The 121,785-nt window shown below is 39.5% G+C and overlaps 2 protein-coding genes and 2 long non-coding RNA genes across 10 annotated transcripts; 2 read left to right on the plus strand and 2 right to left on the minus strand.

Moving 5' to 3' along the window:
• Positions 1-9,685: 9,685 nt before the first annotated feature.
• Positions 9,686-98,891, minus strand: LOC144033251 (muscleblind-like protein 1). Of its 7 annotated transcripts, none has more exons than XM_077541236.1 (10): positions 98,753-98,891; positions 61,813-62,576; positions 34,573-34,743; positions 27,590-27,796; positions 19,995-20,234; positions 17,674-17,824; positions 16,234-16,269; positions 14,315-14,406; positions 13,970-14,043; positions 9,686-13,301 (listed from the first exon to the last, which is right to left on the minus strand). In XM_077541236.1, exons 2-9 carry the CDS (start codon positions 61,984-61,986, stop codon positions 13,987-13,989), a joined length of 1,128 nt encoding a protein of 375 aa, XP_077397362.1. In that variant the 5' UTR covers positions 61,987-62,576; positions 98,753-98,891; the 3' UTR covers positions 9,686-13,301; positions 13,970-13,986. The 7 variants fall into 7 exon arrangements, with proteins under 7 accessions (XP_077397362.1, XP_077397363.1, XP_077397364.1 ...); XM_077541237.1 differs by lacking the exon at positions 98,753-98,891 and adding an exon at positions 89,858-89,974; XM_077541238.1 differs by lacking the exon at positions 16,234-16,269.
• Positions 63,696-65,052, plus strand: LOC144033442 (uncharacterized). The gene is made up of 3 exons (XR_013287981.1): positions 63,696-63,958; positions 64,401-64,631; positions 64,909-65,052. It is a non-coding gene; the product is annotated as an uncharacterized LOC144033442 (long non-coding RNA).
• LOC144033443 (uncharacterized) lies at positions 64,306-66,636 on the minus strand. Its single transcript, XR_013287982.1, has 3 exons — positions 66,285-66,636; positions 65,829-65,915; positions 64,306-65,747 (listed from the first exon to the last, which is right to left on the minus strand). It is a non-coding gene; the product is annotated as an uncharacterized LOC144033443 (long non-coding RNA).
• A 17,642-nt stretch (positions 98,892-116,533) lies between the features above and the next one.
• On the plus strand, positions 116,534-119,318 carry LOC144033791 (succinate receptor 1-like). Its single transcript, XM_077542128.1, has 2 exons — positions 116,534-116,550; positions 117,738-119,318. Exons 1-2 carry the CDS (start codon positions 116,534-116,536, stop codon positions 118,714-118,716), a joined length of 996 nt encoding a protein of 331 aa, XP_077398254.1. The 3' UTR covers positions 118,717-119,318.
• The last annotated feature ends 2,467 nt before the right edge of the window (positions 119,319-121,785 follow it).

Raw genomic sequence — 121,785 nt, forward strand, 5'->3', positions numbered from 1 at the left:
TTGACTCTGTTCACAAGCATATTATGTTCCCCTTCATTTGACCATTAACGTAGCTTTGAAAAATTGAAGGACCAAAACATACCTTGTGAAAATTAAACTGCACTAAAAAAACAAACAAACAAAAAAATAGCCAACAGAGGGTGCTAGAACTGCACAAATGGAAATCAAGCTGACTTTTTTTTTTCTTTTTAAACAGATGTGCTGCTTTTAATATCGTTACATAACGACGATATATCGTGGCAGTTTTAATATCGCGATATCACGATATTGCTGTTATGGTTCCATCCCTAAAATAATAATAGTATGAATGCTTCCATTTAAAGCAAGTCATTCATCTGACGTATGACGGCGGCGACCTCTCCGAAGTGGATGTTTTCAAGCGTCAAATGTGCGGAAAGCGTGCGGTCAGGTTGATGTAGAGGATTGCACGGGCCGACCTTAATGGAACATTCTGCTCCGGCATTTGCTGGCCCCCAGGATGCGTTTAAGGAGACGCTGAGTGCAAATCGGCAGCCAGAGTCGGCGGCGCTAATGGCACGCATTAGCGCTTTTGTTGGTGCCGTTCGGTTGCCTTCGTGCTGACTCATGAGTGCAAACAGCAAACAGGATGTACAGGAATCCGTTCCCAGAAGGAGCTTCACGTAGACTACATTTGATTTTAACACAATATTTGCTGCATAACTTCCGTGATAATTGAACAGTATGTTCAATATTTTGGTGTAGGATTGTGTGCCATCAAAACTGAGAGCTGTTTCTCATATTTTATTTTTTCTACGCTAGAAAATGTGTTTGAATGCTGAATTGTTGTCCTCAAGCAGAGTTGTAGCACTCCTGGAGTATGATGATTGATTGATTGATTGATTGATTGATTGATTGATTGATTGATTGGTTGATTGATTGATTGATTGATCGCTAACAATCAAGGTTTTTATAGTGAGTTAGTTAGTAATTAACTAATAAATAATAATGAAAAAAATCTTAAATTAAATACAATTGAAAGAAATTGCTTTAAAAAAATGAAAATGAATTGAAACTACACATTAATTTAATAAATAATACTAACTAAAAGTAACTAATAATATAGTGAAAATGTCCTTGATTTCTCTTTGTCAATTAATAGCTTAAAAGTTTTCTGAGTATTTATTTTGGTATTGCTGTACATCCACACAGAAGAATTGTACTTTTATTACATTTAGTGATTTTTTTTTTTTACATTTTAAAATCTAAAAAAAAATAATAACTAAAACTAATACTAAAGCCAATAAATTCAAAACTAAAAATATTGCGAATTAATAAAAACTTATGAAAACTTACAAACCTGCTCTAAAAACAAATTAAAAAAATAACTGAATTAAAAAAAAACAAAAAAAACAAAAACGAAGTCAAAACAAAACAAAAGGTATCTACCATGACAAATCCCAAACTATTATAACCCTGCTAAGAATTGTTCCATACAGACTGCCACAAAATTATTATTGTTATAGCCATCCATCCATTTTCTTGACCGCTTACTCCTCACAAGGCTAGTGGGGGTGCTGGAGCCTATCCCAGCTGGCTTCGGGCAGTAGGCGGGGCACACCCTGAACTGGGTGCCAGCCAATTGCAGTAGTATTTTTATATTAAATCTGTAAAACTTTTGTTTTACATTATTATTATTATTATTATTATTATTATTATTATTATTATTATTATTATTATTATTAAGCTCAAAACATTCACAAAGAGATATTCTCCCATACCATTAAAAATAATATACAAAAAGTAACAATCAGTCTACTATTTGATCACAATTTTCTAACTCAAATTTAAAAGTCTATATAATGGTTGAATTTGTCACTACAACCTGTTACGATTGAAAATTCATGTGACGACATATAGAACCTCACAACATGATGCAATTTGTTGAGGGTTCTTGGAAACGTCGACCAGTTTTCTGTCTCATCAGCGATAATGCTAACGCTAAGTGACTCCAAACTATAAGCAATTCACAAGACGTGTTTGAAGAGAGGGGCCCCAGTGAGGCCCCAGTGAGCTCTTCCCCACTTCCTGGCCAGTCTGGAATGTAGCATTAGCATAAGTGTTTTAAGGCCACGCCATGACATCATTTCCGCCTCGATGATTTTCAGTCCAGCATGTGAGCTGAGAATAGAACCGTAATAGCTCATTCGTACTAAATTAGTCGCGCGTTTTATCGCTGACGTTTCTCCCCCCTATTCATCTATTGTCCTCCACTTTAGAATCATTTTTGTGAATCGTTGTCTCCAGCAGCCACAAATGTAGTGCCTTTTTGACAATGTCAATCAAAATGGATCATTAGAATTTTTTTTTTATTTTTCCGTTTTTATGTCGTTCATTAGTTTGTACCAAATGTGGCTTGCGTGTGCATTTCCATGCTTTGAGTCTGCTTTGCATTCAATCAGTAACATGTTCATGGCTGATGCGGCACTGAAATCAGCGTTTGAGTTCGCAATTTCCAGTACGATCCAAACTGAGCGGTGTGTATTTGCAGTTCAATTAACAGGCTGCCGTGAAAAACGTTTTTTTTTTTCTGAGCTGATGTTTTAAAGCTGATCTCCATCTAATCTCCAGCGTGTGAGTATTCGCATTCATCCAGGTGATTGTATTCCGTGGGCATTCAATCGATTGCAATTGGACTGCTTTAGGTGCCAGACAATATTTCGCATCTCATCTGAGCTCGGGTTAATCGCTGGCATTTATCTTTCTGTCAATTAAATTGATGATTCGTAATGCAGTTTTGAGAAATTTTAATGTCTAAAATGCTGCATCGTCTCACCCATTTACAGAAAATACACAATTTCACAACATTTAAAGCCTAAATTTGTTCAATAAAAAGTGTTATACACTTTTCCTCTTCCCTTAAAAGTGCTTGCACTGCGGGAGGCCATTTTCTTTTATGATACAATCAAAGGTAACAAAGCCCACCCCTACACATTTGGTATCATTGGAAAGCTCTGAATGTGGGTTGGAGATATTCGGGTTTAAAAAGGTCCACTACAGAGGACAAATTTGAATTGCTGGTGGTCAGGAGGATACAACATATTATTGTCAAGAAATGTTGAAGGTTAACTTACACTTTAACAGTTTTGGGGTCTGCGATCTACTTGGTTCAATTTCAATCTGCCATTTTGGTTCTTAAATAACATTTTATGGTGTACTTTGCGCGCTGATCTCCTGGGATCGATTCAACATGTCATCATCATTGTTCTCTGTCTTTTTTTTCTGTGTTTGTGAGTGTGCTTGTCTTCATTAATTCAACTAAAACCTAATAAAAATCCCATACCCTCCACCTGAACCGGATACTTCCAAGTCTCGCCAGAGTTGTGACGTTCAGACGGTCAGGAGACCAGAGCAAGGATAAAAAGAAAGAAAGATGAAGCAAAGTGAAATCCAGGGGATTTGTGTTCACTTCCACAAAGAGGCAAACACGGACTGCACTAGTTTGCCGCTGGGCATGAAAATAGCGGCCCGAACTCTTGAGCCCTGCGTCTGATGCGCAGCTTTGTTTTTTCCCTGAGAGCAAGCGACAGCTGAAGACCGCACTTGTCACTTGGAGTCGTTTTTTTTTGGTCAGCGTTTAATGAGTTTCAACAGATTGAAAGTTGTTCATTTGGTCAACCAATCAATGCTACCGTGTAATCAAAGGCAGTCCCGGGCGAATGCCCTCGAAAATGAAACATCCGACGTTGCGGCGTCAAGAGGAGCTCGCAGATCGCCGCCCCGGCCCGCCGCATGCCCGCTTATCAATACGGTGCAGCGTGACGGCTCGGAGTGAGATGGATATAAAAGCTCAGGAGGGAGGAGGACTTGAAAGGGGGGACGCACACAGAGAGAAAAGAGAGAAAGCTTTTGAGGGGGAGGCAAAGGTTGAATGACTAAAAGAGGAGCAGGAACAAGGACGAGAAGAAAGGCAAAGCTTGACAGAAGAGATGAAAAAAAGCACACACAAAAAACAAAAAAAACCGGAGAGGACGCAGTTCAATCTGCCGGGGAGAAATGGGGGCGCCGAGAAGCAAACAATCTCCTCTTTCTTGTTGTTGGAGCGGAGCAGAGGAGGCGGCAGATGAAGACTTTCGAGTGAATAGCAGCAGAAACAATGAATGCATGTTGAGCAGGAATGCTTGGACATTTTTCAGGAGCTTTTTTTTTTTTTGACGTCCACAAGAAACGCCTTTTAGAAAAGTGCTTCCGCACTTGGGTGTCAAACAAATGACAATAGAGCTTTAGATGAGAAAACTGTACAGAGGGTTTTTCCTCTCCTGTGGTGCACAGATAAAAAAAATAAAAATAAAAAATAATAATCCCAGAGGACTTTTCAAGTTACAACAATTAGGTACACCGCACTAATTGAGTCTAATCAAATACAATCACTGTTGCACAAAATTTCATTTGTATTCAAATAATCGTTCTATAATTCGTTTAAATGTGGCAGGGTTGTTCACAACGCTTTTCTCCGTCATGTGTCAAATTTAGAAAGACGTATGAGATGATTAGTTGTGATGTCTTTTATGAAAATGGTTCTACTTAAATGTTTACATTTGGATATGTACAACTTTATTGATAACATAAAAATTACTGTTTTAAAGGGATACTTTACTTATTTAGCCATTTTTGGCAGTCAAACATTAATATTTTGCCGATAATAAATTTGATATTGTCATTATGTTTCATGCACAGTTAGTACCTTTTAAAAACATATTTTGCAATTTGCTGTCGATTGAAAATGACATCACAAGGGCTCAGGTAACCAATCACAGCTCAGCTTGTGAATGTCACATGACCAAACCTAGAAAACAGGTGAGCTGTGATTGGTTACCTGAGCCCTTGTGATGTCATTTTCAGTTGACAGCAAGTTGCAAAATGTGTTTTTAAAGGTACTAATTGTACGTGAAAAATCATGAACGTATCAAATTAATTATAGACAAAATATTAACTTTGTATTGCTATAATGGGCTAAATAAGTGAAGTATCCCTTTAATATTCGAAATCAATGAAGGACAAGTAGCAAAGGGACGAATGGTTGGTGACTCTCTGACTTAAGTTCTGAAAGCTAATAATTAGTCATCAGAAAGTGAGCGATTCACCAGCTAATGTTAAGCTAATGAGTCGCTCTGCACAATCACCAACAATTGAACAGAAGGAAAATGAATCCGCACACTGCGCTAAGTACTTCCTCGTGATTATTTCATAGTCATCTCACGAAGCATGTTAACTTTTTTTTTTTTTTTGCTGGGTTCCCATCCACACGCAATGATGCATACTGAGTATTCATTAAGTTGCTGATTTTAATCCTCACAAATTAGCGCACGCCGACCGCGGCGTTAATTTGAAAGCAAAGAAGCAAGACGCTAACTTCCTAATGCTAAATCTGCCGCCGATTCCACGCAGAGAAAATGGGCAAATTTGGAAAAATTGGCACGTTGAGTTGTGATAGAAGATCCGGCATTTACCCACCTGTGCCAATTAATACAACTTAAGTTGTTTCCCTTTGTGTTTCAAAAGCAGATTGTGTCCATTTACGCCTAAATTCGAAAAATGTTTACAACTAGGGATGCACCAATACAACACATTTCACTTGTTTTATAGGCATTTCGTTTATTTTATGTTTCAGTCTAAGGTGATACAGTCGATAAGAATGAAGCGACAGAGGCTGGAAGCTTTCAACTCGCAGCCCCTGTCACATCTATTTTGCAGAGCATAATTTAGCAATCAGCTAACAAAGTGATCAGCTGAAAGTAGTGGTGTGCGAGACTGCAATTTTTGGTATCAATCCGATACCAAGTAAATACCGGGCCAGTATCGCAGACAACTATCGATACTTTTTGAAAATAATAGCACCCATCCATCCATTTTTTTTTTTACCGCTTTTCCGCACGAGTGTCACGGGGATGCTGGAGCCTATCCCAGCTGTCTTCGGGCAGTAGGCAGCTGTATCATTGAATTGCTTATTCTCAATCAAATTTAAGTTTTTTTTTTTTTGTGTGTTAAAAATCAGGACAAAGTTAATTGATAAATATAAAATACTTTATCAATGTTTTCCCCCTCAGAAACATTCCAACCATGACAAAATAATTTTTTAACGTTCTTAAACAAAGTGGTGGAAACGCACTACTGTGACATGCCCGTCATCTGTTTGACCAAACAGCATCAGTGCATAAAAGAGCCGAACTGAAACTAAACTTCTAGATCCATATTTTAGTGCCAGTATCGATCCGATATCGATACTGACTTGGTATCAATAATATCTACATTTGGATCGATCCTCCCACCTCTAGCTGAAAATATCTCCAAATGGTTGGTAAGTCTTGTTAGTATCGGAGAATTTTTTTTTTTTTTTTTTACAGTCTCAGTATGAGTACAGATGTACAGAATGTGTGCTTTGGTTATTGATAATTCTGCTCGTTGATTAACTGCTAATCAAAACTTTTATATGCAGTGGAAAATCGCCGAGCAGTGGGAGTAATGTCTCTCCTGGGCATGATGAACTATCAATATATAATAGAATGGGTAAAAAGATTTTAGCATAAGTATGGTGTGAGAAATGACCTGGCCGAGCTTAATAACTTCAACTCCATGCCGCTGTCGCTACAGCCAATTCTCAGAGCGAACCCAGTCAATTTATATCCTGCCTTCAATATCGTTTTGCTCGGCTTCCATTTATCCTCAGCGGCATTAAACCAGAGCCAAACAAGAAAAGATCATTGAACTTCGTCACATCTGGTTGAGTGAGAATTGAAGCCCTAAACTTGACATTTAGCCCATCGCTAAGTGACATGCTAATATTGGGGTTCAGCATGTTCAATTCGACGTTGATTAGTTTGTGTTTGTACATTTTGGCGGGAACGTGACCGCGGGCACGATTAAACGAAATCGCTGACCTCGCGCGCATTTTGATTTTCTTATCAAGAGTGGAAACATTTCAATTTGAAGAACAATACCGTAATCTCCCTTCAGTGCGATAGCTATCTCGTAAAAGGAAAATCACAAATAATTCTTCGTGTTTGGCGACAAAAATGAAAAGTACATATTGATGTTTATCTTAGATTAGCTATTAAATATAAAGTGGTCCAACTCTCTTCTGATGAAGTTGTTGATTGCTGTGGAGTTAATAAGTCTCTTGTGATGATGACGTTGTCAGTTATGTTCCTTGTGATTAAGTGATCAGTTGCTATGCAGTTACTGTCTTTTCTGATGAAGTTTCCAGTTGCCCTGCAGTCACTATGCAGTTGCTATGTCTCTTCTGATGAAGTTGTTGATTGCTGTGGAGTTAACAAGTCCCCTGTGATGATGACGTTGTCAGTTGTTATGCTCCTTGTGATTAAGTCATCAGCTACTATGCAGGTGCTATGTCTCTTCTGATGAAGTTGTTGATTGCTGTGGAGTTAAGTCCCTTTTGATGATGACGTAGTCAGTTGTTATGCTCCTTGTGATTAAGTTATCAGTTGCTATGAAGTTGCTAAGTCTCTTCTGATGAAGTTCCAGTTGCTATGCAGTCACTATACAGTTGCTATGTCTCTTCTGATGAAGTTGTTGATTGCTGGGGAGTTAAGTCCCTTTTGATGATGACGTTGTCAGTTGTTATGCTCCTTGTGATTAAGTCATCAGCTACTATGCAGGTGCTATGTCTCTTCTGATGAAGTTGTTGATTGCTGTGGAGTTAAGTCCCTTTTGATGATGACATAGTCAGTTGTTATGCTCCTTGTGATTAAGTTATCAGTTGCTATGAAGTTGCTAAGTCTCTTCTGATGAAGTTCCAGTTGCTATGCAGTCACTATACAGTTGCTATGTCTCTTCTGATGAAGTTGTTGATTGCTGGGGAGTTATGTGATGATGACGTTGTCAGTTGTTATGCTCCTTGTGATTAAGTCATCAGCTACTATGCAGGTGCTATGTCTCTTCTGATGAAGTTGTTGATTGCTGTGGAGTTAAGTCCCTTTTGATGATGACATAGTCAGTTGTTATGCTCCTTGTGATTAAGTTATCAGTTGCTATGAAGTTGCTAAGTCTCTTCTGATGAAGTTCCAGTTGCTATGCAGTCACTATACAGTTGCTATGTCTCTTCTGATGAAGTTGTTGATTGCTGGGGAGTTATGTGATGATGACGTTGTCAGTTGTTATGCTCCTTGTGATTAAGTTATCAGTTGCTATGCATTTTCTATGTCTCTTCTGATGAAGTTGTCGATTGATTTGGAGTAAATGTTCCTTGTGATGATGTCATTTGCTATGCATTTGCTGTCCCTTGCGATGACGACGCTGTCAGTTGCTATGCGGTTGCTATGCTCCTGTAATTGTCACTCTTAGGTCCTGGATTTTGGGTTTTTGTACTTTTGACTCTTATTTTGTCATGTTAGCCTCTATCCTGTTACATATATTTGTGCATTGCCCGAGCGAGAGTTCCCTTTGTAGCAGTTTGGAAGAAGGTAAACATATTAGATGGCTCTCAATTTGAGTCATAACACTTAAACGCTACAAACACGAGCATCGTCTTTGTAAAGTCAGACCTTTTGATTGTGTCCATCACACAGCAGCATGCATGACAAGCCGCTTGTGGTGTTGTTGTTGGTTACATTCTGGATCAATATTTGCTCCTTCCTCCTTTCTCGGGAGATGCCAATTGAAATGCTGCTCTTGCTCCGCTCGCCCATTTTGCTTTTGCTGCTGCAAACACATTCGCCGTAATCAGATGCGCACTCAAATTGGCCAAGTGGTGACTCAGCAAGGACTCCAGGGTCTGAAATGAATCGTTTCGTAATTTGACTAGTGTGAAGGGGCATCAAGAACCCATTGGACGTCACGCCTGCCAGGAGTCAAGGGGTCATTTTCGACATAATTCTGCAATGAATTAATCTCCCTCCCTGTAGCTTTAGTAATGAACCAATGCAGTTTACAAACAAAAACATTACCCGCACAGTGTATAAGATATCTCTTGTGTATAGAAATAATTAGAAACATTTCTTAGTATACTATGAGGCAGTATGGCTCTACACTACTACAAGCCACAATAATAAAAATGAATACACATACGTTAATACAACAGTGGTTCTTAACCTTTTTTCAGTGATGTACCCCTGTGAATTTTTTTTGCAGCCAAGTACCCCTAACCAGTGCTGGCAAAGCATTTCATTTCATTTGCCATCATTGTCCAATTTATTATTAAACTTTGGAACTCTGTTTGTATTTGTGTGGTCTCTTGAACGACTTGGAAATAAAAAGCAGTGTTAATTATGACAACAACAAAAAATAGTTACAGTCTTTTGAGTCATATACATATATATATATATAATTTTTTTTTATTTTATAGAAATATTTACATATACTTTTTAAATATATTTTAAAATCTCACGTACCCTCAGGAGCATTTGAGAATCACTGCAATACAATAAATGTCATGACCTTCCACTGCTATATATTTGCAGAATCTGGCTCCTGTGCCACAAAACCAAACCTGACAAAGTGACAGCTCCATCTTGTGGCCGGATGGTGTGTCGCAGTCATTCGGCTCCGGGTGGATTCTTAAAGGGGCAAGAACCGCTGTTGACACGGGAGGACCAATCAGCTTCAGGTTCGAATGAAGAACAACAAATGCAACCTCACATCACCCATCATCCTTGTACCATACTTCATTTAAAGTCACGCACGTATGCAGTTGCTTTGTGTGTTTGTTTTTTTATTACATTTTTTTTTTTTAATCCATAACAGCAAGAATCAAATATAGCAATGCAGCCCCCCTGGGAAAACAAACCTCCATTCATATTCAACATTTTATGGCTTTAGACTAGCATTTCATCTCTTGACTGGCACACAGGGGACGGGGGGAGTGGGGGGGGGGGGCAGTTAAACAAGCGGAAACAAACTGCAGCAGAAGGCGGAATACATCATATTAGCGCTACAAGTAGAGAAAACAAAACAAGCTAACAAACAAACAAAAAAAACAAAAAACAAATCGAACAAATGTTTTTCTTCTATCAAAGCATGCGCGCAAGGTCGCAGGTGAGAGATGATCCGGTCTGGTTGACCAAACACCCCAAAAATGTTGCTGTGGTCGGTCGGTTTTTATCTTGTAAAGAAGCTTACATGAACAGAAGAACATACTGAGATATGTGCTGTATGTCTCTCCAAATGGTGACTATATTGTAGTCTCAGGATTTTTTTTTTCATTTTTCTTTTCAAATAAACCACTATTCTATATTTTTTTTTCTATAAATATCTTATTCCTTTACATATTGATAGTGTATGAATATTGTAAATACGTTTTTCTCTGTAACATGTTTTCTTTAGTCTTAGTAGTTTTTTTTGTTTTGTTTTTTTGTGTGTTTTTTTTTTAAACGTGTTTATATGTTTAACATGCATTTGTCTCCCTGTTAAAGAGACAGTACGTGTTATGTTGTTTGTCAGTGCAGGTGGGGGTCGTGGACCCGCCCCCTCCTTCTCCGGACGGTTACTGGGCAAACTACAAGCTGCTGACTAATTTAAAAAAAAAGAAAAGAAAAAAAAGAAGAGCGACATTGGCCATTCCTGAAAAGGGGGCGGGGTTAGAGAATAACAACTCGGCGCCCTTTGGATGCAAGCAATTTTTTGTTCAGCCTTTTTTTTTTTTTGTGGTTATCCTAACAAAACACTCCGTCATTGCAGACTTTTTTTTTTTTTTTTAATCAAAATAAGATCTCAATATACACGTTTTCTCTCTCTTTCTCTCTCTTTTTTATTTTTTGACTATGTACAGAAGTGCAAAAAGTCGATCTTTTATCGCCTCGGGAGCTTTACCCCCGCCCTCCTCCATTTTGTTTGCAATTGGCTGAGTTTGTGTGGACTTCCTGTCATGGGACCCCACTGAGGAAAAAAAAAAAATATATGCAGCTTGTTTTCCCGACATGGCCCAATTTCCAAGGAGAGTAAAAATATCCAAACAATAGATATTATTTGAAATGGATACAGTAGAAAATAACATATCTAAAACATCCAAGAACAATATTTTATATATTTATAATATATATAGTTTTTTCTTTAAATTAAATGACTAGTTACAAACCTTACAATCGTTAAAATACTAAACGGTTGTCGCCGGCGACAGTAGCCATAGCGATGACTCCACCTCTACCTTCTATTGAGGACTGTTAAGCACTCATAGAAAACATCTTTGCTTCGGGAACACAAAAGAGACGAGAGGAGTGAACACTTAATATGCATCCGGCCGGTATGTATAACGTACAAAATACGAACATTATACCATCAAGTTGTACTCAAATCAAAACGTACAAGACACAGAATTTCAGGTCAAGATGAGGGCACACGCAAAGAGACGCACTCGAACACGCGTGAAAATCAGAGATCAATACAACTCAAGAGAATTCAAACGAGTGTTTGGCATGGCACGGATCAGGATTCTCGTTGCATCGCGTTGGTACATTCTAAGGCTTTAGATGAGGGATACAATCGTAACCTTTAGTGTTGTTTTTTTTGTCACTTTCAATGCACTATCATCCATTAAATACTTAACAAGGAACTAAGTGACAAAGTGAGCGACACTCAATCCTTAAAGCGGGGTACACACATCGATTTTTAACTGACTTTTAACTCTTTTACTGCCACACGGTATCAAAACGTTACCATTCACATCATCCTTGAAAACGTTCTATTTCATCAGATTTTGTCACGTTTCATTGTAATTTGATACACGAGAAGCCCATTGAAAAGAGATACAATGCTGCCATCTGGTGGCCATAGTTAGTGAGTGTTTTTGATTCCACAACCCATTGACCAGACAGCGCTGCACTTAGATGTTGCACTGCCCATTGATTAAAAAAAAATAAATAAAAAAAATAAAACATAGTTGACGTCATTTAACGTTTATGGTGGCATACATCGTGAGTTTACTAATTGTTATTAAACGTTTTTGGCGGTCAAAGAGTTAAAAATGTGAGAGAACCTACAAACAACCAGAAAAACAAACAAACAAACAAACTGTGTTCTTAGTGCCCTTATAGTTTGTGGTGTACTGGAGAAAAAATTGCAGTCACATGAAGGCGTCATGATTCACAGCACTAAACCAAACACGTTATGTTTTATTTTGATTAAAGAACATTATCTTCTTTCATGAAGGACTACAGAAATCAGTGACCAATCCCTGTTGCTATGCGGAAATCGGAGGATTTGGACTATATTAAATAAAAAAAAAAAGGGCTCCAAACGATTACTCAATTATTAAAATAGTTGTTGAATACTTTGATAGTCGATTAATTGATTAATTTTGACGGTTCTACCTGTGTTGACCACACATTTAACTATCAGCCATTCTAAAATATTGCAGAGCTTCAACATTTACAACGATCGGCCCCGACGGTTCCCGAGATTGAGGAGTAAGAATCTATTTTATCACACTCCACACCGTTCAGGGTAATCGTTCAGACATTAAAAATCGGCCCTTTTCTAACTTTTATTGCAAGTGAAGGAAAAAGCTCAAATTCATGTGTGTACCCCGCTTAAATCGAAACACACACACACAAAAAACAACGCCCAAAAAAAAAAAAAGACTAAAAATCGGAAAATTCGGGCAACCTATTATTCTAAAGCATCTCCGACCACACCATCACATTGACACCAACAAACCGTTGGAAACCCACGGAAAAACAAAACAAAACAAACAAAAACCAAACAAACCACACGTGCGCCAGCAGTTGTCATGGCGACTGAACACTAATTCTCCATCGTTGTTGACCTGGTCGTGGAAGATTTGAGGATTTCGTATCAGCAGTGATGGGTCGTGACGGGACCAAAGACGAGTAGTGACGCCTTAAAGGGAAAGCCGATTGCTTTGCATGAGTACCATTGGCGTATTAGCACAAGTTATGGCCTTTTTGTTTTGTTTTTTGTTGTAGTTGATTTCTAAGAACATCAAACCCTTCATGACACAGTCTGATTCTTCTTCCTTCGTCTCTTTCAACGTAAATATAAGGTGCACCTTTTGTGTAAACACATGAGAGACAACCAATGAACCAACGTACAAAAGACTCCTCCTCTACCTCAGCGGACGCGGCGCATCGTCTTATTCGCTTCACATTCAAAGTGTGCCCGGTGAATAAAGGTAAACGCGCCCTCCCTTCAACGGAGAGAAGAAGAAGAAGAAGAAGAAGAAGAAGAAGGCGCTCGTTCAATGTTATGCGGTGTGCATGAAGTGATGAGAGCGAACTCCGCCCACAAACTCTCAGTTGTTGACACGTGGATTCAGCAAGTTCCAATTGGGTTGCCTGTTGAATGGCTGCTCGTGCGTGGCTCTCCACATACATCTGGTAAAAGAAGAAGTGCACAAACAACATTTACATTAGGGATCTATCTATCTATCTATCTATCTATCTATCTAGATAGAGCTATATAGGTAGCTAGATAGAGCTAGCTAGCTAGCTCTAGCTAGCTAGCTCAATCTATATAGTGAGATAGCTAGATATGGCTAGCTAGCTCTATCTATCTAGATAGTGCTAGCTAGCTCTATCTATCTATCTATCTATCTAGATAGAGCTATATAGATAGCTAGATAGAGCTAGCTAGCTAGCTCTAGCTAGCTAGCTCTATCTATATAGCTAGCTAGCTCTATCTATCGAGATAGCTAGATATGGCTAGCTAGCTATATCTATCTCGATAGCGCTAGCTAGCTCTATCTATCTATCTATCTATCTATCTATCTATCGCTCTTGCTCTATCTCCTTTGCTCTTACTCTCTCTTTCGCTCTTACTCTCTCTTTCTCTCTTTTTATCTTTCTATCTCTTCTCTTTCTGTCTATCTCTCTTTCTATATATTTGTATCTCTATCTCTTTCGATTTTTCTCTATCTCTTTCTATCGCTCTCTAACAGCCTTATATATATATATATATATATATATATATATATATATATATATAACCCATTTTAATAGGAAAGGAGATCATTTTGATTGGAGGATGAGTAGTACGCACGTACTGTTGTGATTGCGGCTCCTACATCTGGGTGACGTATTTGTGACTAGTCAGATGCTCCGCAGATATGATTGGAATCTAAAAAAAAAAGAAAAGAAAGAAAAGAGAGAAAACAACACAACATGCACAAATCAAAGCGGAGAAGCATTTTATATTTAACACTGACAAATTCACCGTCGAGCATACCAATGATGGAAGCAATCATACTAGCTGACGGGTTGACAGAGATTTTAGCCTCATGCTTTCATTCATAATTCATCCGGAGGGACGCACGCACGCACGCACGCACGCGTGTGAGAGAGAGACAGACAACCAGTGGAGGGCGCAGGAAAAGAGAAGAGGAGCAAACCTGATTGGCTGAGGCGCTTGCAAAGGGAACACTTGTGGCAGATGTGGTGGCTGCAGACACAGTGGCCGGAGTAGCACCGTGCATCATGGGTACTTGGGGAGGGAAAGATCACACACACACAAACACACAGACACACAGCTCATGAGCAGCATCTTTTGTATGCCGGCATATGAGATGGGCCGTAAACATGAGCGATCGGGACTGTTTTCAACACGTACAATCTTCACAGTTTTGGAATTTTTCATTTGAGTTAGTTTTGATTTCGGTTTGAGTTTTGGTTTTTAAATGTAGTTAGTTTTAATTAGCTCTCAGGGTGGTTTTGTTAGTTTTTTTTTTATTTTTTATTAGTTTTAGTTATTTAATAAATGCTTAGTTTTAGTTTCAGTATTATTTTTTTAAATGTGTATTACTTGTGCACAATATTAAAAAAAAAATAAAATAAAAAAATTACACCATGGGAGCGACGTCATCTGAAGGTGCTTTTCTATTGGCTACTGCTAGATGACGTCACTTCTGTGTGACACACTTTCAAACGTCCTTATTCCGGTTAATATCAAAATAAATCTACTTCAAATCATCTTTAAAATCATCCCCAAAGGCTTATGCATTCAATTCATTATCAAAGACTAAAACGAAGGCCATTTTTGCTATCATTATATGCAGTTTCAGTTTTTGTTTTTTAAAAAGCATTTTCGTTTTTATTTTATTTCGTTAACGAAATTGGTTTTTGAATTTTTTTATGTTTTTGTTGTTGTTGTTGTTAGTTTTAGTTAACTAAAATAATCTTGCGATGGACTATATTTATCCTCCCAATGAAAAGTGTGCAACTCCAAAAAAAAAAAAATACAAATTGGCAAATTTGTCCCTATAGGATTGAAAATATTGTGGAGGAAGAAAAATAAACAAAGCTCATTATAGTTTTGTTTTTTCAATTAGCCTAATAAATATATTGTCCGTGCCCCAAAACAGCAAATTAAAAAGACCATGCCGTTTGTTTACCATATATGTAATCTTTCATTATAATTTATGTCAGGTATTTTAGTTTTCCCCCTTAAAATCTATGCTTATGTGCTCAATAGTTAAGATTTATTAATTTTATGGAAAAAGAAAAATCTGAATTACAACATGGATGCATAAAAACTACTTCATTTATGCCATTTATTTGTGTAATTTATTAATGTTACTGAGCGTAGACGTAATTTTTTTTTAAATGATTTTAAGTCTGGCAATTTTCCCTGATTTTTTTTTTTTTTAATGGTCTAGCCTTATTGTAAAATATTATTTATTTCTACTTATTTATATATAATGTTATTTCCTTAAAAACACACACACAATTAAATGTGCCATATAATTAATGTGGATCCCTAAGCCTCAACTTTCATTAAAAGAAAAAGAAAAAAAGATGAAATATAACAAACTAAAAATGGCATTCAAAAGATAACACAAATTCAAATTCATGTTACAGTATAAAGTATGCATATGATATTTTACTGGAGTGTCAATAGATGCTTATGGACAAAAATAGTAACACTGACCAGCCTTTGCTGGGACAGTTAAAATACTACTCTATATATTTATGATTTGAGTTTACTCCAACAGAATAAATTGTAGACAGACTCAAAGTAATTTCATAGCGTAGTGTATATTGCTTTTACAAATGATATTACACGACAATTAATAAAGTCAAATCCCTCATGTTCATAGCCAGGCAGCATAATGTGGTGTTAAGCGCGATGAGAGGGGCACATAAAAACTGCAACAAGCATTAGGTGACAGGCAGACCTGCAGCACAGCATAACACGGAATTCATACGACCAAGTGTGATTTTAAAGTTAAAAAACATAACGTTTCATCTCATATGGTGTCATCTTTACATAAAACACATATCAGTAAAATTGGTAAGGAAAGCTGGCACCTACCAACACTTGTTGCAGGCGTCATGCACAATATCGAGCCTGCCCATCATGCATTGCAACAGGAAGTGGAGTGGAAAGGGAGGGAAACAAAAACAAAAAAAATGAAGACAGGTCATTTATAAAAATCAGAAATGATTGGTTTTCACCTGGATGACAACACATCACCACACAAAATGATTGTAAGAGGAAATTAGTACACAGTCATACAAAATGTGCTCATTTGCATATTTTACGGCAAAATATCTCAATTAAAGCTGGATCTATTGCTCTTTTCTTTTATGCACAATTGTTTTTGTCAGTTGATTGAGTGGTCGCGTCGACATGAAAGCGCAATGGCGATTGAAAAACAAACGCGTGCATAATGCAGACACAGTATCAATACTTTTGGTGTTTGCATATATGGATCCAGACGGGGACGGTGATGTATTGTTGCAGCTCAATTCCCAGAGTGTCCTTTGATCATTCACATACGCAACTTAAAAGTTAACGCTTCGACTTCAACGTACACTTTAGTTTTGTTCAGTGGGCACTTTTGGTGCCTTGCGTATGTTAAAAGTTGGGGAAATTACAAAAATAACTAATAACTGTCAATGAAAATTTAATGTAGAAATGAAAAAAAACAACAACATATATATATATATATATATATATATATATATATACTATATTATACTTTTTTATTTACTTATTTATTATTATTATTATAATTATTCTAATTATTATTATTATTATTATTATAATAATAATAATTATTATTATGATTGATATTATTATTATTATTATTATTATTATTATTATAATTATTATTATTATTATATTACATTTTTACTAATTTACTTATTACTATATTATACTTAATATGTTTACAATTATATATATATATATATATATATATATATATATATATATATATATATGAATTGCTTTATCAACATTTTTTGCCCCCCGAATTTGAAGAGCAGCTGTTGTGTGTTAATTCTTTCAACATTTAATGTATTGATGATCAACTGCCCACTCTCATCATCCTGTTTTTCCTAAACCATTAATTACTTGCATAATTTAAAATTTAAATGATTTAAACAAAACAAAAAAAAAGACCCCAATAGTTTAACAAAAACAAATATTCAGCATGTCATACGCAAATATTTATTAAATGCTTTACTTTAATGCATGCGGTTATGTTTGTTGCTCAAACACAACCTGTGCTAACTTTAATGCAACCGTCTGCTGTCAATCCAAAATATCATCTGAGGTCAAAATTAATTGTGTGATTAATCTGCGTTAATACATGATGTGATCATTTTTTGTGATTAACTACAGAACCGTAGTGTATCGATTAGCGTAAAAGTGGCGTGCATTCCATATGCCTCAGCAGCCAGTCAGCATGCGGAGTGCAAGCGCTCGCTCGCTCGCTCGCTCGCTCGCTGGCGTGTCAGGACTCACCCGACGGGATGAAGGCAGCCTGCTGCTGGAACTGCATGTTGGCCAGAGCCTGTTGGTACTGGAATACACCGGCGTTGAACATGGTGGTGGCACCGTTGGCTTTTTCAAGTGCGGGTCTCTTTGGTAAAGGGGGCAGGACGGGAGGGAGCCCCTGATGAGGGGAACGAGAGGCCACCATGATGGATGAAACAAAGAGTGGGGGGAAGAACACTGTTAGAGGACAGAAATGCTGACAATAAAATGATGGACCTCCATGTGATGAATATTAAAAACAACAATTGTGCAGTCTTGATGCATGGCTGGACCACTAAATGGCGAAAGCTGCGTTGAATCTGCATGTTCGACTTTGTAGATTACAGCACGATAAGCTCTAAAATGTTGACTATATCATGCAAGACTACCATAAAACAATACAATTTGCATGCATTATGGACTCACAAGGTGACAAACTGACTTAAAAAAAAAATGTATGTATTTAATTGCAGGCTGTATATTCTTTTAATTTGAAAAGCCCAAAGAATAATTTGTCATTGTCTTCTAATAGAGAATTGTGATTGTTACAAACAATCACTGTTCCCTCGTTTAATGAGGGTGTTATCTGCCCGCGATAATGGAAACCCGCGTTATTTAAAAAAAAAAAAAAAAACATCAGTTAATATATATATAAATATATATATTCATTTATTATGTTTTTTCGTTTTGGTATAATTTTTACTTTTATTATAAATACTTTTTCATTCATAATATGTTCTTTTTCCATTTACATTCATTTTTTTTCCATTAAAAGCCAAAGATAATCCCACAAGCGCAAAAGCGCTAGCACTAGCTAAGGGCTAAATAGCGGACGAGGGGAAAACATTGCAGGCGAAATGGCGGACGAGGAGCCAAAATGGCGAACCGGGCGTAACCGCTGTAAAGTCGAAACGGCTTAAGTCGAGTGCGCCTTAACTGGAGGACTCCCGGTTATAGTCAATGCGAGCGGAAGCCACTTTTTGAGCAAATCCGTTAATTCCATTTGAGTCAGTTCATCAGCTCAAGTCAGCTCATATCTCGGAGACAACAGCCACATGCCAGGCCAAGAGACGGAAGAAAGTCATAGGTACCAGATCGAAAGGCGCGTCGAAGGGCCGCTTCGGTGATTGGACAGCCGATTGAGTCTTAATTAGCAGGCAGCGAGCACATGATGGCAATGGGCCAATGGGGTTCAAGCGCATTAACATAAACCAGCAAGCGGTTGCGTCATGGGGAGGCGGGCAGCAGTGCATTGTGGGTCGGTGTTGAAAACAAACAAACAAACAAAACAAAAAACAATCATTGCAATGCCGTTCACAACCACAACAAAACGAGAACATGCACATTGTTATGAGTAAAAATAGATAATAGGCATTCCTAATATTTTATTAACTAGGTTTTACACAATTAGGATTTTTCAACTAATTAATAATAAAAAATAAACAAAAAAATTCACAGATTCGATCATTAGATGAAGCAATATATCTGTTGCTGATAAACATGAAATATAACGTGTAATGTCGCATTTCGCAGAGACGGATTAATGACATCATTAATCGATCAGGACAATTACGACATTACAGCCAATTTTCCATAAAATGCAAAATATCGTCTAGCATTTTAGTCCAAGAAAACATAATTTTTACTGGTCTAGTTTTAGTCAACAAAAACGTTTTAGCGTTTAGCGACTAAAACGAAGGACGTTTGCTATAATTATAGTTAGTTTTAGTTCCTTTTGTAAACATAAAATTTAGTTTTTCGTTTTTTTATATATTTTTATATTATTTCGGTAACAATATTGTTTTTTGAATTTTAGTTTTTGTTTTTTTCATTAGTTTTAGTTAACTAAAATAAGCTTTTAATGGCACCTGTTTTTCTATACCCTCCCTTCTTACTTTGACCATCTCCAAACATTTTAGTTTTTATTTTATTTGAACTGAATCAAATGCCATTTTTAGCACATGTCGGGGCCACTGAAAAATGGACGGCGGGCCGCAAATGGCCCCCAGGCCGCAGTTTGGACACCACTGACTTATAACTATAATTTACTTTTTTAAACCATTCACCATGAACCCATCTCGTGTCTGTCCCATGTGTTTATGAATGTTGCATTTGCTAGCATAGATTTACTGAGTTCCGGTTATTATTTATTAATGAGGATCTTAGTCTAGTCTAGTCGAGTCTAGTTTTAGTCCGGCGAAAAATGCGCGTTGACAAAATTATATTTGTTTAGTTTTCGTTGAGAAAATTAACACTGGTGTCCAGTCGAACACGCTCTCCTTGTCAAGACAACGGCGAGGACGGCCTACCATGGCTGCAGCGGCCGCCGCCTGGTTGACTTGATGCTGGGCCGCTTTGATTTTGGCCTGGAGGTGAGCGGGCGGGTGGAAGTACTTGCACTTCTCCCGGGAGCAGCGGCCCTTGATGTAGTCCATGCACACCGTCACAGTGTTGTCGTTGGTGTCGATCATGGTGCTGTCGGACGGATGCGCGAAGCGGCAGTCGTTCTCGCCACGGGTGCAGTTGCCCCGCTGGTACTCCCGACATACCTGTGTGGGGGGGGCACAAACATACGCCGGTATCATCCACTTTTTATCATGTTCCATGTTGCAGGTGAGCGGGAGCCAGCAGGTGAATTTAGACCCCGGAATGGTCAACAGATTAATCGGCCGGTTGATTAAATTGGCCAATGATGGCTCGTCAAACATCGACTTGGCGATTATTTTTACCTTTATGTACGCTAATCATTTCCACTAGTTGTACACAAGTGACACACATAAATCTATACCATAACCTTGTATCCCGAAATACTGACATTTTTTGGATCTGTCTTTCAAAACAGAGAAATTCCAAATTTTTGCCAGCAATGCTTGTTAGATTAGCAACGAAAGCTGTGCAAAGAATTGACCGGAATGTTACTATTTATGCCAAAGGGTGAAGTTTTGTAATGCAAATGTACAGTGTTCCCTCGTTTTCCGCTGGGGTTAGGTTCCAAAAAATACCCGCAATAAATGAAATCCGCGAAGTAGTTAGCTTTATGTTTTACAACTCTTATAAATGCTTTAAGGCTCTAAAATCCCCGACCGCACAATTTATACACTTTTCTCATTGAGGCATTTACATGTTCTCACATTTCTCTCTTGTTCAAACTTTGACAATGTTCAAACCTTCATAAATTTTATAAAATGGGTATATTACTGTAAAAAATATGCAAAATTGCACTTAAAAAAAAAATCTGCGATACAGCGAGACCGTGAAAAGTGAACCGCGTTATAGCGAGGGAAGACTGTATCACTCTTTTGAACACAAATTGTTTTCAGAAGAAAAACGCCTTATTTACTTGATCCCAGCCAACTAGCCGGACTATTTTCCTCTCGACCAAAACCGGACCAGAACTCGTGTCACAGAACGCTTTCAGGGGGTAAAGTCAGTGCTGATCGCACACCACTGGAGGTGAGGTTGAAATAGAGATTCATGTAAAAAAAAAATCCGAACTATCACTTTAAGAAAAATATATCAGTCAGGCTCTAGTACAGAAAGTACAGTGGAACCTCAATTTGATGGATCTGAACCGGAACCAACACATCCAAGATTCAACGGACAGAAAGTAGTTTTCATACGGCTCGACATGTCTTTTCTAAATCAGCTGTTTACGTCTGTTAGTTACAGAACTGGCTGCATTTTTTCACTCGGCTAATACACGACGCTGTGGCGCAATTAACAGCGAGTGGTCACATGGTTTGCAAGGTTGCGCTTTTTCTTTATAGATAAACAGAAGGTAGACTAGTGCGGGCTAAAACACGGGTCAATGTGGCGGCCATGTTGAGGGTGGCAAAGTTAATGGAAAGCATGGACGTTAGCTTAGCATCGCCATTATATCTATGATTTTTTTCTTTCTCAGTCACTAGTCATGTATAGGTCTCTCAAACGTCATATTTTTGGTAAGTATATATAAATACAAGACTAAATAAATAATATAATTTAGTAAATAATAATAATAATAATAATAATAATAATAATAATAATAATAATAATAATAAATTAAAAAATAAACTAGTTGTTGACAGGAAATTATTAGCAAACATTTATTCCATTTATTCATTGTTTTTTATGAACTGCAGTACACAAGTTTCCCCACCAAACTGACACCACTGGATCCGGTCTGACCAGGCGTCTCAAGCTTCGCCTGACTCCGCCTTAGCAACAAAATGCGCCCCAAAGCTGCCCCATATCCACGTTTCACCCGTAGGAACGCTTTGAGACCAAATGTGACAAACGTTATTTCAAGAAAAATCACTTGAAAACACACTCTAAAAATGCAAAGAGACAAGCCGTCAAGTAATCCGCAGCTTCATTTACTTCAGCATTTGACAAATGAATTAATCGGCTTCTCCTGTTCACAAGCTGATGATCACTTCAGGCACACAGAGACGATCAATCTAATTGACGGGTTGGTGGCACTCGCGATTGATAGGCAGAGCGGAGCGTGACTGCTGCTCTTTTTCTTTTTTTTTTTTTTTTCTTTTTTTAACGGGCTTATCAATCAAGCCGCATCAAGGCGTGATTGAAATGGATCCAGGCTGCTGTTCCTCGGTGGGACGACAGGGGGCAGCAAACGGTTGTGGAACACGCGGGCCTGGCTGCTCAGTGAGGCCCATGGGAAATATGAGAGGGCCTGACATTGACACATTTACCAACACACACAAGGATAGCGTGTGTATATAACGAGATTTCTTTTTTTTTCTTCCTTTAGAATTACATTTTGACACTTTTAAGAGGTGCGCGGTAAACTTATCATCTCTGTTTGAGCTCAGTCTGCTTCTGCCGAGTCTCCATCGCACTGAAACAGATTTAATATCTCCGTCCCTTTCTGTCTGCGCTCATAAAGCAATTTGTGCACAAACTGTCGCCATGACGGCTAATCATCGACAAACACCGATCCGAGCTGGAAGTTGGGCGCTCTCTAAATATACGCACGTGATACACAACTGGCCTTATTGAGAAAAAAAAAAAAGAGGCCGCCTTGTTGTCAGGCAGATGTTGGCGAGGGAGGGAGGAGGGAGAGGAAACGTGGGAGTATATGATGAATTCGGAGTAAAGGACAGAGAGATGGGGATCAAGGAGACAAGCGGTTGGGTGGTTGGTTGGGAAAAAAAAAAAAAAAAAAGTCGCCAGAAAAGAGAGGGAGGCCAAATTGGAGCAATTTGATGTTCCGTGCAGCCGGCGTGGACCGGCGTGTCCGCCTCAACGGTGCTTAATCGTGCATTCGAGTGAGCTGTAACCCGCCCAGAGTGCTGAGGTGCGGAAGCAAATGAAGGGCCCGTTAATCATATTTGCATCCCCATGGCAACCGACCGTCGTTCTCACCATTTGCATCAGGCGCGCTCGCAGGTCAAAAGCAACATGTGACTGACTATAGGTGCGTTTCCATTACCCTCACTCAGTTTTGCGCAAACGGCATGTTTCGCAAAAGCAAGCTGGTCATGGAAACACTGAATGTTTGAAAAAAAACAACAAAAAAAACTCAAATATTGCAAACAAGTTTTTGCACTCTCATGAGGTGGTTTTTGAGACTTGCGAAATAGAAGTATTTCGCAAAAGTGTCATGGAAACACTTTTTGCACATGAGTAGTCATGTGACACCCGATCACCGAGGAAAAGGAATGTACACGTTTGCCAATGTGTATTTGTATATACTTGCAATTGACTATTTGTTTTGAGAATTGTTCATTTTGGTATTGTATTTTAGTCTTATATGCTTAAAGGTATCAAAGAAGATTTTACACAAAAATAAAATTGTCCACCTACATAAAAATCCCTTTTTTCAACCTGTAGCAGACTTGGACTGATGATGCCCCCCCGCACCCTCAAAAAATAAATATTATTAATAAACTGTGGACGCATGCGCACTATTGAGAAAACCACAAACGGTCGGTGGGCAACTTGTTCGCTACAGGATCCTCTCGAGTACCTTTTAAGTGTTTTGCATATACTGCACACTGTTTGCGGTTTGTAGCCTTCGGGTCTTTTTGTGTTGTGTTAATTTCCCTCCTTGCAATTTGCAAGCACCTTTTGTTAACCTTTTTCCTGGCTGTGTCCAGCGCTTTATGTTCATATTCACGTGTTTTGGTGAATAAAACCTCTCGCTTACTCCTCTGTGTTCTGTGATTCTGGGATCCACTCTCCGGTCGCACCGGAACCTTAACAATTGAAACATATAAACATACAAACAAACAGCAGTGAAACAAAAGTTAAAAAAGAAAATAAGAAAAAGCAAAAAACAAACTCAGAAACAACAACATTTTTGGGTTACAGGAAGTAGGAAGTACGGGGCCACTCGCTTTCGTGTCGGAAATGCCTCCTGAGGGGATAACAAATTTTTGAAGCACAAAGCCATTTAGCTGTAGAGCCAACGTTCAATACACGTTGCATGAGAAATGGCCGTTACCACCGGCAACAAGCACGCAAACACACAACACCAACACTAAATGCCCGAACCCACCCAATGAGGGGAGAGTGTTTTTAAAGTAATGTAAACAACACCGGGCGTCCATCTCCCGCTAACATCACGAGCACCTCCTACGTCCGACGTTCCGAGAATTGCGCCTCAGAAGTGAAACGCTCTTCAATCGATACACCGACCAATCCAAATTTTACTTTATCGAAATAGTACAATATCACTTTTATTTTTGCGAAAAAAAAAAAAGATCATGGAAGCGCAGCTACTTTTTGTGAGACATGAAGCGGCGCACTTGGGAAGCACTTCAGCAAAGACAGACAGAAAGAGACTTAAGACGGAGAGTTGTGGAAAACATTTTGACAGAACTTCTAAAATAGGAGATTTGTCCGCGATGGAGTGAAATTGTGTGTCACGCATCCGCCGAGTGCAGCGCACGATACTCCACAGAATTCCAGCTCTGTTTATTTTGAATGGCACAGCAGCAAGTCAAATCTGTCTGGCTGGACTATTTTGAGCAAAGTGAGTTCCTGATTGAGTTTGTGTTGCGAATGATGACCAAAGGCGGCTAAATCACAAGCAAATTTGGGTTTTGTCCACATGTGCACGGACGGCTATTCATGAAAGAAAAATGTGTTCTCTCACACCAATGATGTCACCAGATGGCCCGTTTTAGCCAATCAGAAGCCGGAAGAAAGCCACAAAAAGGCACAGTAACAACAGTCAGCTTAAATGAAAAGACCACAATTTATGAGAAAAATGAAATTCATGAAACAAATATGAATATAAAAACGACGACCAAAGAACAACAATAATAATGGTTGACTTGTTTTCTTTCTTGTTTATCTTAAAATGGCTTTTCTGTCATGAGCTCCTTACATTTTATAGCACTAGTTTATTATTGTAATAATGCAATAAACAAATGAATAATTATTGAAATTACAATATTGATATTTGAATATATTTGAACTTATTTTGTCATGAGCCAAATCGAAGTTACAGTTTACCCTCAATGGGCCGTTATGATTTAACCCCCCAAAAAAATCTATGATCGCCTTATATTATCACATATACACAGCATATTGATGTGTCGTTTTGAAACTGGTTGTTCAACTATATTTCAATTTGACAGAGGGATTAGTAACAAAAAGCTTACAATATCGCATATTGGTGACAATTTACAAGAAGTATGAAGTCGACACATGATTTGCCTTCACGGGCCACATAAAATGATGTCGTGGGCCGGATCTGGCCCACGGGTCTTGAGTTTGACACCAGTGTCTTCATTATAAAATGTACAAGACAGTGAAATGAATGAAAATGAAACGCCAAAAACAGAATTATTAGCCTAATAAAAGTAAACAAACAAATAAATAAAAATAATAAATTAATATATAAAAATCATGTTTGCTAAAAAAAAAAAAATAGTAATATGTAAAGGTCAAATTATGGCAATGTCATGTTTGTTGAATGTGTTGCTTTTCTCTTGTGTCCTTAAAAAAAAAAAAAAAAAAAAAAAAAAAAAAAAGTGGAAAATGACTTAGGCCCGGGGTCTCTAAGTCCCGAGCCAGCCTTTTCTCCATGTCTCCCTCCTCCAACACACCTGAATCAAATGATTAGCTCATCATCAAGCTCTGCAGAAGCTTAATAATGATCCTGATTATTTGGTTCACGTGTGTTGGAGAAGGGAGACATGGCGGACAGGCTAGATAGGGGGCTCTCTACGACCGGATTTCGAGACTTCTGACTCAGGCAATAATAATAATAATAATAATAATAATAATAATAAGAAGAAGAAGAAGAAGAAGAAGAAGAAGAAGGACAACAATAATAACAAAAACGATAACAATAACAACTATAAAAACAATAATAAAAACAATAATTATTATTAATTAAAAGTTGACTGGGAAATAAACAGGATTAATGCCCACATGTGACAGCATGCAAAGAAAAATAATGAAAAATGCTAATCCTATGTAATGTGATGTGTTGTTGTGGATATGATGTTCGCTTCGAATGTTTTGTAATCTGTTTGTGCGGGCTTGAATGCAAACGCTCTCAACCGCCGACCGAGACGGCTTTTCATGCTAATTGCTCTGCGGGCAGGCCAGCTTGCTCTCGTCTCCAGCGTGACACTTGACTCAACTGCAATGAAATCTAAAGCCTGCTCTGTCGCCCGCGTCTGATATCGTCGCCGGGGGCCTCTCCCTTGATGACCGCAACAGGTCTCCAAATTGATTTTCCTCGTAGCTCCGCCCCGTCTGCTCCCACCATCTATTTCGTCCTGTCACCGATCCGCCCCGCATGCCGTCTGCAAGGCGACTTCCTCGTCACCCCCCCCCCCCCCCCCGCCGCCGCCATCAATTACCTGACCGCCCACTGTTAGATGTTAAATGTTTCCAGGGCGGGGCTCCATAATGGATGCGATGGCGCTGCAGTCCAATTAATGATTAGCTGCGCACAGCGAGACGAGCGGCGCGCTCATCATGTGACTGATTGCTTTCATGGAAAGAAGGGAACGATTCTTGACAAGTTTCGCGGTGATTCTGAGAAACTTGGGACTGGGATAATGTGTGCAGCGCTCACCCTTATTCATGTCACTTCCTCTTTGCTTAAGTCTGGCTAATGACCATATTATGGTAATGGTTGTAGTGTCGAGTACACAAACTGGATACATAATTAAAGTCTACACACAGACGCTGTTTGAGGCGAAGTGTCTTTAATATTTAGACACATCCCACATTTCAAAGGCTAATCGCTTTGCTGGCTTGTGAAATAAATGTTTGGTGGCTGCTGTTTTTGCTTGCCAAAAAAAAAAAATAATCTCATAAGAATCACGATTCTTATTTAGTACAATTCAGAATCGATTTTAAATGTCCTAAAATCAATTTTATTTCAATTAGCTTGCCCTTGTTTGTGTACCGGGAACGCTGTTGATGTTGTACCCAATTTGGCCACTTATGCTGCTTTTCCATTAGGGAAGGAGGCGGGAACATTTGAACTGTCCAAGCAATGAGGTGTTTGGTTGGTGCTCAATTTCACTTTGATGGACTGGATGTGCTGGTGTCTGTGGATCTCAATCTGCTTGATCTATCCTTCCCTCCTTCCTCTCTTTAGTTTTTCCTCTGGTCTCTTGGGATCTCCTTAATTTGTTGGAATTTAGATTGGCGTAAGACTCTGATTTTGTAACCATGTGGATGGCAGGAAGTGTTTAGTTGGTGCTGGATTTTACTTTGATTTATCTTTCTTTTCTTTGACCTTTCCTCTGATCTCCTGACCTTCTGAACTTCACGACTCTGGCGAGACTCTGACTCAAATTGAATCGCAGGCCCAAAAATCTGAATCGAATCGTGAGACAGTCAACGATTCCCACCCCTACTTGAAACGAATCAACGTGACGAAATAATGATTCCAAATCTCCACCATGCATGTCTCCGTGCATCTCACCTCCAGTCGATCCGTCCTCATCAGTTTCTGCGCCGCCGTGGCGACCGGGACGGGCACGCTGGCGTTGCTGGTGAGCAGTACCGGGGCGCTGGGCAGGATCTCGGCGGGCATCAGGCCCGGCGACATGGGGCCAAGGTAAGGGTTGAAGGCAGCGGCCGCGCCGCCGTTGGCGTTGGTTGCCAGGCCGGGCGTGACGGAAAACATGGGCTGAAATCACAGAGGGATTTGATTCATTCTATCAGTATTATATTCTGGTTAAAGCAATCATTTTAGCTCAAATATAAACACTGTGATAATAGACTGGCTTTAAAGGGAATACAGCTTTAGTGTAAATTTAATCATCTGTAATATTTTTGGAACTTGCTGGGCTGTTTCTGGAACGGGCTCACCAGTCTTTATTGATTCAGTAATTTTGTGCATCCAAACTAATCGTGAGAAGTTTCATCATGCGACAAAACAATGACCCAACACACAAGTGCCAACATAACAAAGACCTTAATTCGAGGGGAAAGCGGAAGATCTTCCAAGTAAATCACTGGACCTTAACCCAATAGAGGATACATTTTACTTCCTGAAGGGAAAAATCCCCAGAAACAAACAAGAACTTAAAGAGGCTGCAATAAAGGCCTGGGAAATCATTTCAAATGAAGAATTGAAAAGTCTGTTGAGGTCAATGGGTCGTAGGCTTGAATGTGTAAATATGTTTTTTAATATTGTCCTTCACTCCCAAAAACGTATTTATATGTTTTTTTTGTTTTGTTTTTTGTTTTTTTTGTGGAAGAGTATAAAGAAGGTGTTGATGCAGCTTATGACATGAAGAGGTGGTTTACAGCAAAAAACAAAAAAAAAAAAAAAACATTCAGCAGGTGGCATCAGAGTATAAGAGATCAGCCAGGGCCATGTTGCAACAAGCTTTTTTCCCCCAGTGTTTTGAACAGGTTTGTGAATAATAATAAAACTTAGCTATATTCTAATGGTAATTGCTGCAAAACGGAAACAGATACAAACACTTTTTTTTTTTGTTAACCTGATGAAAGAAGAGACTCTAAACTTTCTTTTGGTAGGTTCCATGTTCCAACAGCTGTCAGCGAAGGGGGTTGCTACACTGAAATGGCTGCGAGTTCAGGACAAGCAACAAAATGTTGCTCATGCTAATTTATAATTAACTCATTCTCTCCCATAAACGTATGAAAACCTATTTTAAATATTGCCATGGTCCCAAAAACGTATTTACATGTTTTTTGTGTTCTGTTTTTATTTATTTTTTATTTTTTTATTTTTTTTTTATGCTAAAGTATACAGAAGGCTTTGATGTAGTCTCTGAACTGCAAAGAACGAGTGAAGCAATGGTACTTATAACAAAAAACTACCAACAGCAGAGTAGTAGAGTGGTAGCAGAGTATAAGAGATCAACCTGAAACCTGAAAACAGGCTGTTTCCTCACAATTTGAAGCAGATTTGTGAATAATGATGAAACTTGGCTATATTTTAATGCTAATTGCTGCAAAACGGAAACAGAAATATACTTTTTGTCCTGATGAAAGAAGAGACTAATCTTTCTTGTGGTCGGTATTTCATCGAGTAATCGGATGACTTGGTTATTTTCAACATAATTTTTCTTCCCCACCATTTTGTTACTTATACCATATAAACCTCCTTTATATCATATTTCATTCAGAAGCTTGTACCATACAAAACCATATCATGACCATACTTTATTACTATGTACCGTCAAAACAACAAGCCTTTTCCCTTTTTTCAAATTTCAAATTCCACTAACATTGTGTTTTATACAGAAAGAGTAACACTGTGAAGGTGGGCGAAAAACCAATGGAAAATGTGCTGGAATATGAAAGAGGAAAAAAACATATTCTTTTTGACCATTGTTATTTTCTCTCAGAGGCCGCCATAACAAGTTTTCCCTGCACGTTCTTGACCCCAGTCTAAGAGTTGTCCCTTGAGATCCTGCCAACAGGACACAATGAGTAATAGAGCATCAGCGGCAGCCAGGGTCTGGCCAGCTACAAAAAAAAAAAAAAAAAATTAATTAAAAAAAACTCCTTGCTGCTCTCATGAAACCAAGAAAAATGGCTTAAAATCTGTCATATTTCCAGCACTGCCTTGAAATGAAATCTTATCGCAAGGTGCACTTGAAAAAATGGGATTTGCGCCCCTCAAGGTGCACCCATATCAAGGCATAGCTCAAGGTTTGGCCGGGGCAGACATGATGTCATTGAAATGAATCTCAGTCATGTGGCTTCATCAGCGCGGTGATGTCATCCACTAAATATTTTTCAAACGCTACTCACGGCCATGTCTGGAATATCATTTTACTGTGTTTTTTTTGTAAAATGTTGGAAAACGCTTTCATGTCGTTAGATGAGATTCATTTCACGTCCGCGCGTGCCTTTTGCGCAGCCCTTGACATCACCGCGTTGATGTATTGATCAAAGATATTTATGTAAACATTACATTTTACATGCAAACGCTTAGAGGGGATCATTAAAATGAGACTGTCGTGCTTTTTTTTTTCTTTTACCGATGAAATATCAAAAGGATTTGAAGTCAAACTGTACACCCAATTAAGCAAATCTTAACGATCGATTTCACTTTGAATACAAGTAGGACTGATATCATGAAGGCTGTTGTGAGTGAGTGAATGAATTTGTAAACGAGTGACAGGGGGTGTCTGAGTAAATGAGCGAGTGAGTGATTGCGTGAGTGAATGAGAAAGTGAATAATTTGGGTGAAGAGCAAAGTGAATACATGATTGAGTGAATGTGAGAAATGAATGAACATTTTCATGGATTTGTAAAACCTTCCCAAACAAGATGTAAACATTTCATCCTGACTGATCTGAATATATGAATGGATAAACCAATCGGCCATATTGTTCCTCCCAAGAAACGTTTCTCGGCATACGATCTTACACATTTACAGTATCGAAATTGGAGAACATTTGAGACAGTACTTAGTAGAAATCATCTTTTTAATGTATTAAACAAACAAGAGGACCAAAGACATTTTACAACTTGCCTTAAATACATACTTGACTCATTGAACAATTATCAGCAGAGAAAAGTTAATATTTTGTCCAGAATGAATTTGATAACTTCATTATTTTTCATGTACAATTAATACCTTTTAAAAAGTACATTTTTCTACTTCCTGTCGACTGATGATGACATCACCTGTGCTGAGGAAGTAGGTAATGAGTCAACGACCAATCAGTTTACTGACCAAACCCAGAAAACAGGTGAGCCAGGATTGGCAGTTACCTACTTCCTTAGCACAGGTGATGTCATCATCAGTCGACAGCAAGTAGAAAAATGACTTTTTAAAGGTATTAATTGTACATGAAAAATAATTGTTACCACATTAATTATAGACAAAACATTAACTTTTCACTGCTGAAAATTGTTCAATGAGTCAAGTGTCCCTTTAATGATGTTTAGTACAGGAGGAATCGTCAATATATATGTGACCCGCTCCAGCAAAAGGTTCCGCATGTCAGGAGGCTCAATCAAGAGTTATGGACGATATTAGACAGTTCGACATTTTTTGTCCATTTTGAGATTTTTCCACAAATAACTTCTTTGTAGTCTCTAGTTTCATTTCCAAGCAGCACAAAAGTCAAAATTGTAATATAAGCGTATGAAAATAAGCAATTATTAGACAGTATGCCTCATAACTAGGGTCCGTGTTTTTAGCCTGCTAGCTAGCTAGCGTTGCGTCTTGCGCACCTTTTTAAAAACAACCCGACTTTCCTAGCCTCAGACGTAATTCACTACTGATTTATATGAATATTGTGAGGATAAGCGAATCTGCTAATGGTTGGATGGATGGACATAGCAACCAAAAAAAGTCAAAACACAATTCAGCATGAACGTGAACAGAAGTCATCCTAACCTAAAAGGAGCAGAAGCTATGTTGTCATCGGTCCGGTTACCGGCGAATTGTCATCCAAACAGACACGGATATACTCCGGGATCGTTTTCTTAATGAATCGTTGTCTACTTTTAATTCAAATGACTCAATTCACGCACTTGACTAAACCATGTCGAACTCCAGAACTTTGAGAACAGGTGCATTTTTCAAGGTGTAAGTCATAATCAAACATGTATAATGTATTTCAAAACAAATCTCTGAACCATATTTGAACCTCTGAATTTCAAAAATAACATTCTCATATTTTGCCTTTCATTTTGTAAAAAAGTGACTTAATTGCTTACTAGAAGAAATACACCATTTTGTTCTTCAAAAAAATATAAAATAAAAATAATAAAATAAATATATATATGTATACCTGTAATAATAACATGCCTTTTGCAATGCAATATGTCATAATTGTACAATGCATGAGTTGGGCAGTTGCCATTTTGTTTTACAGCCCAGTTGTTATTTTGTAGTGTTATGCCTCTGTAGGTTCATTATTTTGCTTTGCATTATTATCTTTTTTTCAAATCATTTTTATAGCTTTTTTTTTAATCTCTTATTATGTTTACAACCATGTAGAAAGTAAAATAGGACTTTATTACACAGGGGGAACATGTTTGCCTGCTGTTCATGATAATAAAAAAAATGGAATCTTGAATTATCTCAGAGATTTTTAATTGGCAAACGCTTATGGAAGGGAGGAATAATTGTTGTTTTACAATGTGCTTATTTTATTGGTTGCCCGTCTCCATATGCTGGTATGCTGGATGAGACGACATCATTTATTGCAAATGATTTTTGCTGTGGCTCCCAGTTTCAGAAATCCGCAGCATCGATCGATGACAAGCAGACGATTCCTTGCAAGAACAACGTCGTCGCACCTTTTGTACACAACAAAGGTGTGTTTGCTTGACTTTGTCGCGCTGTCTGTCCTCACTGTTGTCGTCCTGTCTGCTTTCACTCGGCCCGCCCGTCTTCTTTCCCGCTGCCGCCGTTTTTATCTGGCGTGGCCTCGCTCTGGCGTGTTGTGCCCTTCTCTTCTGTCTCCGCCACGCCATGCTCCCTTTTCTCTCGCCGTGACACAAACAGAAAGGGAAGTCTCGGCGTCCCCGCAGAGATCTGTCGCCTCTTTAAAGCCCTTTCATGGCTTGCTCGGTTCCTCTCCAAAGGGGCTTTCCAACTCGATGCCGGTGATAAGCTATCGGTTAAGTGTTTGCGTGTTTGTGTGTGTAAGCACGTCTTGAATCACGTGAGTCTTATCCTGTTGATTTTGTCAGCCATTTTTGAATCTAGTCTCAGTTTTAGTCCATTTTCAAACAGGGATTTAACGATAAGGGCAATATCGTGATATCGTGATATTAAAACTGCCACAATATCGTCGTCATCATGTTCACGATATTTAAAAGCAACACATCTGTTAAAAAAAGTCAGATTTATTTCCATTTGTGCAGTCGTAGCACCCTCTGGTGGCTAGTTTTTTTTTTAGTACAATTTAATTTTCATTAGGGATATTTTGGCCCTTCTATGTTCAAAATCTACGCTAATTATCAGATGAAAACGAACGTAATATGCTTGTGAAGCAAGTCGATATGTGGAGGAACTCGATGTGCTGTTATGCACAAAAGCACAATATTGTTCTTTTTTGTATGAGCTTTTTTTTACAATATTGTGACCTTTTTTTTTAAAATATCGCCAACCTCCAGACAATATCGTGATAATTATCGTAACGTGAGCTTCATATCGTGATAATATCGTATCGTGATGTTTCAATCACGCTTGTTAGTTTTTATTACAGTTAGTCAATCTCATCCCGTTTTTCTTTAGTCTATTTTTAGTTGACTATAAATTTACCATTTTAGTCTTTATAATTACTGCAAGAAAACATAATTTTATTCATCTAGTTTTAGTCAATAAAAACTGTCAACATTTTAGTCTCGTTTTAGTCGGGACAATCATTTCAGATCAAAAACTATTTCACATCAAACTTTCTCTTTTAGATGAAAAAACAACTTGACACACAATTAGTTTGTCAACAAGCTAGGAAGTTAGCAAGCATTGGATTAGCATGTTGGATTGTTACTTTATAACAAGAATTTTCTTGTCTTTCCCATTTTTGTTCATGTTGCATTAGCTACACATTTGAAAAGGGGGCGTGTCACTCTGTCACATGTCAGTGTCACAGTGACAGATTAGCAGAGACAAGATTTTACAAAATTACATCATTTTCGCCTCGTTTTTGTTGATGAACTAAATAGATTTTAGTCCAGTTTTTATTCAATGAAATGAAAAATGAAAATGCATACTGATTTAGTCACAGTTATGGTTTATTAATAAGCGTTTTAGCCTAATCTAGTCCAGTATTAGTCCGGTGAAAAATGTGCGTTGACGAAATTATTTTTATTTAGCTTTCGTTGACAAAATTAACACTAGAGACTTACACTTAAAGGATATATTAAAGGAAATATTATGCATTTTAAAACACCCTATTTGGTGTCTTAATAAAATTTTGCCCTTTTTTTATGTTTTGGGGGGAGGGGGGGGGTGTATGTCGGGGGTTGGGTTCGTGGGGTTTGACCTTAGGGCTGTATTCCCGCCCTGTGTACAGTTTTAAACTGGTATCTTATCAGTCATGAGAAAAAAAAAGAAAAAAGTCTGATGCCAAATTGCAATATTTGTCAAAATGCCAAATATCGGCGCTGATAATCGGTCTATCCCATGTGGGAAGAGCCGAGTTTTTTGTGTACAAGTAGCACATGCCTCCTTTAAATTGAAGTGTGCGGTTCTCTTTGACCGTTCGTCACCTTGAAGTGATGAAGCGAATTCGGGATGCACATGTGATGCGATCGATTTGTGGGCGTGTCCATGGCAAGACTAAAGGACAAGCACTCCTCACTAAAAGAGGCCATTCGGTCTCAGAAGAGTGAGGAAAAGAAATGACGGCGCTCATGTCTGAACAGCTTAACATGTCTGTGGCTCACAATCAAAAGTTTTTTTTTTTTTAAACTTGTTTAGTAGTATCGTCACGGGTGCCCCCCGCCCCCCCTTACCACGGGCTGCAGCTGGGTGCCAGGCATCATGGCGTTCGCGATCTGCATCTGCTGGGCCAGCATGGCCATGTTCTTCTGCTGGATGAGATTGTTCCTCCCGTTGATCTCCAGTTGGGTCTTCAGGTGGGGTGGGGGGTGAAGGTACTTGCAGTTCTCCCGGGAACAGCGGCCCTGTTGGTGAGAAGCCATGAGAGACACGTTCAGAAAAGGAGAGAGAAAAAAAAAAAGAAAAAAGATTGATCTGATAGCTTGGTTTGTTTTCAAGATACCATTTTTTTTTAAACCCTCTTTGCGACCTAAGCTCTGTGCTTGCTGTTTTTCTCTAATCTCTTGCTTGAAACCCTCAAAGTGACAAAGTAGCTCCAAAGGCAAGGCAAGGCAAGTTTATTTGTATAGCACATTTCATACACAAGGCAACTCAATGTGCTTTACACGAGGAAAGACAACACATAAGCATCAAAAAGCAGATAACACAGAGTTACCTCGCTGTCTAACAGACTGGAACGCACGACAGTGAAATCTGTGCAGGCTAGGTTGTCCAATTCTGAATTGGTCAGAAATGAGACATTGATGTATTTTGTTAATTAAGAGAGAGCGAGAGAGTCTTTTCAGAACAAAATTACTGTTGAAAAAAAATGACATATTCATCAAATTCTTACTTTTTTACTTAAAAAAAATGGAAACGTGAAAGATCATGTAATTTAGTTTTGTGACTTGATTTGTGTAAAATTATGTCGATTTTCTCGAAGCAATATCACTTTCTTGTTGAAAAAAAAAATCAGTTTTTTGGTTTTTTTTTCCCTCATAAAATATTGAGGCGGCACAGTGGAAGAGCTGGGATAGGCTCCAGCACCCCCGTGACCCTTGTGAGGCGTAAGAAAATGGATGGATAAAATGTTGATTTATTCTTGGTCCCTGTTAATGTTGCCACTTGTTAAGTCAAGGCCAGACTAGTTTATTTTTTGTGGTTTGTACATTGCTTAATTTCTTTTTTACTATTGTACAACAAATGTCAAAGTGAGATGTACGTCTTCCTCATTTGTCATTCAAGTGAAAAATAATTGCCTTCTAAATTTAGAACCACCAGAGATGAGTCTGTTATATATGCGTTCCAATTTGAATTAATTCACTGTAAATGAGGCTTCAAAATCAGACGTTGACATCTGCTCTGAAATGTTGTGGGCATGTCCACTGAATGTGGGAGACAACGCCAGTAAAACAAAAAGTATGCTACTTTGTTTTAATACTGACACTTCCCTACATATTTGAGCCATGAAAATATATCCGCTTAAAGCTTCCATAAATCCCCGCTGTTGCTTTCCACACCGCAACGACAAATGCTAACCACTGGCTAGCTTGCGTGCTAACAGGCTTGGGTTTAGTTAACTCATTCACTGCCAATGACGACTATAGACGTCAAAAATAAAATTAAATAAAGAAATTTCAATTTAGTTTTAGTTATAGTCTTCTGACTAAATATAATTAAAGCCTTAGTCATAACTTAGTCACCTGATTGTATTTGAGTTTTAATCCAACTTTAGTCGAAAAAAATAAAGAGCAATTTTAGTCGACTAAATTGACTTCTGGAGGTCGAGACCCAGTTTGTGGTCTCAGTAAGACCAAGACCAATCACTATGCACGATGGTAGCACTTAGTAATGAAATTGTCATTGTTGTTATTAATAACAATTGGGATTAATAACTCTGAATGAAAACAATGTATAACTAAAACTAAATTCAAATTTCTTGTCAAAATTTGCACTGGCTGTTTGCTTGGATTTTTGACGTCTATAGTCGTCATTGGCAGTGAATGAGTTAAAAATAAGACATGATAAGTAAGGAAGGTGCTGAAATTCATACACAGTAGGAGTGTGAATTGCCGAGTATCTGGCGAGTCAAATCGTATCACGATTCATAGGTCACGATTTGATTTGATACTGATTAATCCCGATACGAATCTGTCAGTCAATTATTGCAATTTACTTTCTTTTAAATTCAAATTTAGCAAGTACAATTCAGTAAACTTGTACACTGTAAGATTTGTATAATAAAACTTCAACACTGTATTGAACAAACAGGTTGCAATCTGTTACATGCGTTACGAGATGCCGTTTTAGGCCTAAAATTTAGGGAAAACTGGTGAAAAACAGTTTCACGCAATATCCTCTCAACTCAGCTCGGCATAGTTGTCGGACTTAGCGCATGAATTCAGCAATTGCATTCAAACAATGTATTTAGAAACACATTCAGTGCCAAGGACATTTTTTCGCGTCTTTTAATTTATGAATCCTGACATTCAATCTCAGCTACTTTATTGATATATTTTTTTATATTTTTGGGGTAATTTTGCAGCATTTTGAAACTACTTTCTCTGGGGGCAAAAATAAACAAACTAAAATCGAAGTGCACTCGCTGTTCCAAGAAATGGATTTGTTAATAAACAAAAACATAAACGCCAACTGTCCTCACTATCTCTCAGCTGTTGTTCCAACGGCAAACACCTGAGAGGCAGCACGAGTCGATGACGGATGCTTAACAAGGCCCGCTGAATCGTTATCGACTCCTCTTCCAATTGAGATGAGCGTCAATATTTGCTCATCATCTCTCCGCATAAGAGGCCCATGCAGGCAGGATGTGTTGCCGATCGGCGGGAATAACCGCACACCTCACCCCGCCGTCGTTCTCCTCTAAGCGTTATAGAGACGGGGAGGGAGCAATTTGTGACTGGCGAGGGTCATTACGTCCAACCCGGCCTGCCCTGAGGGCAGAGGCAGGGAGGTGGCGAATGCAATTTGCGCTCTCATAATGCCGGCCAACCCCCCCCCCCCCATATAGAGATGTCATATCTTACTGCTGCCCTTCATTCCCGTTGCCTTTCACATCCACGCTGATATGCATGGCAAACGTCCTTTGTATTTCCTCGCTCCCAGCCTGACTAGTCTGCCTAGCGACAGTGCGAGGAGACACTTTGCTGCGGAGAATGTCAAGAGTTCTGCCGTCATCGTCATTGGCTTAGAGCCGACGCGGCCCGCAGGCGCACGTTACCGTCGCCTCCGGTCCTGCTCGCTTCATATGTTGCTGCAGTTATTGATCGCAGCTAATTAGTTAATGTCTTTTGATTTTCAGGGTTCATTACCCCCATGGGTGGCTAGATGATAGCATGTGAAAGGAATGAATGGGTGGCACCATGCAGTCTGCTCTATTTACTTTGGCATATATATATATATATATATATATATATATATATATATATATATATATATATATATATATATATATATATATATTCTAATCAGTTAATTCTTGCATAATTTAAATAATTAAAAGATAAACCCCAATAGTTTGACATCAACAAATATTCTAAATGTCATACGCAAACATTTATTAAATGCTTTACCAACCTGTGCTACCTTTAATCGTAATTAATCGCATGACTTCAGTAGTTAACTCGCGATTAATCGCACATTTTATAGCTGTTCTAAATGTACAACAAAATATTTTTTTCTACGTTTTCATACTCTTGTTAACATAAAAGTGGAAAAAATGTTAAATAGAATGGCTTCATCTTTTAGTCATTGATACAGTAATTTCATAATTCCTAAAATTGAGTTAAAATTAAAAAGATGTACTGTACTGTAAAAAACAAGTGTGACCTTGATTTGTGTTGAGGTCATTTTTTCTGCTACTAGATGGCATAATTGTATTTGTAAGACGTTGGTGACAGCTCGGTGCATTTTTCTTTTCATATTAAGAGCTATCTAATTTTTAACATGAAGTAAGCACTTTTTTTTTTAAATTGTAAAATACAGCTTGACCCCAGTCTCCACAAATGCATTATTATTCAATTTATTACTGCTAAATTTTGACATGGACGTGTCTTCTGCATTGAGACTAGAATTCCCCTAGTAGAGGCTTTCCATTTCCATTTTCATTAATTGCGCATTAAAGAAATAAAAAATAGTATCGTCAACTTTAAATTAACTCAAAATTAACGCACCAATTTTGACACCCTTATATACCGTAATTCAAGTAAAAGCTGAACTTGTTTTCCTGGATCGAAAAGTAGGCTATTAGAAAAAGTAAAAAAATAACAACAATATCGTAGATTCAACAGAAAGAGAGAGAAAAAAAAATAGTCTGACTGAAAGAAGTTGTGCAGTTGGCCAAATCTCTGAAGATAGATAGCACTGTCAAGACATTATCTGGGTGATGTATTTCCATTAGTGTAGAGGTGGAATCGATATTAGCATGCTTGTTAGCTCCGTGCATTTTATCGGCTCCATTCTCAAAAGGTCACTCACCCAGACGTGTCACAGGCACTTTCCCCTTTTTTTTTTTTTTTTTATCTGCTCCTGTTTTTGATTGTTGTATTAAATGCTGCTTCTTCGGAGAGTCGGTGTCGGTCACTGGTTTTTGTGTTTTTTTCTGCCCTCGGAGAGTCGACTGAGCTTCCACGCTAATGACTGGAGCGCACGTTGCCTCCGACTCCTACTCATCACTGTCACCGCTTTCCTCCCTATCACATTTGCTTCGGTAGCAGCCTCAACCCTAAAACGTGTCAACATTTCAAGGCCAAGGCTTTGTCCAAACGTCACTCCAAGAGTTTCTTTTAGCCCCAAAAAGGTCTGCAAAAAAAAAAAAATGTGTGCACATTCAAAGGCTGTGAAGTCCGAGCTAAAGCAACAGGTCGCGCTATAATGCTAAATCAAATTGTCCTTGAATGGTTCCAATGACAAGTCAATTCAGGATTTTTTTTATTTTTTTTTTTATAGCTCTTAGTCACAAAAGAGTCTGAAAGGGCTTCACAGTGCAATTGAATTATGATTAACTCATTTGCTCCCCAAAACGTATAAATATGTTCTACTTTAAATGTTTTAAGTGTCCCAAAGACATATTTATACATTTTTAATGTTTTTTTAATTATTTTTTTTTTTTTTATGCTAGAGCATACAGAAGGCTTTGATGTAGCCTCCCAACTGCAGAGTGAAAACAATGGTAGTAATTACAAAAAACGGCCAGCAAGTGGCAGCAGAGTATAAGAGATCAGCCAGAGCCATGATGAAAAAAAGCTCAATTACTCACAATTCTAAATAGATTTGTGAGTAATGATGAAACTTATATATCTTCTATATTCTAATGATAATTGCTGCAAAACGGAATCAGATAGAAATATGTTTTTTTCCTGATGAAAGAAGAGACTTTAATCTTTCTTTTGGTAGGTTCCACGTTTTCATCGCAATAGAACACAATATTCTGTGGGCCTTGCAAAATCGGTCAAAATCCAGTAAAACAGTAAAAATGACTGCGAGTGAATGAGTTAAGAAAAAAAATGATTGAAAAAACGTTTATTAAAGGGGTACTTGACTCATTGAACAATTTCAGCACTGAAAAGTTAATATTTTGTCCAGAATGAATTTGTGAACTTCATTATTTTTCTTGTACAATTAATACTTTTAAAAAGCAATTTTTCTCCTTGCTGTCAACTGATGATGACATCACCTGGGCTGAGGAAGTAGGTTACAGCCGATCATGGCTCACCTGTTTTCTGGGTTTGGTCAGCAAACTGAGCCATGATTGGTCGTTACCTACTTCCTGAACACACGTGATGTCATCATCAGTTGACAGCAAGTAGAAAAATTACTTTTTAAAGGTATTAATTATACATGAAAAATAATGAAGTTACCACATTAATTATAGACAAAATATTAACTTTTTACTTCTGAAAATGGCTCAATGAGTCAAGTATCACTTTAATTATTGATGAATCAAAGTTGACTGAATTTACTATTTACTAATGGTCCTATCATGCTGTGGTGATATCATCTTTATAGCTCACAGCCATTACGTGGCCATATTTACATGGCCCTCTATGGTAATGTCGCAATGCAATCTGCAACTTCTAAAGTAAACAAAATGTGAAGCCGTCCCCCGCGCGAGTACAAGTAGCGCGAGCACACACACACGACACCAACATAACAGTCATGCTGGAGCCCCTAATTTTGATTTACACTCCATTACTTGCATTCCCACTGCTGCAATATCACCAGATCATGTTGTGCTGGTTATGACCTCGGGCTTAATATGAATCCCATAATCCTCTTTTTGAATGGGACTTCGGTATCATCAAGAAGAGCGTTTAGAGAAGCACTGCACAATAGGCAACTCCACTTTTCTTACTGCTTTGTCACTGCTGATTATTAAATTTTTTATTTTTTGGGCGTCTGTGGAATCCCCTCCTGAAAGAATTCCACTCAGACTCGCAGGAGAGTGGAGAAGAAAGAAGTCAGACAGACACTGAGAAACGGACGGAGACCGAGACTGAGAGCGAGACAGATGCAGAGTCTCTTATTAATATTAATCAAAGGCGTCTGCATGTTCAATACATCCTCCGAGGGCTGACTGCACATCTCGTTCCCGTGCTCAAACATCGATTCCGATTCATCTTCTCATCAACAATGACTCTCAAAGATCACATAATCCTGTATGTTTTTTTTTTGTGTGCATGGTGACATAAAATCAACTGGACCAACAGCTGGAAAAAAAAACAAAAACAGTTATTAATTCCCTCCTTCCTCCCAGCTCCCAACGTCAAGCATCAATCCGGGAGGTGCCGCCTCCCTGGGCAAGACGGAGCCGTGATGAGAACAGACCAGAGAATTTTTTTTTTGCCCTTCGCGTCGGAGACACTCCTCAAAAACATCCGCACAACTTGCCCACCCCTAAACGAATCTTCACGTCGCAATCAGTCAAGTCAACCGGCCCCCGAAGAGCTGGCGAGCGAACCCTCTGGCCTAAAAATATCCATCCGTCCTTTCTCTTTAGCACTTGACCTCCTTAGGGTCACAGTGGGGTCAATCCTGGACTAGTTAGTCAGCAGATTTAGTGAATTAACAAATGTCAAGATAAGCAAATTGTTCGCTGATAGATCTCCATTAGATCGAGATCCCTTGCTAGCATTGTATGAAATGTGTCTTGCGTGTTAAACTACAGTTACAAATAGGTGTGTTTCTGTATAAAAGTTGAAATGTATGCTAAAGGAAAATATCAATAAAACTGTCCATTTAGTCGACTAAAAATTTTTTTTCTCGTGACTAAAATTGCTCTTTATTTTCGTCACCCAAACAAATTTTATGCGCACTGGGGACAATGTAAGAAATATTTACAATACAATTTACAATTTAGTATTGCTAGATTTATTGTCAACAGTAAGGGTGGTAAAGATGGCAGCTCCACCTCTAAAAGCGCCTATGTTCTGCTCTTTCATTGCCTTGGAAAGTTTCCAACAGTGAAATTTCCCTACCCAGGCTCCAAATGTCAGAAAACGACAACGTCACGCCAAAGATTTTCGACCTTTAACTATTCCAACATCTCAATTATAGTCCAAGGGCTTGACTTAGCTGCATGACGTGTTAACATGCTGGGACTGTGTCAATGAATGGTGGTGATGGGTAGTGGGGGAGGCTAATGATGATGCAAAATTATTAGCTGTGATGCTGCTCGCAGATCTATTTAATTAAATGTTACATGGAGGCAGTGCGGCCTCTTTTTGAGATAATTTAATATCATTTTATGTAAAAACGATTGTAGTTTGTTTTTGAATACTGCATAACATCCACTTGATCTTAACCAAACTTTAAGCCAAACCTGCCAATTTGTCTTTATACTCCAGCTATTCATCCATTTTTCAGCCTTCAACTCACACTTCTAATGTGTTCCCCATTCAACATCTATAAAGCTTAGCTTTAGTGAATTGCATCTCTCACTCAGTGAGCCAAGGAGGGATCACAAAGAGCATTAGAAGTCGGCTGAATGCACGAGTGGTGGCCCGTGCTGGTACTTGAAACGGGCCCGGTGCTGGCAAGCCGAGCGCCGCCACAATCAACCGTTGCAGAATGGAAGAATTAAGGGATGTACTTGGGTTTCTGTTCAAGAGATAGAAGGCCGGCCTTGAGAGATTCCAGAAAAGTCAACAACAAACTGACTTTGGATGGGAAAAAATAAGAGAATGTTTACATGACAACAGTCTGGGGAAGAGTGAGGGGGTGTGTGTGTTTGTTCTTGGATTTAAAAAAAAAAAAAAAAAAAAAAAAGAAAAAAAAAAGCTTTAAAGTTTCACATACATAAAGTAGATCTACAAAAATGAATGAAAATGCTGTAATCTCCATTGCGGGCCAGTTGTTGAGTCTCTCACGTTTAACTTAAGTAATGTGAATTGCTGGAGAAGCCTTACAGTAGTGTTAATTTTATCCACCATTTCTAAATTTAGTCTCAGTTTTAGTCCAGTTTCAATCACACTTGTTAGTTTTTAACATAGTTAGTCAACCTCATCCTGTTTTTATTTAGTCCATTTTTTTTCCGACTATAAATCTTGCATTTTAGTCTTTATTTTAGTCTAAGAAAACGCAATTTTATTTGTCTAGTTTTAGTCAACAAAAACAGTCAACATTTTAGTCAGGATAATTATTTTACCCCGTATATGTTTTTGTCAGCAGATAATGTTGAACATTTTGGATCAAAAACTATTTCACATGAGTTGTTGGATTAATGTTACGTTATACTGTAACTATAATTTACATTTTTTGTTTTTTTTCTTTTTTAACTGTTCACCATGAATCCACCTCTGGTCTGTCCCATGCGTTTGTGGATGTTGCACTCGCTAGCTGCAGATTTGAAAGGGGGCGTGTCACTGTATGTCACATGACAGGTTAGCAGAGACAAGATTTTACAAAATCATATCATTTTCGTCTCGTTTTTGTTCATGAACTAAAATGGCCTCGTCTTCATTAGTCGACGAAAATGCATACTGATTTAGTCCTAGTAATTGTTTATTAATGAGGGTTTTAGTCTAGTCTAGTTTTAGTCCGGTGAAAAATGTGTGTTGACGAAATTATTTTTGTTGAGTTTTCGTTGACGAAATTAACACTACCTTACAGTATAATCACAAACGTGCAATTTCTTTTTGATTGTGACATCCAAAGTTTTGACAGATAGACATTATCATTCAAAGTACTATCATTTATTTCATTTATTTTATTGCTCAAGTGTAAACACTATTATCTAAACAATGGAGACCGTTTGAAGACGCGGTCTTGTTCCACTTGTGAACTTTAGCGCTGTTCGGCTCACATGAGAAAACGACGGGATTTTGAGTTAATATAAATGGTTTTTACTGAGTAGCATTTACGTAGTATGAAAAAAAAAAAAAAAAAGTTAAATGAAACGTTAAGTGAACCAGGCCAAATGTGCGTACCACTTATCTTTTTTTATTTGACTTTGACCCAAGACCATAGAGTGAACGCCGCATTATTGTCGAGTGTTGTGTAAACGGCCCCCACACAGAGAGAGTTCACCAGATCACGGTCGGTCGGTAATTTAATTGAAGGAATAAAAAGTCAAATTGCAGAAGGTTAAAGTGGAATAAAGGAGCGGGGGGAAAAAATATTTTCAAGACGGAGCATATTTTGGTTTCATGGTAACAACCAAATACACTAAAACAGGCAGAAAGACCGTAGAAATGTCGTCAAATAACTTGCGGATGAAATGCACTTGAAATGGCCGTTGAGATGGCGTCGTATATAAATGAAAGGGCCGCAACGTTCCGTTGTGTTTGGCTTGTGATGATGAGTCATGGGGAAACGAGAGGGGTCAGACCACGCCTTGACGTTCTAAAAACACTATTAAAAAAAAAAGGTATCATCCAGTTGTCAACTGTGCGAATGGACAAGCATGCTAATAGTGACCACACACACACTCTAGCCTCCGAACGCAGCGTGTCACTCCAGCAGCTTGTATCATTGCCTGGAGGTTAAAGCAGATAAGAGAGGATTAGCATTCATTACTGCCGAACGCGTCGATACCCGACACGGACGCGTACATTAACTGTACTACAATGCTCAGCGCACAAGTACAAGCGCCATGGCAGCAATCGAGCTCGTAATCCTTTTTGTCAAAACCGCCGTCGAGCTGCTAAATCCTCGCGCTGAAGCACTTGAATAGACATGATGAGAAACGGCTCGTAATAAGCAGCAGGACATCATCTCATCTTCAGAAACATCAAAGAAATTTGAGGCAGCGAAAGCTCGGAACTCAATTCACGGTCATTTTTTTTGTTTCCTAACTTGTTTAACATAAACAAATAAAAGAGAATTAGATAAAAGCTTGTTTTCCGTTTTTCAATTTCCATTCACTCATTTGCTCCCAATAACGTGTAAATCCGTTTTTTTAATGTTCTGTCCCAAAGACGCATGTATACGTTTTTTTGTTTTGTTTTTATGCTAGAGCATACAGAAGGCTTTGATGCAGCCTCTCAACTGGAAAGACCGGCTGCAGAAATGGTAGTTATTACACAAACGGCCAGCAGGTGGCAGCAGAGCAAAGGAGATCAACCAGGGCCATCTAGAAAAAAAGCTCAATTACTTACAATTTTGAATAGATTTTTGAAAACTGATGAAACTTAGCTCTCTTCTAATGCTAATTGCTGCAAAACGGAAACAGATAGAAACATACTTTTTTTCCTGATGAAAGAAAAGACTTTAATCGTTCTTTTGATAGGTTCCATGCTTTTATAGCAATAGAACACAATATTCTGTGGGCCTTGCAAAATCAGTCAAAATCCAGTAAAACAGCCGGGAGCGAACGGGACTGCTTTTGTGAAAATGTTTGGGAGTGAATGAATTAAATGACAAACGGGAGACGTCTCGTTCCTGTTCAATGGAGACAGCAACACTGCCTCCTTGTGGACGGAGGCGGAACGGGCCTTCGACATGTGACTGTTTGTGTAAATAATTTTGAGACAAATTTCTCCCCATTGGCACGGTGGGTGACTGGTGAGCAAGTCCGCCTCCCAGTACTGAGGACGCAAGCTCGAGTCCGGGCTCTGGCCTTCCTGGGTGGAGTTTGCATGTTCTCCCCGTGACCAAGTGGGTCTTCTCCGGGTACTCCGATCTCCTCCCACATTCCAAAGACATGCATGGGCACTCCGAATTGTCCCTAGGTGTGCTTGTGAGTTGTGAGTGGTTGTTCCTTCTGTGTGTGCTGCGATTGGCTGGCAACCAGTTCAGGGTGAACCCCGCCTACTGCCCAGAGCCAGCTGGGATAGGCTCCAGCAACCCTTATGAGGAGCAAGCAGTTAAGAAAATGGATGGATGGATCTCTCCCTATAGAACTATAGTGGATCATATCTTTATGTACACACATACTGGATTTCACTTTACTCCATCTTTCTTTCCTTTGATCCTTCCTCTGGTCTCCTGACAACTTCACGACTCTGAAGTATCCGGTTAAGGTGAAGGGTATGGGATTTTTATTACGTTTCAGGTGAGCAGAGGTGATCACCTTCCTATAATGGAATTGTCTGTGATGTTGAAAAAAAAAAAAAAAAGAGCAGAGAGTGGAAAAAATGCTTTTGTGTGTTAACACAGCGAGGCAGCAGCGATGAGGGTCGTCACGGCAACACAGCCCAGCTGCTGTATCTGCCACGATAGGTGCTCCTAATCCCCTTCAAAGTCTGTTGACAAATGGCAGCGTCCGACCGAGACACGCGCTCCAACAATAAAGGGGATATTACACACATTCCTCAATTCCACACGCGCGCGCAACAGGCGGCGGCGCGCACCCCGTTATTACTCGCCCGCCATCAATCTCGCTATCCCCCCCCCCCACTATCCCGTCTGTCCATCAGCGTTGGTGTTACACCATTAAACGTGCGTGTAGCCGTCCATCAACTGCTTTCCTTTCGCTTCTTTCCGCTCTGTCTATAATCTGCGCATTGACACCAGCCGCCCTCTGTCAGACTTGATGTCGTCATGATTCAATCACGCGGCCAATCAGCAAATTGGCTTCTGGAGGGCAAAGACTGGAACTTGCTCAACTGGGAAGCCTCCGCTCACGAGATGACACGTCTCAATTAGCCGCTGGGTGCTTTGTCTACTTGAGCAAATAAATGCCCCTCCTCAAATACATCAGGATTATTATTATTTTTTTTGTCCTCAGGGAAAATACTTGCTCTTTTATTTCATTGATTAAAATCTGATTAAAACTAAAATACAATCAGATGACAAAATTATGACTAATTAATTCATTTTAACAAGACTATAACTAAAACTAAATTAAAATTTATTGTCAAAATTAACACTGGAAAGATGAAAACAAAGGAAGTTTTTGTTTTTTTGTAATCTTCCTTTTTATTTTATTTTCGTAGGCAAAAATATTTCTTTCCAACTGAGTTATTTTGTTAGTTTTCGTGACCTAACGTAACCTTGCTTGAGCCTCATCTAACTGTTTGCAAAAGCACTTCAACCACATCATCCTTTCAGGCAGGCACATCCATCATATGTGACGGATCAAAAAAAAAACTTACGTAGGAAACAATTAGTTTGCCTTCTACTTTACTGCATTATTGATAAGGGCCAACTGGCTAATGCGGGGCACTTACACATTGCATTCCCGTTCTAACACCAACTAAATAGTTTTACGTCCACCAAGCAATGGAACAAGGAGGTCTAGCTGGCCCTACACATGTTCTAAAGAACGACAACTCCTCCTCCGCCTAATACATTGAGTTAAGTACGTAAACAAGCCAATTTGAGGGGAAAAGAATGAAGATTTGCAGTTTGCTGCTGATTCAAAATGTGTCTTGTACCACACCATTCCGTCATTAATTCTGTCTTTAATGAATCAGAATCGGAATCATTTGTATTGTCATCGTGCACTTATCATGACGAAATAGCTATCACTTTATTCAATAAATAAATAAATAAAATAACAATAGAAAAATAAAAACTATTAGTAAAAAAGAAAAATATAAAAAGATCATAAAAATTATTCAAAGAGCATAAGTATACCAAGCATTGCACAAAGGTATTGAAGTATTGCACATTTTATATGTAGAAAACTCTACATAAATATAAGTATATATATATATATATATATATATATATATATATATATATATATATATATATATATACATATATATGTTTAGTACATAAATATATTGGACAATTGTAGTGGAAGTAGAATTTTGTCAGTGTATAAAATTTGTGAGGTTTAACAAATATATTGCACTTAGAAAGAAAATAGCAGCAATAGTCTGAGGGAGGAGTTTCGTGTCCTGGCCGCCCACGGACAAAAACTATTTTTCAGTCTATTGGTTATGAAAAATAGTGGGCTTTTGTTTTAATTTGTCATGAACAACCAGAATAGCTCAACCTGAATATGCAGTTCTAGTTTTGATATTTGAATGGCTTAATACACAATGAGGCTGTGGATCCAATAACTTTAAGTCACTTTTAAATATATTTATTTATTTATTTATTTGTTTGTTTATTTTTTATATTTATATTTATTTATTTATTCTGTGTACTCCGGTCTCCTCCCACATTCCAAAGACATGCATGGCAGGTTAATTGGGCGCTCCGAATTGTCCCTAGGTGTGCTTGTGAGTGTGGATGGTTGTTCGTCTCTGTGTGCCCTGCGATTGGCTGGCAACCAGTCCAGGGTGTCCCCTGCCTACTGCCCAGAGCCAGCACCCGCGACCCTTGTGAGGAATAAGCGGTCAAGAAAATGGATGGATGGATATTTATTCTGTGGGAGGATTTCATTAAAAAAAAAAACTCTATAAAAGGCAAAAAATGGTGCCCAAATCCAAAATAAATTATAAATAAAGTTAAACTAAAGTTATATATACCTTACAATTTTAAGAGATTTAGATGAAACGTACAACCGGGAAAGCAAAAATAAAAATAAAAAAAAATGGCGGGGGCACTATTGAGTCTTTTTTTTTTTTTTTTTTTAATCTCTTGAGAATTTTTCGAAAATATATATGATTTTTATGTCTGGTGTGATGTGTGTGCAAAGTTTCATGAGTTTCCATCCAATTTTTCTTGGTAAACCTTGCATCGACGTGGCAATAGCGTTCGACAAAATAAAAAGATTTCAATAGTTTTTCATGTCAACTATCTTTAGAACAAAGATGCCAAATGTGACTTTTTTTTTTTTTGTAGGCCATGGGCCTTACATATACCTAAAAATTTTTGTCGATTTGGGTTAAACGTACAAATGAGAATGCTTTGCTCAGAAGGAATTTTGAAAGGCAAAATTTGATGCCCCAAAAATGTGATTCTCTGCAGAGAATAATAATTTCTACAAAAACAATAACAATGCTCTGGCTCTACTAATAATTTTCAAGTGTGTCCTCTGCTGAGTGAGTGGCGACACTATGTCATCTCATAGGCTTAATGCACTGTCTAGAGAACGAGGCGAGATAATAAAAGGTGCACTGAATGTGTGTGTGAGAAAGAGAGAGAGAAAAAAAAAACTTCACCTTGCTCTCAAAGGATCAATACTGCACCGAGAAACACTGCTGATAAACACTTAGGTTTCTGTTAATTAGCACTAATAATGTCTTTTTTTTCCACCTCATCTTGCTGCTCACTTCCTCCCATGTCCTTTCCTTCTTTGGCTTTTCTTCTTCATGTATTCATCCCAACCTGATGTTGGGAGAGACAACAAAGCAAAAAAAGTTCTTTTCATAAGGCTGATAAATCTCCCACTCCTGTGTTGTTTGTGGCTGATGGCTCCACAGATGAGATTTAATGAACCTCTCATCCAACTCTGATTATTTTCTAATTAAAAGAGCATGAGTGATGGCGACGCGAACGCATTGACGACTGCTGGTTAATAACGGCCCGCTCAAAACAACAAGTGACGAGCACGCACAACGCAAGGCGAATTTGTTTGAGCAATCGACTAAGGTTGTTTGTCGAGAAGGAAAGATCGAGCAAATTTAAATAAACAAATGTGCATTTGATTAACGGCAGCAACAGTGTCACAGTCATGTGACTCAGTGGTGCTGCCAATAGAGAGACTTACACTTGAGTCTTGTTTTTGTCATTTTTAAGATGTTTGGATTTCCTCATCAAGATAGTTATAGGTAGGAGTGCGATGATATATCGATATCACGATAAATCGTGATACTTTGTCTCCTGATAGATTATCGATACACATCTCCACAAGCGTCGCGATATTTGTAGTTGATATACAGCCACAATAACGGCTCTATTGTTGATTACTTATTGAGCAATTCTTTGGCGGGCCGCTAGGGGGAGCTCCTCATAAGAGTGGCGGGGAAATGGACGAAGTCTTCAGGCAAAGAAGACTCCTGAGCTTACTTTTACTTGTGGAAGACAATTTATCTGTCCAGCAACGGATTCAGTTTTGTGTACGTTTTTATGAAAAATTTGGATTTTCAATTTTAAAGTTTTAAAACATATTTTATAATTCAACTTTTTAAAGCACGCAGTTTCTGAGGGATTTAATAGTTAAGTCATTTATTTATTTACATTTGCAATGTTACACAAATAAATTGTGTCACAGTGTATAAAATGAAACAACTGACTATGTAACTGACTGACATGTTGCATGACAATATGTTGAAGAAAGACACAAATTTGTTCACAGTGGTCTCTGTTTAGAAGACATTTGTATTGGTTTAAAAAAATACACTAAAGTACTCACTGTGAAGAAGACACCCGTTTTAATATTGTGTACAAAAAGAAACTATTTTTTTCATTGAAAAAAACATCGGTTGGTGTCTTTAGTTTTATCGTAGATTATCGTGGATTTATTACCTGACCAATATATCGATTATCGTTAGAATCGTCATCGTGAACCTTGTATCGTATCATCAGATTACCCAGAGGTTCCCACCTCTAGTCATAGGCTGGCTAAAAAAAAACTCAATGATTACGCATTTCGTGCTCTTTTTATGTTAGCGTATGATGTAATATTATTCTTTAGGGTGTAAACCTCCACCAAGGCCAAAATTGTTTTTGTCCAACCATTGAGGTTGAAAAATATACAGTGTCGTTATTTTTGATTGTTGGACGGTCCCAGTGACTCAAAAAGCACCGTTATCAAAATACCTTTAAGCGTCTCCAGAAAATGAGGTTTGTACTTTTTTTGATGCATTTTTTTGATGGCCTACTACTAGTCATGTCAAAATAAGTGCGATGAAAAAATTCATTAAAACAACTTTTGCGTTTTAATGTGGTGGCCGAAGACTTCTACACAGCGCACTACTGCATTTATTTTTCCTGCTTCAGATACTGTAAATCATCATACAGACTGTCATCGGGTAGACTTTCTGTTGCCATGACAACCAATACACAATCTATATATTTTTTGGGTTGAAAACCCCCCCCCCCACACACACACACAAAAAAACTGTTTGTGTGTGAGAATTCAGACCAAATAATTACTTGGCAGGAGCGGAATATAGCGTGCCAGGAATGACTTGTCATTTCCCTCCTGAGGTCATGCTCGTTCTTTGGCAGGAGTACACTAACACACTGAGATCAGTGTACACGTCTATCGACAAAAGTCTGAGGACACAGCTCTTTTTTCAATCAATGAATCCATTAGCACTTGGACTAGACTTCTTAATCTTAATTCCAAGACATTTTGGACAATTATATGGTTCCAAAATTGCGGCAGCACTTTGGAGAAGGGGTCTGTGATTGAGTGGCCAGCGGTCCGGGGTTTTCGTCTGCCTTTCGTTCCAACTCGCCCACAATCCTCAACAGCATTAGCAATAGAGTCATTGGCACATCTGGAAATTTCGCGACAAAGATATTAGACTCGCTAAAACCAGGTCTAACTTGTGGATTTTTGGTGGATTTGATCGACGTGTGTGATGGACGTCATAGTATTTTAACGCACGCACGGACGCACAATCACGGACGGGTTCAAGGTGGTTTCCAATCGTCTATGTCACAATGCGCCCGACTACATCATCCGCAAGGGGAGATAATGCAATTTACTTGTATAAATGCAATTTGCATCTTTCTGACCCTAACGAGTCACTTTCTGCTTCTGCAATGTCAAGCATGTTCAAAAGCACTTAAGATGTTAAAAATAAGTATGTGCATACTAGTGTTAATTTCGTCAACAAAAACTAAGCAAAAATAATTTCGCCTACACACATTTTTCACCGGACTAAACCTAGACTAGACTAGAATAAAAACCCTTATTAATAAACAATAACTGGGACTAAATCAGTATGCATGTTCGTCGACTAATGAAGATGAGACAAAAATGTCTTTCACTTAATAAAAAGTGGACTAAAATCTATGGACATTTTAGTTCATGAACAAAAACGACATGAAAATGATACGATTTGAACAAACACATGAGCACAAACAAATGGGACAGACAGGAGGTGGATACATGGTAAAAGGTTAAAAAAAGAAGTCAATTATAGTTATAACAACATTAATCCAACAGCTATAACGTTACAACAATAATGTTAATGCGACTGCTAACTAATGCTGGCTAACTAGCTCATAGCATGGAGCCATAGTAGCCACTTGTTGATCTACTGTAATTGTGTGTCAAGGGGTAAAATGGTTGTCCTGACTAAAACTAGACAAACAGAATTATGTTTTAAATGCTAGATTTATAGTCGACTAAAGCTAAATACAAATGGGATGAGGTTGACTAACTGTGATAAACTAGCACGCGTGACTTAAATTGGACCAAGACTGAGACTAAATTAAAAAATTGCAGACAAAATTAACACGAGTTTGCTGTGGAAGAAGTCCAACAAACGACTTTAGAATGAGCAACAACAGCCACGAAAAAGTCAGCTGTAACCATCGACCATATTTTGTTGCATTTTCACTTCCTGTGCGTCGAGTACACGCCAATACGTGTGTAAACATGCAGTAGTTTGTGTGTTGATGTGCTGCGGGACTGAAAGCAAACGCTAAGTGCACGGCGGCCAGATTCCGCAGGATCAAATAAAGAGCAGCAGGTCAGTGACATTTAAAGTGAGACGAGACGACGCGAACGCGAGCAGACAGACGCACAAAGCTGCTCCGGGACCAAAAAAAAAGAAAAGAAAAAAGCGAAACAACGAGTTAGCAGACGGATAGGCGTCCTCAGGCGTGTTCATGTTCCGTTGCTCCCTCTCCATCTGCTTCCCCGCCTCTGCCCCATTACGCCTTATTTGTCTGCAGTCTCATTTAGAAGTTTGCTTACATCCGCGACACTCCCGCAGAATTACAAAGAATGGGACGGTGAGGTAAAGGGTGTCAAGGAGGATTTGGACAGGAACGAGACAGACTAACAAGAACTGATTGGATATTCTGCTCACAACTACGGCAGTGGCGGCGGCGGGACATCACGACTCAGCGCTCAGACATGCTGATGTCACCGCTCCAACGCCTCCATACAACACTTGAGTGATACATTTGAGGAGTAGTCACAATGAACGTGTTGTCCGGACTAAAAAAAAAAAAAGAAAAAAAAAGGTGACCCAGGACAATCGCAAAGTTCTTCCTGAACGCCCTTGTGCGTATTTTGGCTCTGGTGTTGTTATGCCATGTCGCCATGCTGATCTGGCGTCTCTTAAGATGGATGTGTGCGCGTGCTGAGCCAGCGCATCCGCAGATGGGCGTAAAAACGGTGGCCAAGCCTCTCCGAGGACATGGAGACGTTTAGAGGAGAACTTTCAAGGGGTGGTTGGGAGGGGCGCTCGGCATTGAACCGAGCGAGACAACGTTGATAGCGGCTGTCTGCTCTCTGCTTGTTTCATGGCCGCGGGGCTAATAAAAGCCTCCGTTCGTAATGTCTTGTGTGGGTTAGGAACTGAGAGATCAAATGGGATGGATCCTGTTCAGCTCGGTCCGCAAATATAGTCTGTAAATGGATTTGGATGGCGCTAGACGTCGTTTTGACAACCGCTCACACATAGATCATGCATTGAAACACATACTTTCAAGCCAAGCTTAACAATAAGCATCTTGACTTCGATAATAGCTAGATTCCATTTCAAGGGCCGCGTCCTTCAACGTTTGCATTTGAAGCATGACGATATCATCGCATTCCTAAGGATGTCCCAATGTCTAAGGCTTTTATGAATATAAATATGGCGGGGACAAAGGCAAGAATTTTCATTGCAACATCTAATTGTTAAACATTGTGGTGCTTTAAAAATATAAGCAATGCTAACATCTGGCCACATACTTTTTCATCATGACACTGGTATTGTTTCACTCGACTGACTTACGATGGAGCGTGCCTTTTGCCTGATGAGAAAATGGATGAATGGTACTTTTGATAATCTTAACGTTTAGCCACCTCGCATGGTGAGTTGTGACATAAGAGGACGGTGAGAGCTAGGGATGTAACGATATCCAAACATCACGATACGATATTATCACGATATGAAGGTCACAATACGATAATTATCACGATATTGTCTTGGTGTTGGCGATATTTAAAATAGATCACAATATTGTAAAAAAGAGAGCTCAGACTAAAACAACAACAACAACAACAATATTGTGATTTTGTACATAACAGCAATGCATATAAACCATCTTACAATCTGTAATAACAATATTGAGGCACTTACTTGCTAATGCAAGCACACATTTATCGCTTCACAAGCTAATTAGGTTCCCCTTTATCTGACAATTTGCATAGATTTTAAACAAAGAAGGCCAAAACATCCCTAATGAAAATTAAATAGCACGTATAAACTAGCCACTAGGGGGTGCTAGAACTGCACAAATGGAAATCAACCTGACTTTTTGAACAAATGTGTTCCTTTTAAATATTGTGAACATGACGACGACGATATTGTGGCAGTTTTAATATCGCGATATCACGATATTGCCCTTATCGTGACATCCCTAGTGAGAGCACAACTAGGAAATAAAAAAGGCTTTTGGTAAGGATCGCTTTTGAAGAGGTTTCTGAGGGTTTTAGCCCCTGAATTGGGACACAGTTGGTCAACGTGAAGACTGTAAAAATGGAGGAAGTGTGCATGTCATCAAAAAGCATGCTATATAAAACACACAGGTGTATCACTGCATTTGTGAGCATTATATTGCAAAACCGCCATTTTAAAGATGCCAAAAATGGTGCTGTAAAATTGATTGGAATTAACTGTGACACTCGTGAAGGATCGACAGAATGCCTAAAAGTGCCCACTTGACAAGTTTTCGACAAGCTTTTGTCTTCAATAAGATGAACGTTACGCAAACCGCCACTCCCCAGACACGCAAATTGCCTTCCAATCAACCTGATCACATGACATGGATGACGAGAATTTGAACCAGACACATAAAGGCAACCTCCGCAACGGCAAGATGACGGCTATTCGTTTATGTAAAGCACCCAACTGGTGAACTTCATCCATACGTTACTGGAACCCCTTTACCAGCAAGAGCTACTCCAGTTAGAGGTCAGAAGTGCAGAGATTTATGTGAAAATGAATCTCCAAACAAAAATATCTGAACATGTCGTTATTAGACACAAAACTAAGCTAAGCCAATAGCTTAGAGTGCCTTGTGATTGGCTGGCAACCAGTCCAGGGTGTAACTCCGCCTACTGCCCAAAGCCAGCTGTGATAGGCTCCAGCACCCCCCGTGACCCTTGTGAGGAATAAGCGGTCAAGAAAATGGATGGATGGATGGAAGTTAGCTTAGAAGAAGAAACCTGCTAAATAACAGCAGATATGTGGCATTAGTTTAGCTAAAATTGCACCAAACTCTTACTGCTAAAGCTACTTGACAAGATCTGCAGGAACATCCACAATACTGACTTTGCAAACTCAATGGACCTCCACATGAACCGCAGCCATCTGCAAAAGTGCCCGACGAAACGTAAAGAGTAACTGAATAAAGGGACAACAACGCAACACGAAATAGATTTACCAAAGCAACTGTGTAATAGCGTGCATATCCAAAGCCAATGACTGTGGGAGAACGACTTCAGCTCCAGAGTCCATCTCGATCTCATTAAAACTTAATGGGCTCCTTCTCTCTTTGACATAGACAAATAAGCCTTGAAAGGTTGTTAGCTGGTTAAAGAAGAAAAAGTTTGCACCCATTTGACCTAAGCCATCACAACCATCCTTTAAAAACCAACAGGGTTTTTCCTCTGACATGGAAGTACCCCTTGAGGCCGAATTGTCCGTTCCCTGATGTTTGGATCAAGTACAAAAATATATCAAAATAAAAAAATTATATGGAGTAAAGTAACGTTGAGGACGCGGCTGACAGATTAACAGAAGCAGATGAGAGGAGAATGAAGAAGGAGAGCAGATTAAAGGAGCTAGAATACGTCTCCATTTCAAAGAGGTCTTATCCCATGTGCAGCATCTACTCAAGCGCTCAAACGCGGCTGAGAGTTTTGAACGTGTCGATGAAGGATCCTGTCCTCACAGCATTTTCAAGCATCTGCAGGAAGTGTTACACAACACGCTACTAGTGGGTGAAGTCCCCGCATTAAACGTCTGACCTCTACATTGTGCAGTGTTACCTTTAAGTTTGTTCTTCTCACTAAACTTCATTTGAGCAAGTAACAAAAGACCCTGAAAATGGTAAGAGAAGACAAACCCAGTGTTTGCGAAGGTAGTGAATGCTGCGTTCTTGTCATGGTTCGTTCAAGGTTTACCAAAAGTTTGCCAGATGTTCACCTATACTTTTATGTACAAAACAAAACGCTAGTAAAACTGTTGGTGAATGTCCAGCGAACGTTAAGCGAACATTGCAAACTTCAACGAACTGTGACAAACTGACGAGAAATCAGCATTTGCTAGCGTTGCTAACGTTCGCCCCCTCAGTTCAATCGATCAACTTTATTTATATAGCACCTTTCATACATTTAAAAAATGCAACTCAAAGTGCTGGACATCCATAATACAATAAAATAAAAGAAAGAACCCCCCCCATGATCGTACCCACAGACACACCCAAAACCCAACAAACACATGAAAACCACAACATGGCGGGGCACAGAAGTACCCTGTAAGGAAAGGCACCAAGGAGGAGTTCATCCACAGTGAGATGGATGAAGACCAAGCATCCCTCTCACTGTGGAGGCTCCCCCATGAGAAAACACTGGAGCTAAAAATTTAATAACTACCAAATAAAAACATTTAAACACTAAAAGAAAACAGTTAAACACGATAGAATTTTTTTTTTAAAAAAAATAAAAATAAAAATAAATAAAAATAAATAAATAAATAAATAAATACAAATAAAAAAAATACAAAAAAAATAAATAAATAAAATAAAAAATAAAAATACAAATCACACTCATTCAGCGCTACTAATGGAGCATGTTTTTGTGAACAAAGAACTTTGATTCCTGTCATTTCCATCTATCCATCCATTTTCTTCGCTACTTTTCCTCACAAGAGTCACGGGGGTGCTGGGCCCTATCCCAGATGGCCACGGGCAGTAGGTGGGGTACGTCCCGAACTGGTTGCCAGCCAACCAGGGCCATTCCCATCATTTCCCATTCCATAAACATGCAGAAAGAGTCTAAATTCATCCATTAATGTGAATATGAGTGCCGATGGCATATGTGTACACACTGCCTTCCACCCAAAGTCCACTGGGATAGGGTCTAGCTCACCGGCGTGTATTTACGCATTTGTTATCAGTGGACAAAGCTTCTTTCTAAATTAAAGTACATTGGGTCTAAAACTGTACATCATCCTTGAAGCCCACCTCCACGCCTGGATGTGTGCTACGGGTCCATGAGCAGATAAAGCAGATATATCAAACTGTCAGGGAGGCATGCTGTGGAATGCCCTGGCACGGAGAGCTGGGTCTGTTTTCATGGTCTAAGCAGGCCCCGGCAGCCTCCATTTGTCCATTCCTGTCTTACCTGTACCTACCGAACCCTGCACAGGCATCCCAGCAACCAGGCAGGCCCCATTTATAAAAATAATGATAGTAATACAGAGGCCAGCTGAAGCAGAAACAGGCTCAGTTTTAAAGCCAAGGTAAGCTAACGGTCGGCTTGACGGACTTCCAGCTCGGCTCTCCGGTTACGCGGCTTGCCAATCAGATAGGAGCCAAATTACACGGTGCTCACTGCTAAATAGAACGCTGGAATTCCGATGCATTGTGCCCACATGAGCCGCACGGTACTAAAGCACTTGTGTGCACGCCGGGATAAAGCGATGATGTCACAGGGCGGGATGCGTCACCTCCTCGCTTAACCCTTTGCCCTGTCTCCAATGGTTACAGTTCTAACGTCCATTTGATAATTTTTTTCATGTTTACATAATGTCCCGTTGTACAAGCTTCAGATATAACCCTAGGAAACGAAGACTAGCCAGTCACAGAACTGAATTTTGATATAATTTGGTATATGACATATGGATCTCCTCAGGACTGGAGCAGCTTCATACACGGTGCTTTTTTAGATTGGAGCTTGAGGAGCCATGTTATGAGAGTTTCATGTCTGGTGGCAAGTCATCAAACTTTACCACTGCTTGGCCTACACCCTATGATGAAAAGTCGCAATCTTGGCATTGATGTGCCATCAGTTTTTCTTGTACGTAATCTCAGTTGAGATTCGGGTGAATTTCCTTAGAGGAGTTTGGTCACACACAAACACTGGAAATGGGCAAAATCTGTGGAAAACAATACAAAATGGCAAGCACCCATTCATTTCCCAGCATACTGTGGGATCTTCATGATTTATTTGCGTTGTGATCCTGTCATGATTATCGCATGATTTTGTGTCACCTGAATGCACTGGTGGCAATTGCTAATTCTTAGTACTTCGGTCTATATTTTACACTTTTTTTTTTTCAGTTTGGCTGTTATACTCAAGTTCGACTTATACTAGTGTTGTTCCGATACCGATAGTGGTATCGGCAGAGGTGCCGATACTGCATTAAAACAGTGGTATCGGTATCGGTGAGTTACTCACAAGTAACATGCCGATACCATTAATTCCAACTTTAATATAGGATTTTGGATGCAGCATCTTGCGTCTTGCTGGTGCACGACATTCACTGGTATGTGACATGTTCACTGCATGCCGAGCTAAGATATCCTATTGGCCCTTGAATGCTCTGAACCAATAGCAGGACAGCTTTTTCATGTTGAGGGAAAAAAAACTTAAGTATCGGTATGGTATTGGTATCGGCCGATACTGCAAAGCTGGGTATCAGTATCGGTATCGGGGGCCAAAAAACGGTATCGGAACAACACTAACTTATACTATATATATTAAAATTAGAGCTCGGACCAGCACCCAAAATCCCTGTTGCCTGATCATGTTGACGGAAGTGATGGAGTTCAAGTTGGATTTGAAACTTCTGCTTGTAACTAGGTCTAAGACCTCCACAAAAACTATTTGCCAACCACCATAAAAAAAAGTAGCCTTGACAACTCTAGTGAGTTTTGGAGTATGTCAAAGGGGATTTAGTAATATAAAACATGATTTCAATAAGGTCTGCAGCTATCGAAGTGTTGCCCATCTTTAGCTGGTTCAGATTTGGTGGCGATCGGGTATTCATTCGTGAGTTGTCGCTGGAAATTGACAAAATCCAAAATAACTAGCATTGAGTTTCATTTTTTGTGCAATAAAGTGCTTTATAAATAAAGTTGAGTTGAGCTTATACCGGTTGATTTTGGGCAAGAGGCGCGTACACCATAGTCTAGCCACGCGTCAATCGTACGGGACTCACGCTCACATTTTAGAGTCTTTAGTTTCAGTTCAAATTTTAAATTCCAAACTTTGAACTTTGAAATTCTGAACTTTGGGGCGAACCATCAACCCACTAGTTTACTGTACTGCCTGCCCCGAAAACTTGTCCTGTAACCCGCAAATAGTCATATAATAGAATATTATGAATATTTGCTCACAATTAAGTCATGTTTATTTATATATCCCTTAATCACACAAGAGTCATTTACTAAACAATATTAACTCATCGTATTCTCTTTGAGAAATTTTGTACGACCCTCTGAGGACTTTATTCAAACCGCAATGACTCCCAAAGGGAAAAAGGTCCCTCTCCCACTGCTTTACATGAAAGTCCATGTACACAACCTGTCCACCTCATTCATTGAGTGTTGATGTCTATCCCTCCTGCTGTATTTTCCTTCCCCTCATCTTAGGTTGAGTGAGAAAGTGGAGCTGCACAGTGGGAGTGTGTTGTCTCAGTGCCAGGGCAAAAAATAGAGTCAATTGCGGAGCTTTCCGAGAACACCCCACTATGCCGTGTGACCTCAAAACGAAACACACACTCTTACATATAATTCTGAGCATAAACGACACCGTGTGCGCTTGCCCCCATTCTCCTCCTCCTCCTCCTCCTCCGCCTCTCGCAAACTCCCAGCTGGCTGTGACAGAAACCTCCAGCAAAGTCCCGCCCAGAGACCCCGCTGTTTCGCTTGTCTGCCAATGAAGGAATCTCTCAATCGCATTCACAGATGTTGATATGGTGACCGCCTTCATATCCAATTGCATAGGAACACACAAACAAAAACACCGTCCTATTTGCACTTACTGACCACAACATTTTTTATGGTGTCCATTTTCTATGACCCTTATCTTGGTAAGCTGGATGCCATCTTTCTAACTTTTCGGCTGATTGCCGGACAATCGGATGACATTTATAGACAAGAATTTGTTGACAACATTCATAAGACTTTGATTCACGGCAGACTGTTTGTATGTCAACAACTGCGTCCACGAACGGAGGTGAGATGGACGTATAAACAAGGACGCTTGGGTGGAGGTGCTTGTTTGTTTTTAGTGGATAAAGTACACAATGATTGAGAGACAGCATGTGTTCGAGTGGAGGCACATGGTACACATCTCCAACAGCAAGAAAGTCCGTTCTCAGAAACAGGAGCAGAACTTTCCAACCTGACGTTCTCACGTCACAAAATGCCATCGACACGAAGAATCTTGAGGTTCCATCGGAAACAGTCTTCAGCATGAGTCAGGATAGTAGCCAAAGGGGCCGACTGCAGCCATATGTAATAACACATAATCCTATTATAGGAAGGAAACGCCATATCTGTTTCAGTAAGAGGTACCCTGGAAAACTACTCGCCGTGTTTCTAGGTTGACAGTTTTTTCTGTAAAGTGCATGTCATTGTTGATTCTGCTGCAATTACATGTGAACGTCTGGGCTTGTAAATGGTAAAAGCGGGGTATGCACATACCCTTTTTTTTTTTTTAATGTGAGAGAACCCCACAACTGACAAGGAACAAATTGGCATGTATGTTCTTACTGATCTTTAGTGTGTGATTTCCTCAACATGACCAACAATATCAGAGTCTCCTATCCCAAAACAGATCTGTTGAAGTAGCAAAACTGACCTGTGAGAGGCAGCATTGTGCAACAGGGCATCCAAATTGCCAGAAAATACAAAGACGAAGAAATAACAGAAGCTCGGCTAACTGTTAGCGTATCTGGTAATGGCGTTGTTGCAAACTCTTCTCCTTGCCATTTTTATATCCTGGTGACTTGTAACACACAGCAAAATCCGGCAACAGTGCAAACTTGAACAAGCTTCCTGGCTGGCTATTGTACAAGTCACACGGGGCGGCATGGCTCAGTGGTAGAGTGGTTGTCTCTAGTGTTGTTCCGATATCGATACTGGTATCGGCAGAGCTGCATTAAAACAGTGGTATCGGTATCAGTCAGTACTCACAAGTAACATACCGATACTATTAATTCCAACACTAATATAGGATTTTGGATGCAGCATCTTGTTTCTTGCTCGTGCACGATATTCACTGATATGTGACATGTTCACTGCATGCCGATCTAAGATATCCCATTGGCCCTTGAATGCTCTGAACCAATGGCAGGTCAGCTTTTTCATGTTGAGAAAAAAAACACCTTAGCTATCGGTATGGTATCGGCCGATACTGCAAAGCTGGGAATCGGTATCGGGGGCCAAAAAACGGTATCGAAACAACACTAGTTGTCTCCCAACCCAGCGTTGTGGGTTCGATTCCTGCCCATTGTGACCATGTCTAAGTGTCCTAAACAATATGTTGAACTCCTAGTTGCTCAAATTCAACCCAATTATCGGTATGTGTTTTCCTAAATTTGAGGTTGATTCAATTTCACGTGGTTGTGACTTGGAGGATGTCTGTTTTTGTCGTTATAAAGGCAGAACTGTGGATACAACTCTTGTGTTGGATCTCATTAGATTGTGCGGATTGAACTGTCAAGTGGACGACACATTCATGTCCAACTTGCAACAAACCAACAGATAAAGTCCCAAAGTATCACAGAGTTATGAATCACCAAGGCGTCGGCGTGACTGAGTCCAACGCGAATAAAACAACCACAGACAACTGTCGTCTCTATTGGGAGCTGTAAAAAACAAAAACAAAAAAAAAACGGCAAAGAGGGCAGTGATGAATGGCGCAGTGATGAGTTGTTTCTCACGCTCACCTTGAGCGAGTCAAAACAGGCGATGACTCGGCCATTTTCCACTTGGCAGCTCTTGGCCGGGTGGGCGAACTTGCACTCGTTGTCCGGCCTCGAGCACGTCCCCCTCTGGAACTCCCGACACACCTCCAAAGTCAGCCACTTCGTGTCCCGGATCGGCGTCACGTTCACCGCCATTTTGGAGCAGGAGTGACAGCAGTCGCAGAAGCAGCCGAGGATGGCTGACGAAGAACGATGTATATCCAGCAAATGGGATTATGAGCACGCCTGTGTGTTGCTAATGAGGATGAAGAAGTCAATGACATGGGAGAAGGTGGGCTCGAAAGGTCTCGGTCGGGATTTGAGCCAAGGGGAGGCCTCTGGGGGCTTCTACCACCTGTGGCCCATCCTCGGGGCCTGCTTGCCTCAAATAAGAAGCCTTTAGCGGTCAGATATCGGCTCGCTCCTCGGCTCGACTGTCGGACGAGAGGATGCTAAAACATTATTGATCGCGTCGGCCCATGATGGGAAGAAGCGGGGGTGTGGTGGAGAAGACGACAAGAGCACCGATCTTCTTCCCGCTCACGGCAGCTGATTGGATCTGTTCCTTCTCAGCATCAGGCTTTATCTGCACAGGAGGGAAGCAAGTGGGGAGGGCGGGGCCCGACTCGAGCGAATCAGTGGCGCAGTGGATGGCGTCGGCGGCCCAGCGAGGCAGCGCTGATGGCTGTGGCAGGGTTCAGCGGAGTCCAAGAGCCACGGGCGGGAGAGTAAGAAGGCACTTCTCTCTGTGGAGAAGGAGGGAAGCGTGTCAGTGGGGCAACACACAGAAATAGTCAGTTGCTCTAAAGCCATTTTTTTCCCCTTTCTCCATGGTTATCAAACAGATTTCTTTTCCTACGGCAGCGACATATCCTGAATTTATTACGAACCTACGCAAACACAGTTATGAGCTCATAATTAGAGTGAATATTTAAATGAAAAACACTTCCAGGAAATACCTGGAAACCAACCTAACAAAAATAAACAAGTACGTGCTACTGGTGTGCATCTCTCCACAAAAGACAATCCAATGGTTTTTGATAGTGTTGTGCCGATACCGATACTGGTATCGGCAGAGGCGCCGATACTGCATTAAAACAGTGGTATCGGTATTGGTGAGTACTCACAAGTAACATGCAGATACCATTAAATCCAACGCTAATATAGGAATTTGGATGCAGCATTTTGTGTCTTGCTCGTGCACGACATTCACTGATATGTGATATGTTCACTGTATGCCGATCTAAGATATCCTATTGGCCGTTGAATGCTCTGAACCAATGGCAGGACAGCTTTTTCATGTTGGGTAAAAAACCCCCCAAAAAAACGTAAGTATCGGTATGGTATCGGCCGATACTGCAAAGCTCGGTATCGTATCGGGGGCCAAAAAAACGGTATCGGAACAACACTGGTTTTTGATACATGGGCTGCGAAACGATCCAAGGATGGTTCGATTTAAAAACGGAACTATTCTGTTTGACTCAGCAGGATTACGATTCGATTCGATATGGTACGGCTCAGTTTGAGAGGGTATGATGCAATGAGGTTTTTTTAATGGTCATTTTACATACATTTGAATGAACGTGTGAGTACTGTTAAAGTGCCATTTCCTTCTGAGACATATCTCTCCATTAAAAGACAATTTGATGCATATCTCGATATATTTCAAAGTGGAATGATTTGATTTGCTTTGAGGCAGTCGAGCATGGTTGTAATGCATTTTTTCGAGATAGAGGTCAGAAATCTCTGGATGAAATTTTCAAATTTTTACATCATACACAACCCCTAAATTAGCGGCTAGGGGTAAAGTGACCGATTATTCAAATTATAGGTCGCTTGCACATGTCGTCACTTCCGCCTCGGATTTCTCGTAGTCGCCATGCTGGGTGGCCTCCATTTACGTAGCGATTCGGTCTAAACACGTATCTATCACGTTTGTTGTCTGCGTTTAAAATGGTACATTGTTGCTGCATCGTTGGCTGTTCGAACAAAGCCAAGGGGGAAAATGGTCGGTCTTTTTTTCCGAATTCCGAAAATAATTAGGAACCAGGGCCTGGAGACAGGAGTGCGGACTCCGGAGGGAAGTCGTTACTTTGGGCTCGTGTGTGCAGCGATCACTTTGTGAGCGGTAAGCTTGTTTACCTTTATTTAATGCATGAGGATTAATAACGTTTCGACCGCCCATATATGGGCAAGTTGCTTATGTTTTGGATTCATGAGCAAGCAAGTTCGGTAGTACAAGCTGGCTAGCGGACGTTAGCCGAAAGCTAACATCGAACATTTTCACCCAAGTAGTGCCAGTGCAAAGTGTTTACTGCTGAAATTGGATTGATTAGTCTTGGGCTTTTAATGCCGATAGCATGTTTTTTTGGTGGCAAAATGTAAACTTGGAAAAAAAAGAGACAGAAGGGGCTGATGCAAGAAAACAGACCCCCGGGGGTGATGCAAGAAAACAGACCCCCCGGTAGCCTACACATCATGCTAAAGAACTTATTCACGGCCACCCTACTGCAGTAAAATAACCAGTCTTTCCATATTTTATTTGTTTATATATTTGTTTATTTTAACAGGTCGCCCTGCGCCCGTTTTTCTGTCCAATCATCCCGACTGGGCTCCAACATTAAAGTTGGGTCCCAAGTTACAACATCTATGTCTCAGCCCAGTCGGTGCCAAGATATGAACGTGCACAGGAGAGACAAGCAAAGAAAAGACGACTCGAAGTGGCAGAGATTGTTGCAGTTATGCAGCCAGATGGCTCCAGTAACCTGTACCCTCAAGTACTGCTGACATCATTGACTCTGGTATGCCACTCAGAATTCATTACATGATATATTGTATGCATGAGTGAATGTATGTGTTTGTTTGTGTGTGTACACGCACCTTATATTTTAGAGACATTTGGAAGTGTTTATAGAAATAAGTATTTGCCTGTAGCAATGTTCATACATTAAAAAATGCAACAAAATGTGTACATTTCTTTTACACTGACAAAAAAACTATACTACTTTACTATATTAAACCTATTACTGGTACCGTATTTTTTTGTGATTTTTTTTATTTATTTATTTTTTTCTTTAGGGATCTCATGCCACACCGACTTGATTGCCAATGACATGATGGAAACGAAGGCGAGCATCAAAGCATTGGAGGAGGACAACATGCGACTGTTTGTTTGGCGCTAATAAAGGCAGCGTTTATACAAATTCTATTGTTGGGTTTGTTTACAAAGCTATACATAATACAAATGACAGGATTTGACTCAATGTGCAATATGGTCCCTCTTAAAGTAATGGCATAAATCTCTATTATTTCTAAAAGCACAAAAAATGAAGTGAATAATGATTAGATGTAGTAATTTCAGGGTTAAAAATTGAACTGTTAATTAATGTAGTTTATTTTAGCACAGGTGCCTACCATCCTGAGATGACGGTATGATGTAATGTTGATGGGGTACGCAATGACTTTCATTATGCTATGTACAGAGGAAAAAGTTGCTCTCTTTTAAATTTGTTTAATGTAAGACAAGTACCAGTACTGTGTTACAGTTTTCCCAATAATCCTTGTTTCACACTTGTCACAAAACCACTGTCCTTTTGGCAGTCTAGATTGGCACACTTCAAGTGATATCATTTGATTTTACAATCTGCTGCAGCACAAAAAACTACTTTATTCCGCATCTTTGAAGTACATGAGCAAGTGGTAGGTGACAGCGGCTGAGCAGGAACACTGGAAGTCCACTGCTGATCTAGTAAATGCTCTCCCGAGCAGTTCAGGTAAGGAGGGGATTTTGGGGAAAAAAAACTCTGGCTTTTCCAGCTGGCCAAAACGAGCGATCTGGGTGGACTCGCTCAATCACACTTTGTCCACACCACAAAGTCGCAGAAGTCCCGTCCAGTTAAACTCATCTGTGCCTGAATCTGAAAATATTACAAACATTGTAATGAAAATATGAAACATAGAATTAAATAAGAAACTACAAAAAGTAAAGCCATACATACCTGGTAATAATATTGGTGTTGTCGTGACAAGTGATGGGAATTGTTGCCATCCGGCACCAGACAGAAATTGGGTGTTGTGACAGCCTCCTTAACCGTGAGATCATAAGAAAAGCTGTCAGTATGCTCAGTAGTTACCATGAACACGTTTTATTGTACTGGAAACTGAAACTAAAAATACGTCCTCTGAGAGTGGTTAACCTTAACCATTTAGAATAAGTTGATTAAGTAACATGTAACTAGTGAAAGGGTAGCATTAAATTTAATTAAGCCACGGGGAGGCTGTGCATAGTTACTTTTTATTCTTATACGCTCTGCCATATTTGCCTGTTATAAAATTGTTAGAAAAACCTCATCAGGTAAACCCAGCTGTGCATGTAAACACAATGATAACAGGAAGCCTGAGAACAAATCAACATTTTTGTGTGCAGAATTACCAACACCATGTGGTTTACTTACGTGCAACAGCAACCGTTTCTTCTGATGCGATGTTAAAGTTTACACTCTGTATCCACCCGCTTACAAAATAATTGTAAGCCTCCAGGGATTTGTTGGCGTGTTATGGAGCATGTTGTCAACACGAGGTAGGGAAAGATGTCCAGAGATGTCACATTTGGCCAGCAAGCTTTCTCCGTCAAAAAAAAAATCACCCTTGGTCAGGACGTAATTAGGATCAATCCCGCCACACAGAGACACCTTCTGCCTGTATCGTTGTTTTTGATCTTCCGGTAAATCGTGAAAATACTGCGAAAATTACATCAGGTTGATAAGCTCTACCGTGTAACTCGCGAGTGTACCTTGTGAACCGGCGGACACCCAATATGGCGCCCGAAGGAAAAACTCCCATGATGCATTACGATGTGCAAGCGACCTATTACTTTAAAATTCAGTAGGACTGTGATTGGCTGGCAACCAGTTCAGGGTGTAACCCCGCCTACTTCCCATCTTTGCCGCTGCACCAAAATTTCTCTACAGCCTGTCAGCTTTTTAGCCCTTGTCTTTGCACATTTAAGGACATTGGAAAATTTACAACACACTGTAGCTGATATTAACTAAAAAAAAAAACAAATGTACGAAAACAAACACGAGTTTCTCTACTAGTATTTTCATTTTAAGATCAGCGTGTACGTTCTGAATTTATCCATCCATGCTGTGAGACAAGCATGCTAACCACTAGGTTATCCTTCTGAATCACACCAGTAAAGAGTATCAACATGCGCTGTCAATCTTCCCAATCCTGTAATGAAGATCGATGTAATATCAACGCTGGCAGTCGGCCACCGAGAAGACAGATGAGGGCAACCTGAGCATTCTCATCACAAGGGAGTTCGAAGACAGTAAAGTGATGATACTCTCTTCCGTGTCCTCATTAGCTCGGCCTATGACAAACACATTTTGACCTCCTCACTGGCACGAAAAAAAAAAAAGAAAAAAAAAAAGTCTTCTCTGCAAAGTAAGCACCCTCATGCCAACAGCCCACATGTTGTTACATCACTTCTTCATCCCCCGCTCACTACAGCAGATGTGTTTGTGAATACACTATTGTTAGGTGCACTTTATTTAAAGCCAGTCACCCGCCCAAAAACAAACAAACAAAAAAACATATGTAGTACTTCTTATTGTTCTCCCGTTTTGTTTATAAATAGGCAGACCTCTACGGAACTCTGAAATTCATTTCAGCCTTCTACTGAATTTAATGACAGATGTCACTTCAAAACATAATGGCAAGTGGTGGAATTTATTTTGTTTTATCATAATTAGTTGAGCGCTGATAAAATAATTGAATTACTGGGGAAATAATGACAAAAGCACCGCATGTCCATAATGGTTCACTCACTGGCAGCTGTGGGATTATGGAAGCAGTGTTCATTTTGACAAGAAATTTTAATTTAGTCTTTTGACAACTAAAGTTTGAGTCATAATTTAGTCATCTGATTGTATTTTAGTTTTAATCCAATTTTAGTCGACGAAAATAAAGAGCAATTTTAGTCGACTAAATTGACAAATTAGTCTGTTTTCCTTCAGCATACATTTCATCTTTTATCCAGAAAATTATAACACACCTATTTGTAACAGTATAACACGCAAGACACATTTAGCAACTCTCTTTATTAATTGTTTTAATGAAACATGTTGAACTGAAGATATGCTGTCTTATAACTTGGTTTTCACCTAAAAAAAAAAAAAAAGTACATAATTGCTTGAGATTAATTCTTACAGCTGCACAATGAATGTAAACATGTTTGAACATAAAAAAAAAAAAGAAAAAAAAAGTGCAGTGAACACTGAGCAGTTTTGAGTGGTTCTTTACTCCCACCCGCATTTCATTCCTTCTGATTGGATTGTGTGAATTTTCGCCACTGTGTTGTTTTCATTTTCATTGTAGTCATTGACAAAATTGTCAATGAATGGATTTTATTTTAGTTTTCTTTTGAGTTTTGTCTGGAAAAAAAAAATCTCGTGACTAAAAATATGATGAAAATTTTTCGGCTAAATTATCACTGTATGTGGAACCCATCACACTAACATTTTGTTTTAAAGTGCAGAAAAATAGCAAAAAAATAAAAAGTTGTCCAATTAAGAATCAGGACATAATTTGTGAAAGTATTAAGCATGAAGTCTTTTCTTTAGGTTTTTATGTGACACATACTCCAAAAGATTAATTGAGATGAGATTACATAAATACCACAATTAGCCATAGCGCTACCAAGCTAGCCATTAGCGACTGACTGGCTAGCGCTATCCCCATTCAGTGATTCTCCAGCATACAGGAACAGTGTCCCTTTTTAGGAAACCTGAACCAAGAATAGCCAAGAAATAAACGGAGTTAAAAAAGAAAAAGAAAAAATGAGCAATAATAATGTGGTTGTATCCGGATTGGGCCAGTCACATTTGCGGTGGACGGCTTTTTCAGGCCAAAGTTGGTATTTTGAGCTGTGTGCGCGTGCGTGTGCGAGTGTGTGTTTTGAGGTTAGAATAACCCACTACATCTGGCAGAATCTGTACTAAGGAGGGAGCACTGCAAAGACGGCTGCCATTACCAGACCATTAAATATAGAAAATTGCAATAAGTCTCTTCTTTTCTCTTCTTTTGACCGAAATGAAATAAATCTCCAGGGTATCAAGGTGGCATTCAGTGATGAAAATGTTCACTTGGAAACTACAATTTCGCTGAAAAATCAAATATACAATAAATTATCACCATGAACTATTTACAACACATTTAATCGCAAGCAGTATCAATTACTATTGCTAGTCTTGGCAGGGCTCAGTCCCGATTACTTTAACTCATTCACTCCCAGCCATTTTCACTGAAGCAACCCCCTTCACTCCTAGGCCCACAGACTACTGTGTTCTATTGCTATAAAAACATGGAATCTACCAAAAGAAAGATTAGAGCCAGGAAAAAAAAAAAAAGCATACTTCTGTTTCCGTTTTGCAGCAATTAGAATTAGAATATAGTTGTTTCATCATTATTCGCAACTCTGTTTAAAACAGTGGGGAAAAGAGCTTTTTGCAACATGCGCTGGTTGATCTCTTATACTCTGCTGCCACCTGCTGGCCGGTTTTGTAATAACTACCATTGCTTCAAGCATTCTCTTCAGTTCAGAGGCTGCATCAAAGCCAAAAATAAAAAAACAAAACAAAAAAAAACGGATAAATACATCTTTGGGAGCAAATGAGTTAATGTGTTCATAAAAATCTGCTCGAAATTGGCGGACATTTCTATGAAGCCAACAGGAACGGGAACAAAAAGTAAGAAAACCTCCAATACAAAAACAGCGACAGCACGAAACTTCTCAGTCAACCACAAGAAAACTGGCGATCATCTCCAATCATCATCACGCGCTCGAGACATTCGTCAAAAGCATTTGGACTTCTCTTCATCAGCACTGTCAAATAATAAATATGGACAGGTCAAATGCAACAAAAAGCTGCACACATTGAAGCATGATGAGTGCATAGCAAAGGGATCGCTGTTTCTGTATAGGGCAGAATGTCAGCAGAGGACGGAGGCCATCTCTTATCCAAATTGCTCCCCCGGGTCAACGCAGGCTTGAAACGAGCCACTGTTGATGTGTAACTGCATCGCACATTAACGCACAACCGAATGTAAGAATAAAAAACAACAATGCTCAGTTTTGACTGACATTTTGAGGGAGTTAATGGGATATGATGCTTTTTTTTGCGTTTGCTTTGTTTTGTTTTTGTGACACTTGATTCCAAAAGAAGTAGCAGAAGGAAAAAAAATAACACAAGATACTATAGTATATTTTCATAAATTGAAACTAACTCATAGGTGTTTTTGTGAACATGCTTTGCTTAAAGTACACCAAGGATGAAGAATTACAAAGAATGATAAACAGTGGAATGTTCTTCTAAAGTACTTAATGTCTTTTTGGGGGCTTTTGGGCAACTTTAAGTGATTATACAACTTCTCTATAAATTAAATAGGTTTTGAGGTGTCTATAAGATGTGCTTCTGCCTAGAATAAAAAAAATATATAAAGCATACTTTGCTTTATTTACTGAATATTTTGAAACATATTATTGACTGTTAGACTGCCAGACCACTGCCATGCTGCCCATTAAAAATTATTAAACATATATGTTAAAAAAATAAGTAAAAATCCATCCATCCATCCATTTTCTTGACCGCTTATTCCTCACAAAGGTCATGGGGGGTGCTGGAGCCTATCTCAGCTGGCCCTGGGCAGTAGGCGGGGGACACCCTGGACTGGTTGCTAACCAATCGCAGAAAATAAAAAAATAAATAAATAAACTTAAATTTGGAAAGGGTTCCAGAATAACAATACGTGTTTACATTATACTCATGGGTGTCTGATGACCGTATTTAGAGATGGGCAAAGTATATATAATCAGTGTGGTGCAGTACAGTTCTTTTTCAAATCCTATTCAGAGGGCAGATAGCCACTGTTCCTTAACACCAAACCATTGAACAAAGTCTTCCAAGCCTTTCATTTGACTCCTCAGAAGAAGAAAGTCCGTCTAAGCTATTGAGCTGTGGCACCATGCTGGCATTTTTTGCATGGGAATAAAACGGAATATCACCCCCTCGCATTAACTTCCAATGACCACATGAATAGAAGGTGAGCGTGAAGCGTCCAAATTGCAATTAGACAAACAGGCGATCCCGCTGCTCAACTCCCATCAGTAGCCGTGACAAAACGAGCCGCAGTTATAGTCCGTTGCGGGGATAAATGAGGCAGTGACGGAACAAGGCTAAAACTGTGAGGAACGGTGTTGAGGAGGAAATAAATAAATAAGGCTGTCATCAATAAGCATCTCAGTGGGTGTGAATAATGCATGCGGCCATTTCCCATAGCCAGAGGCAACAGATATGATTAGACCTTTGGATCAACTCCAGACTATGTTGACGAAGGGAAAGAGCCGTGGACGTATCGAACCCCCCACCTGCTGACACCCTTTGACCCCACAGTCACAGCTCGGGATTGGTAATACATACATATACATCCGACCAAAATGAGAAAGTAAGATATCACATCGTAATGTATCATTATGCAATCTCAATTATTGGTGGGACACAATATCAATATTGTGATATATCACATACAGTGCAGTGTCAATTAGGGGTGGGGTAAAATATCAATAGCAAATATGCGAATCTACATCATAAACAGTATCGATGATTGTTGATGATTGGACCGAGAGTTATTTTGATGGTTCTATTCTTTTCAAAATACATCTTTTTTACGTCGCTGGGACCCGCAGGGTTGCACCGCTGGGTTTCCGTAGGAGGCTACAAGCTAAATCACCATGCCGGAACGCAATGTCGTGGAGCGATGGCACCGACATCGTTGGAAAGCTGTCGTTGAGACGAGTCCGGGGATGCCATTATGTCCCTGGTAGGACGTACAGATCGGGAGATACGGCCGCCCAAAGACCTCCAGGAGACCGATGATTTTGAAAAACGTACCCGCCTGTGATGGTTCCTATTCCGGGTAAAATTAGCCGGTTTCGCCCGTATCTCTGGAACGGAACGTCACGGAGAGACGGGACATACACCTTTGAAAAGCTCTCGATCAGAGCATATATACAGTGGAACCTCTACTTACGAACGTCTCTTCATACGAAATTTTCGAGTTACGAAACGCCTCAACAGGAAAATATTGCCTCTTGTTACGAAAGAAATTTCTAGATACGAAGGTAAAAATACATTACCGAACGCAAAATACTTTCGGCTATGGCTATTTCCTACCATAGGTACCTATGAGCGTAAATACTAGATCGGTGTTTGTGCATCGTTCTGGCATCCCATTGGCTAAGAGGAACCTTTACCATAGATATCTATGAGCCTAGATACTAGATCGGTGTCGATACAGCGTCCTCATCATTCATCCCGCGGCCCATGAAGTGTTCCGATAGTTTTTCGTAAATGTATGAACTAACGGCCAACGAATTTGTGCAAAAATTCAAACAATTGGTGATTGATGAAGGCACAGTAAGTTTTTAATTACGACGAGACGGGCCTTTTTTTTTTTGGGGGGGGGGGGGGAAATGCCTCGCCATACCGGAAGTTTCCATGACGTTTCAGAATTTGTTTAAAAGAATCGGCCAGAAAAAGTGTTCACCAGTCGGGTGTTTGCTCACTAAGATGATGTTTGCCTTGGACATTTACGAAGCATTGTTTAAAAACAAAAAAACAAAAACAAAAAAAACATCCTTGGATCAGGTCTTTGCAAAACACCAGGCAGAAAAAAAAACACTTCAGAGAGAGAACATGAACCAAAGAGGGCAAAAAACAATGAGGACAGCAGTTAAAAAGGTAAATGACCATCATTTTTATTCTTTACTCTATTCTTTGTTTTTTACATTACGCACAACTCTCATTTATTGTGCAATAATCTAATTGTAACATGTATTTGTTACATGTTTTGATGCATTTTTATGCTTTATAAAACATTTATGTCTGAATTTTGGGAGGCTCGGAACGGATTAGGGCATTTACATGGAAAATGCGTCTCTACTTACAAAAATTTCTACTAAAGAACTTTCTTCCGGAACCAACTAATTTTGTAAGTAGAGGTACCACTGTATATTGTAAAAGTATTTAACGCTGTTTGATTTTCAGAGTTTAAAATGTTAATATTTTCCACATCACACATAGCAAACTTCCAAACTAGTGTGATAATATTGTCACATAAGTTACACTAACTGATTCTCACCACTATCAACAACAAGCTCAATAATGTAGCACCTTGTTTACGGAAAGCCATCGGATCCGGCGCTAATGTGGTTGCTATAACGGTACTGCTCATTTGGCTCCACGGGATTATTTGGAGGCTTGTGGCAATAAGCCTCGATATAGACAAGGGTGATTACTTTTGATTCATGATAATAAACCTTCGCTTCGCAATGATGATTAAAAACCAAGTGAAGGGGAAATAAAGTGTGCTATTTACGTGGTGTCGGCTAAGGGCGAGGAAAAGCTGTCTTTACTGCATTTTATTTATTTTTATTATTATTATCAAACGCAATATTCTTTCTGGATGCGGAGAGAGGAACAACGAGGAGGCGAACGGAGAGGACAGGAGAGAAACGAGCAAAATACAAACTACGCAGGCTGTGACGCGTTTGCGTCAATTGGACAACAAAACCAATTTATTAAGTCTGAAAATTCAATTGAAACGTCAGCGAAGCAAAGCCGAAAAGCGTCGTGGTCATCGGGTCATTTGAGCACTTAAAGGCCTGCTGACTGACTGACGCTGCAAAAAGCAGACGTCGGACGCGTCGTATTACAAACGGCGACGCTGTGGATGTTGGACCTGGGATGACCTTTACACTGATAGGACCGGCGAGAAGCAAAGGAGGGGAGAGCGGGGAAGGAGCTCAGTGGTGGTGTCACAAAATGGAAGGAGGCCAGAGGAGGAGTGATGGGAGGCTAAAAGTGGTTATTGCTACAAGTTGGTGAAAGATGAGGTTGGAAACAACAAGGTCAGACATGCGTGTCATGAATACTCGGGAGTCCAATTCAGTCCTACGACGCACCATTTAAGCCATGAAAACATTTTTTTTTATTTTATTTTTTACACAACCAGTATGGCTACCTGCTGAATGCTGAGTCATGGCAATTAGTCTAAAATAAACACTTGCTTCCAATCCTACATTTTTAACTCATTTGCTCCCAATAACGTGTAAATACGTTTTTTTTTTTTACAGGCACGGCTCGCAATCATTTTGGGGAATGAAAAACTAGAAAAGTGCAACCAAGTAGCATGCATGTTTATCTATCTATCTATCTATCTATCGATGCCATTTTTTGGGTCCAATCTCCCAATTGTTTTTCAGTTTTATTTTTAGCAAGAAAAAACCCCCCACTAACATTGCACATTATGTAAAACTAAAAGATACAGTTATCATACAATTAACTCATTTACTCCCAATAACGTGTAAATACGTTTTTTTTTTTATGTTTTAAGTGTCCCAAAGACGTATTTATACGTTTTTTTGTTTTGTTTTTTATGCTAGGACATACATAAGGCTTTGATGCAGCCTCTCAACTGCAAAGAACGGTTGCAGAAATGGTAGTTATTACACAAACGGCCAGCAGGTGGCAGCAGAGCAAAGGAGATCAACCAGGGCCATCTAGAAAAAAAGCTAAATTACTTGGAATTTTAAATAGATTTGTGAAAACTGATGAAACTTAGCTCTCTTCTAATGCTAATTGCTGCAAAACAGAAACAGATAGAAACATACTTTTTTTTTCCTGATAAAAGAAGAGACATTAATCTTTCTTTTGATAGATTCCATGCTTTTATAGCAATAGAACACAATATTCTGTGGGCCTTGCAAAATCAGTCAAAATCCTGTAAAACAGCCTGGAGCGAACGGGATTGTTTCTGTGAAAATGGCTGGGATTGAATGAGTTAAGCAGTGACTTTCTGCTATTTTATCAGAATAAGGGACCGTGGCTGCCAGATTTGGGGGAAGTTTTTTAAATTAAAATTTCATGAGCTTGTATTATAAATGGACAGGGCTTGTCGAACACGTACCCGGGAGGTCATTCAATAGTTTGGGACCCGTGACAGAAAAAGCCACACCCCCTCTCAGCTTCAGTTTAGACTTCAGTACCTTTAAGAAGAAGCTGCTCAAATGAGCGGAGGCATCAGGCCGGAATTCTGAGATTGGAAAACAAGCATCAAGCATCTTAAAATGACAAAAAAAAAAAAAAAAAAAAAAAAAAAAAAGTACTTTTTGCACTATATCAGCTGTCCGATAGTACCTTCACATTACAAATCTTACGCATTGCCACCCGTTCTCCTCTTTTTCTCCCTTCCTCCCGCAAATCTGCTCAGCCTTCTGCTCGGCTGCACCCCGAGCGTCACGTCTCGACTTTTAATAGTCACCGCCCCAGAACAACAAACCCCGTCCGTCCCTCCAAAGCCAGGTTCCTCCGAACAACACCCTTGTTGGCGCCGCAGCGGCGCAGAAATGTGCTGCAAGGTCACCGGCTCCGCTGCAACAAGAGAAAGAGCATCGGAGGCAAGGACAAAGTGGCTAATGGTGTCAGGTCCTCAGTGCTATCAATGCGCTCGGCTCCGTATGATGTAACATCTATTAGGACCTCATTACAGGCACGGCTAGCAATCATTTTGGGGATGAGAAACTAGAAAAGTGCAACAAAGTAGCATGCATGTTTATCTATCTATCTATCTATGCCATTTTTTTGGTCCAATCTCCCAATTGTTTATCAGTTTTATTTTTAGCAAGAAAAGAAACCCACTAACATTGCACATTATGTAAAACTAAAAGATACAGTTATCATACAATTAACTCATTTACTCCCAATAACGTGTAAATAAGTTTTTTTTTGTTTTAAGTGTCCCAAAGACGTATTTATACGTTTTTTTGTTGTTTTTTTATGCTAGAGCATACAGAAGGCTTTGAAGCAGCCTCTCAACTGCAAAGAACGGTTGCAGAAATGGTAGTTATTTCACAAACGGCCAGCAGGTGGTAGCAGAGCAAAGGAGGTCAACCAGGGCCATGTAGAAAAAAGTTCAATTACTTCCAATTTTAAATAGATTTGTGAAAACTGATTCAACTTAGCTCTCTTCTAATGCTGATTGCTGCAAAACGGAAACAGATAGAAACATACTTTTTTTTCCTGATGAAAGAAGAGACTTTAATCTTTCTTTTGATAGGTTCCATGTTTTTATAGCAATAGAACACAATATTCTGTGGGCCTTGCAAAATCAGTCAAAATTCAGTAAAACAGCCGGGAGCGAACGGGATTGCTTCTGTGAAAATGGTTGGGAGTGAATGAGTTAAATAGAATAAAAATAAACAGTTTTCACCATTTTTTTTTTCATTTCAATGGCAGTTGTGCTGCTTTTTCCGGTATGCACACCTTGGCCATCTCAGGACAGTATAATACAAACATACGGATATAGATATACGGAGCTGGTCATAACACCTCAGCAAGCTGCAGTAAAATTAATCATTCTTCACAGAGGATAAAGAATAGATTGATGTATTGTTATATTATCCGTCAACATACACACATTTACTTTGCTGGAAACATTTTTGTTTTTAAATATACAGTCATTTTCGCTTTTATTTTCAGTTACGTTGCACGTTTTCATGTTTATGACACAACTATCTTGTGTCTTCACAAGCAAAAGCCAAACCTGAAACCGAGTTATGAACTCCAGACTCTTATATCTGGAAATAAGCGCTGATCATTTGTTGAAAAGGAATATTCTCAGTCCACAAAAAAAAATGAATTATTGTTCACTGTTTTATTAGTGTTCAACATTTTTGATTGCAAAAAAAAAACAACAACTTTCAAATCTTGTCGCGCAATTTAACTTGTAAAAATGTCTGCCTAACTCGCCTCACAATCAGGCCCACGATTTTAATTGGCAGTAATGGCTTCAGGCCAAATATATTCCCCGTTAGCCCAAACTTTGTGTTGAGCACTGATTGCTTGTTTCCACGGAAAAGATCAATTAACATTTCAGCGTCCCTCAACGGAGGTGTGGCAACACCGTCAGCATTTCCAATGAGAGCTTATCGCCTTTCCAGCTGTCTCCGCCCTCGTTTTTTTTTTTTTTTTTTTTTTTTTAACTCATTCACTCCCAGCCATTTTCACAGAAGCAATCCCGTTCGCTCCCAGCTGTTTTACTGGATTTTGACTGATTTTGCAAGGCCCACAGAATATTGTGTTCTATTGCTATAAAAACATGGAACCTATCAAAAGAAAGATTAAAGTCTCTTCTTTCATCAGGAAAAAAAAGTATGTTTCTATCTGTTTCTGTTTTGCAGCAATTAGCATTAGAAGAGAGCTAAGTTTCATCAGTTTTCACAAATCTATTTAAAATTGTAAGTGAACTTTTTTCTACATGGCCCTGGTTGATCTCCTTTGCTCTGCTGCCACCTGCTGGCCATTTGTGTAATAACTACCATTTCTGCAACTGTTCTTTGCAGTTGAGAGGCTGCATCAAAGCCTTCGGTATGCTCTCGAGCATTAAAAAAACAAACAAAAAAACATAAATACGTCTTTGGGACACTTAGAACATTAAAAAAAAAACATATTTATACGTTATTGTGAGTAAATGAGTTAAACACCGATGCCGTTACTAACATTGTATACAACCTACTGTGGATTTGCCATCTGCATTAGCCTCGCAGTTTTCCTAACCGGCTGCATCAGAAGGTAAATGTCAAACCTGGAAAAAAAAATAAAAAAAATAGTCTGCTTCTATTTGTGAGGCAAGCTTTCCAAGTTCACACACTTTGATGCAAGCAATGTGATTAATTACGTAGAATTACCTCATTAGGAATATATTAAATCAGACGACAGAGAATAATAATGTTTGCTGGACTTGCAGCAACAAATAAGCGATCGCTCCTGGAGTCAATAAGTCCACTGCATTTTTAAATAAACAATAAAGGGGAAAATGCTTGGGGCCAAAAAAAAAAAAAAAAGTGATGGGCATGCCTGCAACATTAATGACACCCTGCACCTCGCCAAGGGGACGACCGTATTAATTAATGAATGAGTCCGGCTGCGAGAATCCATGTCGAGCAACAGCTCGGCCACGCCCCCCTCACCTCCCCCCTGCCAGCTTTTGATTGGACGCGTCCGTGTTGCCTTTGGGCGCCCGTCATCCTCACGTCGGATGAAGTCATTTCCACTCATCGCGCCAATCTCGGACTTGATTCCAATTCCGCGCACGCACACGCCAGCGCCGACTGCTAAGCGTGAGGCAGCAGATCTGCATCGTGGGGAGAGGACGCAAGTGAAGAGATGAATGGAAGGTCAAGCGCCGCATTGATATTCAAGACTCGGGCACATGAGTAATATGTGTGCATATGATTAACATTGACTCTCTTGAAGACTCCCTCCTCCATCTGAACGAACGAAACCCAGTGTGTGCGTGTTTGTCCCCCCCCCCCCAGTAAACCATCACTGTCCAGTGGTGTTTACATTGGGAAAAAAATATGACTGCAGGGAGGCTACATACCAGGAAAACTACTCACATTCTTGCCAGGCCACTTGTTGCTAGGCAGAATTTGTGATTGTACCCCACAGGCCAATGGAAACAAAAAAAAAAACAGGCATGTGCCAGCCTCACCCAGTAGGCTGTTCGAATAGCTGCCAGCAACAACAGGAAGTCAGACAGACACTCACAGTGGAAATTCATCCTCGAAAAGAGCACTGCAAAATCCTTGCTCTGTTTTGAATATCATGTAAAAACAATGACGAACATGAAGGAAAGGGCCAGTTGAAAGCTACGAAACAGGCGAAGTCAAAGGTGGGATTGTCCCTCGAAGACCAATGGGGGAAAAAACGTGTCATGTGCCAGCCTCGCCCGCTAGATCGTTCAAATGTGTGCCAGCGGCAACAGGAAGTCAAACAGACACACATTAAGGACAATTCTCACGCAAAAAGTACTTGAATCCCTTGCTCTGTATTGAATATGAAATTTTCCAGTATGAATAGAAAACAGGGCCATCTGTTGTTGTTGATATGGGTTCGAATGTCAGGGCCACACACCAGCAAAACTACAGGGTTTATGCCAGGCCACTCAATGCTGGGCCCTGTCCAGTTGGCTCTTTAAATGAACCGAAAGTCAGGAAATCCTATCTAAAAGATATTTCTTCAAAAAAATCACTTGAATCACTGCTCTGTATTAACTCATTCACTGCCATTGACGGCAAAAGACGTCAAATGATGTCGTTTTTTTCTGGGCTGGCAGTGAATGTGTTAAACACAAGCTAAGAACTGGGCCATCTGTCGTGATACATGTTCAAAACTGAAGAATCTGAAAAAGAGATTGGTCGTCTTGCTTGATGATTGGCAGGTAATCAGTCCAGGATGTACCCAGCCTTGTGGCATTTTTCCATGGACACAAGACAGACAAACCACCCAACAAATTGCAAAAACCAGACCGCATTGAATGCATCAGTCAACACAAAACAAATGTGTGTTTCGGAACGGGCTGGGCAAAATTCAAAATTTCAGAATGTAAATCAGTGGATAATTTGAATTTTAATTGAGGTTGTTGAATTGAATTTGAATGACAGGAAGTGGAACTGAATTCATTGCAATTCGGAGAAATCCATTCTCATCAGTGAGAATGAGGTTGAACGTACATTTTTCTTCCTAATATGGAAGTGCAGTACAGACACCATAAAGTGACAACGGGTGTGGGTGAAATATGTTACTCATTGAGACGAGAAGCTTTCTAGTCCTAATGAGAAACTTTCTTGTACTAATGAGCAAGATTTCTCGTTTGAAATGAGAACATTTCTCGTTAGGATAAGAAACATCTTCACATGCGAGCGTTAGCTTATTTAGCAGACTACAAGACTTCAGACATTTTAAAGTGCTCTCAGTCACAACATAATGGTGGCAACTCGGCTTGCAAGTAAAGCAGCAACGTCCTTTTTATATGCTAGCATGCAATGTATTACGTTCTCATCCTAATGAGCAACATTATCGTTCAAATGGCAACCTTTAGTTGTTGTTTTTTTTTTTTTTAGCTTCGCACTATATCTTCATTTCAAAGCAATAAAATGAAACAATGTTTTTGTAGTTATTAATGTTGTTCCGATACCATTTTTTGGCTCCCGATACCGATACCCAGCTTTGCAGTATCGGCCGATACCGATACCATACCGATACTTTAATTTTTTTTTAAACATGAAAAAGCTGTCCTGCCACTGGTTCAGAGCATTCAAGGGCCAATAGGATATCTTAGATCGGCATGCAGTGAACATGTCACATATCAGTGAATGTCCTGCACGAGCAAGACACAAATGCTGCATCCAAAATCCTATATTAGCTTTAGAATTAATGGTATCGCATGTTACTTGTGAGTAGTCACCGATACCGATACCACTGTTTTTATGCAGTATCGGCACCTCTGCCGATACCAGTATCGGTATCGGAACAACACTAGTAGTTATGGTTAGCCATTGTGAATTTCGAGTTCCCGATACCAGCACGTGTCGCCGGCCTCTGTTCGCACTCCCTTCCGCCATTCCCCCTTTGCACGTAAGGATTTATTGGATATATGCCCACCCCTACTCATTAACAACTCATTCACTGTCAGCCAAGTTCAAATATATATTTGACGTTAATAACCGTCAATGGCAGCGAATGCGTTTTATGCAACTTCAAGTGTCCAGTAGTGTGGCTGTTGAAATCGTCACACATACCACAATACAACACAACACAAAATGCTAACAAACAACAATGGAGGAGTGTCCGCGTTTATTTATGTCATTTCTTAGCCATGCATCCTCCAAATATGGCGATGACCAATCTGCTCTAAGGGGCAAAAGCTCTGTGATTGACACGGGATCGGTTCCGACTGTACCAGCTGGGACCGACTCCAGCTTAACCCCCTGAATATCAAAAAGCGGTCAAAAACGTTTTAGTGTGCACATATTGTGCAGAAAAGCATACATTTCATGCCTTTTACTACCTGCATGTGGTAACGCCAGTGCGGCGTAATGCAGCAGCAGCAGCGGCAGCAAGGGTGTCACTGAGTTCATGGACATAAAGCAAGCCACCGCCAGACTGGTCTACTCCTCGCAGGAATAGCAATAGAGGAGCGTATACATTTCTGTGTAAAGAGTGTGAGGGAAGGAGAGAAGGATTGCAAGAAGAGCGCGGCGATGAGAGCATGCGTCCGAGACAGACGGAGACATAAAGGGTATAAAAAGTTGCAGGGGATGCAGTCGTAATAACTGGGAGGTTGGTCAAGGGGAAAAAAGTTGGAAAAAGCTCCCTCGGGTGGATTTTACAGGCTTCTTCACCCACATAGCCTCTATTATTATAGAGAGACATACTGTACTGCGTGTCTTTCCTGCCTCTATTGAGCATCCGTATCGTGCTGTAATCCAGACAGACGTGCAGTGAGGCAGCTGTCTGAGACGGATGCAAGACGACCGATATGATGGCAAGGGTGAGGATGCTCTGCTTGCGAAATGCGGGTAGGTAAAGAGCAACAAAGACATTGTAGGGATTTCAGATTCAGAATATTTATTGTGATTGTCACAAAGGAACAACGAAACTTTCGTTTGGAGCATCCGTACAGCAAAAATCTTACAAAAGGAAACGGGTTCACATAGCTGACTTTCCTTGAATTGGATTGACTCAATGTTAGACGTAAATAATGAAAACTGAAATTGAAATAAAATAAAAACAACAGAAATAAAAACAAGTGATTTTAAAAAATTGCTAATGATAGCAAAAATGCCCCTTTTCGTTTTTGGAAATTAATTTTATACACGATCCTAAAGTGTTTATTTTAAATGGTAATAATAATAATTTATTTTCTACAGAAGAAGGCTTGAACAGTCATTTGTGAACTGCCATTTACTTTTATTTTTACGGAACACTTGTGACTTATGTCTTTTTTTTTCTTGCATCCAACAGATCGCTGGCATCTGCGGGAATACCTCCAAAATCAGCAATTTTCAGGAAACACCAAACACGGTTTGTTCAACCATTTACATCGCATTGCATTGCGTTACATTGACTAAGACTGCAATAATTGGGCAATATTTTGTAAGTAACACTCGCACATAGATTGACCAATAGTGCAGATTTGTGGGGGGAAAAAAATAAATAAAAAATATAATTTACCAAATTGTGACATAGGATAGGAGGTTTTGGCTCAATGCTAGAGACTGACCGTTCAGGACTACATTTAAAAAAATAAAATAAAATAAAATGCTTAAACTAATACTAAAACTAATGGCTTAATCAAACCCACTATTAAAAGTAATTAGAACAAAGTACATATACATAGCAAGAGTCAAAATGAAATAATACTATAATGAAAAATATCAAACTATTATATCCCTTGATTGGCTCTACAATCCCAACACACCACAACCGCCGTAGCAAAACTTAACCACAAACCCAATACAGTATATCAAAGCAAAATCCCCAAAATGTTATGACCTAAAATGAGGTTTTACATCCCATCCATCCATCCATTTTCTTGACTGCTTACTCCTCACAAGGGTCGCAGGGGGTGCTGGCGCCTATCTCAGCTGGCTCTGGGCAGTAGGCGGGGCACACCCTGGACTGGTTGCCAGCCAATCGCAGGGCACACGGAGACGAACAACCATCCACACTCAAAAGCACACCGAGGGACAATTCGGAGCGCCCAATTAACCTGCTATGCATGTCTTGCATGAATGTGGGAGGAGTACCCGGAGAAGACCCAAGCAGGCACGGGGAGAACATGCAAACTCCACCCATGAAGGCCGGACCCTGGACTCAAACCCGAGTCCTTGACTAAAACTAGACAAATAAAATGACGTTTTCTTGGTCTAAAATAAAGACTAAAATGCTAGATTTATAGTCAACTAAAAATGGACTAAATACAAATGGGATGACCCTTGAAAGTCCCCAACAAAATCTAACTAAAGTGAGACTAGGATCAGACAAAAGACGCAATAGTGCAGCATCATGAAGCTGATGATCACACAGCATGTGATTTGTAAATTTTCAAGTCGTGACCAATTCAGGAAATGCCAAGTGGAGTAGCGGTGACCCAAAAGAGCAACAAATTCAACGTGTGACTAAGGACAAAAATACGCCCAAGCAAAACAATCTTGATGACATAAAGCCATTTCCAAACATGGCCATTTAGCCGAGAAACAGCAGTCTTGGCTCAAAAGAAGCCTCAAAATGCTTTGTCATACTTGTTGGCATCTGATAGCCACATGTTTGAAAGCAGCATAAATCTGAAAGAAATGCATCGATGAGAAGTGTCTGCTTACCATGCGGGCGGGTGGTGAATGCAAGACAAGCAACCACGATCAGTTTTTTTTTTGTTTTTTGTTTTTTTTCCAAGGAAGACATCGCAACAAACCCCAAACTGCAACAATGATATATGCATTATAAACAGATGGATTTCAGATGATCTAGTCAGGATTGCAGTCTTTGCCATATATGTCATCCAGGCTGTTTAATTACAAATGGTCTTACCGTTGCTAAATGCTGTGTTTCATATTTGATAAGCATTGGTTCATCCGCAATGGTTAGCTTCTTGCTATATACACACACCCACACACACACACTTCAATAGGTGATTTATATAGCTAAGTTATTTCAGAACAACAACAACAAAAATCCTGGTTCCAGGCAGAACTCACTAAGTATCCGAAAAGAGAAGATGGCAAGATTGCCTGATAGACTGGCAACCAAACCTCCATTATTGTGTTTCTCACAATGGAAAGTTTGGTCAGATTGTCTGTTTCTCAATATGAAGAACGCGGAGGATGATCTTGTGAACTTGCCAAGTATAGTCTTCCGAACAACATACGCAAGAACGTTCTTCTTGAGAAGGCAAGTTTTTTTGTTTTTTTTGTTTGATGCATCTTTGGTTTAAGCTAGCTGACAAGAACAACATTCCGTATTCCGTTCTTGTTTTATGCGTACTTTCACTTGGAACCGTTTTTGGGCCGTGACTAATGACGTTGAGTGAGTTTGCAAGAATGTAAGAATGGACAAAAGCGGCAATTGAGAAGCGACTAATGGCTAGCCTGCTAGCTAACATCACCTGCACAGTTTGCTATCTAGTTCACCGTCGAAAGAGCTCGTCTGTAAATATATCTGAATTTCCGCCACATCTATTTTTGACTCTACCTATGTGGTGATGTATCGTAAGTAGGGCTGGGTATTGCCGCCAACCTCACGATACGATACGTATCACGATACAGGGTCACGATACGATACGTATCGCGATACAAATGTATCCCAATACATGATCTTAAAGGCGATACGTATCCCGATATTTTACATTCATTTACTTGCATTTTATAATAAAAGTCACACGTATACCTAAAGGATATGTTTATTATGCTGGATGACAAAAATATTTTTGTTAGCAGCTCTTCTGGTTTACCACCAAGCGGTATGCCTGGTCTAAACGTGTACGCACTGCAGAGCAAGGAGCAGTTTTCACAGACACACCGGGAACATTTATTAATAGGCATGAGCCGATATGAGCAAAAAATATCAAAGTATTAAAATTACAGCTCTAAAATGTGCTTATTTTGAAATATTTGGGGAAATAAAAACAGCATTTTTTCATGTAACACATTCTATTTCGTTTTTTAAACAAAATATAGAAAAAATGGTACATTAAGACACGTGCCATGTTAAGTTTATAAGTAAATAAATGTTGATATTCTTCCTCTGCTTTCATTCTTCTTAGCCAAGACACAGTGTCCAATTACCGGCGAGCTATTTTTGCATTAATTGAAGGCAATTAACTTCAAAGACGCTGCTGGTTTTTATTATTTTAGGGACAATGCAAGCTGCAAAGGCAAATGTTAACTGCCGATTTAAACTTAACGAGCAATATCGATTCTGACGCCTGCGTATCGATACGTGTATTGTAATGAGGCCCGCAACGATATATTGCCGTATCGATTTTTTGAGCACACCCCTAATCGTAAGTAACATCTTTTTGACCAACAGGTTCAAACTATAGCAGTACACAATGTTATTTTGTATTTTTCAATTACTCTGCCTTGGTGTACTGAAAGGAAGGGTTTGTTCTCTTGTGCTAGCATTTGAGCTTTAGCAACTTATAAGGAAGTGTGACATCATTAGTGAAATGTTCTATTGCAACTACAAGTTATGTTTTTTTTATGCGGCGTGAGGCCAAACAGGCAGTCATCTGTCCACTTCTCCCGTCTATGACTAATGGCTCACGTTGACACGGTAATCTGCGGAAATCACAACGGGCAAACTCCGAGGGGGCCGGCTGTATTTACCGAAGATTACATCTTCAGCCAGCGTGCGTTAGGGGCGCGACAGCTTTACACACTGCCGGGAAAATAGCAATCACACGCCATTGACTGACTGGCCTGCGATTTTTGCCACTCGCCAAACACTCTCAAAGGACTCCCCCCGGCCATTTTTGTGTCTGTCTAAATGCCAGTGGCGTGCTCTGCGTTGTACTCCCGTCACCTTCCTCTCCTTGATCGCAGCCAGCAGTTTTTGTGCTCTTATTGGATGCATGCTGACTTTTTTTTACTCTTTGTTCACGCACATCTGCATTCAACAGACGAGCCTTCAGCGCCAGAGAAAGGAAAAAAAAAAAAATAAATCGGACAGATTTATTGTTATTTTTTTTCCATGTAATTCCACAAATTCCAATTCGGGCTTTCTCGCCGCTGGTAGATTTGAGATGCTGTTCTTTCCTCGGATGACCTTGTAGTTCTGTCTGCTCTGATCTGCAGCAACGCCTTTTTTCTTTGTTTCCCCCCCCGAGCACAGAAACACAGATGAGCTACGGGAGCTAAGGGGGGGCGGCGTTTGCTGGCGCTGGTGTATTAGCACTTGTGACAATCGGACGGGGAACTCGGGCCACCAAATTGGGGAAGTTGATGGAACTTCAGCTTTGCTGGCCACCAATATTAGGGCAACTACACAATTTTACGTGAGTCAGAACCTGCAGCAATTGTTTTGGTGTTCTGTATCGCTTATCCAGTTCTGGGTTACGGCGATCTAGAGTTTATAAACCGTATAACAATGGTCTTATACACTAGACTTTTGTGATAATCGAGGTTTAACCATGATTTAATATGAAGGAGAGTATTTAGTCTTCTGTTGTTACAAAACACTTTGATTTTCAGTCTTGAGGGTTTCCCCCAGTGCTTTATAAGCCTGGCGGACTTCCGGGCTTCTCTTGTAGCCCCCTTATCAACAAATATCATTCGGTACATGTCGTTCGGGGACTGCAGCCCCCCCGAATTTTGTTCACATACCGTCTTGACCATCAGGCTTAGCATGTTTTTCTGGGGGAAACTCTGTCTTTGAAGCGTTCACTACGACAATTGCACAAAATTCTACCAAACATTTTATGTTTCATGAAAAATTATATATAAATGTAGACTGCACCTTTAAAGAACTGAACTTATTAAAAAAAAAATAAAAAAATAAAAAATAAAAGAACTGAACTTATGTAGACACTAAATAAATAAATAAATACATAAATACATAAATAAATGTTGCAGAGTTGTAGCCTTTGCGATTTGAAAACTGCATTCTACGACATGGTGATGATGCCCTACTTCAGTCCATTATTGGCCTGCAGGTAACAAATGACAGCTGTGCATCACTGAAATCTGCCTAGCAACAAGTGGCTGAGCACAAATAACGGGGGGAAAAAAAAAAAAAAAAGTAGTTATGGTCAACGATGTGAGTGTTTGGCAACTTTTATTGAGCCAAGGCAGCCAAACTTAACATTCGAAAGATTTTACAGGCAAAAAACAATAATTGAAAAAATATATATATATTTATTTACTTTCTGACTGGAGGCTCATTGTCAACAAAGTGCATTTTTTGACAAAAAAAAATATATAAAAGTACTTTAATGTAAACTATAGGTTAATTGAATACTGCAAATTGTGTCGATGATCGTCAATATGTGACTTTAAATTGGCTGTTGACCAATCCGGCTTGGACGCCGCCTTTTATGCAATATCAGCTGGGATCGGTTCCAGCTCACCCACCACCCTGAACGTTACAAACGGCACAGAAGATAGATAGATGGATAACACCAGGGGTGTCCAAAACCTGGCCCGGCGGCCATTTGCTGCCCACAGCTTTTTTTTTTTTTTTTTTTTAAACTGGCCTGAAGCATTATTCTAAAAATACATTTCAACACAGCCAGCATCATAACATGAAGGTTGCCTGCATTGCACTTTTTACTTTTCAAAGTGTATGGTTTCAGTCTCGTGGATCTGAATCTCAGCACGTCTTTCTAATCATCGACAGGGCCGACTGGCCAACACATTTATGTCATTTGGAGTAGAACGTGGCAGCACAGAGGGCTAGTGGTTAGCATCTTTGCTTCACAATTCTGTGGTTCAAGGTTTGAAACTTGACTCAAATAAGTTTGCCACCATGCTTGTGTGAGTTTACTGTTTCTCCCACATCACAAAAAACAAACGTGTGGCTAGGGGCTGAACAATTTAAAGAAAAATAATAAAGATCTGGTTATTTTATTTTTTAATATTGCGATTCATATTGCGATTTAATCTGAATTTTTTTCCAAGTTCCTCCTCCCTTGTATTGATTAAATGAACCATTAATTAAAAGTATTTTTTATGTACATCAGAGTTCTTGACCTCCTCAACACTTTGACTTGAAGTCTTTTAAATCATTTATTATGACAACTTCGCAAAATTCTACCCAAGGGCGCCGTGAATATAAATCAGATTGCAACAATAATAACAATAACGCAAACAAATCTGTAGCTTTATCACTTGTAACAATGATATGTAACCATGTGGACTACATTTCTCAAGCAGTCAACCTATCTTGACGAGAAGTAAATAAACTTTTATATTAGTGATGCAATGAATAATTGTTTTAATAATTAATTAATCTGTGTATATTATTGCATCTATGAATCAGATAAAAAATACATTTCCATTGCTTTTATTAAAAAAGAACATTTATATAATATTTCAAATTGATTCTATTGGTCCAAAGTGACGATTCAGTTCCGAAAGACCGACTCTTCCTCAACGTTTGCACGGCAGCACGACACAGGTGTTACATCAGCAGCAGTGTGAAAATGGGGAGTGGGTCCAAAACAGGCACATTCAAGGCCGCGATTGTTTTCCTTTTCAGAACGAACGCCATGCAAACGGTGATTGTCATTTTGGAAGGCGTTCTCCTCCTCCTGTGACGCCTCCGCGTCAAAGCATCGCTTTTAAACGAACCTTTGGGTGGCTGCCACCTACGCCAACAACAACTGGATGATACACTCAACCACTACAAAGGACTCATAAGAATTTCAACAAAGTGCTGTCAAATCAGATCATTTGCATCAGAAATGAATGCAAAATTCAATAATGACTGCTTGTGTGTGCGTGTATGTGTGTGTGTTAATTTCATCAACGAAAAATAAACAAAAACAATTTCGACAACACACATTTTCCACTAGACTAGACTAGACTAGACTAGAATAAAACCTTCATTAATAAACAATAACTGGGACTAAATCATTATGCATTTTCGTGGACTAATGAAGACGAGACGAAAATGTCCTTCACATCATAAAAACTGGACTAAAATTTATGGACATTTTAGTTCAGGAACAAATTCGAGACAAAAAAATGTGATTTTGTCAAATCTTGTCTCTGCTAATCTGTCACTGTGACACGCCCCCTTTCAAATCTGCAGCTAGCGACATGCACAAACAGACCGGGTTCACGGTGAACGGTTAATAAAAAAAGTAAATTATAGTTATAATGCAACATTAATCTAACGGCTATAATGTTCCAACAATAATGTTAATCCGACCACTAGCTAATGCTGGCTAACTTACTAGCTCATAGCATGGAGCCATATTAGCCACTTGTTGATATACTGTACTGTAATTGTGTGTCAAGTTGTTTTTCATCAAAAAGATGAGACATTTTCATCGTGAAATATTTTGACTAAAACAAGACTAAAATGTTGACGAAATCTAGACGAATATTTTTTTTTTTGCACTAAAATAAAGATTAAAATGCTAGATTTATAGTTGACTAAAAATGGACTAAATAAAAACGAGATTAGGCTGAATAACTATGATAAAAACTAACAAACGTGATTGAAATTAGGGCTGGGTATTGCCGCCAACCTCACGATACGATACATATCACGATACAGGGGCCACGATACGATACGTATTGCGATACATATGTATCCCACATAAGACACATTTTATTTCATTTTTTTAAACAAAATATAGGAAAATTGGTACACTGAGACACGTGCCATGTTAAGTTTATAAGTAAATAAATGTTGATATTCTTCCTCTGCTTTCATTTTTCTTAGCAAGACACTTTGTCCAATCTCTGGTGAGCTATTTTTGCATTAATTGAAGGCAATTAACTTCAAAGATGCTGCTGGTTTTTATTTTTTAGGTAAAATGCAAGCTGCAAAGGCAATCGTTAACTGCCTATTTAAAGTTAAAAAGCAATATCGATACTGACGCCTGCGTATCGATACGTGTATTGTAATGAGGCCCGCATCGATATATTGCCGTATCGATTTTTTGAGCACACTCCTCATTGAAATTGACACTAAATTTAAAAATGGCGGATAAAAATTAACACGTGGGGCGGGTGCGTGCGTGCGCATGTTTTGTCATTCATCCACAAAGTCACACCGCGGTGCTGTCCAACTGGAAGAGTGTGCGAAATGGAGTCTGCCAGAACGGAGGATGTGTGTGCGCGTGTGCCAACTACTCCGCCGTGCAACATTAAACACCGACGCTCGCTCGCCCATTTGTTTGTCCGCTCAGCTCTTTTCCACATTAAAAAGTGTCCCGCCTCACACTCCTGCACGTTAGTAGAGAAGCACGGCGCCGGTCTGCGTGCTATAACTTACGCGTGACGCATGCGCACTACGCGCGTGCGCACACAGCTATATATATATGCACGGATGGATCATCCACATGGTTGGTAAAATATTCCAAAAAGTGATACGGCAGAAGTAAACAGACTTACTGTGCGCAAGGACTCTCATCTGACTGCTGCTGCGAGGAGAACGGAAAGTGAAAACCTCATGCTTGCTTGCTTGGCGGCGGCACTCCTCTCTCCTCTGTCACTGCCCTCCTCCCTCCTCCTTTTCCTTCCTCCTCCTCCCTCGCTGGCTCGCTCGCCCTTCACTCCCTCGTCCGCCTTCCCTCTTGGCTGAGGCTCGCCGCATTCAGCGCCACGCGAGCCCGTCTCCATCTAAGGGCAGCGTGCGGCTCGTGTCATACAACACACAAATGATCCGCAGCAGGAATTAATCTCACGGTGGGGAGTTCGGTTGATGGTAGGGGTGTGCTCAAAAAGTCGATACGGCAATATATCGTTGCGGGCCTCATTACAATACACGTATCGATACGCAGGCGTCAGAATCGATATTGCTTGTTAACTTTAAATAGGCAGTTAATGTTTGCCTTTGCAGCTTGCATTGTACCTAAAAAATAAAAACCAGTAGCGTCTTTGAAGTTAACTCATTCACTGCCTTTGACAAGTATACTTGTCAATTGTATTTTTTAGAGCGGTGCTAAATGGGGGCGAATCTGAGCATGCTCCACTGTAAATATCAAACTTGGAAACAACTTTACTGATGCCCAACCACCGGTAGATGACATCATTGCCCCATTTTATAGGAAATAAACACAGTTTCAGAGTCCATGGGAGAAATGGCTGTATTTTGGCAAACCTACATTTTTCTGCTGTCAATTATAAAAGAACGGGACGGGACAAAAAGTAGGGAGTCTATTCTGTTATTTGGTAGATTCGGTTTATATATAATTATTGAATGTAATATCACGTGAGTATTGGAAATGTAAAAATTTTCTATAATGACTGGCAGTGAATGAGTTGCCTTCAATTAATGCAAAAATAGCTCACCAGTGATTGGACACTGTGTCTTGGCTAAAAAAAAAAACATTCAAGCAGAGGAAGAATTTATATATTTATAAACTTAACATGGCACGTATCTTAAATGTACCAATTTTCCTATATTTTGTTTAAAAAACGAAATAGAATGTGTTACATGAAAAAAATGCTGTTTTTATTTCCCCAAATATTTCAAATAAGCACGTTAGAGCTGTAATTTTAGAGCGGAGTCAAGCAAAAAAAAAAAAAAAAAAAAAAAAAAAAAAAAAAAAAAAAAAGACAAGGCCGCAGTAGGTGAGGGGTTGACTTTGGAATCAATATTTTCCCATAGGAAATAATGGAAAAGGATGAAATCGATTCCGGGGTCAAAGTGTTGCCATCAAAAAAATCTTTAGAAACTTTACTTTTAACATTATTATCCCTAAAAAGCCAAACGTATGATATTAAATACAAGACAGTAGGGGTGTGCTCAAAAAATCGATACGGCAATATATCGTTGCGGGTCTCATTGCAATACACGTATCGATACGCAGACGTCAGAATCGATATTGCTCGTTAACTTTAAATCGGCAGTTCACGTTTGCCTTTGCGGCTTTCATTGTACCTAAAAAATAAAAACCAGCAGCGTCTTTGAAGTTAATTGCCTTCAATTAATGCAAAAATAGCTCACCAGTGATTGGACACTGTGTCTTGCTAAGAAAAATAAACAACATGGCACGTGTCTCAGTGTACCAATTTTCCTATATTTTGTTTTTAAAAAAATAACAAAATAAAATGTGTCTTATGTGGGATATATATGTATCGCGATATGTATCGTATCGTGGCCCCTGTATCGTGATACGTATCGTATCGTGAGGTTGGCGGCAATACCCAGCCCTACAAGACAGTTTGAGCCCTCTATTTAATGACTATGTTTTTTCTCCCATTAAAACCCTGACGTATATGATCTGACACATGCATTACACGGATAATCCATTAGAGGGCAGTATCACCTATAGCATGAAATATAGGAGAGAAAATCATGGTTCTTTGTAAATTGAGTATTTATTGGTCTTTTTGAACAAACTTTTTTTTTGGGGGGGGGAAATCAACTTCTATATATGACTTTTGATTTGTGTCATATTTGATACATCCGGTCACAATGCTTTAAATTCATACATTTAAAGCATACATTCAAAGCATTTCCGTTTTTATTTTATTTCGTTAACAACATTTAATTTCAGTTGTAGTTTATTTGTTAGTTTTAGTTAACTAAAATAACCTTGCTTCCCACCAGATGACCCGGGTTTGAGTCCCAGTAACTCCCGTTATGGTTCAGTTTACTATTTTTTTTTTTTTTTTTTGGGGGGGGGGGGGGGGGGGGGTTTGCTATTTACATGGTCGACAGGGGTGGCTAAACTACAATACGTAATACTTGGTCGTAATTTGCCACATTTCAAAACGACCTATAAAAAAAACGACGTATTGGAGGACTGTCTCGATTTTCGTGTACCGTGTCATTGTGAACACGTGGCTGATTTCGCATCAATCAGATGGTGACAGGTTTTGCAACTCTCTGGGAGTTAAATTTAAAGCTGTAACCAAGGAGTTTGAGACATCAAGATATTCATATTTGGAACTAATCTTTTTTTTTTTGTCTCCTTCCTCCCCTTTTGGTGACACCCTGTAGTCTAGTCGAACGTCCCCTCAGTGTGACGCAGTAATAAACACATTGCAGCCTCTCTCCTCCACAGCATCCCTCCGCTCCGGGACAGCAAGAGTCCCAACTGTTGCCATGGCGGCAAACTCCATCAACATTACGTCAGGTGCACACATGCGAGTGTGTGCGTGTGTGTGTCAGGTGGATGTTACCAAGTGACTCACACTCACTGACGTGTGACCGCCACAAGTCATGTGTTTGGAATTTATCACTAGATTGGCTTGTGTGCGTGCGTTCGTGTGCGATTGAACAGGAGCCTCCTCTCCAATAGCGTATACCGTGAATATGCACGTCACACGTATAAATATTTACAATGGCGGTATGAAATCACAATTTGTCGAGCGCCGCAACTGCCAATCTGCCCCCCCCCCCCCCCCCCCCCCACCCCCTCATGTGACTCGCAAAAGGCCCTCGCGCCGCCTTTAAGGCATTGCGCAGAAATCACAAGATTATGATTGTTTACAGATGGACGCTAAAAATACAAAAGTGTGATGTCATTCCGAAGGGGATAAACACTTTTCTGCAAAGGGAAGTCATGTTTACTTCTCCCGTCGAGAGTTCACACGGCAGACACTCAGCTTGAATTTTTTATTTTTTTTAAATCAAGATTGCTCTTTTATTAATGCTGACAAAAACGTAGGGTTCAAAATCGGAAACATTTAATCCAGAGCCAAGATCAAACCGTTAAACTATACAAGCAATTTTTTTTTACGTCATTTTGATGTTCCTGGCAATGCAAACATGCAAGTAGGGTTGCAAAATTCAAGGAATTAGTTGGAAAGGAAGTAGGAAAGTTTCCATGGGGAGAAACATAAATTAGAAATCTACCACATTGAAGTTTACATCTAAATAAGAGACTTAAATATAGCTGGAGAAAATATCAATTTCAGCAGTAAAAAGTTCATATTTTGTCTATAATGTGGTAACTTAATTATTTTCATGTCCAATTAATACCTTTAAAAAGTTATTTTTCTACTTGCTGTCGACTGACGATGACATCACCTGTTGCTGAGTAAGTAGGTAATGACCAATCCTGGCTCAGTTTACTGACCAAACCCAGAAAACAGGTGAGCCATGATTGGCTGATGTCATCATCAGTCGACAGCAAGTAGAAAATTTACTTTTTGAAGGTATTAATTGGACATGAAAAATAATGAAGTTATCAAATTCATTTTGGACAAAATATTAAGTATCCCTTTCCCAAATTAATTCTAAATAAATAAATAAATAAATAATAAAATATTGCACTGTGCTTCATAGAATCATACATTAATGACATAAATGCAATATTTATTTATTTATTATTTTTTTTCTTTTTTTTCTTTTTTTTTACTTCAGTTCAATGGAGTTAGTGCCTCTCCTTCTTGTGTTTGCACCCTGGCCACCTGGGGGCAGTATAATTGCTTGTAAGTTTACAAACCCTAAGGGGAAATGAGTTGCAACTTGTGCTCTTTGGGCATGTAAACTTATGAGCGTAACTGTATATTGTCAGTGTAATTTATTGAAAATGTATCACTGTTTTATTAAAAATACTGTAGTTTATTTGTCTTGGCTATTTAATATCCACGTTTTCTTGGATTAGGCAAAAAAGTGTGAGGCTTAAGAAAAGTCATGCATATTCAGCATGTTGAAAGAAGTTGACAAACTGACATGAAATCCGAGCGGAGACCACTTAAAGCAGCTCACCTTGCTGGAAGTTTCCATAAATAAATAAAATAAAAGGAAAAATCTGTGAGCTTGCCTTGCTGTCAATTGAGCTTTTTTGGCCTGGCTTAGCATGAAAGATGATAGATGGCTCCAGATGTCGCAGTTAAATCCGGTGTGTTCTTTCCACCCTCACTCGTTCCTTGTTTTCGTCTTGGAGTTAGGCGCTCGTGGCCTTTTAAAGGGATGGCAAAAATGTTTAGCAAGCACGCGTGTCTTTTCACCCGCTCGCACTCGCGGAATGAGCTGCAATGGCAGCAATTAACTTCAAGTCCAAAAACATGTCTTGTTTTCTCATCACTCTTAAACCACAAGCACATCATCATTAACAGGAAGTATATTCACTCAAGTGGAATCCCCTCCAACACCCTTTTATTACAGTAATCCCATATCTACGTTTAAAGCACTCAAAATGAATTTATAAGGTGAGGTTTCATTTATCGCCGTTAGTGTATTTTGTTCCACGATTAAGAATCAATTTGAGATCCTAATTTCACCCACCAAAAATTTCCATTGAACATCCTAGTCATTATATAAAGTAGATGTTGGGCTGTTCAAAAGGCATATTGGTCAAGTACCTTAACCTTAACCTTACCTTAACGTATGTAAACTTATGAGCACAACTGAATCCAGTATGTATATTTTATTTTTATTTTTTTTTTCCACCAGTAAATTTTTATGATGAACATACCAAATCTTGCAAGGCATCACATCATTTGGTGTTTTTATTACTAATACCCCTTGGATATGTAAACTTATGAGCACAACTGCATCCTGTATATATATTTTTTATTTCATTTTTTTTTTTTTCACCAGTAAATTTTCATTATGAACATACCAAATCTTGCAAGCCATCATTTCATTTAATGTTTTAGTAGTAATACCCCTCAGGTATGTAAACTTATAAGCACAACTGCATCCTGTATGCATATTTTATTTCAATTTTTCCCCCCAGTAAATTTTCATGATGAACATACCAAATCTTGCAAGCCATCACTTCATTTGATATTTTAGTACTAATACCCCTCGCGTATGTAAACTTACGAGCACAACTGTATTCAAATAATTCAGCATTCTATTTCCATTATGAATATCATGTTTGATGATTAATTGTAAAATATTGTAGGTCATATTTTTGATACATCTCTTTATTTTTAATATGTTGTGTAACATTTCATCATGATCCTGAATTGTCTTCACTGATGGTTGCGGTGAGGTCACATGGTTCTCCTCCGTTTTATTTTGTACAAAGTTACCAACTCGATTTAAGGTCATTAAACTATGATTATCATTGTGGGGAATGTCTACAATAGTGTACAGCTTCTAATATTTTCCTACTTTTCAATAGAGTGATCAATAGCGGAAAACTTGTGAAGTGGTTTTAGTTCCAAGAGAGCTATCGTGGCTTCCGTCTACTGGATGTGAGGTCATAATGAAATGAACCTTTAAAAAAAAAAAAAAAAAAAGTAGTCACTCGCTTTGGCGTTTTGACAGGCGGATTTGCAGCAGTAGAGAAGCGGCGCTTTGAGCTAAACGGAGCAAACGCAACATGTAAAAGACTTAACATCCGATCTGCATGTTATTTTCATATTTTATTGCCGTGCCGCACGCGCGCGCGCGTTAACACTGCGAGGATAAAATCTAACAACTGCGCCGAGGCTCGGGTGTGCGCTAAAGGCCAATAGAAGTAAAATGACTGGCGATGTTAGCCGGCGTTCTTCAGGGATCACCGGTGCAGATTTCATTTTGCTTCCATTTGGAAGCTATTTTTCACTCAGGCCCTATTTGGACCGTCAGCACGCGAGACCGAAACGTGATTTCTCTGTGGAATCACATGATCCAGAAACAAAATCTCCCATTTGAGTCCCTTAATAAAGTAATCACATTTCAAGAGCCGCTGCAGCCAGCGTCTGTCTGTGAACGCCTCGCCGGACCTTCGACCACACAATGACCTTTCGACGACGACAGCGGCGCACAGCAAATCGGTCAGTGTTAAATTTCCAATGTTCGATCAATTATGCAGTAAGCAGTGTTATTTTAACACTGTTAAGATAAGTTACACTGTCAGTCATTTTTCTTGAGTGTTGGGGTGGATGTTAGTGGTGGGTGGATCGATCCAAATATCGATATTATCGATACCAAGTCAGTATCGATATCGGATGGATACTGGCACTAAAATATTGATCTAGTAGTTGAGCTTCAGCTTGGCTCTTTTATGCACTACTGCGGTTTGGCCAAACAGATAACGGGCGTATCACAGTAGCGTGTTTCGATCGTGTGCCATCACGTGACTTAGCATCTCATCTTTGTAGTCGATTGCATGAACACATTGTACTTGAGAATTATTTTTTTTTTGGTATGTTGTTTTATGATTTAGATTTGTTGTTGCATGATAATCTTTAACATCTTGTTTATTTAGGTTGAAAAAGAATTGATGAAGGCAGCATTTTTAGTGATTTTTTTGTATTTGTAGTTTCTGAACAGGATATAATTGTTTACATTTCTTTTGTTATAATTATTTTGTGCACTTTAAGAACGTTAAAAAAATATTTTGTTATGGTTATAATATATCGGGGGTGGGGGGAACAGTGATAAAGTATTTTCTATTTATAAATAAACTTTGTCCTAATTTTATCATAAAAAAAAAAAAAAGGAAACAACACAAAAACACTTCACGGGTGAAATTTGATTGTGAATAAGCAATTCAATGATACAGCTACCTTACTTTAAAAAAATAATTATATACTATTTAAAAAAAAAAAAAAAAAAAAGTATCTATTGGTATCCGTGATACTGGCCCTGTATTTACTTGGTATCGTATTGATACCAAAATTTGCGATTTTGCTGTGTACGTAGATATGGACAAAAGCAGACTATTCATTTAAAAGATTTGAGACAAGAGATCTCAAAAATAGCTAACCCGGTCAAAAAGTTACAGACCCAATGCTGTGTTATTGGATTGAGTATCTGACCAAGTACGTTGGGTGAAGATGTTGATCCGAAAAAGAGGTGAAAATTACCAATACTGATGAGTTCAAACTTCCAAGATTTTGTAAGAAGAAGAAGCAACTTTCTCCCTGTCATGAGTCACTAACAGGAAGTCAACTCGCATGATATGTTTGGCAACAGCCATTGACACAAACGTTCACAACTATGGACAACTCATTCATGAGAAGGCAAACTACACACGAGAAGGCCAGAGCCGAGATTCAAACCCCGAGCCACAAAAGTGCCAGCAGACGTACTAACCGTTTCCGTGCTGCCTGATGACCTTTAAGATGTCAATTCCATTTCTCCTCTGAGGTCGAACCAGTCTACTGTATGCTAAGTCTTCAGTTTACATGATATGTCTGACTTTTTAACCTTTCAATTTGTGCATTCCAGTAACATCAGCAACATTTTCTCAGGATCAACTTTGTCTACCACTTCTATGACAACATGCAAAAACAATGTAATGCGACACATTACAATAACAGCTGTTATTGAACAAAGTATGAGGAGGAACTGACTTGCTAACAGTCAGAAACGAGGGATGTAACAATATCCAAACACACGATATGATATCGCGATATGAAGGTCATGATACGATAATTGTCACGATATTGTGGGGAGGTTGGCGATACGACAGTCACAATATTGTAAAAAAACAAAAAACAAAAAAAACAATATTGTGCTTTTGTATTACAGCAATGAAAACTATTGCAAAAATATATTATATCTAGAAATATATGAATATAATATATATAAAAAATACTTACTTACACTTACTTGCTAATGCACAACACATCGAGTTCTTGCAGATATTGACTCAGTTCACAAGCATATTACGTCGCCCTTCATCTGACCATTAGCATGGATTTTAAACATAGAAGGGCCAAAACATGCCTTGTGAAAATTAAACTTAAAAAAAAAAACTAGCCACCAGAGGGGGCGCTAGAACAGCACAAATGGAAATCAAATGACTTTTTTGTTTTTTTAAACAGCTGAGCTGCTTTTAATATTGTGACATGACAACGACGATATACTGTGGCAGTTTTAATATCGCGATATCACGATATTGCCGTTATTGTTACATCCCAATCAGAAACTATGGCTGGACAATTAATTGAATTTAAATCGGCATAGCATTGTAGTAGAATGAAATTTGGAAAAACATGCTTCATTTCGGTCAGTCAGAGTTTTATTTGTTTTTTGTTTTAAGTTCAGTGCTCAAGACGTGCAATGAACATATTTTCATCAGTTTCATTATTTGTACTGAAGACCAATAATAAATGGAGTGCCACAGGGATCATGACTCACGCCCATGCTCTTTCATATCTACGTCCATGACATGCCTAAAACCCAGTCCAAACGCTGGCACATGGTAGAGGAAACACTAACTGGCAACATATCGAAATACTTGAAAATCACAATATTGCTAGGGGGAAAAAACAATCAATGGTTATTTATACGATAAACTAACATTTTGGCTGGACAAGTTGTTAAAAAAATAAAATAAAGCAGATTGAAGCAACACTATTAAAGACTAATGAGGTAAACGTATGACACTGTAAGACAGAGCAAGAGGCGGATACAGACAGGATCGTTTTTTGTTTTTGACTTACCTGGCGGCTTGTCGCAGTCGTGTGCGCGCGAGACAGCCCAGTAGCAATCCCCCCGCGAGAGGAACTGATGAATGTGCACGACAGCGACGCTCGCGATGGCGTCGCTCTATCCCTCCCACCCGCTCTCCCTCTCTCGCTCTCAGCTGATACAAGGAGGGGATGTCCTCGCCTCCTTTTGCGGAGAGAGGAGGTTGAACTCACACTCTGCGTCCACAATATCAGAGAAGAAGCCAACGCGGAAGAAGCCGCATGACGACCGCCGCAGCCGCGGTTGCTGTGGCAACAGCCTCCCTCCTCCCCCTCATTCTTTCTCCCGCCCTCTGTTTTATGTTTACATTGTGGAAATACGAGGACGAAAACATAACAACAGCGCCGCTTGCTTTGTACAGACGAGAAATATCCTTCGCCGTTGGTGGTCACCAACTGTTGCTTCTGCCGGCCGAGATAAACACGATGCGGGACACAAGACGATACAGTGTGCGCGTGTTCTTGGAAGGAGGCGACATAGCTGCTGGTTTATACTCGCTTCCGCCCTTTGCTAACGCCATCGGGGCCTGCTGCACTTTGATAAGACACACTGCAACCTCACGTCAGCAGCTGGACACAATTAGAGGCTCGGGAACACACAGCAGTGAGACACGGGCGCATATATAGAGACGATATATCAAGACCGTCATAATTATCCACCCTCCAGTTTGATTTCAATGAGAGGATAAATTAGTGAAAAAAAAAAACTCGAGAAGGAGCGGGAATGAAATTGAAGCCGTCCGTCTCCCAGGGAGACCGAGTGGGCGGCCTTCAGGTCCTGTAAATCCTACAGCGCAATCGTCGCACTCGCTCCCCGGTCGGCTCTGTTTTTCCACAAGGGCAGTGTTTTAAGTGGCACCGGTACGGAGCTCCGGCACTTCTAAAAAGCTCTCTTGAGCGTTCCGGTACTTCTCAATGTGCAAAGAACGTACTGTCACAGTCTGTCAGCGTTCCGGTACGCTTGACAATACATATTTTGATCCCAAAATGCTGTCCCAAAAGTCCGTGCGCTAATCACCAAGCGCATGATTACTCCAGTTGTGATATATATATATATATATTTATAGCTAGCATAGTCCGGTGCTTTTTTTTTTTTTTTTCCCTAGCCCGATCCGAGCCGACCCCAAAGCGTGTGTACAACCATAATTCCTGACTTAAGAAAATGTGAAGAAAATCGCTACTGTACTGTGCTGGCTCATTCCCGTCAAGCAATTAATGAATTGATATGACCTCATAGTTTCAATGTTTTGTTGGCATTTATAGTAAATAGTAAGTCAACAAACGTGTGGATGGTTAGCTACCCGGAGCTATCGTTCGTCTTTGGCCGAAAACAACATGGGAGAACATTTACTTAGCGCAGACGTCGTGCTTTCTGCTCATTTTGGAGGCATTCAACTGTTTGTGTGTAAAAGGTTTGTTCAATGTTTTGTTGGCATTTATAGTAAATAGTAAGTCAACAAACGTGTGGACAGTTAGCTACCCGGCGCTATCGTTAGCCTTTGGCTAATAACAACAATGTAGAACGTTACCTTAGTGCAGACGTTTGACGGTTTGAGGGTTTAGGGAAGGTAATAAACCGGACAGCGTCTCTCTCGTGTCTCCCTTACACAAGCCCTGACTACAACGTTAAACCATTTTATAGATTTTTTATTTTTTTTCTTGACTTTGCACAACCATGCAATGCACCACCGGGAGCTGGATTGCTTTTGTTTGTCCGCAGAAAACCACTCGAAACGTCGCAAACATGACGTATTTGCGTCTTGATTGGGTTTTACGTGGTTTGGTCAGTTATCATTTGAAGGGCGGAACGATTAGTCGAGCCTCACCGATTTTAATGACGGCAGTGCAGCAGGTGTCCACCAGCGCAATCTTTTCATTTTTAAAGACATTTACTTCCATGATGACTCAAGCACACATAAAACAAAACTCACACGCACACGGCTCATTTGAACGATTTATTGCCCTTGAGCTGAATGGTCATTGATTAAGCTCATGCATAATAACAGTGGTGGAACTGCTGAGGTATTAATTACTGCACGCACGGTGTTAATAGACCCGAGTTTCTTGTTTTAATCATATTCCCCACGCAGATGTGTGATTATTGTAAGAATTAACTGCAATATTCATTTATCTGCATACAAATTATGGTACAAAGAGAAAAAGGTTCGTCGGAGGGCAGGAAAATGCTCAAGAAATGTTTTTGGATGGCGGGAATCAGATATGGATTGTTCGAGTTATTTTCATGCATTCCTAAATGTGTTATCTTGTACAAAAAGTATAGTGCTACCTCAAAATTTACATTTTATAATTTGGCAGCAAATTTTGGGAGAAAATGTGACACTCAAATAATTTTTTAGAACATTTTCATTCATGGGGGCAGCACTTCATATCTGTGTGTATATGGCACGTGCATATTGTGTAGTTCTAAAGCTGCAGGTTAACTTATTTGTTTTACATTTGCATGAGTTAATATTGTTAAAATAAGACTGCAGACGCTGGTCAATTTGTGGGGGCCAGAGTTCAAGACAAACATGGTGAAGTGGCATGTAAATGTAATGCCGTCAAACAGATGTGAAGTCATCCCCGAATGTAAATGCTTGTTAAATTCTTGTTAAAAATGTAACATTTTTCCTATGATTCAGGTCTTTTAAACATTTTAAAATCAATATCACAGTACTGTCTTAACAGTAATTTTGGATACCTACTTTTATTTTTTTACTTACAAAAGTTTTCACACTTGTGTCAATGTGTTTAAATGTTGCTAGAACGTTCTACAGAAACAAAGCTGCTTTGCTTTTAAAACGATTAATAAAAGGTATCATAATTGTATGGAATGGATTGTGTTTGGCCTTCGGGGTTCCGCGATAAAAACGCGTAGATTATGTAATATAATAAACTATTTGCTGCTGCCAGCCACAGTCTCACAAATCTCCCAAACTAAACTCACTTTGACTAAATCTTGTCAGATCTTCAAATGTGCAGAGAAAGAAGAAGACGGCCTGCGTACGAAGTAGGGGTGTGAATTGCCAAGTACCTGACGATTCGATTCGTATCACGATTCACAGGTCACGATTCGATACCGATTAATCCCGATACGAATTTATAAGTCGATTGTTGCGATTTTTTTTCATTCAAATTTAGAAAATACTAATCAGTAAGCTTGGAGAGTGTAAGATTTATATGAAAATGTATTATTTATTTATCTGAAATTTCAGTCTTATAGAGGTTGTAATCTGTTTCATGTTTGAACAGCATTAAAATAAAATATTAAGGCTTAATGTTCCGTTCATATAACATTCTTCCATGCTCAAGGTGTGAATCCTAACCCGAAGTCAGACGTTGAATATTGTTCCATTAAAAATGGAAGTTTAAAAATCGATTCACACACACACACACAAAAAAAAAAAAAAAAAAAAAAAAAAAAAGGCAATGATGATAAGACGTTGAATCGGTAAGACTACCGAATGAACAATTCTGAGCTCTTAAAAAAAAAAAAAAAAAAAAAAAAAGATTTTTTTTATTTTATTGAATCGATTCGAGAATCGCGCGAGGTAGTATCGCGATATATCGCCGAATCGATTTTTTTTTTTTTTTACACCCCTAGTACGAAGCAATAAGCCCAATCAGCCGGTACATGAACAAGGCGAGGAATTTAAATATTCAAAAAGGAGCATCTCAAGACTCAAAGTGTCGAATTGAAAGACGCGTACGAGGAAGAAACGACGGCGGGGGTGATAATGAACAGCGCTTTTGACAACAACAACAGGTGCTCAGACAACGAGACGCAGACGGACTGAGGATAACACAGCACAAAAAGACGGATTGTTTGAATTGTTTTGTCGCTCAGCGACAAAGTGACTGATGCTCAAAGATTTGTCGTTTTCGGAGTTAATTGGAAACCCTTGCAGCTTGTTAATGCAGAAAAAAAAGAAAACAGTTTGGATGGCAATCAATATTCAATTTGTGCAAGACAGAGAGATGAGCACAATTTTGAATACATCAAAGTTTCTGATGCAAGTTTCCCCATCTGTGTTGGTGTGTTACTGAGATGAATGACACAAACTGTGAAGCGTTTTTGTGTAGTGGTGGCAAAAAAAATAAATAAATAAAATGCCGACAGCAGCCTTGAGGCAAAATAAAATCTCGATTTCCTGTTTTAAGTGCTCGCGGCCACATTGTTTCACTGGAGGAAAACATGAGAACATCTTTTCTTGTCTCATCGTTCCAAAAGTCATCATGACCTTCCCTGACAGCTGAAACGTGTCCAATCATGCTCATCGTGAATGCAGCGCCACACAAGACGTAAACCAAAAGGGAAATCCCGACTGCAGAGGCACGATCAATAGTTTGCTTTCCTTTAAATTTTGGAGAATTCCTACAGCAAATGACGTATCCATATTTAGTATCGATCCGATACCAGTAAACAGGGAAAGTATCACCAATACCGAAATCAATACTTTCTGAAAATTAGAGTATAATTTTTTTTTTAAGGTAGCTGTATCATTGAATTGCTTATTCTCAATCGAGTTTCAACCTTTAAGTGTTATTGTGTTGTTTAAAAAAAAAAAAAAAAAAAAATTAGGACAAAGTTAATTGATAAATACAAAATACTTTATCAATGTTTTCCCCCCAGAAATATTACACCCATGACAAAATTTATTTTTTTAATGTTCTTAATTAAACAAAGTGCACAAAGTGATCGTATGAAAAGAAATTGAAGCAAATATTTTATCATATATTGTTCACAAACTACAACTATAAAAATTGATTACAAATTCTGCCTTCAACACTTCTTTTTCAACCTAACAACAACACAGAAGATAATCAGTATATCTATAAAGTCTCTATCGCAACATGGAACATGACCGGGAAAAATAATCAACTCCGATGATCTGCATCAGCCGGATAGATAACATTGTCGAGTTTGAAGGAGAATTAGGAACCATTTGTGTTGTCTGATTTATAAGGCTGCCATTGGAAGCAAAATTAAGACGAGTGGAGTCTCAGCTTTAAAGCCACCACTTCCAAAATCAAATCTTTTTACGAATATAATATGCACTTTGGTGTTATTTGTCAAGTGCCAGGATTTATATCTGCCAATGTGCTGACTCGAGATGCCTTCAGGGACAAGCGGGATCCTCTGCAGCCAGCTCCGACTATCCTGGATCCATATACAGTACTTCATCTTGTTTCATGCCGACATGTGATCCGCTTGGAATATGGAAACATTTTCCATCGTTGTGGTTTACAATAAATCCGCGCCCCCCTCAGCCTTTGCAGCTCGGCTGTTTGAGATGACAAAAAAAAAAAAAAAAAAAAAAAAAAAAGAGAGAGAGAAATTCTAAACAGTAATTGTGAAATTATGGAAATTCTGCAACCTGTTCTCATTAGGATGATTCTCATTTTCTTTGTTTTTTCCAATTGCACAGTGTGTGTATGCGAGTACAATCAATTGAAGTGAGTGGGGAACAATTTAGTCCTCCTCCTGACTTTTTCTTGAACGTTTGCTTGTGAATGGTAGCAACGCAGTGTATCTTCTGACATGAATTGTCCTCGTTATCGTACCTCGTACGTGGCAAACGTGACATTTTTGCTCTTTTGGCTAAAAATAAGTCTGCTTCCAAGAGGCGCTGGCCATCTTAATTAACTCCAATCCCAGGTGGACTTTAACAGCTAAATGGAATTTCAAAAACAGCTCACACAACATTTTGCATTACAGCTATTGACTTGAGTGTGATTGCACTAGTTGACAATTGTATATATCCCCTTTTAATCCTTTGCATTTCTTCTGTCAAACATGCAAATCCCTCCGAGTTACCTTTTTTTTTTGTCACACCCTTTTTCCTTTAGAGACGTAATCCCGGACTGCGGTACTAAGAGCATTAGCACAGCATATCCAATCCCTTTATGTGGAACTCCCACTGAGAGGAGACAGCTCATATTCGCACTTAACTGACAGCACTACATTTCCCATGATTAACCACAACTATGTTTACACATGCAACAAATTTGATGTGAATTCCGTTTCAGAACATTTTAAAAGACGGAATTTTGGGAACATATTGGAATGGTTTCGAACACCAAAGTAACTAGACTAAGTGCAATTTCTGAAGAAATTGCGTGGGAATGCTGAAAGCTGAATGCTAATACCTGAAATCTGAGCTGAATGCTAATGAAGGAAATAGGAAGATCAATTCTGTGAAAATTACAAAGTAATTAACTATTACTAGTAGGAATGTAATGATATCCAAATGTCATGATACATTATCACGATATGAAGCTCACGATACGATAATTATCACGATATTGTGGGGAGGTTGGCGACATTTAAAAATGGTCACAATATTGTAAAATAAAATAAAAAAGCACAATATTGTGCTTTTGTACACAACATCAATGTTATGTTATCATTATGTTATGTTGTTAATGCACGCACACATTGAGTTCCTCCACATATTGACTTGCTTCACGGGCATTTTACGTTCCCCTTCATCTGACAATTGGTGTAGATTTTAAAACATAGAAGGGCCAAAACATCCCTCTTGAAAATTAAACTGCACTAAAAAACTAGCCACCAGAGTGTGCTAGAACTGCACAAATGGAAATCAACCCAATTTTTTTATTTTTTATTTTTTAACAGATGTGCTGCATTTAAATATCGTGAACATGATGACGACGATATTGTGGCAGTTTTAATATCAAGATATTGCGCTTATCGTTACATCCCTAATTACTAGTAATAGTAGTAGTAGTAGTAGAAACAGTAGTAGTACTACTAGTAATTATTTAGTAGTAACTTGTAGTTAAATGACAAATAACAACCCCTCCACCCATTCTCAGTCAGTAGTCGGTAGTAGAAGTAGTCGCCTACCATAAATTACTTTCGGCATTCTCACAATGACTCTACATCACATTGAATGCCTTTTAGGGGAACTTTTTTGCATGGAGTAAAATGTCTGTGACAAGTTTTGGTCAAAATATGGCAAGGATCAAGAATTACAAACTGTTCAGCCTGTTTTTGTATTTTTTTTTTTATTTTCCTAAATGGCCTGAAATCAAATCGGTTGTGAGGGGACTTTCCCGTTTCATGCAAATGAGCCACTGTGGACCACACCCACGGTATTGAAGCTACAATGCTGAGTACATTTTTCGTTATCACGGCAACCGTAAAGTTAAAATAAAAGGTGCCTTGTAAATTTGACAAAACAAAGTAGTGTTTGACTCATCGAGCCATTTTCAGCAGTTTTGTCCAGAATTAATTTCATTGTTTTTCCATGTACAATTAATACCTTTAAAAACACATTGTCCCACTTGCCGTCAACTGAAGATGAGCGATCACCTGTGCCGAGGAAATAGGTAACGGCCAATCACGGCTCACCTGTTTTCTGGGTTTGGTCAACAACACGATGAGCAAGTGGCAAACTTGGGTATTAATTGTTCATGAAAAATAATGAAGTTATCAAATTAATTATCGACAAAATGTTATCTTCTTCCTGTTGAAAATGGCTCAGTGAGTCAAGTATCTCTAAACTCACTCTCAGAGAAAGCTTTACATCTTAATGTTAGTATGCATAATTCATAAAGGTCTGTAATGCCTCAGGTAGTGAAGGTAAAGCTACGCTCAATGGCCCACAAGATTGCACCCTTTAATGAGATTGCTTACAAGAACAGTATGAACCGGCCTTTATTCAGATAACAAAGCTCGGTTGTCACTCACATAGTCAGATGAAGGTAATGCAATCAAGTTTCGTATCAAAATAATAAAGAACTTATAGTGACTTCAAACCTCTGTGACAGTGTCGATTAAAAACTGAGCATTGTTGGAATGGATCTCATTAAACGGCGCAAGGGTAAAAAGGTTCTCGCGGTATATTATGACACGTCTGTATCCAATCCCAGTGAATGAACTTTGGAGAAGAATGTGTGGATTTACAACACGTAGGAGCGTGAAAGCCGCGTTACCCTCCAACTACAAGCTAGCCAGGCCTCAGTGGACTTCCTTCCAGGCTCGCGTTGTCGCTCGACGGCTTCCATTTCTCAGCTCAGACTCGTTGCTCAGTCTGAGTCACGGCTTTGAAAAACAGCTTCGGCTTCTACCGTCCAGAGTCAATATTGGTTTGTTTTTTTGCCGTTTATGTCAGAGAGAAAGTGAGAGAGTGCGAGAGGAATAACGAGAGGCAAAAAAAAAACAGGACAGAAACAGTTGTCAGGCAGAGTCTAATGATTCGAGATGAAAGCTGCGACTGTCGGAGATAAGTCAATTCTTTGCTCTGCTTCTTAGTTTAATGATTTTGCTCCAGACTAATAATGCCAACGCTTGTTACCGTATTTTGGTAATATGGCTCGTGTCTTTTTCTTCATCCTGACCAGTGTTGTCACAGATTACTTGGAAAAAGTAATGTGATTATTGATTACTGATTACTCCTCAAAAAAAGTAATCTAGTTACTTTACTGATTATTTTATTGTCAAAGTAACTAAGTTACTCAAAAAGTAACTTATCAGTTGGATTTTTCTACCAATTCTTGCCCTTTGCTGCCTCAACATAAGAATGACAACCGGTTACTTAAAGAATACTTATGAAAGTGCATGGACTTGAAACATGTTTATTTGTTTCTGTTTCTCTGGTTTCACAAGATGAAAATTGTTGCAGTATAACACATTACACCTGCAGACTGGTTACAAACTGTAACTATAACAGTAACGTACAGCCACTTAGGAGAGTAACTTTAATCAGATTACTGGTTTGGAAAAATTAACGCGTTAGCCTGCTCGTTATTGAAAGAAAGTAATCAGATTAAAATAACGCGTTACTTAGTAACAACACTGATTCTGACCTGCATGTGCAGAATGTTCAATTTGGCCTACGCTGCACCCGAAATGACATCGCCCTGACGTTTCATCTAAGAGTGCTTCTACCTCGCGTGGTGCCGCCATCCGTGCTCGTGTAAACACAGGAAGGCAATTGCACACGCTTACCTGTGTTGACACAGAAGTCGCGAGCTCCTGTGCAATCGAACGGAATAAGGATGAAGAGTTCTGATGAGGATTGGATGCGAGGGGCGAGGTGGAGTGTGTGTGCAAACGGGGGAGAGCAAGACGCACGACTCCGGAGATACTGTAAAGCTGTTTGTAGAGGCAGCGGGTCATTGAAAAAAAAAAAAAAAAAAGGCTTAGAAGGTTGGTGCACTGCCAGCAGCCAAGGAAAAAGGGAGGGGGGCGAGAATAAAAGTAAAGGGATCCACTTGAAGAGAAAGCTCAGGTGAGGAGTTTTACACAGCGAACGAGGAAGCTTCCGTCAAGGATTGGATCAAAGTCCTCTTGCATCGCTCTTGTCACGTTTGTTTCGACTCGAGGCAGGATCAGCAGCGTGTCTCAAAAGATCCAATGCACCCGGATTTTCACAAATTCTTGTCTTTGGATGAGCTGATCAAGACAGAACTGGTGTCACAAAAGATCAAGATGAAGAAGATTCAAAGTCAAACGATCAGTTTTATCTGTCAGATCCGGAAGTGTTTGCTTACTTAGTTCAATACTCAAGAGAGTTAAGTTAAGTTAAGATGAACTGGGAGAGAAGTGTAAATGGGGTAGGGTCTATTCTGGCATTGTTTGTAGTCTGTCATGTTTTGAATGCCTTTCCACATTTGTACGTTTTTAAATACCCAAATATGGACCAACTTGCTGGGAGTGGGAGCCATTTACAAAAACAAATTACCAAATTCAGGGCAACTGCAGCATTAACCTTACGTTGGGTTTCTACATATTCTAAGCACCACATTTTGTACATTATGCAAGAACTACCAGCGCAAGGCAACAAAAACATGAAAATATGCAAAAGGCAGCCTCCCGAAAGTTTGAGTGCAAATACGAGGCCCAATATTGATAGTTACAATATAAACACCGTCAAGTAGGCTGCATCTGTTTTGTTGATGTTAGGTTCTTCAGATAGTGTTCCAAAGAGCTCTCCGTATGATATTAACCATTCTTAAATTATTAATAGCCCACTCACTGAACATTGCTGCTTTTGGAATAGACACCTTCTAACTTGGAATTTTAGGCCTGACAGTTTTCTCCTTTCCATACAACTCTCAATTAATTTCACTTCAAGTATTGGAATAAGTTTCACTCACAAATAAATCACTTGAATGTAAATAAAACCGCTTTTTCCACAATTACTTAAGAAACGTGCAAACGCTTGAGTTTACCCTGCTCTATTTTTTTTTAAATGAACTATTTACATGTGTCCACTTTGTTATTTTTGTGTTCTATTGGAAGAGGAGGCAAAGATTCGCTGGGCATGATACTTCTGGCAACAAGCAAACACCTCGAGCTTATCACTTTGGAATCATTCTGAGCATGATGGCACTGTAATGTCCCTAATTTGCAAAAGAACCCCCCCCCCCCCCCCCCCCCTCTAAATAGCACATAAAAATCCGTCCATATTGCTTTGATTGAATGAATATCACCTGAGAGCATGACCATCTTAAAAATAACACCATAGATGCCATGATGGCACCAGAGGCATCACTGAAGCGGCCATGCTTCATCTCCTGGAGAGCATTAATGTCTGCGCAAACATTTACGGCAATCCATCCCGTGGAGATAAATATACGACCAAAAACATTGGCATGCGCAGTCACATCGCTGTCGCATATCTGGAATACCAATATAAGGTCACGCCTCAAGTTACAAATGCAAATAAAAGAAAATGATGAAAATCTGCTGCGGGTCTCATTCTAAGCGCGTCTCCCGTATGGGCGAAAAATCCAATTACGATCCAACCCCGCCTTGACCACCGAGCCTACGCTCACTCACAAAACATAAGTCAAGGACGGTGAGTCAGTCGGTCAATATGAGCATCGTCTAATCCGTGGAGGTGAAATGGGAGCCACGGCGAGACGAGCAAAGCGCGGTGATGTCACAGGGCAGGACCTCCGACCCTGCGGAGAGAGGAAATGAAAGAAGCGAGGAGGTGCAATGCCGTTAATAGGGAAACAGTAGGAGGTCAATTGTGTCATTTGGGTTTAATTATTTGACTCCAGGGTAGCAATCAGCATCTTTTCAATGGACCAAAAAAAGGTATCAAGGAGATAAGACGGACATCTACAGATGCAAAAGGAGACAGCCCTCCAAAAAATTACGAACGCATAATCTGTTTTGAAAAAGGTGCCAAATTACGACCAAGTGTTATGCCCAATTCACAATAGCTGCGGAATGGACGCGATGCGTTTGCCGTACGGCGGCTGTACGGACGCCGCAAGGATAGAACGCATTCAAGTCTACGCGCCAATTCACACCAGCTGCGGTGTGGTGTGGAAACGACTGCGACGATGCGGAAGGTTTCCGCAAGCGTTCTATTTCTTTCGGATGCCGCATGCAGAATTTCGTGAAGTTGAAGAAATTACACGAGCCGGACAGGAAAGCGGGCGTCTCGCATCAAGGTAAATCCGATATATTTCAAAATAAAATCGTTTGCGAACTCGTTTTTTTTTTTTGAAGGGAAGCTAGCTAGCTACATAGCATGACATGAGTCGGACATTTAAGACAAAAAATGAGTTCAGAATAAATTAAACATGACAAAATAACACTAAACACAAAATGTACGTACCCATGGTAGAAGTCTCAGAAATAATGTCCAAAAAGCATATTGATGTGACAACAGGCAAGTGTGGCCATTGTTTACAAATAGGACTGACTCTATATGTACACAGTTGTTATTGGGTGAACTCAACTCTCCAGCGTGAAGCCCCGTCATCTTGGGGTCTGTCGGGAGCAGATTTCCAGACACGCAATGCACGCAGTGTGAATTGCAGTCCGTACACTTGGACTCATTTTGCTCATCTGCAATACGCATTTTGGTGCATGGTAAATCGACCAATATGGTCGTTATTATTGGAGGACTTGTTGATACAAAGATGTAGCTACTTTTACGCAAGTGTGTACACTGATGTTTTTCATTGCAGGAGAGCAAATAAGTCTAGACACAAGGTGAAGGCTAAGCAAAAGACCAAGGGATGAGTCGGTAAGTGAACACATCAAAATACACATCTTTGCCTCGATTCGAGAAACCGTTTAGAGAGACATCAAAATCGGAGCTCCCCGAGCGTCCCTTCTTTTGTTACATGCCGGCAGACAGAGGCACATTCCTGCGGGAGAGTTATTTAGGAGAACAGTCGAGCGCTGGCGAAAAGAGACTTTGTCCTCTGCTGCCAACACACACGCACGCACGCAGACGCACACACGGAAGTTCAAGACCACACAATTCATCTGTCTGTACCGCTAACGTTGACAAGCTCATACAGAAGGACAACACAAGCTTTCACTTTTTTATTGATGTTGGTACAAAGAAATTCGGGTTTAGCTTACTATTGCTTCTTTTCTACCAAAAATGCAAAACGCACACAAAAACGAGTGGAGACTGTTGAGTATAAAACTGCAGTGTCCAGAGTTGATCCTCTAACATCATAATTTGAACATGTTCAAAATTACTTGGCGATAAGAAAAACTGTTTGCGACCATTAAAACTGTTTGCAAACGTCTGGTGAATGTGTTTGCGACCGTTTAAAATATGAATATGGTTTAAATATGACCGCCACATAGATGCTATCCATTAGCCCATCAATGGTGTTTTGCATTATGTGTTAGCATTAAGCTAGCGGACTATAAGACTAATTGTGTGTTCCCCCCCCAATTCAATTCTAAATGTTTTTCATTTGTTAAAAAAGGAATGAAAGAGGACAGAAAGAAGTGAAACTTATGTCTAACCCTGATCAAAAGAAAGAAAAAAAAAGCTCAGTAATTTCTCCTCGTTGCCTATCACGTTACCACCGTATCTTATGACACACCGACAAATCTCCGACTATTTATTGTGAATGAAACGTTTTAAAACTGGAGGCTATTTTATTTCTTTTGTTGTACATATTTTCAACTAAAACAAATTATTTCCATAGTGCATTGCTTTGATTCATTGTGGGTAATTTGGAGTGCCCCATGTTTTCGATCCCGGACATTTGGACGACAACAAAATGGCGTGACCCCTCAGTAGGGCACTTTATAGGTAGTAGGGTGCACAATCGGACACAACCTCTGCCACAAGTTCACAACACTGCCACATTGATGCTATATCCATTAGCCCATTATAGTGGTTCCCTTTATGTGTTAGCATTAAGCTAGCAGGCTTTAAAGGTTGTTTTAAATATGAAGACAACGTTACACCACCACAAAAATACTATCCATGACCTCATCTATGGTGTTTCTCATTATGTGTTAGCATTAAGCTAGCAGGCTTTAAAGGTTGTTTTAAATATGAAGACAACGTTACACCACCACAAAAATACTATCCATGACCTCATCTATGGTGTTTCTCATTATGTGTTAGCATTAAGCTAGCAGGCTTTAAAGGTTGTTTTAAATATGAAGACAACGTTACACCACCACAAAAATACTATCCATGACCTCATCTATGGTGTTTCTCATTATGTGTTAGCATTAAGCTAGCAGGCTTTAAAGGTTGTTTTAAATATGAAGACAACGTTACACCACCACAAAAATACTATCCATGACCTCATCTATGGTGTTTCTCATTATGTGTTAGCATTAAGCTAGCAGGCTTTAAAGGTTGTTTTAAATATGAAGACAACGTTACACCACCACAAAAATACTATCCATGACCTCATCTATGGATTTTTCTCATTATGTGTTAGCATTAAGCTAGCAGGCTTTAAAGGTTGTTTTAAATATGAAGACAACGTTACACCACTACAAAAATACTATCCATGACCTCATCTATGGTGTTTCTCATTATGTGTTAGCTTAAGCTGGCGTACTTGAAGATGAACTTATGTTGTTGTTTTAAACATGAAGTTTGTTTGGTGTGTTCAGACCAAATGAGCAAGAGTACCATTAAAACAAATTTCAGGGTACTAAGCCGGAAGCATCCTTACATCATACAAGTCATTTTACTGCTCCCAATGCTTATGTCATCATCAAGTCGAGAAACTGAACAAGAGGGCCGTTATATTCGAGTGCAGTTCTTTAAAAGCTGGTCATGAAAAAGCCTCTATGTGGACTGTGCGTGTGCGTGTGTTTTGTGGGAAACGACTGTACAGAGAAACGTGAAAGTGCCACCTGCTGAAATGAATGGCGAGCGTGAGAAGAACACACCAGGCAAATGACACCCAGATGTCTGTGTTTGGAGCGCATCCGTGTCACGCACACACAGCTGCCAGTTTTAATGCGCAGAAAGAAAGAAAACAAAAAAACAAAAAAAACAAGCTACCACACTTTGTGGAAATCAGAACACACAGTCGAGCTACTGTTTTTATTTCGGGTTGGGGGGGGGGGGGGGGGGATTCGATCAGACAGCTGCTTGTTGCATTAAGCTTAAGAATAAAGTGCGTAACAAGCAGACGTTACCTTCAATTATGCTTTAGGCTCAAAACAAAGCATTAAAGTAAAGCCGTGACATGCTTTTTTTGAAATAGTTTATCGCTCTCTTATTTCATTACACAAAAAAAGACACTACTCAGGTTTTGATCCAATTAAGTCGCCGTCTGAATCATGGCGGTAAAAAGCTTTTAACTGTGTCACCTTGCAGAAGTGGAGCAGTGAAGGCTAATGGGCGACCTCTTTTGAAAATGGGCCAGCATGTGACACTCATGCCTCACACGTTTGACTTCATTCTCATCGAATAAACATTGTTTCTCTTGCAGTTTTTTGTTGTTTTTTTTCCTCAGCAAAACGAATGACCTCGTTTTCAGTGTCACACAGAGGACAAATAGTCCATTGTATAAGGAATACTCATATTGCTAGTTTCCATTTCCTCTTTTCTCACACAGGTAATGAGGTAACTGTGACACCAATTGACACAGGTTGACCCTCATAAATGTGATTTTTTTTTATACTGTATATATTGTGTCACTGCCTGCTTCCTCATTTTATTTCCCGTTTTAAAAAAACATTTCTCCATGAATCTTCATTATTTGATATTCATTCATACAACGTGTTCCACCTAGAAGTAGCTACTGTAGTTCAAAGGTAAATCACACGGTAGCACACTTGTAGTGTGTTGTCCAAGTATTGGAAATTTAAGCAACTGCCGCCCTCTGTCGAATTTCTTTAGTATCACACCTCTCGAGCTGCATTTTACAGTGGCACGTTTTGAGGCGTGTCTATTATGTTTGGTTGCTGTTCGTTGCTAAATGACAGGGGCAGGTACACCAGGCAAACTATAACCACATAAAAAGATTGTATTTGTATAATCATGCAAAGCACATTTTGAAAAGTACTGTAGATGTAGAGCTCATCTAACAATGATGATTTTCAGGAACCTCTTTTGCTTTCACCGTTTTGGGAATTTGCCTGAAAATATGGAATTGGGACTTGTTATTTCTGCTGTTTTTGCAGAGAGAAGGGTTTTTTTTTCCTGCAAAACTGAATACCACAAACACTTTCAGATATTTTTCAGTGCCTGTACTTTACTTGAATATTAATTTTCCTGATGATTTGAACTTTCCAATGCATTTGAGAAAAGAAAAAACAAACAAAACAAAAAAACTTTTGCACAGAGATGGCATGACATTTTAAAGGAAAAAAGTCGTCAAGTCAACCATGGTTAGAATATTAATACTTTTTTAAGCCTACTTCGATACTTTTGCCAGAGTGGATTGACACTGCCGATCCCCGCCCCCCTGCCAATAAATTGATACATAAAGTCAGAAGAAATAAGACACTCGAAGGTGTTGAAAACGTTGGACTTGATCACTCAACAGATTTTGCATGCAATTTCTTGAGGTTGTGTGAACTTTGCATGACAAGTACATTACGGTCACCTAGTGGTCGGCATGCTTTTTGGTTCTGAGGTTCAGGTTCGAATCTGGGCTCTGGCCTTCCTGCGTGGATTTGACTGTACATGTTCTCATTACTTCTTGTTATGCACGCGTGATAGCTTCATAATTATCCATGGGTGTGAATGTGACTGTGAATTAATGGTTGTTTGTGCACTATATGTGCACTGCAATTGGCTGACAACCAGTCCAGGTTGCACCCAAAACCTCTCACCTAAAAGTCAACTGTATTGAAGACACTGTAAAAGTGTTGAGCACTGTAAAATTGTGTCTACTGTTTTCCACCACCAGAGGGAACTCTCATGCTCTTTAAAATTTGTGACTGAAAGGATTACAATTGGACCTAAAAATCTTAAACTAATCTGGGAAAAAAAAAAAAACATGGTGTATTTTTGTCACTCATAATTAGCTAAATTATCATTTTAGTCAGAAATCATTAATTGGGCAAGTGATGCTTCGAAAAGGAGTACGCCCTTCAGAGTGGGGACAGAGCACGGAACAAACAGGCCGGAAACAAGCTGACAAAGGAAAATCACTTTGCCAGGAGAAGCTATGCAAATAAGCTGAAAAACCAGTTTTCTGCTAACAACTTTGCAGTAGTGTGGGCAGGTTTGCGGTCAGACTACAGTAGACCATACCACCAAGCAGAGAACAATAAAAGGACAGGCCGACAATTTGAATATCTTCTACTGTAGATTTGATAAGGACACTTTCATACACCATCAATGACCTTCATCACGCTTTGCGAGCATGTTTTGAACATCAGTGTTGTGACAGTTATTGTAGTTTCAATACTCTGTCCTAAATAACTGTTGTTGATCACTACACGACAAGCCACTTTCAAGGGAAGACAACCTTAAACATTTCTTGACAATTTTATATGTAACCTCCCTAGTCTAAACATGACCTTATGATTACCGTAATATTTGTGGAATATGAGTTTTGCAGCAAAATCCTACCATTTTTAATCCATCTCAGGGGGCGGCCATTTTGCCGTTTGCTGTCGACTGAAGATGACATCACAGTTGCTCAGGCAACGACCAATCACAGCTCACCTGTTTTCTGAAGCTGACCTGTGATTGGTTGGAGCAACTGTGATGTCATTTTCATGTAGCAAAATGGCCGCCTTCTGATACTGATAAAAACTGCTGGATTTTGCAGCTTAACTCAAATTCCACTTATGCAATATCAACCATCCATCCGTCCATTTTCTTGATCGCTTATTCCTCACAAGGTTCGCGGGGGATGCTGGAGCCTATCTCAGCTGGCTTTGGGCAGTAGGTGGAGTACACCATTCTCGCTTTACTCTGCAGGAGTGCAGTAACGTAGGAACTTCTCAGATATTCCACAAATATTTGTTCTCTGTTATCTGGAGCACAACTATTCAAAGTCGCTCGATAAAATGGACTTGCGCTGAGAAGCCCACTGGTGACCTTCAACTGGAAGGCATCCTACAGCACTAAAGTGCAGGAATGCTACAAGATCACCTCTTGAACTCATGGTAATATAACCAAATAACCCACACAGGCTGTGTCTCCTTCGGACATGGAGGTTGACTTTTACTGTACCTATACTCTCTGCTCTCTTTTTGTTAAAAAAAAAGAAAGTGGAAAGAAAACAAAAAACAAAATAGTGACCGGGGTTTATTCTCACATGTCTCTCAGCAGTGAATCATGCGCTCTCAAAAGGCAGGCCGACATTGTCGGCATTGTTGCCAAAATATGCAGTGGATCGCACGTCCGAATCAATCTCCCGAGTTGTGCAATTGCCGTGAAAAGCACTTGACACAAGCCCTTTCAAACGAAAGTCAACACCTGGCTGTTATTCTCTGTATCGACATTAAATATGGGCTTGTGTTTTGGTGCTCAGAAATGTGACACACTTCCTGTGTGTCTTCATCGTTGTGTGCGGATGTTTTTTTTTTTTTTTCCAACACAGGCCTATAAACGTCAGTCATACCTGCAGCACTCTGTTTACCGTTTCCACTTTGCAGTCGGTTGGCTGCACGCTACACTTCTTTGGGCACAACTTATTTGAGCTTTCACGAACTCCAGCTGGACTGCGGAATGGTGAGCCCACGCTAAACACACACAATTTGAATTGCCGTAAATCATTCATTCAAAAGGACATTTTTGTTTCTACAGTCTGAAGAGGGAGTTTTGAAAGCTAAAGTTATGGAAAACCGTCTTGAATGGCTTGTACGCAAACAAATGCCTGAGCACTAAGTGTGAAATTATGCAACCAAGTAAATGTTTTGTTTATGTCTAAAAATACTCTGTGAGGAAACCATTTGAATGCTTGGCCTATTATGTCCAAGTCAGGCTAATTTCATACATTGTTGAATGCATAGATCAGCTTTGCATTAGCAATAGATCAGCGTTAGCTTCTTATAACAGTCATTTTAACACAAGATGTGTCCTCGGTTTACTGTACAACGGAGTTTTGATCCTACATCAGCGACGTGGCACAAATTGCTATGCAAGTATGAACGCGCAGTAGTCTAAAACCATTAACTCATTTGCTCACAAAAACATATAAATACGTTCTATTGTAAATATTACAATTGTCCCAAAGACGTATTTATCTTTTTTCTTTTTTTTTTTCTTTTTGCGCTAGAGCATGCAGAAGGCTTTGATGTAGTCTCTGAACTGAAGAGAACGCTTGAAGCAATGGTAATATTACAAAAATGGCCAGCAGCTGGCAGCAGAGCAACTCCTGCAAAACGGAAACAGATATTTTATTTATTTATTTATTTTTCCCCTGAGACTCTATTTTGGTAGGTTCTATTTTTTTTATAGTAATAGAACACAATATTCTGTGGGCCTTGCAAAATCAGACAAAATCCAGTAAAACAGCCGGGAGCGAAGAGGGTTGCTTCCGTGAAAATGGTTGGGAGTAAATGAGTTAACCAGCCTAAACTAGTGCAGTAGTACCGTCCGAAACACAGTAAATATTTGACGTGCAGTAGTCTATAACCATTAACCAACCTTAACTAGTGCAGTAGTACCGTCCTAATTACAGTAAATATTAAGATGAAAAACACTTCCAGGCCATAAATACAAAACAAAAGAATATGTCGGTAATTGAGGCTCTTGTGAAGCGCGACCATTTCACGGCTGCCATGTTTCCCGTCTACTTCCCAGGTGTTGAATTGCACCGAGATAGATGACGTGCTGGAGAGATTCTACCTGTCGCCATCTTACGGACTCGAGTTCTGCATCGGCTTTCCCGGGAATCTTATGGTTGTGCTCGGCTACCTATTCTGTCTGCCCAAGTGGCAGAGTTGTCATGTTTACCTCTTCAACCTGGCAATCTCGGACCTCATCTTCCTCTGCACGCTGCCGCGCCTCTCCTACCTCTACGCCATGCACCAGAAAGAGACCAGCTACTACGCTTGCGTCATCAACCGCTACGTCCTGCATGTCAACCTTTACTCATCCATTCTGTTTATGGTCTGGCTGAGCATGGATCGCTTCTTGCTCGTCCGCCACCCGGCGCGGAACCACCTCCTGCTGAGGCCGCGGGCGGCGCTGGTCGTGACCGGCTTGAGCTGGCTCGCCGTCAACGTGGAAGTGATCCCCATGATAGCGCTGATGCTCCAGGACCTGCAGGGCGGGAACTGGAGCCGCTGCAATGACTTTGCCAGCCTCCAGGGTGACGTCAGCGCGTTGGGCTACAGCGTGGGGCTCACCGTCACGGGCTACATTCTACCTCTGCTCGGACTCTGCGGTTTCTCCAAAAGGATCGCGCTGCTCCTGCGCACCCAGGAGACGGCTTTTCGTCGTCGGACGGCGCAGTACAAGCACGCTCTCAGGGTTGTGGCTTCGGCGTCGGCTATGTTTCTGGTTCTGTACGCGCCGTACCATGTGATGAGAAACGTCAGGATAGCATCGCGGCAGGACTGGGCAGAGGTGCGCTTGTGTACAAGGATGTACATCGAGGGCCTCTACATCTTGACACGGCCGCTGGCATTCTTGCACAGCGTAGTCAACCCAGTCTTCTACTTTCTCATGGGGGACAAATTCCGAAAGTTACTATTCGCAAAAGTCCGAAAGCTGGCCAGGAAGACAACGCAGCCAAGAGAACCGGTGTGAAAAGCACACATAGCGCAAAAAAAATAAAATAAAAGTCACTCAAGGGTTGAGAAACAAACTCACGACCTTCATCTTGGGAGACAGAATCTACTCCCTAAGCCACACAGCTCCTGCTTTGTGTTAGTATATCGCTGGTGTTGAGCTGGAATCTTCCTAACTCCAAGAGACCAAAAACCATGTCTTTGGTCTCTTGGAGGTAAGAAAATGGTTGGAGGGGCATATCTCAGGTGGTAGTGTGGCAGCCTCCCAAGCGGAAGGTCGTGAGTTCCAACATTAACCCTTGAGTGACTTTTATTTCTTTATGTATTTATTTATTTAATTTTACTCTTTTCCTAGTGTAAATCCGAGCCTACTCTAAAACCGAGTCCATTTGGCCCCACTCGAAATGGAGTCAAATTTACAGAATGTACTGTGTTGTGATTCATTCAAATAACAGAGTGAGGCTTACATTTTAAGAATAACTGAATGGAAGGGTTTGTGTATGTGGTTACTAGAATACATTTTACAGTAACATTTAAATTTGTATCAGAATTGTGTGTACAGTATATTGAGGGTGGGAACTTCTGGGTACCTCTCAATACGGTACAAATATGCGATCCAAGGCTCACGATAATAATTATCTCACGATAGGACGATATTGCGATTATCAATATATTGGTCAGGCAATAAATCCACGTTCAAACTACTCATGACAAAAACTGATGTTTTTTTTTTAAATTAGAACAATTTTTTTTTTTGTACCATCACTGAAACACAATATTAAAATTGGTGTCTTCTTCACAGTGAGTACTTTAGAGTATTTTTTTTCTCCAACAAACACAAACGAATGTTTTCTTAACAGAGACAACTTTCTGTGAACAAATTTGTGTCTTTCTTAAACACTATTGTCATGCAACGTATCAGTCAGTTTCATAGTCAATTGCTTCATTTTATAAACTGTGACACCATATTTTTGTGTGTAACATTGCAAAGTAAATAACATAAAAAAATATATATATAATAATAATAACAATAATAATAATAATAATAATAATAAATCCAAGGAACTCAATATTAATATTCCTCAGAATTTGTGTACTTCAATGTCGAAACATTAAAATGTTTTAAAACATTAAAATTGAAGATACACATTTTCCATAGAAACGTATGCAAAGCTGAGTCAGTTGCGAACAGATAAATGTCTTCCACAAGTAAAAATAAGCTGATAAGTCTTCTTTGCCTGAAGACTTGCGTCCATTTCCCCACCACTCTTATGAGGCGCTCCCCCTAGTGGTCCCACCAAGTAATTGCTCAATAAGTCATGAACAATGGAGCTGTTATAGTGGCTGCATATTAAGTACAAATATCGCAATATTTGTGTAGGTGTATATCGATAAACTATCGGGAGACAAAGTATCACAGTTCATCGCGATAGATATATCGTCACACTCTTACAGTATATCCTGCAATTGGCTGCCGACCAGTTCAGAGCGTAACCCGCCTCTTGGCCAAAGTCAGCTAAAACGTGTTGCAGCCCACCCATGACCCTACAGCGAGGATACAGAAAATGGACGGATGAGCACTGTGCCAGTTTCTTACATCTTAAGCACAGTTTTGTGACAAAAACAGATGTCAGGGCTCAAACAGACCAAAAGTCGGAGTCAAGAAGAAGCCGGAGAATGAGCGTGAGGGGCAGGCGGGAAAGCTGCTCTGCCGGCAGATACGAAAGGGAGGGAAAGGGCAAGTGTGACCAGCACTAATGCGAGGCAGTTGTTTGGGAGAAAATCTGAGCGGTCGCGGCTATGGTGGGAAGAAAACAAATAAAAAATAAAAAATAAAAAAAGACCAAAATCAAAAACAGAAGGTAGAATAAGTGCCAACAGAAACAGAAAAAGCTCTCAAGAAGTTTGGGAAACTAAGCCAAGCATGTCAACTAGAACATCACTGTAAGAGGAAAATACTCCAAACTATAAATTTATTGATCAGCATATACAGTAATTACAAGGCAAAGGGCTTTGTTGACCGCTTTTATTTTATTTTTTTACGCATCCCATGGAGGGCCAACATTTCATTTCCCAGTTCCCAAAAGCTCACAACAACATGCCAATCCTAAAAATAAATATGTCTCCCGGTTACACTGTTATCTTTAATTTATGTTAATATCAATGTCCTTATCTTTTAAAGCCAACTTCAATTTGTTCTCTGTTTTGGTAAATGATGTCCAAAGTTCAGATCGCTCCGACTCAGTTTAGCACTATTAAACGCACACTACTTGTACAAACATAATGTTTTACTGTCCACGCTCATATTCTCATACTTAAGTAAGTCACATGATATGACAGAAACTGTTAATGCTAAGCAATTTGGCACACTGAACACCACTGAGTTTTTGTTGTTGTTTTCAACAGTATGGATAAGTGCTTCCTCTAATAACCAACATGGTGTCAGTGAGTATCAATTACCACGCATGTTCTAAAAATAGCTCACCAGGGATAGAAATGACAATATTCTAGGAATATTGTAAAAGGGATTATTGGAAAATGTAAATACGCCCAGAGATTTATGCAATAAAGTGCTATTGATATTATTTCATACCCTGTTAAACTACACCGCCGATCAACAAATTTTGACTAATTGTTTCAATAGAGATGCAAGTAAGATGTTGTAGATCAAAATCCCAAATGTGCCCAGGATTTTCGGCAGATTTTCTCAATAATTAACTGTAATATAACATAAAATATACTATGTTTAATATTTAGGAAGTAAGGGTAAGGTTCAGTGACTAGTGGAAGTTTTTTCCTGAAACATCATCTGTAGCTAAATGCATGTTAAATAAAATCCATTTTGTGCAAGTTTCAATAGGTCAAACTTAAAAAAATAAAATAAAATAAAAATAAATCTCAAGCAGTAACATGCATGTGACAGTAACACGGGCTACGAGTTATCGCTATTAGACTGAGATTCCAAACATAAAACCACAAAAACTGAATCCATCTTGGCAGTTTGGCAAACGTGCTTAAACACGTGGAGATGATCATATTTGCTGGAAAATGTCTGCTGAAGCTGAAAGCACAAATAGTGATTTTTACT

The sequence above is a fragment of the Festucalex cinctus genome, chromosome 13 (assembly GCF_051991245.1).
Source record: "Festucalex cinctus isolate MCC-2025b chromosome 13, RoL_Fcin_1.0, whole genome shotgun sequence".
Taxonomy (NCBI): domain Eukaryota; kingdom Metazoa; phylum Chordata; class Actinopteri; order Syngnathiformes; family Syngnathidae; genus Festucalex; species Festucalex cinctus.

Coding starts and splice junctions, on each gene's coding strand:
- LOC144033251 (XM_077541236.1), bottom strand. CDS start 61,986: ATGGCGGTGAACGTGACGCCGATCCGGGACACGAAGTGGCTGACTTTG. Junction 14,407..16,233: donor GACGCCTGCAACAAGTGTTG/GTAGGTGCCAGC, acceptor TCCCTCCCCAAG/TACCCATGATGCACGGTGCT. Junction 14,044..14,314: donor CAAGCGCCTCAGCCAATCAG/GTTTGCTCCTCT, acceptor TTTTTTTTTTAG/ATTCCAATCATATCTGCGGA.